Source organism: Lontra canadensis, unplaced genomic scaffold, assembly GCF_010015895.1.
Source record: "Lontra canadensis isolate GAN:19392208 unplaced genomic scaffold, GSC_riverotter_1.0 scaffold55, whole genome shotgun sequence".
Classification (NCBI taxonomy): Eukaryota; Metazoa; Chordata; class Mammalia; order Carnivora; family Mustelidae; genus Lontra; species Lontra canadensis.
Window position 1 is genome coordinate 13,284,278 of NW_022631049.1, and position 144,179 is coordinate 13,428,456.

Genomic DNA, 144,179 nt, shown 5'->3' on the forward strand with positions numbered 1-144,179 from the left:
GTATTTCCTAGTACTGTCCCTCAGTAGTCCTAATTCCATGCCTACCAAACCCTAGCAATTACTGATCTGGTCTCTGAACCTATAGTTTTGCTTTTATCAGAGTATCACATAGATGAAATCATAAAGTATTCAATAAGGAATTCAATATAGTATTCAACACTGGTTTCTTTCAATTAGCTTAACACATTTAAGATTCATTCATGTTGTATGTATCAGTAGGATGTTACTTATTGTTGCCGAGTAGTACCCCACTGCATGAATTTAGCACACATTCAAGTATTTTGAGATTGTTTCCCATTTGGGGTGATTTTGAATAATGATAATTTAGGCACTTGTGTGGAAGTTTCTGTTTGAAAATAAATTTTTATTTCTTTGGGATAAATAGCTAGCAATGGGATTGCTAAGTGATTTTAACTTGTAAGAAATTAACAGAGTGACTATACCATCTTGCAATCCCACCAGCAATACTCGAGACTTTCAGTTGCTCAAACTCCTTGTCAGCACTTGCTATTTTCAGTATTTTTAAAATAGTCTATTTATTTATTTCACGGATAGAGAGCACAGGCAGAGGGAGCAGCAGCCAGAAGGGGAGGAAAAAACAGGCTTCCCGCTGAGCAGGAAGCCCAAAGCTGGACACAATTGCAAGACCCTGGGATCATGACCCGAGCTGAAGGCAGATGCTTAACTGACTGAAGCACCCAGGTGCCCTATTTTCAGTATTTTTATTTTGGTCATTCTAACAGGTATGTAACGGAAACTCATTGTTATTTTATTTTGCATTTCCCTAATGACTAATAATGTTAAGCCTATTTCATGTACTTTTGTGCTATCTGCATATCTGCAAATTAGCTCAATCCATTTGCCTCCACTTTTATTGAATTATTTTTTATTGTCGAGTTTTGCAAACTCATCACATTTTTTGTATACTTGTATGCAAAGGGCAGAATAATACATACTGGCAAGCAATTTAAAAGGCAATTTAAAAACTAACAAAATTTTCCTCACTTGCTGAGTGTTGCGGGGAAAGGGAGTATGTGGAGAGGATGCTGGGTAATGGACACTGGGGAGGGATGTGATATGGTGAGTGCTGTGAAGTGTGTAAGCCTGACAATTCACAAAACTACCCCTGGGGCAAATAATACATTATGTGGTAATAAAAATAATTAATAAGAAAAATTTTTTTTCTCACTTGGAGTTAAGTTACTTTCTCTCCTGTTTGATCACTAGTGGAAGTAAGAATTGGACAGTGGCTAGCATATAGATAGATATAGACATAGATATAGATAATATAAAATCTTAATATAATTTAAAGCATATTTAAAATATATATAAAATATATATGTATATATGAGCTATATACATGAGCTAGATAGATATTTATCATTGTGCTTCCTGACTTCCAGATATTTCCACACATTCTTTGCCAATTCTTCAAATTCTTTTATTTTCTTATATTCATGAGATTTTAATGTCCTTGCTTAAGGAATTGAGCCCCCCATTGTTCCTTCCTCATCTTTATGCTTGATCCTGGCTACCCTAGAAAAGTCTTCTACCTTCTATACTCCATTGTTCCTGGGAATCCTTCTGGTCCCTGCTCTCAAACCCTGTTAAACTTCATTTTGCCTGCAGTTCTCTGATGTGATTCATTGCTTTAAATCTAGTTTTTGTTTTTTCATTCATTACCCTTGGACTAGATGTTTTGGAACTTCCCTTACATCCTGGGCCCACCCCAGCGCTCATCTCAGACTTTGATTCTAATTCCCCTTTAATTAGAGCCCTCAAAGTGCAGAAAAACCACACCCACTCCAATACCAGTCCCTGCTCGTAGAATTTCAACTTGGGCCCAGTCCCTGCTTGCCTGGGAAGAAAGGTCTCACACCTCACTTGTTCGAAACATAACATGAAACTCAGCAGTGTGGGACCATCATGGAATAATTCATGTAATCATGCTGACTTTGTTGATTACATTACAATTTAATCCATCGTGGAAAAGATCTCTGATTTTATCCATTATTGGAATGAAATTTTTCTGCCTCCCTAAAGGAGTACATGAAATATCATTTAACTTTTTTCTGGAATCATTTTAACATCAATTATCCACTGGGCTTTTGTAGAATGAGAACTCCAGATCTTAGTAAATGAGGAAAGACCATTTCTCTCCTAAAGAGGCCAAGATTGCTGTAGTTTTTGTTTTATTGGTGGGGGTAGTATTTGTTTGAATTCTTTTTTTCTACTTATTGTAGTTCTGATGTTTTCTCCTTTTCTAATGCAGCTTTTCCTTCCCTCTTGAAGGAAGTATCTTTTTTGGATATTGTTTCTAGTTTTCTCTAAACATTATTTAGGAAGAAAAACACCTGTGATTCACTTAACACCTCTTATTCTTTCTTTTGACTTCTCACACATATCTATGGTTTTCATTTTTGCAATGATTATGAAATTAGTTTTACACATTATAAATTAATTAAAATAAAAATTTTAAACGAATTTAAAATAGTACTTACGTCATGCAAAATTTGTGAATATTAAACACATGAAACATGTTGGAGCGTGCTTCACACCTAGGAAGAACTCAGGAAACATTAGCTGTTGTGGCTTTTGTTTTATGGCTGGTGCCAGAGATGGTATGATGCGCATTTGCAGCTGCTGTTAGACATCTCTTCTTGGATATTCTACTGGTGCCTCAAATTGCAGACTTGAGTTCACTATTTCCTCTACCTCCCCCCAAACTTATTATTCTTCTTCCTGTGTTTTTAAATTCTGCCCATAGCACCATTTCTCTATCACATTTTTTAAAGATTTTATTTATTTATTTGCCAAAGAGAGATTGAGAGAGAGCACAAGCAGGGGGAGAAGCAGGCTCCCCATGGAACAAGGAGCCCCATGCAGGATTCAATCCCAGGACCTTGGGATCATGACCTGAGCCAAAGGCAGATGCTTAACTGACTGAGCCACTCAGGTGTTCCACAGACTTGAATTTTTAAAAACACCTTTGATTTTTCTCTCTTCTGTGTCTCCCAACCTGAACAATTCCTAAGTCCTTTTTATTCTATTTCATGAAATTTCTTAAGACTTTACTTTTCTCTCTGTACCCTTGTTCAGGATCTTATTACTACTCATCTGGACTAAGGCCATAATCTCTGGACTAAAGCAATAGTCCAATAACTGCCTTTGATTTCCAGCCTCCGTAATATATTCCTACACTTAGATTAATTTTCCTAAAGAACATGTACGATAATGTCTCTCTCCTAGTCTGAACTTTTATTGACTCCCCAGTGTGTTCTGGTTTAAGCCTTTCCACTCTCCGGCCCCAGTCAACCACTGCAATCTGCCTCAGCAATCTCTTCATGCTTTGTACCCTCCAGGCAAATTATTTAAATTATACTAAAATAAAAATAGTAGTATTCTAATTGAAGGTCTATGACTTTTTTCTTTCTATATTTAAATCAAGAGATGTATGAGTGGGCTTTGATCACCTCTATCTGGACTTCTAAGTGGTCTCCTTTGTTGACTTTTAACAGATTCTTGGCTTTATTCTGGATGGATGAGATTGTCAAATAGCTAAGTTCATTATAGGTGAAGTTTCCTGCCATTAAAAAAAAGTATCACGTACACACACACATACACTTGCATGCACCACAAATGCATAATAAGGAACACTTTGGTATTTTAACAACATTAATTCTTTACCTCAAATGCAGTAGATACCAGAGAAATACTTTTCCATTTCCCTTTACATTGGACATATTTGCAACTTGAGAACAAGAGCCAGTGTTGGTTTTCAGACAGAATCCATTTAATTAATCATACTATTTGAACAGCTGGGGAAGCCATGTATTTATGTAAGAGCTTAACATTCTTTCAAAAATTGTCAAGTATGAATCAAAATAATATTATTTCACTTTTTAATGATACACTATTTATCTTTAGATTTTATTCACACTTAACTTTATAAATCAATAGTTCCAGTCTCTAAGACACATTGTTACCTGTGTTTAAAGGCTTTTTAAAAGCACTATCATGTGCATAGGGCTAAGCTTCTATTTACCACAGGGACTCGTTTTGGAAGTGTGAGACTTTCAAAGTTTTGTTTCCAAATTTGACAGGCGCTGAGTAGAGTAGAGAAGAAATAGCTTGATAATATTGTGTTTTCCCCTTGGTAGTCACCAACAGAAAGGTAAACTTTTCTTATTTAAAAAAGGTAGCTTTTCTCATTCAGTGCAACAATATGAACTCTACATGCACAAACGTGGGTAGTAGACATAATAAAATTGGATTGTTGCTTTAAATCTCTCAAGAACACAATTTTGTTTTTAAAAATTTTTTTTAAAGATTTATATATTTATTGTAGAGATGAGGGTGGTTGCAGAGGGAGAAGGAGAGAATCCTACGCAGACTCCATGCTGTGCACAGAGCCCTACGTGGGGCTTGTTCTCACTGCCCTGAGATCATGACCTGAGCCAAAAACAAGAGTCAGATGCTTAATCAGATCCCAAGAACACAATTTTGAAGAAAAATATTAATTAAAATGTGAAATAGTAGCAAAAATATGTAGGAAAACTTCATAAAACTAGTTTTAATACTGGATTCTAGCTTCTGTTCTTAAAGGTAAGGCTAATTTGAAAGAGAAACTTTGGATTTTGCCCGAGATAATCTGATAGAAAACTTTAGGGATATACGCAATTATTTAAAGGGAAGTCATTTATCAATAGCAGTCCTTCAGGGCGAGCCAGAGTGGTGGGGGTCCCTGAGAGTCACACTGAGGGCCTTGGAACTGTGTTTTAATTCAAAAATTTGTAAAGGGACAAAAGCTCCCTAAGACTAAATGAGAGGATAAAGAGAATGATAGGCAACTGGAACATAGCATGGTCAATTTTAATTTTCCATTTTGAGTTCTATCATTACAGGACAGAATTGTTTATGGTTAGCAATTTGCATAGCTAACAGCATATGACTTTGACAGTTAGGATTCCAGTGGAGCCAAGGCATATCTCCCCAAGGCATAAAATAGGAAAGTGGCTGCTGCAGGCTGGTGCTCAGAGAAACTCTAGACTTTTTTACACACTAAATAAGCCTTGAAAGTCTGATGAGGCATTAACCAAGGTCCACATACCCACATACCTCCCCACATACCTTTCAGGCTGCCTTTGTCTTTTTATGCTGTCTCTACTTCTTCTCCCCTTTAATTTGAATGCCCTTCTCTGTGCAGGAAAAGAGCAGAGTGTGTGTTATTGTGTTCTCTGTTCTAAAAGATCATAAGGGTGGTCCTGGCTCCTACCACTGTCTGAGACCGCACTGAGAACTGGACCAGAGAAACTTATCTCAGAAGACTAAAAGCCAGTCTTCACCCTCTAGAAATTTAATAATACAAGAGAGGAGATGCAGATACACCCAAACATAGGGACTTCAGGAAAAAAAAAACATTGAATTTATACGTGAAATTGTCAGAGGCAACTCAGCGAACCTTAATGTTATTCATTCATTTATTCACTTTTTCGTTCATTCCTTCTTTCATTCATTCTACAGACATTTATTCGATATTGCTACATGTTCCTAGGCACTGGAGACAGAAAAGCGAACAAGAATCAACTCTGTCTTTGCCCTTGTGGAGCTCTCAAAATAGTGGAGTAGAAAGACAATCAAATAAGACATAAGTACAAAATTGAAACCAGAATGTGAAGAGCATGATAATATGAGGGCCCACCATAATAGACATGACACAGTCATGGAGGGAAGACTTTCATGAGGAGACAGACACTGAGCAGGAATAAGTTGTGTGATGGTCAGGTAATGGTTTTCCATGTAGGAGGAGGGAGCATGGTAAGAAGCACTGAGAAAAAGTCAGTGTGTCAGGCATGGAGAAAGTATGGGGGGATATGCTGGGAACTGAGCCTTGATGGGGAGAACTCAGACTCTGCACAACTGTAGGCCTCATTGATGAGTTTCATTTTGAGTAGAAAGCAAGAGTAGCAAATACTTCGAAATGATTACCCAGAAGCACCATTTCCACTCTGGACGGAAGCAAGATAGACCTGCATAGTCTAGAATCCAATATGGTTGGGTATTGCAAAGTCACACCCACTCTCTCAGTGTACATTAATTGCTGGGGACAGCAATATTAAGAGATGGCTTCTTGAAAAGGGGCCAAACCACCACTTGGTTAAAACAGGGAAGTTTTGACTAGCTCCACTAATAAATAATGAACCCAATATCCTTTGCCTGGCCTTCACTCTTTCACATAAATTCAATATGTTAATGCATCTGTAACAAATTAAGTGTCTCTTAAAAGTCCCTTAAAAGTCTCCAAATCTTTTAAAATTTAGAGTGCCTATGGAAAACAAATAAGCAAAATCCTTGACCTTTTCTCTATTCATAAGTAAGATCAATGGACGATGCCAAGAACCGAGAAACCTTTTTATTCCCAGATTTTTTAAAGAACTTACTTTTATGAACCCAAAGCGAAATTGGAAATCTCTTTCAAAAGACTAGCTTGCTTGGTTAGTTTTGATAATGAAGTCAAGAGAGTACTAATATATACCAGTCGCATTGCAGAATAACCTAATCTCCAAAACGCACACTGACATTTGACATATGTAGCCTAGACAGCCCTGGGAATCGAAGAGGAGCAATTTAAAGTTGTTTATTCTTACATAATGGAAAAGGAGGGAGGGGAAGAATTTCTATTTCCCATTAGTCAGTGTCACATGTCCTTTCTGTATTGCTGGTGAGTATTTTCTATAATAACCCATTAACCCGATCTGTAGCAAGCAATAAAATACCTGAGAACATGCATAGAAACCCAAACAGAATCTTGGAATAGAGAGATAACAAGAGGAGAGTCTTTTGTAAGCATGTTTAAAATAACATTTCATTTCATTTATTTTATTTTATTTTACTTTGGGGGAAAAAAAGGGAAGAATGGGGAAGGAAATGCTATTACAGGGCTACCACAAGGAGTCAGCAATTTCTGAGTTTTTCAATTAAGTTGCCAATTTTCAGGCTATTACACTGCTCCCTGAATCAAAAGGATTAACAATTTTCCTCTTAGCAATTAGAAAGGTAGAATTTTACCATTGAAGCACATGGGGGAAGACTGTACAAGAAGTTAGAATTAACTAAATCTCTACCGAGGACCACCCAAGAGGAGCTAAATGAGGGGTTACTTTCAAGTGGGGCTGGGATCAAAGATTGAGGGAGATTAGAACCAATAGGAGGTTAAAGAAAAACATCTGGTCCTTTGCAGTAATCACCAATAGCGAGGTGGATCTTCCTGGGGGGGGGGGGGGCGCGGAGGGTGGGAGGAGAGCAGCAGATCTGACCACCGACCCAACAATGGGCCACAGGGTGCTGATTCTATAGGGGCGGACATCTCTGTTGTTCTGCGTGAAAGATTCCCAAACCAGAAAAACTGACAGGGACCATTCTTCATCAGGAGAAATGCAAATGTACAATTCAGCCTGGAGGCTTAAAAGATGTCCCCCCAACCCCCACCCGCCCTATCGGGCAACATAGGCATGCTACATATTGAGTGTAACCCCTTGGCAGCCTTCCTCTAATGAAGCCCATCACTCTGAGTGGTACAGGTGGGCACTGACCCCTTCAGAAAACAGCTGAGAACTGAGGCTATCGGGAAAAGAGGGGATGCACATTCACACTGATTTTAATAACCTTGTCACCTGGTCTTACAGAGTAAGTGTCCATTTCTGTTGAGGCAAGAGATGTTAAAGTCCTGGGCAGAAAATGGAAATATTCCGAAGAAATCAGGAAGAGGGGATGTTTCAGTATTTTCCTAATAAAAGAAGTCTTTGATGAGAAGAGTACTTTATTTTAGAATGTTCTTGCTTTTTGTAGTTTGAGCCTTCTAAAAGAAGAGCCTGCTTTCACATGGTTTCTATACAGAGTGTAATTCTACCTTATTCCCTATTCTTCAGACGATCCTGAAGAATTAATCACCTAAAGGGATGATTAATAGAAAACAGCCCCTGAAGTGGCAACTTTTAAACATGCCAGTTTTATCTGTTATCTCTGCATATCACATTTCCTTAGAAGAATTCCAAGGAAGAATTTTTTTAAAGGATCAGAGCTAACGTGTTTGCCTGACTCCTCTATCTAACAGGAAGGCGGCTGGGACGAGATCCCGTGTGCACTTGGCCACTGGGTCGTGGAGGGCAGCAGGCTGTTTCCTTAGTCAGGCCACAGAGAAGAGAGGGTGCACACTTTCTGGGCACTGTCTCTCTGCATGTTTTCATCAGCGATGAGTTTGTACGAGGGAGAATCATAAACCATCGTGACTTCAGAGCAAAGATCTGAGATGAGACCAATTCACTTTTCCAGGGAAGAAACCAAGGTCTGAAAGAGTCCTAGGTTGCCGTGAAGCCTCTTTCTGCTGCTTTTCATGGAGAGCCCTGGTTGCCACTCAGGATTTACCTGCGTTTTCCCCCCATGTCTCATAATCAGGGTTCCAGTGGGCACCCAGCCTTGCCAGTGGCTTTCACCTGTCCTCCCTCTATCTCAGACAGCTAGAACATAAGGTAGCAAGAACCAAGTAACCTCAGCCCAAGTTAGTGCTGGGGACCAAAAGAAGGGAGAACCTAGAGCCAAGGGTCACTGGCTTTAAGTTTTCCTGCAACTTAGAAGTGGGTTTCCCTCCTAACTTATCTGTCACCCCCTCCTACTTGACTTATTTTCTTCTTTGGACCTTGGTTGTACAAGATTGAGAATTAACATATTTTTCAGTTTGAGGCTCACTAGCATCTGTTTGTGCAAAACCCTCTCTCTCTCTAAGTTTTATTATCTTCCCCCTTTATCTTTCATCCCCACTCTATTGTCCTTCCTTCCATACGCAGGCCCTCTAATGTGTTTATTATGTGTCCTTGGATATCCACATGTCCTTGAATAATTTAACATAGTTTTGTGCAGTACCTGTTTTTAATTTACAAAAGCAATATTGCATAAAGCTCTTCTTCTGTTACTTTTTCACTCAACATTCTTTTATTAAGATGCATTAATGCTTCTGTATGTAAATCTAGTTTATTACTTAGTTTAATACTTCAAACTGCTGCATATTGTAGAAGGCATCCTAACACTTTTCTTATCCATTACTTCCAGGAATGGACACCTATGTTGCCACCAGCCCCAACTACCATAAATGATGTTGCTCTGAACATTCTCATATATACCTCCTTAGACAATGAAAACATTTATTTGAGTTAGACTACTGGGTCAGGTGGAAGATAGATTTTTTTTATTTTCACTTCACATTTGATTGCTACTCTCCAGAATGTCTATACTACCTGCAGTACAGAAGAATTCTCCCATCCTCACTAGCATCCAGTGTTACATGACTTTTTAACTGTGGCCAGCTAGGCTTCTCTCTTCATTAATAAGAAGACTTTTGGGGCACCTGGGTGGCTCCATTGGTTAAGCGACTGCCTTCAGCTCAGGTCGTGATACCAGAGTCCCAGGATTGAGTCCCACATTGGGCTTCCAGCTTCATGGGGAGTCTGCTTCTCCCTCTGACCTTCTTCCCTCTAATGTTCTCTCTCACACTCTCTCTCTCAAATAAATAAATAAAATATTTTAAAAAAATAAAAAGATTTTTGATTTGGCAATTGCAATTATTATTTTTACGATACATTTTTCTATTTCATGAAATTATATCAAATGCATATACCAAATGCAAGAAAATTTCTCGTGCAGTTTAAACATGTATTGGGAATAACCCAATGTCCTGATTAATGGAATGCTATGGGTAGAGCATACCCAGGTTACCATTTTCAAAGAAAGTGAACAACCTGTAATTGTAAAACCTCCTCTGTGACCACAGTTAGTCTGTGAGAATTCCGAAGTCACTTTAGGATTAAGTGTGATCTATAGATCATTATCATGAAAAGTAGCCCTGGTTGTATTTTCCCTGTAAATATATCAGCTAAGAAATTACTTTGTTTTATAATAAGGAACAATGGGGGCGCCTGGGTGGCTCAGTAGGTTAAAGCCTCTGCCTTCGGCTCAGGTCATGATCCCAGCGTCCCAGGATCAAGCCCCACATCATGGGGTTCTCTGCTCGACAGGGAGCCTGCTTCCTCCTCTCTCTGCCTGCCTCTCTGCCTACTTGTGATCTCTGTCTGTCAAATAAATAAATAAAATCTTTAAAAATAAATAAATAAATAAATAAGGAACAATGTTAGAAAATCGAGCAGATGTATTTATGATTTCCATGCTCCTTCATCCCACCCCAACTCACTCCTACACACTCTTTTGGAGATTGATCTCCACTCACTGAAGGAGCGGTCCTAAGTCCATGTTACTACCACATGATCCTGCTCCCTGGCCACATTTTACGGGATGAAAGAAATTCATTGATCTAACATCAAACTCATCTATAATTTTGGATGAACCAGTAGGAAACTTATAACCTTGAATTAACTGAGATGGAGTCAGTTAGACATAGTGAGTGCCAGAGGCAGCACTTAAGCAAGACAGAGCTGATGTCATGAGAAGACATAAACTAGAAAATTGCAGACGATTCTGATTTGCAGAGAGGAGCAGAGATTACAATTTAGCTATAAGTACATGAATCAGACAGGCAGGAGCCTTACTGGGAAGAACCTTTATATAAATCCTTCACCTAACTGCACTCCCACTCTATAGGAAATAAAGCCTATTTGACATTCTTCTTCAAAGACATGCTGTACCAACCCCAGGCAAGGGACTGACTTTCAGGACTCTATTCTCTCCGGTTCTCCAGAACTCCCTCCAGCTAAGCACCATCCACCATGTTTGAAGGAAAATGGAACATCTGAGCCTCCACTGCACCATGCCTGTTAGAAGTAAACTTCAGTAATTTACTCTCAACGAGATGGATAGGGAAAGGAGAGACAAAAAAGAGCTATGTGTCATCTTTACCAGGGAATAATTTCAGCATCTAAAGACTCAACTAGAGTATGGGTGATTCAAATACATCCTGAACAAGGGTGCCTGGCTATCTCAGTCAGTGAAGCATGCACCTCTTGATCTCAAGGTTGTAGGTTTGAACACTTTTTTGAGTGTAGAGATTGCTTAGGAATAAAATCTTAAGAAAAAAAAAATCCTGAACCTACTGGAATATCAAAGCTAGAAGGGAGCTAAACATAATATAATTCATATATTTAATAATATGTTTTTAAACAACCAAATAGTATTGTGTTCTTGTTTTACTACACTGAAGATGCTCTAAATACTGTTTTTGAATAGAATCAGTTGATTTGGTGGAAGTCATCAAGCTGGGGAGAAGGATGTAGGAGGAAATAAAAAATGAAAGACCTGTAGTTATAGGGAATTACTTTCTTAGTGGCCAGAAAACAACTTCTGGGATGACCTTAGAGGAAAATTTCTCCCCTGCAACATTTTGACAAGTGAACCAGTAACTCTCCATTTGCGCTACGAATTAGATGCTACCAAACCACTGGCTCTATAAATTAAAAGCTAAGTAGAGTAGACAGTCATGTTTTCCCTTGTCCCTAAACTTCTCTTCAGGTGGCAGAATGAGGTGGTTAAAAGAATGAGTTGTAAATTGAGCTATTGACATTTTAATCCTGGGTCTATCTCCTCAGCCACTATATTGAACAAGTTACTCAACTTCTCTACACTTCAATTTACTCATGTATAAAGTAGAGATAATAATAGTTCTTCCATTACAGGTTGTTATGATGATTGCCTTTAGAAGACTGCTGGGAAATAAGGGCTCAGTGTGTTGGCCATTACAATTATTATTTTGGTAACAGCACCACAATTTTCCTTCAGGAAACCACCATTTCTCTCATTCTCAGTCCAGTTAACTGAATGGACTGACCCCCCTACTTTAGGTCCTTAGATATTGCAAGAGTAGTTTCTTTGAGAGTCAAGGTCAGGACTTTTGATTGGAGCAGGCACTTCTGTATTTGCTGGCATTTGTTAAGCTAATGACAGTAAACCTGAAGCCCCTGGAAATTTTCTAATTGAAGGTCCTGCCTGAGGATTAAGCCAAAAGGGTGAAAAAATCAGAGGTGAAGGAGGCAAGAGACCAAATCTTTATGACATTATTTAAGTCACTGAATCTAGCTGTACCTGAAACTAGTACCTGGGCTCCTTGGAATTCCCAATTGTGTGAACCAATAAATTCTCTTCTTTGTTTATCTAATATATATTGGGATTCTGTTATTTATAATTGAAGGAGTCCTAAGTAATATAGTAAGTTATAGCTAAAAAAAAATTGGGGGCTAAATAATTCATTTCTTAATTAATTTATTTAAAAAACTTGCACTGAGTACCTATTTTGTGCTATACACTATACTGGGTACTGTGTACAGTATCAAACAAAATAATATTTTTATTCCAGTGAAGGAAGTCAGTCAAGAAGCAAAACTATAAGATTGAACTACATGAAATTGTAGGTCATTTTTGTAGGTCAAATGCAGTGAAATATTGACAATTGCACATGGTTCACCCTAATACCTAAATGTCATACTATAGGTACTGTCTATTGTAAGAGGTTATATGCACTGAAGTGAGCCATATTGTTAGTTTCTAAGTAAATCACCATGAGAGGTTTTTAGTTTTACCTCTTCATCCCACAGATCTCCACTCCTCCTGCCCATCATTCCTTCTATGATGAATTAACTCTACATACTACTATAAACTCTGTTGTATCATGACAGAGAGATACAGCCACCTTAGAAATCATTTTCCCATCACTTAAGTCCCTTATATCTCTAAAACAACATTGCTAAACAAACCTGGGGCCGTATTTTCCTTCACAGGTTGTCACTAACAGCCTGGCTCACTATCTACTTCTTCTAACCTATTTACCTACTTGACCCCAACATGGCTCATTTATTTATTTTTTCAAGTTTTTATTTAAATTCTAGTTAGCTAACATATAGTTTCAGAAGTAGAATTTAGTGATTTATCACTTACATTTCACTTACATATAATACTGAGTGCTCATCACAAGTGACTTCCTTAATGTCCATCACCCATTTAGCACATCTCCCCACCCACTTCCTCTCCAGCAACCTTCAGTTTCTGCTCTATAGTTAAGAATCTGGTTTATGGTTTGCCTCTCTTTCTTTTTTTCCCTATGTTCATCTGTTTTGTTACTTAAATTCTACATATGAGTGAAATCATATGGTCTTTGTCTTTCTCTGACTGACTTATTTCACTTAGTGTAATATACTGTAGCTTCATCCTTATTGTTGCAAATGGCAAAATTTTCATTCTTTTTTAGGACTGAGTAATATACCATTGAGTATAGATACCACAATGTCTTTATCCATTCATCAGTCAGTAGACATTTGGACTCTTTCTACAATTTGGCTATTGTTGATAATGCTGCTGTAAAATCAGTGTGTATGTGTCCCTCTGAATCAGTATTTTTGTATCCTTTTGGGTGAATACCTAGTAGTGCAATTGCTAGATCATAAGTTAGTTCTATTTTTAACTTTTTGAGGAAACTCCATACTGTTTTCCAGAGTGGCTGGAGCAGTTTGTATTCCTACCAGCAGTGTAAGAGGGTTCCTCTTTCTCTGCATCCTCACCAACATCTGTTGTTGTTTTAGCCATTCTGACAGCTGTGAGGTGATATCTCATTGTAGTTTTAATTTTTATTTCCCTGATGATGAGTGATGTTGAACTATGTGTCTGTTAGCCATCTGTATGCCTTCTTTGGAAAAATGTCTATCCGTGGCTTCTCAAATATGACTCCCTTATCACTGATATCACTTGGTACCTTTCTACCAGCTCCTAGTCTAAATTCCTCATTCCTGTTCAGTTGTTCATTCCTTCCCTTCTAACTTAGAACACTTGGCCATCCCCCATCATTTGTAGTCTGGGGAAAGGTTATATCTTGCCTGGCTGGTGGGGATTTAGCAGGACCAAATCTGGTAGGAAAACTATTTATATTGGGAGTGACAGTAAAATCAGAGTAGTCATGAGGTGGGGCAGAGAGACAAGATGGGTGGCCCAAGGAAGTGGACTCTCAGACAGAGAAAGGCTGTAGGAGATTATTGGGCTTTTGAGAACAACATCTATAGAAAGGAAGGGAAGAGAAGGAAAGGAAGTAGAACTACGTAGAGGGAGAGGTTGAACTACAATGTAGTTCTAATGGAAGCTTCAAGAAGCCTACAGAGAGTTCTAAAGATGGGATGACACTTAAGACTTGTTCTGAATTGGGGTGAAAGAGTAAGGCCATAATATTCAGAGCGTGGTACCTAAGAGACCTGCTACCTTGGTGCTCATATGTTATCAGCAATATTCAACGGTGTTTAAAATATGTTTTATCATCTTAGTTTTAACTACAGTCTTTTCCCACTTATTACCAAGCCCTTTTGGCCCCTAAGTATGTGTTGTCCTTAAAAGCCAATCAGAGGCTTATTGAAAACATGAATTAAAAAATGAGTAATTTGTGATTCAAGGGAATGAAACAAGTCTATAATTCATACTTTCTATGGGACTGTTTATGTTTAAAGGAGGAATTTGATCATTTTGTTGTCAATATTTAAGATAATTTTACATTTTAATCTCTTAACAAATGTTGGGTAAGCAGTTTGTACTAAATATTATAGGCATACAAATGAGAAATGATCCTTAGTGTCAAGAAAGTCATTCTACTTGTAAGTCATACAAGCAAATAATTCTGATGCAATTCAGGATGTGTTACTACCAGCAGAATTACCCAATATGCCCCAAGAATTGAGACACTTGAGTCTCTACTAGATAAGGGACAGGGTAGAATGTTTTGGGGAGGCAGTGCACTTAATCTGAGCATGCAGGATAAATTGGGTGGATGAAGTAGATGAAGTTAGAGAGATGTTCCAAGCTGAAAGAATGTCATGGACAGAGGAAGAGAAAGTCATGTGAATTAGGTACATGATAGTGTGAATTTGTGTAGTGGCAAGAGATAACACTGGAATATAGGTTTATCATCAGGCTCTGGAAACATCCAAGAAAGTCTTAACTACCAGACACCTGAGTCTTAAGAGAAAAACACTCTAGTATTCTATCTTATGCTGATTGCAACTGAAAATGGGTTTAATTACAAAGGTGATGGGAATAATTTGAGATTTGGAATAAAACTTAGGAAAACAAGAATAAACAATATATTTACTGATATAGTTTAATTACTATCAGCTTGTCCTTCACAAGTAAAGCCAACCATGGCTGAACCTCATCTTTAAGGGTCAGAAAGTTCTAATTCATTGTTACCATAACTTTAGTTTTCAGCTAGATCCATTCTAGGTTATCTGCTGGCATGTTTTTGATAGTCTTGTGGCTCACACTGGGCAGGAAGGTGGACCTGCTGAATTAGAGCAGGACAGCCCCAGGTTTCTTTTGAAGAAATCCATGATTAATGTGTTCTCACATCTCCCTCAGCAGGTTGCACATTGGAAAGGTCTTTCCAAAGGCTTTAAAAAAAAAAAAAAATGCAGGGCTGGGCAGATTCATGAATGTCTTCTAGCTCCAGGAAAGCCATCCAGACTGGAGATTTGCCAAAGGGCATACTTTGGCTTCCCGCCAGTATTTTGTAGTGGGGAAACATTATGTGGAGGGACTTCCTTTGCTCTAGTGAAAGCTTACTAAAGGTCAGAAAATTATCCATTTTACCCACACACGGAGTCTGACATTCACAGATTTATTGTGGCTCAGGAATTCATGACATATCCTCAGAGTTTACTCTGGATGACAAAGAAAGTAGAAATACGATAATGAAATCATTAGACACAAACGTTAGGCTTTTCTGCACATTTTCCTCACACTGTCCTCCTCCCCAAAAAAGTATAAGTAATGATTTGATTTGTTTCATTTTATAATTCTTTAAATAACTTCTAAAAATATTTTCCCAACAGAAACAATACCATCTGGTTCATAATACCTAAACCTGATGTATCAAAGCTCATATACAACAATTTTTCTTCAATGTTTTAATTAAGTTATTGTATTTATAGATTCTTTTAAACAAAACACTTGATATCACGGAAAAGAAATACCACAATGTCAGATTGGTTACTTCTAACCCTTTACACTCCATCCTATTTCTCTTTAACTTTACATGATGAAATTAAAGAAAATAATGTCTTCTTGTTGTTCTTTCTGAAATAAACAGGAAAAATTGTGCGCATTATCAAATTTAACAAAGCAAAGCAATTCTTAACACAATTAAAATTTGCCTCATCTTTTTCATTCAATACCAAGCTTAAGACCACCAACCTAGAAACAACTTCTCATTTTAATAGCTCCCATTAATATCTATGAAAACACAGTAAATGCATAATTTTCACATCAGGATATGGAACCACAAGAAGTGAATTATTTATATGGACTACATAAAAGTAATCTAACAATACCAAGGCTTGCCAAACAAAAGTATCCTTTATAATTTTCATTCACTCGACAAAGATTCATTTTAAGTCCTACCAAGTGCTTTGTATCAAGGCACAAGATTTAAGGGACATGAGATATATAACATGCAACTCCTGCCCTAGAGAAACCAGACTCCATTTGGGAAAACACACAAGTATGTGTACACACATGCTTACACATACACAAAATACCCAGCCATATGTGATTAAGGATTCAATAGCAGTCACAATACACAAAGGGCACAGTGGCTCAGAGGAAATAGTGATCACCATTATTTCTAATGGTCTAAAAAGTTGTCATGGAAATTGTGGGCATTTTTCCAAAGGATAAACCAATGTCCAAGGACCCCACTCTTCACAGATGTAAATATCTAATTGAAAAGAAAATTCTGTTGATGCTCCTTTACCCTGGATAAATATTTTTATACCTTAACATCCCTCTTCTTTCTTTCTTTCTCCTCCTCCCCCCACACCCATCAGCTGCTTGTGCTTATAGCGCCTGTTGCTATGATTCCTATGTGTTCTGCCAGAAATCCTTAGCCAAAGTGAGTCTTAATCTCTGAGCACCAGAGAAAATGGTGTTCATTAATGACACATTCTTATGTACAAATGAAACAACCTTCTCAGAGTTGAGAAAGAGGCATATATATAAATGCATAGATTTTCTGAGGAAATTTTACTCGGAGTTAGTTATAAGCCTTCCTTTGTATTTTCTTTCGTAGACCCAAATCAGCTTACCTCAGAATGATTTATGTTTGTGAATAGATGACTGAGTTAGGTGGAAACAAAGTATTCATACTTTGTAGTTACGTTTTTAAATATTTCTGAAACTGCACACTTAATCTATTCTTTTCTGGGCTTTATTATTTTAATTATTAATTAGAACCAGCACTAGAAGAATGTATTATATCATTAAGAACTTTACTTATACATAAAAGATGAGGGAATCAAAATCAGATTGAAACTGCAAGAGTTTCATAACAGAGTGGACATTGCCTTTGTTTTTAACCCTCTGGGGCTGGAGAACCTCAACCAGTGAGGTACCTCAACTCCATCACAAAATAATGCTCCATCATCTGAGATGGGTGGGTCAGCATAGATGCTCGAGTTACCATGATCCAGAAGCTCTTCCAAATGTAGAAAGAGTTCTATTTTCTTTCAAAACCCTTTTCTGCTTTGTTTTCCTCAGACCTCGACTAAAATTAGGATGTTTCACACATGTGTTAAGTCTTATTTGGAAAAGTCAAACCATGTATCTTTTCTTAACAAATTGCTTGCTTTCTGCACCAGCACAATGGATGTCCTTTCCAAGTATCAAGCCAAAAAAGAAATCAATTTACAGCCTGTTATTCAAATTAGGCCAGCTGTGAATTCTTCTCTGTGCAGGGAGGTTTTATGGTCATTCATTCTTGAAAAGGTTGACAGTTGTTCAAGAAATATGTGTTAATTTCACCAATTGAAATTGTATTTGTTAAGAAGCTCCATGTATTCAGAAAGATATATGACTTGGATAGGCTAGCTTTTTTGAAATGAGCAATCCAGATTTGGGGAGGCTATAAGAACCAACTTTCCAGACAAGATGCCCCTTCCTCTAATGAAACAGCGAATTTATTTCACCACTGGGGTTAGTGATAGCCTAGATCTTATTCTGAGCCATGACTCTATGACCTACCAAAAAGCTGGAAGACTTTGTAACATTTCTGAGGCTAAGCAAAAGTGCCTATGGTTCAAAAAGATGTATAGCCATGAAGCACGAAGGTAAGACATGAGAGATTAGGGAAGGACTACAAGAATCCTCTTCTCAGTTTTGCTCATCTTTATGGCTATTTTATCCAGTGAACTTTTCTTCAGTGACTAACTCACCATCATTAGATGTCATGCAAGTAAATTCATTTCTGGATCTATAGGAGCTGGAAAGGTGGTGCAAAGAATTCTGAGCTCCTGAAGAAAAAGTCTATGGAAACATAAAAGGTTTTTAATAACTTTTCCTCTAAGATCCTGCTTTTATATTTCCCTTTCTCTCCTCTTATTATCCCCCCATCCTCTCCCCCATCAGTCATTCTTTTCTATGGTCAGTTGGGTTACCACCCAAACCCACAGTGACACCTGCTGGCCAAGCAGGAATGGCCGAATAGAGTCCTTGCAAAGGCCCAGTGAGCCCTGTGGTATAAGCAAATGAATCTACTGAAACTAACATTAAATACTACAAAATTATTTTAGAAACTTAGTGAGAAAAAATTGAGCGAGCATTGTACTCCTCTGAGCATCTTGGGAGGGGGAAGATTTTCAGGGAAATCAGCCTGTATCATTATAAATATAAATTTTAAGGATTGTATGTGCTTTGACCTCATAAAAATGAGCCTGAAATACATCCTGTACCTAGAACCAATTATTAAGCATTAAGAACATTGTCGTGCTAACTGCTCTTGGAAAGTCACTTTTTACATAGGTTTTTATCAGCTAAATGTTTTATGTTACATTAACTTCAAAAATTCCCAAAAGAAACACATAAAAATGTGTGTTACATGCACATTTGTTTCCCTCAGAAATATTTATTAGACCTCCAACACAAAAGGTTAAAATTTTAGGTTGAAGACATTCTTTCCGCCACTTCCCAAGAACTTCCAATTCTTGGTTGAGTTTCTTTACTGAGGAATATTCATATTTTGTTAATCCTAGGAATTTATACATTGGTTATTTTGGCTGGGTACATTTTTAAGGATGTTTGCTTTGTTTTAAGCAAATCCGTTTCTGACTTGAAAGTACAAATTCTAGTAAAAACAAAGACAACAGGAATATTTTTTAACATTCATACATTTTCTTAAAATATTTACACTTTTCATTTGAAGGTTAAATCCTAGGAAAAATTCTCCATACACATGTTAATATTTGAACCAGAAGGTTGTCCCTGAGGACTTGTAGCAGCAAATGTGTGTTGGACAAAAATGTTGGCCTTCTTCATCCTTACTTTGTGTTCTAAAAGCCAAAACTTCAGTTTAGCATGACCTTAGAAGAATAGTGATACTTTGAGCATTTCCTGGTATTTGGTGGAAAGAATGTTTTTATTTGACGGTGGATGTCACTTGGTTTACAGGAAAGATTTGGTAACTTGTTCATGCCAATACTGCACTTACCCCAAATTTCTTGCTATGTAGGAAGAACACATGTCAAAGCTCACTGTTTGTTAAATGAAAAAGATTCAGTACACCAGAAGCTTCTATTATAAACATTGTGACTTTGTGCAATTTACAAAATGTTCTATCTCCATTAAACAATAAACCCTTGACCCCAGAGCTCAGTTTCGGGATTCTACGATTTGAGAAGGTAGACATAATGGATGGCAATAATAAATGAAAAGTTCAAGAGGTTAAGAAAAACTGTTTAATTATTTCTCTAGAGTGTGGGCTGCAGAAGCCTTGCATGTCTGCCTTCTTGTGGAAATGCTGCATGGAAGGCGTCCACCAGTGCAGCCCAGACAGGGCATAAAAGCAGGTTGCTGGCCCTCAGCTGTGTTTATGAACAAATGTTCTCTAGATACCCTTCCATCTCTAAACTTTGCAGTTCCTGCCAGGGGAGATCCAGTGCCAGTCCCAGAGCTCAACATCTGTTTTCCAAAGAGCTTGGATTTGTTAGCATGAGAAATTCATTGCTCATAGTTGCTTCCCAGCTGTGGCACTAGTGAGTGTAGCCTTTTTGCTTTATTTATTTGTAGAAAACCATGTTCTGTCCTCTCTTGGAGGCTCTCTTACATAATCAGTCCTGGACACAGGCTGCTGCTGTGCTCTCAATCGCAGACCCATTAAATTGCCTTGTTAAGCTAAAGAACTCCTTCTGTAATGCCTCCTCATTTGAACTTCACAAGTTTGGGGGTAGGGGTGAGGGGACAGTGTCCCATGTGAGGGTGGACCCAAAGCACCACATTCTTGAAATCAGATGCCCAAGAAATAGGGCAAGTCTATAGACTGGCGGTGTGGTTGGAGAAATCGTCAAGGGAGTGCTCTTAATGGCATTTTGGAGGCCAGGTGCAAAACCTTCGAGAAGAGAATGACCAGAGCAGATTCCCTGGGGATTCCTCATAGAGTCTGTAGAGTGCTCAGAGCAGAAGCCAGTAAAGAATACATAATAGGTCTAGACCCAGGATTTTAAGATAAGCAGACAGGTGTTCTTGCTGCCAGATGAATGTGAATTCTTTAAAGTTTCCTATCCCTCAGCTCATCCCCAAAACATTTACAGTAAATTGCTTTATGTCTGATTCCATCTAGACTCGCAGAAACCAGGTCAGGGACACCTGCTTGCATGAACCTAGGCTCTGGAACTCAAGAAGAAAAGTGTCATGAGGCTTGCAACATGGCAAAGGAAAAGGATTTGGCTTTGCTATAATTTATATGCTGAAAAATTTTTTCATTATGGTCTGAAAAAGAAAAATTGAAACAGAAACTGTAATAAAAGAATTGTAGCATTTTATTCATTTGTGTCTTAATATGAAAGACATTGCTATTAGCGTGCCCATAAAAGAGGGGAAACTGGCTTTCCTCCTATGTGGAAATGAGGGTAAGAACTGGAGTTTTGAGTTAGGAAGTTCTGGATCCTACTATTACCTATTTGGGTACTCTTGGGAGGTTTTATTTAACGTCTCTAACCCTCAGTTTTCTAATCTGTAGGCTAGAATAATAGTCCCAACCCCAGACTGTTGTAGGGTTTAAATGACACGTGTGCCTAAGAAGATGCTGAACACAGGGTCTGGCACAGCTCACTCATTGCTGGTGATAACAATTACCATTAAGCCATCAACCATGACAATAAAGACCTTGAATTAAAAGCTGGCCTTGACAACAACATTCTGTTTGAACTCAAATTTCTTCCCTTTTCTTTGGCTCAAGATCAGTCCTTAGGTATCACTGGGATGACAACAGAGTGAATGAAATATTTCTTGTTTTTAATTGGTACAAGATTAAAATGATATCATCATTTTGAGGGGAAAAGATGGCATCCTAGGAGCAAGTGTCTTTATTCCATGCTTACTCTGCACTCTGCAGATAAGGTCCTGACAAGAGGAAAATGACAAGCCCCATGGCCTGAGCAGTAACTCAAACCAATGGGAGAAGGGGGCACATGATTGGCACTGAACACAGGCCGTTGGGTCCACAGGAAGAGAAAGCCCAGCTAAACCAAAAGTCAAGAGTGGGCTAGAGTGGAACTTCTCACCGATGTGCCCCACCCCACGTAGTGACCTGGGGGACCTCCACTGGATTAGAAGCCCAGAGGCCCCCTCTAAGAGTAACTGAAGCCCTCCCCAAGTTCTCACATCACCATCAAACCCTCCAGGTAAGACTTATTTGTTTGTCCTGATGCCATGCACACGTTTGATGGGAGCCACAGAGTGAAGAGGACAAGGAAGCCCCAGGAGCAAGGCAAGAGAGGGTACAAGGGTGAGGCAAGTGAGGTATATGCCTTAGGCACAAGATATAAGAAGGAGCCAAAAACCTTAGTCATCAAGGTAAATAATATTTCAATGCAATGTCTTGAAAACAAAAATTAATGTGTAAAACTCCATGATGAACAAAATATAATTTTAAATAAAGATGGGATTGGGAGGTTCAGAAGCACCAGACACAGGAGTTGCTGGGACAAACTTGGGGCAATGGCTGTACCAGGAGAGACCTAATGCTGCCAGACCCAAATGGGTGCTGAGAGGTCCCAGTGGAAAAGCCCACAAATGGACAAGTTCCATTTTTGAGGACCTTGCCTCTAGAAAAGCATTGTCCCCATCATTGCTTTATTCCAGACACATATAAAACTCCCCACCCACTGGCTGGGAGATAATTTGAGAAGTAAGCTCCAACTGCTCTGGGTTCAGGGTTCATTCAAAGCTGGCAAAATTTTATTTTTATGTTCCAAGGGAAAAAACTGCTTATCGGAGAGCTTAAGAGATGTCTCGGTCCTGATCTAGTATTTACTTTGCAATGTTTTGATGAATGCCGGTGAAAGGATTCCAAAATACACAGATTAAATTTCCCTAGAATATACATGGTTTGGGGAAAATGAAAGGGAAAATGGTGCTTTGAGCAAAATATACCTGTTTGGTTCTGCCATGCCCCCAAATATTTAAAGAATACTACCAAGCATGCCAAACCCCAAGTGCTTCTAGACCCATATAGTCTCGCTCTGTAATTGAGAATACCTGTCCACCTTGTTTTCCCCTGGCAGCTCCACTCAGAATAGGAGGTCTGTAACTCCATTTTCTCTTCTGTAAATAAAAGCATCTCTAAAAGTATACGTCTGACATGCACACCAGAAGGCAAGAAAGAAAGGCAAATACAATGCTTTAGGGTCTTGTCATCCACCCAGGATCATCACACACTTAAGAATGAGATGTCAGGTGCTAATCTTGGAGGACTCGCTCTGTTTAAACAAACAGCTCTGGTTCTCATGTAATGTCACACTCCATTCTGAGGTTTTGGAAGAATAGCCCTCTTGTCACCAGGCTCATGAGTCCTTACTGAAATCTAAATACACAGATGAACTAATAAATTTCGTTCTGTTCAAATTCAGGTATCAGCCCAAAATGCCTTACCGGGTAAGTATGATCATCTCATCAGATCAACAATGTAGCAGTGGGCGGGGGGGGCGGCAAGGGAGGGGGTGGCACAAGCAAATGAATTGCATTATGATAAGAGCCATAAAGTTGTGTTTGGGAAAAAAGTCTCATTGTGTATATATCACTATCTTCCTAATTCTCCTATAGCAGGATTAGAAATGGGTAAATGGGTATCAAACAGAAAAATTGTGTTTCTGAGCAAGAAATCAAGGCAGCCAGTGCAGTGAGCCCTGGAGATGCAAGGTTCTCAGGTTGGCAAGTAGGTTAGCAGGGCAGAGGTGAGGTGTTTCCGTTCCTGGGTTTGTTTTGTTCACTCCTTGGCGTGAGAAGCCAGGCACATTTCTTCAATCTTGGAAGCGACAAAGGAGTCCTATTCATTGGAGTTTGTGAATCAACAAAGAGGAATGGCGTTTAATATTTAAATATGTCTCATGTAGCCATTAAAAATCTTTTATGAGTGTCAAGCCATTATTAAAGCAAGATGGGCTCTAGGTCATGGACCCTTTCATGGCACTCCCACAGAGCTAATGAGACAAATAATATCTCTTCATAAGATGATGGCTGGCTGCCTCCAGCACTGAATTCAGTGTGCCTACTGTAGTTAAAAATTCTAAAGGAAAAGAAAAATGACCACTAGAATTATCCTACCCGAGGAAATTTTTTCTTTTCATTGTCTGAGCAAAAACATACTTTCTAACTCAATTAATGTTAGCTTGGGTTCCCCAACCCCGTGTGTGTGTGTGTGTGTGTGTGTGTGTGTGTGTGGTTAGAGAGGCTGGGTAAGGAACATAGACTAAAGATGATCAAACAGATGGATATTAAGAACACACATGAATGCCTGTTATTCACTGCACCAAAGAGTTATGTCTATAGAAGTTATTTACCCACTTACGTTTACAGATGGCATCATGTTCCACTCCACTCTAAGTCATCCACTCTTTCCATGACAACTGAGCTGACGGAAGGAAAGAACAATGACAAAAGCATGGAAAGCTAATAAAAGAAGATAAACATACTGCATAAGAGAAATATGTGAGTGAGCACAGATGCTGTAAATTTTATACAGCAACTTGCTTGGAAAGACCTAGTCAGTGAGTGATATCCTCCACTTGCTAAAATAAAAGTTTTATTATACCCCATTGCCAAACCATATTCACACAAATAAATAGTAGGATATTTAAGATATCTGTATATGTAAATGCTCCCAAGTACTCTTCTTTTACTTTAGCCTAAAGAAGATGGAGTTCGACATCCAGCTGCCACCAGAACATGGCACTCTCCACTAAAAGTAATTGAATGGCAAATATCACACCATGAGAATGAAACACGAATGTGTTATGGTTTCAGATCATATATTCACCACAAAACTTTGTCATAGATTCTTTTAATGTCATATATAACAACTTAGTAGTTTCGTGAAGTGTTCATTAAACTGAAAGAATAAAAAAGTACATAATATGGACCTCTGAGTTCTGATATTCATGGTATATGATTTTTTAAATGAATACTGACAAGAGACAAACAATTTCCAGGAGTTTTCAACTACTAATGTTAAGGCATTTAGAAAAAAATTCACAGTTGACAAGTGGTAGCAGGAGAGCAACAATTACATTATATACCTTTTGGTTAATTCCTCTTGGTTGCTGCATTACCATTAATTACAGTGTTATAATATTCAACAAAAATTCAACAAATTTTGCTGGTGTTGTCAAGACTCATTTGGTCATAAGAGGCAAAGATGGCTCAGGTGAGGTGCCCCAAAATGAGAAGTGTGGGGGCACTAAATATGGAAACAAAAAGCAATCAGGAATTGAGGTAGCTTTTGTTGTGTGCCTGTGTATGAACTTGTGTGTCAGTCTATCTTTCTCCCTTTCTTTCGGGGACTTCAGGGACCCTCACCCCAACCTTCTCAGTGCATCTCTGCTTTATTGTCCCCATTCTCTTGGTCCTCAACCATATCAATGCTGCCTGGGTCTATTTGGTGGGCTCTCAACTCAGTTTCCTGAAGCTAACCTGCTCAGGCTCTGAATTTCCTCAATTCTAAATTCCAACAAGAGAGTAGAGAGAGGATGTCTTCTCTTTTTCACCCAGACACCCCATTGGAAGTCCTCAATAAGCCTCTGGACAGACCATCCTTTGATCCCACGTGCCTCACCAATTGAATCTGATCTTGTTTAATCAACCCATGAAGTCACTGATTCAGCAGGTTAGAATCTGTATGGGAGACACCCAAGCCTAGCTCACCACACTGAGGAACCTGACTATGGCGGAATATTACAGCAGTGAGCCCTTGCTGTCAGAGAAGACGCCCAAGAGAAGACATGGATCACTTGCCGGCCGCTGTGTCTCGAATTAGTGGGGAACTCTTCATTTCAGCCTGCAAACAATTTGAAGATAAGTCTTCTCCTCTGTATTTTTTGGTAAAAAAAAAAAAAAAAAAAAATCTCAGCTTATACGAGTGCACAGAAATAAGGAAGGTATTCCCTGCTGCTAAGTAATTGGAGGCAAGCATTTCTTCAGACTACAGTGGGTCGAGCAAGATAGCCTTGGAAATAAAATGTATTAAAACGAAACTACAAGAACAAACCACTGTACTTGGAAAAAACTTGGAGCGCATGCTGTCAGGGCCCTTTACATGGAAATGATCATGCTAGAATAATAGTCTGTAGAAGAGTGAGGGTGACATCTGAGGAGGAACAACAGCCACTAGGGGACCCAGAAAGAGAAGCTCAGGGTTAAGAAGCTGCTCCTGCTATTAGTATCAGTAATGATTTTCAGTCTCTGTAGTAAGGTCTTTTATTTGTTATCCTTGGTCTGGGTTTTCCACAATCCTTAGAGAGGAGGGACTTAGCAAAGAATGTCTAAGCCTTGTTGTATCCTTGTTGATCATTTGTTACCCATAATTACACTTACCTTAACTGGATGTAATAAACTGTATATGATTTTTCATGCACAGAGTAGAACTTAAGCACACATCCTTCTTGTTCATTTAATCTGAAAATAGATACTACTGTTGCTGCTCATCCCAAGAGCTTTTAAGAAAGGAGAAACCTACCACAAGGTTGTATGGCACTCTTTTTTTTCAAAATGTTTTAAGGAATTGATAGTTCCTTATTATCATCTGAGTCATCTCCCCAGCTGTTTCAAGGAAAGAAACAAAATGGCCAGCAATCTTCTAATTACAACTGCCCTCTCAATCCACTATGGAAAGAAAAGGAAATGGTCACTCAGACTTATTCTAACAATATATCTCAACAGAGTCCTCTTTTTTTTTTTTTTTTTTAAATAACTTTGAGGTATATCCAGGATAAACCAATTTAAAAATACTCTAAATCTTCCTTTATGGCACTGGAACATAACCATATAAAGATGGTGAGAGAGCCTGCCTGGATTGCTCCCCCCTAGTGCCTAGTCCATATTGGGGCCAAAATAATGGCTCAGTTTGTATTTGTTGAATGATTAAATTAATTCACTGATAGTAAGCAGGAAAGGAGAAAAGGACATATGGAGATAAGAGTCACTAATAACATTTTTGTAGGTTCTTCCTCTCATCTTATTAGATATTATTATATTAGCAGAATCCAAATTTGGACACTTTATTAAATACAGCTGTTAGATCATGCTAAATGATGGACAGAGACCTGCTAAGTTATTTGCATCTAAAAGAACAAGAAAAAAAAAATGTCAATCTTCCTTGTCCTCAGCTAAGCCAGTGAGTTGGTTTGGGTTCTAGAGTCATTGTCAAACATGCCTGACTTTTTGAGTTTAAGTATTGGAAATGATTCAGTTAAGACGCAAATGTGACTTGATACAGCATCAGAGATTTTAGAAATGAACAATGATTTTGCTAATTATGATTGATGACCCTGACCATACTCTGATTACTATTTGAAGTTTCACCATTTGAGTTGTAATTCACTGCCTATTAGCTCATATCAATGTCTGGTTATAAAAATGTTCATAATATTTACAATCAGAGGCCTTGGTGAGCACAGTCATATAAATGTGTGAATAATTGAGAGGTTATGTTGCAGTACATGTCTCATCAAGCTTCCTTTTCAAGTCTCAAGAACATATTTAAAGTTCAACACTAGACGTCAATAATACTTGAATTACCAGGGGGTGGGGATGGGGGTGGGGATGGGAAGCTGCATTAACAAAGCTGTCAAAAACACCCTCTGCTTTAAATTTACTTGAACAACTGAACAATGGAAATAGTTCAGTCATTTAAGGGTTGACTTCATCTAGTAAAGATTCCACTGCATTTAAAAGAAGAAGAAGAAAAAGAGTTTGAAATTTATTGAGTTTCTTGGTCCTCAAGAAGATTGAAGGAAAGTCAATCTTGATAAAAGAATTGCAAAGTTGACTAGATTGCCAAATTTATATTGTAGATTCAGTACAACTGATATAAAGAGAAGTGAAATATTCATATACATATGATCCAACAAGATCATATTACAGTGATCTCAATAAAGTACAAAGGACCCAGCAATAAAATAATATGGTGTATGGCATACTAACCAAAGACTACAATTAAGTACCTACCAACTTTGATTTGACTCCACAAGAGAAGGTTCTAGAGAGTTTAGAACTGAAATTAACCCAACACATGCAAAAGGGTCCTTTCTCCCTAATCGTTATTATTTACATTTCATGGAATGCTATTGTAAAGGATACTTCAAGTTTCAGGGGCAAGTCCAAGTTATTCGAATATGAAAATGTGGAGGAAAAAAAAGTATGATAAGATTTTTAAAATAACAAAACCACCAACATTCGTAGACTTTATTAAAATACTAATCCATGTTTATCTTTAATATGCATAATGTATTTTGCAATCTGTACAACAGCCCAAGTGTAGATAATCTCAGGTTACTCCTCTAATAATAGTTTTTTAAATTTTAAACCATCCGTAGATAGACTTGATAAAATCCTTATCCTGAATCCCATATTTATGTAGAATAACCTTATCCCTCAAAATAGAATAGATTCCTATTGCTATAGAATCACCCTATTGGATAATTTTCATTTTAAAACATCTCTTGATTTGCTTAAAGATGAAGGTAACTTAAAATAGGAAATGTGAACTCTTAGTGTTATAAAGAACCTTAAAAGCCAACTCATCCTAGTCTCTCATCTCTTCTCTATAAAGAGAAGGGAACAAAGTTTGAGAGTTTGGTGACGCATCCAAAGCCACATGCAACAATGCAGTGGCAAAGCTTGGACTACAACCCAATAGTCTGAATTTTTTCCCCTATACTATTCTCCACCGATACCAGATGCTTCTCAACAGCCAGGGTTTCTCCCTCCCATGCAAACTCTAGCAAAGATGTGTAGTAATTCAGTTCTAAAAGTATTCATTGTGTATCTACATGCATGGCCCTCCAGAAGGTAAGGTGGGCAGGTACAAATCTGACTAAGCCTAGGTCCCTATCCCTGGGAGGAAGACATGCTCCTGTAGCTAAGAGGGAGTCATTCCAGGTTAACACAACTTCAGAGTGGTTGAGAGGTAGGTGGCATCTGAGAGTGAATAAGGAAGATTTTGGCAGGTGGCTTATTATTTGTTCTGGAGAACTGGTTCATTTTGCCAAACTAACTCAATTTTAACCATGAAAAACTATAATCCAAAAATACAGTAGACTATATCTGGTCAGTGAATGGTGGGTCAGAATGTTGCTAGAGACTGAACAGATAAGCCTGCAGACTACTAAATACACATTTATTCAAAACTTTGTCAAAGTTATTCATATAAATCTTTCCCAGCACAATGTTTCATTTTAAAGTACAGCAGTAAGGGAAAATATTGTTTTTATTTGTTTATGGATTTAAAAATGATGATCAGAGAGATTGAAGACTTAGCCCACAGATGAGTGGCAGAACTGAAGGTAAAACCCGTTTTTCCCACTCCCTGCATGTTCTACGCCACCATGTTGTCTTTACAACTTCACTGCTTTCAGACTCATTTTTGTGAACATTAAATCGGATGGGAGGAAGGTCTGTCCAAGGCCACAGACTTTCAGAACACCACTACAAAACCAGTCTTGATAAATCAGGTATCACTGTCCCAGCGTGGACTCACTCACAACCCTTCATCAGAACAACCTAGCTGTTACCGAGCAGTGTCTTCCAAGTATGGTCAATCAGGCATTGTATACACGTTCGCCTTCTTTCCTAAGAAAACTAGAAACACCTGGATTATGTTAGGTCACTTCTGGGTTTCTACAGCTGGATTTTATGCTTCTCCCCTCTTAAGGAGTTGACAATCTGGAAAAATCTTGACATTCAGCCAAGAAAACAAGAGCCTTTCATTTTGAACATGGACGTTCCTATATGTTCTGGCAAAGGAGTGGAGTGGGGAAGGTGAAGTGGAAATTATTCCTTATGGTGTATAAATAAAAGTGGGCAATAAGAAAGATGGGTCACGACCTTCATGTGGGTATATTAATCTAGAAAACCACTCCCCTTTCTTCCTAAATTATCCTCTTCAGCATAACAAGTAGCCACGTGACTCAAGAGCCCTAGTCAGTAGTGCCCAGTGGAGAGTAACTTCAGGCCGCCTGTGTTTCGGTTGGACCATCTGCTATGTGGGTCTGTGCAGCTGGGCCCCCACTCTGTCGTTCCTCCACCCTCTCTCAAAGAGACACTTGAAAATCTCCTCACTCCAGGCAGAGGGCAGGGGGCCAGGGGTGGGGTGGCTGTGCTTACTCGTACCACACTATTTCTCCAGTTGAAAAACTTCTGATGTAAAATTAGTCATCAATTTAGCTATTTTTTTCCATTAGTCTAAACCCTGGCTTTCTGAATGCAATGTGTAGATGTAAAATATCCAAACCATGGGAAGAGTTGCAGTTTCCAAGACAGCGAAGTTCAGAGCAAATTTGACATTAACCAAATATTACTTCCCTCCCCAGGCTGTGAGCTGAAAAGTCGCCATACCAAAAACAAGAAAAAGAGGTTTCACCCAAGGGAACATGAAATGCTCTGAAACAGGGTGAATAAAGAAGGGTTCTTTGGCTCTTTGCCTATGACAAAAACAAGCCAAAGTGTACACGTGAGAGGGGTGGTCAACACCACTTTGCATTTACCAACTATGAAAATACGTACATCATCCAGTCAGGGGAAATCGAATGCGAGGAGGCAGATTCTACCTGCTGCTACATCATTTCCTTGACCAAAATGGAGTTATTTACACATATATTTATTTCCCATGAATGTACAGCTCAGTGCCTGCGTGCAGCTAGAGAGATGATGGCAGGTGTGCCTCTTGTTAAGACGTCCCTTCCACATGGGCATTCCCAGGCATCAGCCCTACCCTGATGCTGCTGTCCTTTTCATCTATTTCAGCATTCTCACATGCTGACTTCCAGTCCAGCCAATGCCATGAGAGGCAGGCTGCTGTGTTCCAGCTTCTATCTTACAATTGTCCGAAACTTGCCTCTCTTCCTCCTGATCTTGCATCATTCTGGTTCCACCCAGCAACTAACTCTTGACTTTGCCTCCCATCAGCCAACCTGAAAGCAGCTCCTTGTATTTAATGGCAGCACTTGTCTGTGCTGGTGTTAATCCTCCATGCTCCCCAAGGACAGTGAATCAGAATCATCCATTGACTTGTTCCACTCTTAGACACACAGATGGTAACTTCTTCCTTCCCCTGCCCAACTCTGGTCCCTGGAACTCAAACTGCAAGCCTGACCTGTTGAACTCCAATCCCTGTGGAGCTGGGGGTGATGTTGGGGTATATCATCTGTTATCTATTGCAGGACAGCTTATTACCTTATTAGAGAATCTCATGTCATGGAATTAAGCAGAAAAATCACACTCCTCCAGTGAGAAGGTCAGAGGAAATAAGGGGATGTTCATGAATATTAGTAAAATGAATTAAAAGAAAAAAAAACGGTAGCAGTAAGGAGCATTCCTACCTCCTCATTGTCAACAGCCAAAAGCTACAGTAAGTTTGCTCCTAGGAAGAAAGCTCTGCTGCTGCTCATAAAAGATACTTTAAACAGTCTCTGCCTTCCGTGGAATAATATGGGTAATATCAATATCCACAATATTTTTAGAGAAGTGCTGCAAATACAGTTATTGCCAAAGCCACAAACAAAATAAAGCATTAGGAAAGCCTAAATAACATGTATTTTGCTTGGATTCATGTATTTTGCTTGGAATCATGTATTTTGCTTGGAAGTTGAGGAATATATAAGAGTCACTCCTCTTCAGTCAGAGAAGGCATCATACAAGAAAGTGGGTTCTTAGGATCCTTGAAAACTCATAGTGAAGCAATTTAGAAGACCTGGCAAAGGATTCCAAAGATAAGAGACCACAGGCGCTTAGACTTGGAGTTGAGCAGGGCACATGGCTAGAGGGACAGGAGGGAAACATGTAAAGGGAAAGAAGAGGAAATAATAGTAGCTACTGCTCATTACTCATAAAGAAACCAAGGTTTAGAAAAGATGGATAATGTGCTGTACCCAGGTTATGCTACCTCCTCACCTGAGATTCACTCAGAAATGGTTTCCTGTTGCTCATGACCCTTCAGAAAGCTTGCCCAGCACCAAGCATAGCCTAAGAGGAAGGTTCATCTTTGACTTCATGGCAGTCTGTGTGCTAAGTCAGCTGAACATGCCACTGCAGGTGCTCCTAGAATCTGATGTCATTATGGGAATGAATGAAAGGCATCTTTTCTTTCACCTCTCCATCAGAGCCCTCTGCCTCTTGCCAAAGACTTTTTGGTCACTGTGGTGTGAGGTGCCATTAGTCCCTCTTAGTGTTCACATACAGGCACAAGTTCCCCCTTTCCTGCAGTGTAGAGAAAAGTTACCTACCCTGTCTTGCTGCCACCTGTGTGCCCTGTGTGCTGTGACTCACATGGAACAGGCAGCTGCCATCTTGGATCTGTGCTTTCACAGTGGCTGTTAGGAGAACCAGCTGGTACAATCCAGAAGTGCGGAGGAATCATGCGTCAAAGTCTGACCAATGGGAGATGAATGATGATGGATAAATCCTTCTCTTTCTTCCCACAGGTGGACTCTTCTAAGATATAACAATTTAGCGACCTCTCTGAAGCTGTCCCAAAAGACTGAGCAATCGCCAATGCTGGTTACAGATCTATGGCCACCTTGGGAATGTACCCTTTTGCATTTGCTCTTCTTCCTGGGCTGCCTCATTCTCTTTTCCTTCACAATTGTTTCTCTAGTATGACAATTCCTACTAAAGTGACAACATAGACAATTTTGCCTCAGTCTTTGTTTTCCAAGCTAACAGTAAGCTAAGGTAAGTGGCATTCCTAATGCTGCACAACTTGTAAGTGACAGAGCTGGAATTTGAACCCAAGCCAACCTCAACTGTGAAACACAGATGAATAGAGACCCCAGGTAGCTGTAAAGTCAAAGGAAAGAACCAGATTCTAATAAAAACAAAACAAAAAAAAAAAACAATGATAGTCCTGTCTGAATTCCCAAACAAGAAATAAATAGAGCAAATCCAGTAGAACAAGTGTTATATTCTGCCATTTTGGTTGTCTGCATCCAGAGGAAAATTATAGCTACCAGGTATTCTGCCTTTCATCTTTCCATCACTCCACACTCTCTTGCAATTATTGGTGGTCTCAATTTATCCTAGAAAAAGAACTTATCCAAGGAAGATAACCAAAATTTGTTTTTAGGTATAATTCACTCTAAGTTCCTTCTAGAGCACTATCTCTAAAATGGGTGCAAAACATTAGCTACCTCACAAGAGACTCCCTGTACCCTAGCTCTTTGATTTTAAGACAAAGACTGCAATTTAAAGATCTTGACCACAAAACACCAGTTACCACAAATCTTGCATCTTTTATTAATCTTATTCTCTTTCTATATAGATTCTTTAAGAACATTTCAGTTAAAAACTTTACATGAGCAATAAAAATAGAACACTCTCTTGGGAAAAAACCATCATCTAACAAAGAGGTATAACTTTTGAGACTTGTATATCGTTGATTTCTTGTACTGTCTTTAGGAGCTTTTGGTTTTTACATAGGATGGTGACATTCCAGTAACAAACAAAACATCTTTAACATATATTTTCCAGCTCTACCTCATGGATTTAGATCTAATTTTCTCCATTGTGGAAGGTGGGCCACACATTACCAAATAAATCTGCTCTGGCTTCTCTTTTAGCAAACTGGTGCATCTTCTCCCTGGAGTACAGTTAAATAGATGATACAATAATTTCCTTGGACTCTACCAATCCTCCTAGCTCATTTCTTTGAATTCTCACTCCAGCCTCTACAACATCATTGTTGTCTCATTTATCCTCTTGCATACACTCCTCTCCCTTTTCCTTCATTCCATCAAGGACAACTCATTAGCGAAGATCACAGAGGAGTCTCCTTGTTCACATAAAACCACCATTACCATTAGAGAAAACTGAAACTATTTAAACTATATCTTCTGGAACACTTAACCACAAATATCTAGAATCAATAATAAGCCTGGTATTGAAATCTTTCTTTTCCTGCAAATGTGCACAAATGAGTAACCTTGAAGTTAAAAAATCTTGAATGGAATCCATTTGGCATTTCCAGCTTAGTGATGTCTGGGTTCCACACCAGCTGACCATCAGCTCTTGAAGGAAGTACTAGGAAAGCTGGAGGTGGTCTATTCATAAAACTAGTTAAATGAGGTGCTCAGAGGCATCACTTGGGTAAATTTCAAAGCTTCTATCTCCCATCACTATTGCTGTAAAATTTTATGTGATTGAAATAAAGATTAAGGGTGGATTTGGATGGGGAAAGAAGTCACTTGTTCAAGTCCAAGAAGCCAGCCAAGAGGTGTGTAGGGAAGCAGAAAGTGTCATCCAACTCTGGGCCTTGAGCAAGATGTTGGCAACAAATACTTCAATAACTGAAAATAGGTCTAAAATCACCCTGTCCCTTTTAGGCTTGTGAAGCCATCTTCTCTGTCTCTGCCCACATGTCTATAGCAGAGGGGTCCCCAAGCAATGAGGCTTGAATAAGATCAATTACCTCGTGATTGGGACAACACTGTTTATAGAGAACCACTTGTCCATTGAAGCTCTCTTTTTTTCTTATGAAATAATCACTACCACTCAAGCTAATAGAATCAAATGGATTTCAATTTTTGGAAAAGTACTTGAATATTCAGAAATAGATTTTAAGAAAGCTAGTCATTTGGAACAGAAAAAAATAAACATTTCTTGGCCCACTTTTTAAAAAAAATTTAAAGTGTCTTTTGTTTGTTTGTTTATTTTTACTTTGACTTCAGTGGTTTCTTGGAATTCATTCAAGCCACTTCAACACGGCCATGTAATTCACATGCCATTCAAAGTGTACAGACCAAAGTACTTGTGGAGAAATTCAAGGAGGAGAGATTATCCATTTGATCATTTTTCTGTTTGAAGGAGAGTCACCACTTAGGTTCTACTATGAATCCAGCTTCTGTACTGCGGTTGTTATTGAAGTTGAAAGGGGATGAGAAAAAAATGAAGGAATATTGCCTTTGAGGCAATATTAAGTGTTGGAAAAATAATTTATATTTGTTGAGATTTTGGACTGAAGATGGAGCAGAACCTTAAAGTCAAGGAGTCAAGAACTCCCTTTCTCCCAGAGACAATGCTGTCCTACTGAGGGTCAAAGGGGAAAGAATTATCCCTGCAAAATCCATCCATCCTCATGGAGGTTTAAAGGGAGAGATCTAATGACCTCTCATGATTCCTTTCCCTCAAGTCTATAAATAGGGCAACACCAATATGGTTAAAAGTACAATGTGAAAAAAGAAGTCTTATTGGTAAAAATGACTTTTCTTCACTAGGGAACACTCATGGCACTTAACCACTTCATGATTTTTTTGAACCCTGATTTTTTTTTTTTTTCATATTCAATTGGCTTCATATGCTCCACTTTGGGTGGCAGAATTTAATAAGAATGTTGGCAATGAAGGATGGATTCAGGATAAAGAAGAAGGAAGCAAACATTTTTTTGAAAACTATGACAATAATGAAGGTCCTCGTAAAAGTGTCATATAAGGAATCATTAAGGTTATAAAAAAGAAGCTTAGCTGAGAAAAGACTATATGAGATAGTAATTCTGTATGGAAGAGGAAAAAAAAGACATTCTATGTAACCCCTCAGGACAGAACTAGGGCTAAGATACAGTATAATGGGAAGAAGATTTTGGTTTATTTTAAGGGAAAAAAATTAGTTATCTAACATCCGAACATGCTGCATAAATAAGGAATGAGCTTTTCAACACTGGAAATATTTTAATAGAAATTGGATGACCCTTGACAGGGATGTTGCTAAGGGAATGCTTCCTTGGAATAATGATTGTATAACATTTCCAACTAAAATATTCCCTAATTACCAATCAGCACTGGTAATTATAATTAAAGTTTTTCAAATAAAGAAGCTGGCACCAAACCCACAAATTTACACAGAACTGTCTTTAAAGTGGAATTATTCCTTTGTTCATCTGTTCATCAAATAATTCTTTGAGCACCACCTAAAATATGCCTGTAAGATTTTAGGCACTGTAGTGCAGCAATGGAAAAGGAGATAAGGGCACTGCTTCATGGCACTTGAAATCTTGTGGGATACTACACCACAAACATTTTTACAAATAATACATAAGATAGTTTTAGGCAGTGACAAATTCCATAAGGAATACAAAAGTAGAGTAATAGAGAAGTACCCCCACATACCTTTTAGCCAGGGTGAGCAGGGGGGTCCTTTCTTGGAAAATGTCATTTGAACTTAAGACCTGAATGAATAGAAAAAGCCTGTCATGTTAAGATCTGAAGGAAGAAAGGTTTATGCAGGGGAAAGGGGAAATGGAAGGGCTCCTAAGGCAGAAAATATCTGTATTCTGAAATAGAGTAAAGTCCGGGTGTCCTTGTGAGGTCGGCTCTGAGAGAAAGACAGGATCCAGATCACGTAGGACTGTGTAGACCATGGTAAGTCATTTGGATTCTCCTCCCATTGCAAGGGAAAGCTACCAGAAAACTATAAGCAGGAGAATGATATGGTCTGACTTACTTTTTAAAAATTATTCTGGCTATTGTATAGAAAACAGCTGTCAAGAGTCAAGGGTGACATCAGGAGGTCTAATTAGGAATCTAGTGCAGTGGTTACATGAGAACTAATGAGGGCTCAAGGGGTAGCGTGATTTAAATAGCATGTTGGCTATTCTTTAGACATTTAAACATCCCATCAATTTGAATCCTGTTCCAAAACCGAAATGACTTAGTAGTGTGCCTGTGTGTATACATATATATGTATATGTACATAATACCTTGAGGAGTATTCACATAGTATTTAAAACTGGGAACAAAAATTGAATAGAAAGCAATTTCTAGTACTCAAATATGGAGCAAATTGATGGAGAATTTAACATCAACAACAAAAACAGAAAAACATGTAAAAATTTCATTTTACTTGCCTCAAAAACACTCTCACAGTTTTCTAGGGAAAGTAAAAAAACCCATTGTGTCTAGTCATATAATAAGACTTAAATAGTAACGAAGTTAGTGTTTGTGATACCTGCTGGGATGGGCTTTCTCCTCTAGCAATGAGAAGACAACCTGAAAACAAACCACAAACTAAATCTAGCCACAGAGCAATTAACATGACAAGTGACAGGCTGCCCTAGGTTTGTTGAACAGAGGAGAAATACAAAGCCAACTTTGAAGTCTTCATTCTCATTGTTTTGTATTTTACTTTTGGGGAAAATATGCAGTTGTTTGGAAACTGTAGGTGATATATGACCCATTCAAAATTCGATTGAGTAAATTTAAGGATTTAATTGGATTTATTCAATGATTCATGAGTTGGGCAGCATCCCACCCAGCAAATAGAAAAGAGGTCCAAGGAGCTGTACAAAATGGAAGAGTTTTATGGGCAGAAGGGGGTGGGACAAGGAAGTTACCAGCAGGAAGTGGACTGTTTCAGCAAGGTCACCTTCCTTTGTGGAATGGCATGGGTCTATCAGGTGAATTACCTCTCTAGGGCTGACCAGGAAATTCCAGACTGACTGGTTAAGATTACTTCCTGAGAAAGGCTGAAACTGCAATTAGTTGAAGTATTAAGTCTCAGTTTGGTGATGCAGACTAAGCACAACTGACTCCATTTTGGATCTTTCTTTCTTTCTTTCTTTCTTTCTTTCTTTCTTTCTTCCTTAATAGAACCAAGATTTAAACAATGGTTTTATATGCAGATGGATAAGCCATCAATCACTTGGCCTTAGGTGGAAAATCTTTGCTTAAGTCATCAACACTCCCAAGTGTAATCCTACCTGTGTTAAGCAGAGGGAATTCTGTTTTTCTACTGTGATTTGATATTGAGAAATAACATGAGCAGATAAGCTTTATAACAGCACTAGAAACCCCTGTTACTTCCAGCAAATGAGAACCACTAGACTCAAGTTGCTGAACGCTGCCTCATGGTCAGTGTGTGTGATGACCAAGGTAACACGACGGCAGGACCTGGATCACTCAGAGAGAGCTGAGCAAGAAAGCAGAATAGTTGAGACAAACACTGGGCAAAGGTGGTGGGGGTGGGGGAAGGATTGGAACCAATAAGGTAAAGATAGCCAGCTCCCAAATTTTCAAAATTATTGCTTTACTATATTTTCCAACTCATTTCAGTGTGATAGTTAACTCAGGAGAGTTGCCTTTCCTGAAGACTATGCTTACAGGCATCACACCCAGAGCGGTCCTGACCACTGAGTCTTGAAAATTTCTTCTCTCCTGTTCCATTGTTAAAACTTTAAGGAAGGCTGTAACCATTTAATGTCTACTGAGTGGTTTCAGCTTGGAAGCTATTCAAAATACCCCTCCCTTTCTTCTCTTCCTCCCTACCCTTGGGGCGCAGCAGCTTCAGTGTGGCCCCACCCACTCTCTTCCAATTCACAAGTCTCACTTTCTTCCAAAAAAACAGTGGGGAATGCCAGTCAATATAAAGATGGTAGTACAGCCATGTGAGAGGAAAGCTCCTGCACTTAGAGATCTTCAACCTTTTTATGGCTAAAACCTACATGATTATTATGCAGTGTTTGGGAAAGACATCTGTCCAAAAAGTAAACATCTTTGTGTATATACACATGCCTATGTGTGTGCATGTGTAGACATGTCTAATGCATGTATGTTCTAAAACAAGTGTTGTGATGAAATAGCTACATATTGGCAATAGCTATCAATACATTCATTGCTTAAACTGGATTTATCATCCAATTCAATTATGAACAATAATCACAGGGTAGTTATATACTATACTGGTGAAGAGCATAGTCTAGATTTGGACTTCATTTCACTACTAACCAGCTGTGTGAACTTGAATAAGCTATTTAAACTGTGCCACAATTTTCTCATTTGGGGTGACAATACTACTTATAAGATTTAAGACAAGATTACTTAAAGATGAAAGAAACAAATATGAGAAATTGCTATGTAAGTTTTTGCTATCATTGTCATCATGGTTGTCACTGTCATTAAGTTATGACTTAAAATCAAGAAATGTTATAAAATAGTATCCCAGTATTAGCTATTGTTATAAAAGAGAAATACTCATCCTCACAGATTTCTCTACAATCAATTCACTTAAAAACCATTTATTGTGTCAATATGTTTTGAAGGCCTCCTATGTGCTAAGACTGTTTACATACCAGGTGCTAGAGACCATCATAAGCAAGAAGACAAACAAGGTCTCTGGTTTTATGTTGCTTACATTATAGAGGGCTGGGCGCCATGTGTGGTTCATGTAGGCCAAAAACCATTACAAAGAAGTTTCAGGTAAAATTCAGTTTTAATAAAGGAAAAAAATATATTTTTTTCTGTCTAGGCAAGAGATGAATGTGTTAACGTTTTCTAGAATTTTATCCTAATGTCATTCCTACGTAAATAGATCACATCTATTTTATAAGCTACCGGAACACTTTATATTATTGATTTTCCTCAAAATGTTCTGCTTTCTTCACAAGGTACCTGATCAGGAGAAAGCAAAATTAGACCCCTTCACCTTAGACAGTAATATGTTTGACTATGAAGGATAAGAAAATGTGAACAGTGTGCATGTGAGCCTAGAAAAATTCATCAGCAACTTTCTTAGTCCTTTCAGGCTGCTATAACAGAACACTATAGACTGGATGACTTAAAAACAACAGAAATTTGCTTCTCACTGTTCTGGAAGCAGGGAAGTCCAATATCAAGGCACCAGAAGATTTGGTCTTTGGTGAGGACTCACACCCTGGTTTATAGACAACTGTCTTCTCACTGTGTCCTCACTTGGCAAAAGGTTCTAGGGAGTTCTCTCAGGTCTCTTTTAGAGTACTAATCCCATTCATGCAGGCTCCTTTCTCACTATCCAATCAACTCCCAAAGGTCCCACCTCCTAATACCGTCATTTTGGGGGTTAAGATATGAAATGTGAATTTGGGGAGTGGGGGAAACATTCAGTCTATAACAGCAGGTATCAAAGAGAAGGAAAAGTCAAATCAAACTCCATTATAATTTGACCCTAACTAAGAAATCTCAGTTCAATCTACACATGGGGAAGGCTGACTTTGCACAAAAGATCTAATATCCAAAGATTTAACATTGAGGCTCAGAGTAGGTTTAGGACACTTAACTAAAGTCCAATGGTTTGGGTTCTAATCCTATGCAATCTGTGTAAGTCTTTAAATCTCACAGGACCTTAGCTTCCCTTTTTGTAAGATAGGACAAGAGTACCTACCTTGGTTATCTTATAGGTAAGAAATAAAAGAGCATTTTAGAATATAGACCCTAAATAATGGTCTTGATGATGAGGCATGGACCATACTGTAGTGCTGACCTACAGAGAACTGTATCAGTCAGAATTTAACCCAAGAAGCAGAACCAGTAGGAACTTGTTCTAAAGGATTGACCTCGTACTGTTGTGGAAGCTGGATAAACAGTCTCTGTAAGGCTGTTGTCTCCACATGTGATGTGGAGCTTGACATCCACAGGACAGGCAGTCAGGAAGAGAAGACAGCTATAAAGTATAGAATATCAAGGGTAGGCTAGAAGCCAGAGCCACAACTGAAATCCCTCAAGGGTAGAAAAATCCTATGTCTGATCTTGGTGATGGACAGAAGCTGGACACTTCTGAGAGCTAACCAAACACACACTTGGCCCAGGAGTCAGAGAAATTGAAGCAGGGTCCAGGGGAAGTAGAGCAGTCGCAGGCCAGGCCCAGTTGCTGTTCAACACCAATCATCAAGTGACTCAGCAGATGAGCAACAACATACATGAGCTACAAGATGGCTGCTGCTTCCCGGCAGTTCTCCAGATCCCCCAAGAATTTTCCTTGTGGTTCCTGTGTGACCAGAAACATACAAGAAAGTGAATTCTTGGAAATGTAGTTTAGCCTAGCCAAGTTGACATGCTAAAAAACCATCATAAATCTCTTGATTATGATTGGGAACTTGACATAGCAATTTTTACATTCTTATCCATATAAATGTCACTACATTCTAAAGCCCTGGTACTACAGTGGCTAAGAGTAAGAACTTGAGAGACTTCCTTGACACAAGTTCAAATCCAAAGTCCAACATTTTCTTGTTTTGCGTTGTTAAGCAAGCAAATTATTTAACTCTTGGTGCCTCGGTTTCCTCATCTGTAAAACTGAGATTATAATACCTGTCTCATCAGTCTGATCAAAGATTAAGAGAGGTAATGCAAGTAAAATGCTAGAATAGTGCCTATTATGTAGGCAGTGCTTAGTAAGTGGTAACTGTTATTGTAATGACACTCACCATTGTCTCTTCAGAGCCAACTATATTAGAATCAAATGCCGGAAGAGATTCTCAGGGATCTCCTACTTCTGCTTAGCCAATGTGCATACTTAAGTGAAGTGAAAAAGAAGTGTTTAAAGGACACTGTTGAGACAAAAAAGAATGGAACCAATTTATACATCAAATCATAGAGGCTGCTTTCATACTTTCCCAGCTGCCAGAGATATTTGCTGAAAGAACATTGGTATTTTGATGTGTTATGCTTCCAAGTTAACTCACATGGTGTGTTTATCAGAAAAAGGCAAGCTTTGCCTATTAAAATAGGCAGGCTGTATTACGTTAGCCAATATAAGCTAAGAAGCAGAGTTTCAAGTATGGACTCAAAACTCTGGGGACAGACTGCCTGGGTTCAAATCCTGGTTCCATCATTTACTTTGCTCTTATCTCATGTTCTACAGCTCTAAGACAGAAATAATGTTAACATCTATGAGCTAGCAGTTACTGTGAGAATTAATGACCCATATATAATGTCTAGAAATGTATGCAGGGTAATCATCAGGTAAATCCTTGTCATCACCATCATTGTCATCACCCACAGACCTTATCTTCTTTTGGTTGGGAATCCGAACTTGTTAATTCAGATCTAGACATATGTGACAGGAAGCACAGAAGCAAGCAAAGATAACTTCACTTGTACCCAAGGACCAACACTCAACTCTAAGTATTCCTACTTATTGTGATCTACCTGCTCCTTTTGCCTAAACAAAAGAACTTGGTTCTTCACTTGCCGAGTCCTGGAGAATCAATTAGGTCTTCATTTTTAGCTGGATTTCAAGACCTTCTTCCTGCCCAGCTGTAGCCAGGTCCCATTCATACTCCAAAATAATAGCCCAGTAGAAAAGACTTCCATGACACCCTTGTGCCTAAAGAGAATTCATGAAATAGTTTTCTATTACTTGTCTTAACAAATCAAAATAATGGACTATTTCACAATCTCATTGTCCTAAAGAGAATTCATCTTTAAGGTCTTTACTCACCCATTGGAAAGCATCAGATGATTGAAAACTGAGCCCCCTTGCTCTATAAAGACCATAGATTTTCTCAAATGTTTGCTTTTCCACGGTTGCACCTGCAGTTCACCATAATAATAAAGCATGAAGAAGTTTAAATAGAGATGTGTCTAATTCAGAACACAGACCTTAAGGAAAGATTTCTGTTTTTAGAAGAGATTCTTATAAATGATTTAGCAAATTTGAGTATATAACCTGTCCAAAGTGTTAGCACACTTCGCTTCAAGCAGCCAATTTTGCAGGCAAAGCTGTGGTTTTCTTGTTCCTTCTGTGAGGGGTGGCTGCCATTTCCTCATGGCCCAGCCCTCAGTGATGCATGAGCCAGGGATGTATTTCTCATTTGTGCATAAAAGTGGTTTCCTTGAATTATGAGCCCCAAAGTTCCAAGATGCTTACTGCCTGGGTGGCCACACAGGTATAAGTGCATAAAAGTCTGTTTTTAGCAAGGCTCAAGGAGTGAACGTATTCACTTCAAACAACTCATCTCTCCGGGAACATGCTACACAGCACTCCATCAGGGAGAAGAATACTTGTGGTCATAATGTACTACAGCAATGGTACAAGGAGACGCACACCAGAAGTTAGAAAACCAAGGAGCAAAATAAATCCAGCTCTTTATAGGATAGGATCCTATAGCTCCCCTCCTCATCACCATCCTCTGAAACATTTTAGCTCCTTAGAATTCAACAGAAATGCCAAAAGGGAGGTTGTGCTTCTGAAGCTAACCATGAGCCCAACATAGCAGGAGTTAAAACCTGGACTTTTAGAAAGAATAAAAAAAAAATAAAGTTATAAAAGTTTTTTTGGAAAAGGTCCTCTGAACTTTTGGTTCCTTGCACAAAATAAAGATTCCTTAGAGGTGAAAAATCTCATCTTTTTCAGAGTTGGAGAAAGAAGGCTCCCACTGGCTATGAGGGGTTGCTGGAGTGGCATATATCCCTCAGAATCTGAACCTGGAGGACAGCAAGTCAGCACAGCCCATAGTGGGCCCCAGGCTTTCCCCAGAGCTTGATGACCCCTACCACAAAATGAGTCACCTCTGCTCTACTATTAACAGAGAAAAAGGATGAAGAGGAATTTGGCCCCTGGGATTAATGAAAATTCTTCAAATTCAGGAGATCCATTTTCTCTTCTGAGCAAGACTTGGGCCCTAAGAAACATGTTCTTCTAAAAGCCAAGAGAACTCTTAAAAAGTTGTAACTATTTAACTCCAATTGGAAGTACCCAGTTTCCTATAACAGTATGTCTTACATTCCTCTTTCCTTCTATGTACCACCTATGTTGTACACTCCTTTTTCCTACCTATGTACCTCCTGTGTATCCAACTATCATTGGTTATAAGGTACATACTTGCCTATTAAAACAAAACTGCCAAGCTGAGCAATATCATAAGTCATTATGAATTCATGAATTTGACTCTGCTTGGTTATATGTACAATTGAACTAAAATTGTCTACAGATGTATTTTTGACCATAGAATAAATACACCCCTAAAGGGTTGCCAGGAAATCTTTGAAAATAGAAATGTATCTTCTGAGTGCTGGGGTAGCTTATTATTTCCAAGAGCCCTGAGATGAATTATTTAGTAGGGAAACAATGTGTATTTAAGGAGGGTCTACTGGATGAAGGATATGAAAAAAATATAAACACGATCTTTGCCCTCAATCAAATTCCAACTTGAGAGATTATTTCAAGAATTTAGATTTTTATTTATTGCATTTTCTTAAAACGAGGCCACCTGTGCAAGATATAGCATCACCTTATGCTAGGGAAATAGCCTGTGATAAGGCCCTGTGGTCAGATAATGCTCCTTTCTCATAGCTGGGACAGTCCTGAAGTTTGGATACCTTGGGCCATCCAATCTGCAGTGGTAATAGTCTAGGATTGAGAAACGACTCCTCTTCCTCCATCCACTACCTCCCCATACCACAATTGTCCTTTGTTCACACATCAGTTGGACAAACACACACACACACTCCCACAGTTTTCACTGTCTTGGGGGTACTGAATGAGTTCAGCATCATCAGTCCATTCTCCAGGTGCTCACTATCTTCACTCTTCCTCTGTCCCTCCCCTAATGAGAGGAGAATCAGGGGCAAGATGGGAGTGCTCTCTGATCTTACCATGTAAGTAGCCTTAATCCACATGGGTCTCAATCCTGCTGAACAAAATGGGAACAAACCTCCCTCAGTGCAGCTGAGATTCATCTCTCTGTTGGTTCAGTTATAGATGAAAATATGCCAAGATGATTGAGAAGATCCTAAGGGTCTCTTAAACCTGGTTTAAGTGACAAAAGACTAATGGTGGTTCAGTGACCATAAGGGAACCCAGCTTTTGGAACCCAGGTAAATTGGAGTCCCATAGATACCTCACTCTATGAACACTTAAATGTTTCCAAGGCAACATGTCTAGCTCTTGATTCTTACAGCATTTGGACACCTCCTTCTCTACATGCCTTCTTGTCAGCTTCTGTGATACCATGCTCTCCTGGTTTTTGTCTGTGTCTCTACTCATGACAACAGCAAAAACAGTGACAACAATAGTTGTTATAAATTATAACAATAACTTACATTTGTTAAGTGCTTTTTCTGTACCAAACATAGAACTAAGTATATTCCCATGTGTTATCTCAAGTCCTAAGCCCTGACTTCTATTTTATTCTCCCTCATTTCCCCAATGGACTTAGAAAACATCTGTGAGATAATCATTCCCAAGTTGCTATCTCTAACCCAGACCTCTATTTTACATTCCAGACCCACTATCTAACTGCCTCATTGGCAACTCTCCTTAAATATTTCTCAGGCATCTCAGTGTGAACTTTTTATCTCTCCTCTTACAGCAGCACTTCTGCAATGTTCCCCCAACTTAGTAAATGGCACTATAACAACCAGAATATAAGGGTTATTCTGACACTTCCCATCCCTCAACTCTTACACACAATCCATCACCAAGCTTGTCAATACAATTGTCCCCATGATGTATACCAAACCTGCCAAGCACCCCCCTTCCATGGCCACCTCTCTCACATGGACCAATGCCATCCCCTCATAACCCAACTTCCTACTTCAATTCCTGCCCAATGCCAACCTATTCTGCACAAAGCAGTCAGAATAATCTTTTCAAAATAAAGGAGCTCATGCTTACCCAAAATGCTTTTCGTGGCTCACGTGGCACTTAGGATAAAATTGAGAATCCTCACGTGGCCTCTGCCCACTGCTGCAGCCTTACCTCTCACCATCCCCCTCTCCCACATTCTGCTTCAGACACCATTTTTCATTTCCCCAAATACTCCTAGACCATCTTTACTCCAGAACTCCCCCACAGGTTACTCTCTTTGCTGTCTTGGTATTGATCTCCCTTCCTAGACTCTGTCCTTTGTAAGGGTCCAGTAGCTCAACATTGTATCCACAGAGTCAGTAAAATGCCTGGCATATAAGTGTTTGGTAAATATTTGCTGAATACACAAATAAAAACACTCAACACGTATCTTTTGAAGGTCTGTTAGGCATCAAATACAGAGATAGACATGTAAATATCTTCATAGGTAAGATTCTGCACCCAATTGATGGGTGGGTGGGGTTACCCCCAACACCAAGCAATTCTGTGACACCAGCTGGATTCCTGCAGTTCAACTCAATTCTTCAAGAGGAATTGTTCTATTAATAAGTATAATTTAGTGTGTTCCATGGAGAAGGTGAGTTTGGTATCTTCCTAGGTCACCTTCTTAGACTGGAACCAAATCCGATTCAGCTCAATTCTAACATTTTCTACCCAGAAATAGCATCATGTTGCATAAGTCAAGGGCTCAAGCCCATAGAAATTCCGCCACTTCAAATGCTAATCACAAGTTCAGGTTGTCACCTGTGCTCCAGACCCACTGGTCATAGGCTGCAGATTCTAATAACCCCCTCTTTGGGTTTAATTAATTTGCTAGGGCCACTCACAGAACTCAGAGAAACATTTTTACTTACTAGATTATTAATTTATTATAAAGGGATATAATTCAGGAATAACCAGATGGAAGAGAAGCGTAAGCAAGTTATGTGGGAAGGGGTGTAGACCATACTCCCTGAATCTCCACATGTTCACCAACTTTGAAGCTCTCCAAACCCATCCTTTTGGAGTTTTATGGAGGCTTCATTACATAGTTGTGACTGAAAAATCACTGGCCATTGACAACTGAGTTAATTCCAGCCCCTCACCCTTCCCTGGAAGTCAGAGGGTGGGACTGAAAGTCCCAACTCTCTAATCATATAGCTGGGTCCCCTGGCAACTAGTCACCATCCTTAGGTTACCTAGGACACTTTGTCACTCTCATCATTTAGGAAATTCCAATGGTTTTAAGAGCTCTATGTGAGGAATGGAGATGAAGACCAAATATGTATTTCTTATTCTAAATCACAATATCACAATAGGTCAGCTTACAATAATGGCAGCTGACTTCACTAAGAGCATGCAACCAAGAGAGCAAAAGAGAAGGCAGAAGCTAGTCTTTTTGGAACCTAATCTCAAAAGTGTCACCCCATTACTTTTGTCATATCTATTTATTAGAAACAAATCATTAGCTCCAACCCACACTCAAAGAAAGGGGATTAAATCGGGGCATGAATACCAGGAGGAGAGATCACTGGGGACCACCTCAAAGGCTGCTTACCAGAGTGCCTACTCCATGTCAGTATATAAGACATTATGTTCTTGTTGTTAGACCTGTGTAGTACGCTAAGGTAGAAACAAAATAATTGACTATTTGAACAATTCCTTATTGTTGGATATTTAGGATGTTTACCACTGCCCACTAATTTAGCAATAAACATCCTTGAACACATATATTTTCACACCTCTCTATTTCTGAAGTTTCATTCTTTAGAAATGAAATTGTGGCCCAAAAGATCTGCACAATTTAATTGTTCATATACATTATCAATGTGCCTTCTGAAAATGTTTTACCAATTTATCTCTCAACAATTTCTGACTAGTCCTTTAAACACTACATAGTTAAACATTTTAATATTCTGCTTTTCCACCATATCAGAATTATTGGGATGGTACCATCTTCTTCTAATGGCATCTTCCCCAGTGTCCTTTCACTAATTATCCCATCAGGTATTTGATGATCTGAAGACGTGACCTCTTTAACTGCATATTTTACTTAATTTCCCCACTTGGTACAGTTTTCTTCTACATCAGAGAGATGTTGGTGAAGGTGTATTCGCTAGGATAGACTAGGTTACGCTGCAGTAACAAACAAAACTAAAAATCTAAATGGCTTACATATGAAAATTTATTGCTTGCTCACACAGTCCATTTTAGGTTTTGATGACTCTCCATCACAAATTTTCTTCCCATGGTGGTTCAGGGTCACCTGCTTCTCTCAGGTGGCTCCATCAGATCCACATGTGGTCTCCTTGGTTGAAGGAAGGGAAGAAAAGAGAGCTGGAGGGTTAAGTAAGAGCTTGTAACTCCCTCAGCCAGGAACTGACATACATCATTTCACTCAAAGTGCATTGACCAGAATGAGTCACGTAGACCCCACCCAAAGATTTTGGTGAACTTTCAATTATTAATTAAATTTTTAACTTCACTAAAGACTGAAAAACTAACATCAATAGACATTTTATACTAATAAATTATAATAATTTATATTAATAGATATATGATATATGTTGATGTAAATAGATATTGATAAATAATTTCTTTTATATTTATTAAATTATATCTCTATCACAAAATAGAGGTAAAGATACTTTTATAGATAACAAAGGCCTCTCTCAATGGGCCCAGGTGTTGTCAGCATATCAGCAGCTTGCCCTGACCTTGGTCTTCTTGGTAAAGTGGTATAAAAATATAAAAGTAAAACTGTAAATGTATAACCTTGCTGTGCTTCGTACAGACAGACATGTGCCACTTCACTCCACATGCTGAAATGGCTGTTGCCAGATCTGTTTTTTAAGTGGACACAACTTGGCACTGGACTTTTCCGCCTCTCCTGTTTCTAATCATCCATTGCCTGGGCATGTCAGGGTCAGGCTTAAAGACTTGCTAGAACTGGATTCAAGATTTACGAGAACGAGATGTAACCAGGCCTCTCCCAGAGGTTTGGGAAGAACAGCTGGAGTCTGGCCCTTTGCATCATGACAAGGACTGTTAAAAACTAAAACAGTGGGCTTTTTTGGTTTTGTTTTGTTTTGTTTTGTTTTGTTTTGTTTTGTTTTTTTAAGATGAGTATAGAAAAGCAAAAAAGCAATCCAAAGGAGTATCAAAGAGATCCTCATAAGAGGCACCTTTAAAGCAAAAGATTGTAACAGCTCTGGCTCTCTAACCTCACTCACATTTCAAACTCTTTGTAAACAAGAGGCAAAAATTATTAGGTTTGAACTGTGGATTTTCCCCCTTGACCCATTCTGAATGGAGTTGAATCATCCCCACTCAAAGCAATGAGGGGCTGTTTTGTTCTCCAGGCCCCACCCTGTGCTGATGTAATGCACCCCGGCTGTGTTTTTCTGATGAGTGTGCTTCGGAGGGTCCTGGCCAGGAGGAGGGGAAGCTGTTGCCCAGCACTCCTGGAATGGCAGGGAGAGAGGAGGCCTAAGAGCACAGATGTCTGCAGGGGAAGGGACTGACAGCTCATGCTGAGTATTGGAAGGTTCACTTTGTCCCTCCTTCTCTTAAGCCGCAAGACTGCCCCCTGCCCTCCTCATCCCCTCCAAAACCAGCCATCCCTGAGAGTTCATAACGCACACCAGCAAGCTCTGGTCTCTTGAAACTGGTTGCTGCAGCCATAGCTCCCCTCCTGTGCAGTAGTGACCAGGAAGTGTACAGCCTAAGTGTGTCTGCAGGCTTCCTGAGCCCAGCTTCTCCCGCAAGGAAGAAGCCACCACTCTGGGGGCCTGAAATACAGACTCCAGGGTCTTCTTCTGGCCTTCCTAATGGGCAAACCCCTTGTCCTTTTCAAGGGACTGGTTTTATAAACTGATTTACTTGTAATGTTGAATTTGTATTTGTGAACATGTCAGAAAGACCAGGACCAAGAGCAAGTTTTAATAAAATAAAAATATAAGCATTCTAGCTATTCAACTCCACCACCACCACTGTCCCCCCCATCCCCCCCAAATTCTCCTCAGTCCCTATTCACCTCTTTATTCACCTCTTTAATGCCTTTACTTTTCTTATTGGCTTTCACTGTTTCCTGCTATTTGAGAATTATTTCAATTTATAGAATTAAATACACAGAGTTTTGTTGTTGTTGTCTTTTAATGTGGCAGGGATGTATACAGATAAACATTTTGTAGGCAATTTCTTACACTCTCCAGGATCCCTCATAAAAATTATAAACAGGGGCGCCTTGGTGGCTCAGTGGGTTAAAGCCTCTGACTTCGGCTCAGGTCATGATCCCAGAATCCAGGGATCGAGACCCACATTGGGCTCTCTGCTCAGTGGGGAGCCTGCTCCCCGCCCCCCGCCCCGCCTGCCTCTCTGCCTACTTGTGGTCTCTCTCTCTATCAAATAAATAAATAAAATCTTTTAAAAAATTACAAACAAATTTAGTTTTTAAAGGAATGTTGTTGTCTTTCATATGAAAGCAACTTTAATGAGAAATCGTTACTAAGGATGACATATTCCTAGTGGATTGGGGGGAGGGGCACGCAATCCTTGACTGTAAGGAAAATTAAGTAAATCTACGTTGATGAGAATCCTTTATTTAAATTTAAATGTATCTTGATCTATTCAAAAATTTCAACTTGCAGGCTGTTTGATAGTTGATTTTTTGTATTCCCCTTAGAAAAGGGAGCAAAGGGTGGGTGAAGCAGCTTCTTTATTTGAAGGAGGACAGTAGCTGTGTATATTATGCAAAACAAAGAAAAACCCATTTTCTGGTTCTCTTTCATCATGAATGAAGAGCATGTTAGTGAAGCATCGAGACATCGGCACAAATGACTAAAATCATAAAAGAATACAGTTGCTCTAAAACCACCTTTTTCAGTGGTGAGATTCTGGTTGTGGAAACTTTAAACCTTGGTAATAAATATTAGCTTAACAAAATGCCTTCCGAAAAATCCTCTAGTATTTTTGGCTGAAAACATTCAAACCTCACCAGTCTCCAGTATTTAAATGTACCTTATTACTAAACAAGTGAAGAAAAAAAAACCTTACTCAAACTTAGTGGTCTAAGACTGAAGAAAATTTAGAAATGGACTCTATCTTTTTTTTTTTTTTAGATTTTATTTATTTATTTGACAGACAGAGATCACAAGTAGGCAGAGAGGCAGGCAGAGAGAGAAAGAGGAGGAAGCAGGCTCCCCGCTGAGCAGAGAGCTCGATGTGGGGCTCGATCCCAGGACATTGGGATCACGACCTGAGCCGAAGGCAGAAGCTTTAACCCACTGAGCCACCCAGGTGCCCCTGGACTCTATCTTTTAAAAAAATTTGCCCCCTCCTACCCCTTTGGGGACACCTCAATGGGTATCTTCTAGCCTGATGGCTTTCCCTCCAGGGCTCTATGTCTAGCTATTTCCAAGAACATAGAGATCACTGTGGTACCCCAGGGCTTGGTTAGGTTCGATATTTGGATGCTTCCATACAGCATGGCTAATGCCATTGGCACTATCTGAACGGTGAAAAAGTCAATTTCTTCTCCCAGACAGGATTGTGAAGAAAACGGCAGAGCCACTCCAGGTTAAGATATTCTAATTCCACGGTGACTGACTTCCCAGCCCAGAGCCAATAAGAAGCTACTTGGCCTCCTGTGCCTTTCTGCTTCCTATTCTGTTGCCTCTCTCTTCACTGTGCTCATTCCCTTCCTCTGAGTTTGCTCTCCTGAGTCCTCTCTCTGCCCTCTCTTACTTTGTCTAACTCCTTTGTCCCTTATGCCTGCAAGTGTCCGACATTTGTAAAACTTTCACCACTGGTGACCCACAAATATGCATCTTTTGCTCCCTAAGCTGACAGGTTCCCCAAAGCTAAGTATCTTCATCAATCAAATATTTATCAAGGTTCTACTACATATGATGCCAGGTATTTGGTATGGAAAGGTGATCCGGCCTTTAGAGCACCTAGGTCTGGTTGGAGAGATAGTCACAGATGATTACAGATTATCAAATTCAAAGGAATAGGGAGAATGGCAAGGATGGCACATCAGCCACGGTTTGATCAGGAAACAGAAGCCACTCTCTCTATATAAAAGATTTAATATAAAATCAGGGGACCACAGGCTCGCTAGAAGAGCTGGGAGAGCAGATACCGGAAAAGCTGCTCCTAAAGGTCAAAGATTGATGGTAAAGATGAAGCTGGGCACCAGGATGTGAAGAAGGAACCAGAGCTTTCCAGGAAGTCTGCAGAGGGGGAACCTACAGAGAAGTGTGTGAAGCCCATGCAACCATGAAGCAGGAGCTCAGGGAGAGGTCTGAGAAGCTGCCACCCCTGACCCACACCCCGCTGAGAACAGTGATCTCTGCTTCACTTCCACCCCTAACTCTCACAGAACGTCCTCTCAGTGGCAAATTTAAATCTGGAGCTCTACACGGGGAAGTGACTCTAATAAATATAGTTCCCAGTCTTAGGCAAGAGTGGCTCTGGTGGTGGTGGAGCTCAGTGGACTATAGAAAATCCACCACAAGTAGGGAAAGGGTGCTCTGGGAGAAAGACTACCTAACCCAGGTGAGAGTGGAGGAGGAACGAGGCTGAAAGGCTGCGTCTTAAAGAATGAGTCAGCCTAGCCAAGGCAGAAAAGGAGGGCATGCCAGGTAGAAGGCACAGCATGAGGAAAACCACAGAGGGGAACTAAGCAAAGATGTAAAAGGAATGAGTTAATGTTAATAGTAGCAATTTTCTCCTCCAGTTTTTTGTTTTGAATCAAAAAATAGAATGATTTTTTTTTCTTCCAGACAGAGCTCATCAAGAGAATCCAAGTATACTGGGGAGCCTGGGTGACTCAGTCAGTTAAGGGACTGACTCTTGGTTTCAGCTCAGGTCATGATCTCAGGGTCCTGAGATCAAGCCCCGCCTTGGCTCTTTGCTCAGCATGGAGTCTGCTTGAGACTCTCTCTCCCTCCTTGTCCCTCCCAGACGTATGCATGTGCTCTTTCTCTCTCTCAAATAAATAAATAAGATCTTTTAAAAAAGGGAGAGAATCCAAGTATATATCAAGTAAGCCTGCTTAAGACTTACTCAGCAGGTGACAATAAAACAAGATGGTTAAGAGTGGGCACTCTAGAATCAAACTGAGAACAAAATTCCAGCACTTACTAGCTGTGTAAATTTCAGGCAACTTCTCTGAACCTCTATTTTTTTGTTTGTAAAATGTCAATAACTATTAGACCTCTTTTTGAGGGTGAACAATAATCAAGCTATTTCATAAAAGCACTAAAAAATATGCCATTATCATTCTTATAATTCCGACACCACTTGGTGGGCAGGGGATCTTAGCCTTTTACAATTTCTTATTTTTTTAATCATATATCCATGCTTCCTATGACTCTATGAACATGAATTCATACAATGGATAATTCATACGCTCATAATTGATCTCCAGTTAAAGTTCAAAAGCACAAGGAATGCTGATGTCGAAATTATAATAGTAATGAGGAGCATAAAAATAGTAACTTTGCAACTTCACCTCAATATTATCTTCTTCAAAAAGTCCATTCAGGGGGCACCTGGGTGGCTCAGTGGGTTAAAGCCTCTGCTTTCGGCTCAAGTCATGGTCCCAGGGTCCTGGGATCGAGCCCCACATCAGGCTCTCTGCTCAGCAGGGAGCCTGCTTCCCCCTTTCTCTCTCTGCCTGCCTCTCTGCCTACTTGTGATCTCTGTCTGTCAAATAAATAAACAAAAAAAAAATCTAAAAAAAAAAAAAGTCCATTCCGTACCATCACAATCATTACGGTATATGAGAAGAAATCCCTGGTACTTCAACAACCAAAGTTAAAAAACAATTTAGTCAAAATCACTACTTGACTTTGCTTTTTATTTACAAGCAATAAAGACTACCCATATTTGAAATATATTATTTGTGTAAAAGCAATTTACAAAAAACAGCCTCCTGGATTCGGAATTAGAAAGAAAACAGGAAATTCATAAAATCAAACCAGTTAAGCTCTTAAAGCACCAAAAGCAAGAATTACAAACATCAGATAGTAAAAGAATTTTTGTCTATTTTTTATGCCATTAAATGAATGTCAACATACCTTTTCCTGTGTATGTGTCTTCATACCCAAATACAATGATATGTTCAGTGTATTTATCTTGTATCGTGCTTTTTACTTCATAATTTATTTGAAGAAAATTAAATCATATTCATCACTTGTGAAATGAGGAACAGGCAAAAATGGGCCTATCTATTATGGTTATTCTTGACACTGGATGGAAAATAAAATTAATGATAAAATAATCTAAAATAACATTTCATCTGCATAAAATAGCATTTAATAAAAATTATCTAGCACACACACTATAAAATGATAAAGAGAAAGTTCCAAGGAAGACCAAGAGCTTATATAATTTTAAAAGGAGAAATAAGTCAGAAAAGATTTGGAAACCCTCTGTTTCCAAATGAGGGTTTTTATGCGCTGGATGGAAGGTTGGATAAAGGAGAACAAGACTGAAGCAAAAAGAACAGTTAGGAGGTTCTTAGACGAAGCCGTGTGAAGAGGGATGAAGAAATGACAACGGGATTGGCCTGGGGAAGAGAGATTTGAAACAATTCTAGGAAGCAAAATTGCCAGTATTTGTGATAGAGCATTGGGGTAGAATTCTTCAGTAGAGACAGAGGGATACAGAGAAGTCATAGGTGGCTCCTAATTACTAATTGTCCAATGGGGGTGATGGTGCCACCAACTTAGGTAGTAATTGATTGGGGAGAAACCTTTAAGAGAGAATATTATGAGCTCAGTTTTACACAATCAAGGATGCTAGATTTTTTTTTTTTAATTTCCTTGTTAACCATGTGTTCCCTTTTCTTCACTTTCTTTTCCTTTCTTCTACCCCACTTAGCCTCTTTTCCTTTATTATGAGGCTAGTGACCTATGATAACTCAGATATAGCTTGAAAGGCTCTGGATTGTGGATAGAAGTAAGGTGTAATTTATATAATATAAAGGCTAATGGCTGTTCTCAACCTGTAGACACTGCCTTAGCTGTGACCAGAAGAAAGAAAGAATAAAATTATGTTTCTTGTTTCGGGGTTTTGGAAAGTGCTATGCTTTTTGAATGGAACTCCCTTCCCAACCTCATCTGCCTGGCCAATTTCTATGCTTCCTACAGACATCCCTTGAAATGTCACCACCTCTTAGAAGCCTCCCAGACCTTCTTGGCTGAATTGGCTTCCCTCTCATCTGCCGTATGGGTGCATTTAGGTTGCTCCAATCACTGATGTTCTCGAACGTCTAACTCATCAGAGTTAGATCTGATCTCTTGAACATAGCTTTGGTTGCGTTTGTCTCTGAATTCCTCATGGCCAGCAAGCATATGGCAGAGACTCAACATATAATTGAAAATGGAAGAAACATAAGAAGAATTGGAAGAAGTTATGGAGAGAAAGGAAATAAAAGGAGAAGAAGGGGAAGGAAAGGGAAAGAAGAGAGGAGACAGAAAGGGGCGGGTGAGAGGAAGATAAAGATATTTTGAAACTCTAACCACACAGTCAATTCAAGGAATATTTCCAGGAAGAATACTCATTAACATGAATGAGATTTATCTGCCTCAATCTCTTCTATGTCAATGATGCTATGATGTTAAGGACTTAACGATCTATCAAGGCTGCAATTTGATGAAAAAGGATATGATATGAACTAATGTGAATTAAATGACTTTAAATGACTTTAAAAAATAGCTTTGTACTGATAAAAAAGAAGTAAAAGAATATAGACCAAATATGCATTGCATGGGTATTAGATTAGCTACTAGGAAAAATGTCCTGCTGGTGGGGATAATATCATGCTAGAAAATATCACTAAGGGAGGTTTTCAACTCTAGGCAGAGAATTTCCAGAAAAGCCAAAGGAAAAACAAAAGACACACTGATACATATGATAGGATATGTAGAGATAAGTAATTCTTAACCTCTAATGAGGTGATTTGAAGGCAGCTCTGTCCCTGTGTTTCATTTCTCAGGCAAGATCTCTTCTGTGATGACATTTTTTTTTCCCGAGCTCAAATGATTCTGATTAGGAACTATGACTGAGATGATACATTCATCCTTTCAAACAAATTTTAAAAATTGAAAGCCTGGGGGCGCCTGGGTGGCTCAGTGGGTTAAGCCTCTGCCTTCGGCTCAGGTCATGATCTCAGGGTCCTGGGATCGAGCCCTGCATCAGGCTCTCTGCTCGGCGGGGAACCTGCTTCCCCCTCTCTCTCTGCTTCTCTGCCTACTTGTGGTCTCTGTCTGTCAAATAAATAAATAAAATCTTTAAAAAAAATACTTAAAAAAAATTGAAAGCCTGTAAATATCATTCACCAAAAGCCCTAATTTAAAAAAAAACAATCTGTATCAATGAAGTTCAAATTCATGACACTCCACATTTAGCAACTACAAAACAGCTCAAAAGGACACATTCTTCAAAAGGAAAACTTGGGGGCACCTGGGTGGCTCAGTTGGTTGAGCGACTGCCTTTGGCTTGGGTCATGATCCTGGAGTCCTGGGATTGAGTCCCACATCGGGCTCCCTGCTCGGCAGGACGTCTGCTTCTCCCACTGACCTCTCTCCTTTCATGCTCTCTCTCTCTCTCAAATAGATGAATAGAATCTTTAAAAAAAAAAAAAAAAAGAAAAAAAGAAAACTTGGATGACATTATCAGGTCATGGCACAAGAACCTCTACAGTTCTGTTAGTGTTTTCTCTGTGCCTCCCTCCCTGGTCCCAGGCATGTCTACTGGATGAACCCAATGCAGTGTGCAGACGACAGCGGAGAAGGTCTGCAAATTCTTAGTAAAATGTTACTCCGACAGAACTAAAAAGAAGGAGAAAAGGACAAGTTAAGCAGGGCTCCTTTAGCCAGGGATCCATAATATATTTGATGATGAAGATACTTCAGTATTCTTAAAAAGGGCATCCTCTGTGGTACCAGCGTCAGCCCCTGATCTTGCTTCTAGTGAAAACACTTTTCTGGTCCAATTCTCTTGCCCAGCTTTGAAGAGGTCTGCACAACTTGAATGTAAAGACACCGAATCTAAGCCCAGATTTTCCCGTCTTTGGCTTTAAAGAACAATGAATTGCCACAGAATCATCAAGGAGCATAATTTCTAAGCAAATGACTCTTCGGGGGTGGCTCTCAATACACTCTGTTGAAACAATTATTAACAATTATTTGCAGCATGCCTCAGTTTTTTGGGTTTGTTTTGTTTTTTTTTGTTTTTTTGTTTTTTGTTTTTTTTTGTTTTTTTTGCTGGGTCCCTCATGATGAAGGTTTTGCCCATTCACTTGTAAACTAAACAGACTGACAGATGGAATTCTTTTGTGTAAACAATTTCAGATACACTACTCCTCTGTGGCTGTGTCAGTTGTTTACAGTATCAAAAAGCCACAGATACGCCGAAAAGTAAGGAAAGTCCGTATTTCTGCCAGATATTTGCACAACATCTATCCATAGTTTGTACCCGGGTGCTCAGAGTGTGGCTGATGAAATGCAGTTTCTTGAGTGTATTTATGACTATTGTGTCAACGAGTCTCCCCAGGAATTTTCTCAGAGCACCCCCCTTCCAGAGAAGCCCCTGTCTTTGTGAAGAGGCCACAGAGATGGCCTTACCAATCTACATGCAAATCTAGACAGAAACGGACCCAGAAGACGCACCCAATGTGTGAGCAGAAAACGCTCTCCTCCTCGCTTCGCATGTTTCTTTCTCTCAGGCTTTGTGCCACATTCTCCAAGGCAAAGGATTCATTTCTCTTCCTTCTGGAAACCTAGTTTCAAGAGTCTTGGGGAGCTTATTTTGCAAATATTCATCCCCATTTTACACTTCTCTCCCTCATCCCCTTCAGCCATTAAGCACCTTAATTCTTAATTCCATGTACTTCCTCCAAGGCAATCCTCTTGCCTGGCTGTTTGAGCTATTTGGAATCTCTTTTTAACTCTTTTTTTTTTTTTTTTCCCTGTGCCCTCCTCCCCAAAGTTCAGCTTTTCTGAGAAAAAAGGTTTAGTTTCATAAACTGTGCCTGATGGTCTCCAAATCAGTAGAATTCAGTCTATTCTGATCTAGCTCATGTGCAGAAGCTGGTTTTTTTTCTCCACAGAGTGAAGTTTATTTCCAACAAATTTCCCCTCCACCATCCCCAGCCCAGAAGATGGGAGGGACCTCTGAGAAATGGGGAAGGTCCCTGGCCCCCCAGGCCATGCCCTGTCTGGGCGGTTTTAATGAGACATAATTCAAAGCAATGTAATTCGTTTCTTTAAAGTACATAATTCAGCTATTTTTAGTATATTTACAGAACTGGGCAGCTAACACCACAATCTTTTTTAGAACATTATCATTACTTCAAAAAGAGACTTTGTAACTATTAACAGTCACTCCCCAGTCCCTGCCCCACTTCCACAAACTGCTCCAGTTTTAGGCAACCACTGATCTCTACTTTCTCTCTATATAGATTTGATATCTCAGACATTTATATAAGTGGAATTATACACTCCATGGCTTTTTGTGATTCTTTTCTTTCATTTGGCTTGCTTTTAAGGTTTATCCATGTTACAGCATGTGTCAGAATTTTCTCTTTTTATTGCCAAGTAATACTGCATTGTATGGATAGATCATTTTATTTATCCATTTATCAGTTGACTGAACATTTGGGTTGTTTCCACTTTTGGCTATTTTGAACAATACTACTATGAACATTCATGTACAAGTTTTTGTGGACATATTCATTGATTTATTTGGGGTGTATAGCTAGCAGAATTGCTGGGTAATATTACATCTCTATGATTAATCTTTTGAGGAATTACCAAACTGTTTTCCAAAGTGGCCACACCATTTCATATGGGGATATTTCATATCCCCACTAGCAACATATGAGGACTCCAATTTCTCTGCATATCTGGCAATTTGCTATTATCTGGGTTTTTTACATACCCATCCTAGTGGGTATGAAGGTTCTGATTTGCATTTTCCTTATGGCATGAAGATTTTTCATGTGTTTTATTTGCCACTTGTGCATCATTTTTGAAGGAATACCTTTCAAATCCTTTGCCCATTTTTAAATTGAGTTATCTTTTTTTATTATTGAGTTTTAAGAGTTATTCATACATTCTGGATATGATTTGCAAATATTTTTCATAACCCAAATGTTGTCTTTTCACTTCCTTTGTAGTACCATTTGCAGCATGAAAGTTTTTAGTTTTGACTGAAGTCCAATTCATCTTTTCAAAAAAAAACAAAACACAAAAACAAATACCCAGAGAATAAAGCCCCTTAAAAAATAATAAAACTGAAGCTTCCAAGTGATTTACAGGACCGTGGGGACTTAAAGTCATTTCTATCACACATTAATGTAGAAAAAAAAATACAGGTAGAACAGACAGAAACTGAGGCTCAAAGAAGTTAGACGTATCAACCAAGATCAGATCATTTGATTCCCAGCCCACTTCCCTTATACAGGGCCATCTCCTCTTAAGAATGGTGTTCAAATGTGTCTGGCCAGCACTTTATAGTTTTCAGATGACTGTCGCATGCATTATCTTTCTTTATCCAGGGGTCTTTTCCCAATGCCACCTGTCTCATATGTCAGTTATGAACAGATGCTCAATGAGCCCTTATCTCTTCAGTAATGACATTGGCAGGATTTAGTCTCAAAATTATTAAGAGTTGTGTTCCATAGTTTACATGTAAGTCAGGGTAACAGAAATTTAATTTAAAATATGTGATTCACTGCCCTAAAATGGAAGTAAATATAGAGGGATGACCTATTAAACAATGATCTACATAAATCTGGGTTACTTGTGAGTAAAAAGAACTATATATTGAATAGAAACCAGTGTTTTTAATCTGCTGCTAAGCATAATGTAAATGCACTCAGACGTTCATACTGAACTAAAACACAGGGAGAAAATTTGCCACAGTAACTAGGACAAGCTGCATTTTTTTTTTACATCCTGTAAAAGGTTTTGATACACTCATTCAATATAGAACGAAATTCATCCGTATCTACCAGAAGGAAATTGTAATAGGTCACTGTAACTAATAGCCTAGTACTATAAAGATACTATATGGATGGGAACAGGGTATTTTTATTAGCAGTATAGTGTAGAGAAGAGTGTAAGGTTGGAAAACAGTGATCTCAGATCCTTTGGAGAATGATTATGGGTGAATGGATGGAGGGAAAAATGAATGGGTTTATTATCAAAGGACATGGAAATTTGGCTAAATTAGATATCTTTAGGCAGGTGAATTTTTTGGTAGGCTTCCATTTCTTACATAACAGCTGGAAATAACCATATCTGCCCTTCCTCCCAGGTTATTCTGAATTTGAAATGGAATAATGCTTCAATGTAATTTCATAACAACAAAATAGCAAATAGATACAGAATAGTATTTTAGCTGCAACTAGCATTTTAAGACTGCAGTGGGAAGCTAAAAGGATCAAATGAGTTGGAGGAGCTGGGAGGGATGTGGGAGATGTGTAGGAAAACTGGTTCTTGTTGAAGAAATCTGAAGTATTCCAACCTGAAAAACTCACAGAGATGTTAAGGAGTCCATGTAAAATAAAAATTCTTCTGTTCAACTCCCACTTTGAATGTTACAAAGCACTTTAAGATTACTGCAAACCACTCCAAAATGTATTCCTACAGTCTTAGGAACAAGATCAAACTGTAACTTTCAGCCACCTTCTCCCTTTATTTTCCTCTTATGTTAGTGTGTTAAACTTTAATTAAAACAATCTTGTGAAATATTTTTTAATAAGACTTATTTATTTATTTGTTTATTTTAGAGAGCAGGGGGAGGGGCAGAGGGAAAGGGAGAGAGAGTCTTCAGCAGACCCTGTTGCTGAGTGTGGAGCCCAAGGTGGGGGTGAAGGTGTCAGCTGTGATGCATGTTTAAAAGGAAATTTTCGAGGTCGCAGATATAAGTGTTTAATTTGCTACGATTACGATCTTTGTGCATCTTGTTATGAAAGTGGTGCAACAACAGCAAGGCATACAACTGACCACCCGATGCAGTGCATATTAACAAGAGTAGATTTTGATTTATACTATGGTGGGGAAGCTTTCTCTGTAGAGCAGCCACAGTCTTTTACTTGTCCCTATTGTGGAAAAATGGGCTATACGGAGACATCTCTTCAAGAACATGTTACTTCTGAACATGCAGAAACATCAACAGAAGTGATTTGTCCAATATGTGCAGCATTACCTGGAGGCGATCCCAATCATGTCACGGATGACTTTGCAGCTCATCTTACGCTTGAACACAGAGCCCCTAGAGACTTAGATGAATCGAGTGGTGTTCGACATGTACGTAGAATGTTTCACCCTGGTCGGGGATTAGGAGGTCCTCGTGCTCGTAGATCAAACATGCACTTTACTAGCAGTTCTACTGGTGGACTTTCTTCTTCTCAGAGTTCATATTCTCCAAGCAATAGGGAAGCCATGGATCCTATAGCTGAGCTTTTATCTCAGTTATCAGGAGTGAGACGTTCTGCAGGAGGACAGCTTAATTCTTCCGGCCCTTCGCCTCTCAGTTACAACAACTGCAGATGCAGCTGCAGCTGGAACGGCAGCACGCCCAGGCAGCGCGGCAACAGCTGGAGACCGCACGCAACGCAACTCGGCGTACTAACACGAGCAGTGTCACCACTACAATCACACAATCCACGGCAACAACCAACACGGCTAACACAGAAAGCAGTCAGCAAACTATACAGAATTCCCAGTTTCTTTTAACAAGGTTGAATGATCCTAAAATGTCAGAAACAGAGCGCCAGTCCATGGAAAGTGAGCGCGCAGACCGCAGCCTGTTTGTCCAAGAGCTCCTTCTGTCCACTTTAGTGCGCGAAGAGAGCTCGTCCTCCGACGAGGATGAACGGGGGGAGATGGCAGATTTTGGTGCTATGGGCTGTGTAGATATTATGCCTTTAGATGTAGCTTTAGAAAACCTAAATTTAAAAGAGAGTAATAAAGGAAATGAGCCTCAAAAAAAAAAAAAAAAAAAAGGGGGGCGCCTGGGTGGCTCAGTGGGTTAAAGCCTCTGCTTTCGGCTCAGGTCGTGATCCCAGCGTCCTGGGATGGAGCCCCGCATGGGGCTCTCTGCTCAGCGGGGAGCCTGCTTCCCCCCTCTCTCTCTGCCTGCTTCTCTGCCTACTTGTGATCTCTGTCTGTCAAATAAATAAATAAAATCTTTAAAAAAAAAAAAAAAATGACCTGAGCTGAAAATAAGAGTCAGTTAGTTGCTCAACAACTGTGCCACCCAGGTAGCCCACCTTGTGAAATATTAAATATTTTGAATGTTTTATGAAATCTAAATACAGATTGAATACTGTATCTCAGTGAACATATAGTGTCAGAAATGAGGTGTGCTGGAAGTGTAAAACACATCAATTTCCAAGATTTAGTGGAAAAGAAGAATTTAAATATCCCATTAATAATTTTTGATATTGATTACATGAGGAAATGGATATTTTTCATATGCTAAGTTAAATATTATTAAAATTAATCTCAGGTATGTCTTTTTACCTTTCTTTTTTTTTTTTAAGATTTTATTTATTTATTAGACCCACAGAGAGAGAAATCACAAGTAGGCAGAGAAGCAGGCAGAGAGAAAGGGGGAAGCAGGCTCTCTGCTGAGCAGAAAGCCCGATGCGGGACTCGATCCCAGGACCCTGAGATCATGACCTGAGCCGAAGGCAGAGGCTTAACCCACTGAGCCACCCAGGCGCCCTCTTTTTACCTTTCTTAATGTGACTACCAGACAAGTTAAAAAAACTACATGTGTGGCTCCCCATTCATTTTTATCAGACCGTGCTGATTTAAAAAACAGCATGTGCCCAGGCGCAGATGACTGTACAAAGAATCAAATAAGAATTTTCTCTATAATGGCAATCTTATAGCCAAAGTAAACGCATATACCACTTGTTGAAGGTTCAGGCAAAAGTAGCCCATATTAAAAAGAGAGATAATACCGGCTTCCTTACCCAGCCCAGAGCAAGACCACACCCAGGAGGAACCACTCAAACTTTGGGGACCTCACAGTGAGAAAGGTGCGCGGTGTATATAGTCCAGAGCAAGTCAAAAAGAATTACTGGATAGCAAGAAAGTGTGGGTGGTGGGGGTGAGGGGGGAATAAAAGAATGAAATCATAGAAAGAACTAAAGATGAAAAATTGTCTGCAAAGGATGGGGGGAATCAATTGGCATGACAAAGGAGGTTATAACTAGAAGTAATAGGATAAAAGTAAGAAAGGACAATTTGGGCTCAAGGCATTTTAAGTTGAGGAAAACCTAGAAAGGGTTCAGGGAGTGGGAGGCTGTTTCAGGCTTGACAGAGGAATGGAGGACTGAATCTAGAGGTCTTTCCAGCTCTGATTCATAAAATCCTTTCTTGGTGGTGCATTACTCTACTGTCGGAGGTGAGCTTGGGAGGCAAAGGAGGAGCTGGGCCAACAAATGGGATGGCTGTCCCAACCCTGGGACGGCAAAAGTAGTGACATCTGCCTCTTTGCTCCTCTGGCTTCCTGAGGCATCACTTCGGTAACACTGGTATGTGCCCCTCTTGGGCACCTCTCTAGTGACCATTGGATGCTCATTTGTGTCTGCATAGAAACTTCACCACAAAGAGTGTGTCACAAGGCAGTCCACTAAATGACTCATAGGGCTGGGTATCTGCAAAGCAGGTACGTGTGTTTGCTCCTGACTGTTCCTTTCTCCACTATGCTTCCTTCATGAGACAGAGGCAGAAGGTGATGAGTCCAGGCCTGAAGACTGAAAACAGATTGACATTGATACACAAACACCAAACCTATTTCTTCCTCAACAGCCTTCATGGACTGTGCAGAAACTCCTCACAATGACTAAGATGGGAGATGTTATCTATGGGTCAAGATAGATCACTCACTCAATTATGTGATAAACACTAGTTATTATCAACATTTTCATAATTTCACCTATGCTCCAATAAAAGTTTATAAAAAAAATGTGTTACCAAAATCAATAGAAAGGAAATGAATACCCTGTATTAGAAAGGAATTCTTCATTATTATCAAAGGTATCTGTGTGGTGGGGAAATATCACATCCCTCTTTCCTCACTTTATATAATCTCCTCACTATTAAAGAAAAAAATCGAGACTAGAAAATGATACTCCAAGCTCCCACACATCCATCTGTGGGCAGTTTTCCCTTGTTCTGTGCCTTTCTTTTATGTGAAATGTAGATAGGCTAGCTCTCTCTCCCAAGAACTAGCACAGATGTGGGACTCTTTAAGTAGTACTCAAAGAGCATAGATTCTAGAATCAGAGAGCCAGGGTCCAAATCCTGGCTCTCCCACGTAAGACGTGTATGACTTGGGGGCAAGTTACTTTCTTCTCTGAGACTATTTCCTCATCATTAAACTGGGTGTTGTCTCTCTCTCAAAGGGTTACTTAGAGACATGGATGAGAGGAAATACATAAAATTCTTAACATGGTGTCGTACACATTGACACATATTCTTTGCTGTTACTGTTTCTGTTGCTATTGTCGCTGTTGTTATTATTGATACCAGAGTTAGCATTGATACGGCACCAGATAGCTATTAGGGCAATGGAAGCAGTTAAAACAAGTGAAAGAAGAAATGTAAAGAGATCTAGTTCTCTGTAGGAGAGTAGCAGGTTGTCTTACCTGCCAAACACACACTGGAGAGGAGAGTCCCCTCTCTTAAGCAAAATGACTCTTGAACCTCAAGATCAGATGGCTTGGATGAGTGTATTTGAAATAGCCCTTGCATAACTCTGTTAGGCTAAACTGGGATGAATTATTAGCATGGCCCTGGAGCTGTGCTCCATTGTGCAATCAAGAGATTCTGTATGGTTTTACTTTTCATTTGAAAAAAAAATATATATATATATCAAAAACTAGAACCAGAAAACATTTGGAATTTTATTTTAGTCCATGGCCAGATCTTACAACATCAGTGATTTAAACCAGGCATAGAATATGAATTCAACGAGGCCTCTAATATTTCTGCATTACTTGGTTAGGGCAAACAATACAGGCACCGGCCGTCGTGGAAACTCCATGGCATGGGACGTCTGAAGGGCTCTGCTCGTCCACTGGAGTCTCAGTTTCACAGTTCCCCTCCTGGCATGCTGGGATAACTTAGTACTACGAAACTGAGGTCCTCGGCACCAGGAGTGCAAAATGAAAATACTAAATTTAATAAGCCCAGACACTACAATCAAATCCACATTGCCTGCCAAAGAAGCCAACTGACAATGTTGTGAAGCAAAGGGAAGGAATTCTGTATTTGCCCTGGTTTACATTTCCAAGAAAGTGACAGCAGAAGAAATAATTAGGTATGTAACTCCAATATCCCATGAACTGTGGCCTCCTTTCCAGGAGTTTTCAAGAAGTACACAAAGGATTTCGTAAGTCCATTAGGAACCGACTTTCTCAGTGTGGCTACGAATCGCCTGGCACTGTTCTTCCTGGAAGAGAAAGCTGTTGATTTGCATCTTCTACACTGTCTTTTCGAAAGAGCCATTAAGGGAAGCAGCATAGCCACAAACAAGTACCTGAAAAGAATGGGATCAAGGCAGTGGTATAAAGCTTTGTCCCAGCAATCTGAATGCAGGTGTGAGAGACACACACCAGGTGGCTAAAAGGCTTCTTTGTTTGAAGCTGTCAGTAGGAGAACCTGATTCATCTCATGCCCCATCCCTTAACTCCCTTTTAACTATGTCAAGACATCGCCTCACATCAGGAAGTCTGCAATGACATGGCTATGTGCTAAGCTCAGTTAATGTGGCCCTAGGTTTAAACACTTCAGGTTGAAAGTGGATAATTGGTGGTAGTGGATTTTAAAAGCTCACACAGGTGCCTTTGAAAAGAGGTCAAAAGTCAAGTGCATCTCTCCTGAGAGTACCGGAGAGCCCTTCCTAAGGAGATCAAAATTCTTTTACACAAACCCCCAGGGTCTTGTAAGAACTGTTATTAATTTAGTTCTGTATGTTCCAAATAATGGAAAAATGATACCACATGTGTATATGACCAGTAACCTGGGCATATTTGTTCCAGAGAGGTAGATGTTAGATAGATTTTCACCTGGCACTTCTGGATTGCTAATGAAGTAATCCACTTTCTACCAGGGCAAGACTGGGAGTTCAGGTCAGGGGAATGAACCTTGAAAACAGTGAAAACCCTGCGGGAGAAAGGGGCATAAACATAGGAATGTGTTGTCATATACTGAATGCATTTGTAAAGCCCAAGCTACAGAGCTTTAACCATAACTCATAAAAAACAAACATTGCTGTATATGTTCTGAATTAGTGTGTTATCAAAAACAAGTGTGTTATCAAGTGCTTTTTCTCCTTTTTTCTAATATATTACAAAGTAGCATCATCATAGCATATCTTATGTGTTTTGGAAAGTACACCAACACCCTAACCATTAATTGGTGCATTTCAAATAGCATTGGGAAGAGTTTCTAGTTCAGTTTGGAGGTCTTCTACTGTCCATCTTTTCTTTTTGTTTCCTCCACTTGTTAGACATTTTTATTCAATATATCTACTAGTTTATTACACGTAAGATGTGTTATTTACTGAAATAGTATATTTGAAGCTAACTTTACAACAGGGATAAATAATTAAGGAAATACAATGTTTTGGCCTATATCCAGGGCAAAATATTTAATTTTGTATCTTTTGCATCCACGTTAAAAGCCCACAGTTTATCCATAATGTTTTTATTTTTTTTAAAAGATTTTATTTATTATTTATTTGAGAGAGCAAGAGAAAGCGAGAGTGAGCACGAGCAGGGGGAAAGGCAGATGGAGAAGCAGACACCCCGCAAAGCAGGGAGCCCGATGCGGGACCCTGAGATCAGGGCCTGAGCCAAAGGCTGATGCTTAACCGACTGAGCCACCAGGAGCCCAGATACATAATGTTTCTAGAAGCTTCCTATGTACCCATTAAAATGGCTATTTAAAAAAAAATACAAGTGTTGGTGAGGATGAGGAGAAATTGGAACCCTGTACACTGTTGGTCAAAATGTAAAAAATAGTGCAGATGCTATGGGTCCTTGAAAAATTAAAAGTAAGATTACCATAGGACTCAACAATTCCTCTTTTGAGTACATACCCCCAGGAACTGAAAGCAGGGAACTGAGCAAATATCTGTACACCCATGTTCAGAGCAGCACTATTTGAAATAGCCAAAATATCTAGTCTATATTTATGATGGAACATTATTCAGTCCTAAAAAGGAAGGGACTTCTGACACATAATACAACATGCATGAACTTGAAGACATTATGCTAAGTGAAATAAATCAGACATAAAAGGATAAGTAATGGTAAGATTCCAGTTAAATGAAGTACTTAGTGAAATTCATAAAGACAGAAAATAGAATGGTAGTTTCCAGGGGCCAGGAGAAGTGAAAAGGGGGAGGGGTCACTCTTTCATAGGTTTGGAGTTTCAGTAAAGGTTCTACAGGTGGATGGTGATGTTGGAATGCACAAGGTGACTGTAATTAATGCCCCTGAAATGCATACTTAAAAATGGCTGCAATGGTAAAAATTTATCTGACATAAATTTTAAATAGAGAATTTTATTTTAAAAATCCGTCATAGATACATTAGTGCCCCGGAATGGGCATCTGCATTGGGTGCACTTGCTTGATTGACTGCATTTAACAAGTCTGATATACTGTTACTAATCAAAAGGAAATGTGCTTCTTTCAAGATCTTAAAGAATCCAACTGGCTTGAGCAAACAGATAAAAACAAGGGTGTAGCTGACATTTTGAAATTGGTACACAAATTCTTGGACCCACTCACTCTATACTTATAATTAGGAAAGAATGTTTGTCACTAAAACTTTTAATGAAAATCACAGGTTTGTCTTAGTAGTTTTGCCACAAAGTCATGGTTTCACTCAAAAAAAGGAGGAAAAAAGAGGGAAAAACCCCTTCAGAAGTAACACTTTAATTCAAATTTAATGTTAAACACACATGTTCATGGTATGTAGCAAAGCAAAGTTAATAGCATAAAATACGACATTTGATTAACTGGTATTAAACTGAATGTGTTAATTGCAGAGAAGAAAGACTTGCCAAGGCGTGTTAGAAACTGAGCTTCCAATTTGAACTCGGAATACAAAGGAAGTGACTCTAAGATCTGACTAGTTACTCTCACTCTCATTTACACAAGTCCAAGAAATTCCAAGCTCAAATCCCAGGAACATAAGTCTATTTATTCTACTTAAAGTGTTAACAGAAGACAGTTCAATTAACAGCATGTAACATTTTTTTGGGAAGACCTCAAAATCCCTTAACGTGACAATAATAGTTTAAAGACTCCACCGTGTTTTAAAGTCTGGGAAAGGATCCGGTCTCTACAGAAAAGGAGATTGCCCTTGGAGAGCTTGCTAAAGACTTTGGTTAACCAAGAAGCTATAAAGCCTGATGTTCCCATTATTACTCACATATCTTTCACTGCTGATAGATCACAGTGGTTCATTTGATTGCTTATAATTAACAGTATATCCTCTGGTAGAACTTCATCAACAAGGAGAAAGTTACAGAACCCAAGCCTCCCACTTTCCACTTTCTCAGAAAATTTTCACCTACCAGTAAGAGAATGATAGCTGTGACAACAATAATAATAACCAGAGAGAGAGGATGGTCACAGAGAGATTGGGTAGTCATATTTGATTTCTGCTGGCTTTCAATCAGTCTCACAATTAAAAACTTTCTTAAACAAGATGCACATCTACATACACACACGCACACACACATACATACATGCATATCCACACACATACACACAACTTTAGTAATTTTAGTAAAATTTAAGACCATAAAGGCTGAAGCTTTCAGTAGGATTAGTTGTGGGACTGCTCTCCATTATCCTTAATAAGCATTATAGGTAAGTTGCTCGCTGAGCTACTGACAAGTATCTTTCCCTGGATTTGATATTGGGTACGTAAAAACCTGCTGGATTATGAATTCCACGAAGTCAGAGACTCTGTCTGCCATGTCCACAACTAAATCCTCATCTCTTAACACAGTATTGGTCCATGTTAGGCACTCAAAATGAGTATGTGTGGAATGAATGAATGAATAGAAAAAACAAAAGCAGGTGATGTCACTGACAACTCCTGGAGGCAAGTAGAACTTGAAGAACTTAAAACAAATTATGAAATGCTTCCTACGTACTCAGCACCACTCTAAATGCTTTACATGGAATAAGTAATTTTATCCTCAAAACAGTCTTATGAAATGGTCCTATCATGATCTCCATTGTATAGATGAGGAAACAAATATGCAAAAAGTGTAGTCTGGTTTCAGAATCTACACTCTTACTCATTACACAAAAAATTTAAACCAAGATTCATGATGCAAAAATTACAGGAATTCCAGCCCTCCCCTCCCTAAAAATAGACTTGAAATTATAACATTTTGAAAGTATAAGGGGGGGGTCATTTCAATCAGAAATCTGCACAGGCATGAAAATGGAGTTACAAGGGAGAAAATAGCAATGTCTTAAGTCATCCGACAAAGCAATGGTTCTTTAAAATAACTTCCTCAGAACCAGCAAATATTAGAGAAAGGAGCCAGGGGAGGGGGGTATCTATTCCTGCTCTTTCCCTTTTAGAGAGTTTAGACCAATCGCTGGCAAGGTGTGCTGCATAAGTGTTGTTATCACACAATCCCTTCTTCCACACAAGTATGTTGTCGCTTTTTTCATACTTTAGTTCTTTCATATATTCAAGGGAGGGCCAAGTCCGTGGCAAGCACCTATAATTTCTTACATTGAAATGGAATCCAGATTGGCACACTCCCTGGCTCACTTGGGCAATTGAGAACAACTTTTGTATGAAACTCTCTTCTGCAGGACAGCATCTCAGTACGTGAAGGTACCACCTTGTTCCCTCAAGTATTCCTCGGACCTCCTTAGGTTCAGTAACCACCCATTTGGTGCCATGAATTCCAACTGTCTTCACCAGAATACCCTACTCTGGACACAATCCAATCAGACACTATGCCTCCTAAATTATGGCATCAGAAGCAAACCTAACATTGCAGCTGCCTTCTGACCAGGGCAGCTTTTTAAGGGATTATTAGGTCTCGTGATCTGGAAACTATTTCTATTAATCTGCCTTATTATTTTGCTAGCCATTTCTATGTTTGCATCACACCATTCGTTGGGAAGAAAATGAAGGTCTGCCTAAAACCCCTGACCCATTACCATATGACTTTTCACTTGTGTTTGTGAAGTTAATTCTTGAACTATTTGATTTTACTTTTACTGAATTAAATTTCATGTTTGGGTCTAGAATTTTGAGATGATTTTATATTTGATTTCCATGGCTAGATGCTAATTTTACAATAAGGAAAAGAAAATTAAGTTTGGTCACTTGCCCAGATCTCTTCTAAGATGGTGGGAGGGGCCCTGGAAATGTGTCCCTATGGTCTTAAGTTTTTGTAGAATTAGCACAAGACATTTTAGTTGTCATTAGTTCTGGATCTTTCCACTCCCTCTTCCCCTCTGTCATACATGTCCTATAGCCCTCAGCACACAAGTATGTGGGAATGGAGGAAAAACAAGATGTGAAATATAGGCAGCCCAAAAGTTAGTCTGTGGAAATTCTTCCAAATCTCACAGCTCATATATGAAAGGAACTTATGAAAGTTTCCCCAAATTTGATAATTCTAAAAATTTACATAGCATTACCAAACTAAATTTTAATTAACCATGCTAGAGACAACTATCTTTACATTCTTTTGTTGGAAAGACATTGCAAAACTATTACCACATGAAAAGACAATCAAAAAGTAGCCAAACAATGAGGGGTCAAAGAACAAATATGTAAATGTAAATATATGTCCAAAAGTTACAAATAAAATTGCCTACCTATTCTCCTCTATATTATAGTGTTTTTAGATTTCTAGATCTATGGTTTGCTGTCTTTTTTTCATTTACTAAATAAATAGAATACAGATTCTAAATATTGATAAACACTCCAGATATCACAGCTTGAAAAATTCCGTAACAGGTACCATGTGGTTTGCTAACAACTTAAAAAGAATGGAATAATTCCTGCAAGTCACATTGTGACAACTTCATTTTTATTTTGCTTAATAATGCCAGTTTTGTACATTAAGATGGCTATAAAATGTGTAATGATATTAGCAAGTGATACTGTGATTCAACTGCATCTCCCACAATGTGCACGTGGTAAGAGATGCATGTGGGGGTAGGTTGTACATGCAGGATAGTGTTGTGAAATTCTTTTTTAGCTGGTTGAACAACTCGCTCAGATTTGAGCCTCAGAGCCTCAAGCTCTTTAAGTGACATGTACTGCAACATGTAGTGAATAAAATATTTGACCATAGGTAGAAGTAGATTTAGGTTGTGTAGGGCCTGAGGCTTACCTATGGGGTGGCGGAGTAGGGGGGGCCAGCACAGGAGGAGATTGGGGAAGTGATCTCATTAGAAAAAGAATACAAAATTACACATACAAAATTGGGTACGAATATTTATTTAGAATAAAAAAGAAAATCACAACAAACTGCAAATTTTCAAAAGCTGACTTTCTGGGCACATGTCTGGCTCAGTTTATGGTGGAACATGTGGCTCTTAATCTTGAGGTTGTGAGTTGAAGCCCCACATTGGGTGTAGAGATTAGATAAAAATAAAATCTTAAAAAATAAAAAAAGCTGACATTTCATGAACATCACAAAATCCAAGAAAATAACATCATATTTTTATTAATTCACTGCTTGATAGACCTATATATCTATTTTTCTATGGTTTTTTGATCTTATCCTCTTTGAAGGCAGGTGAAATCCTCTTCAAATAGTGATTTATGCATTGATTAATAAATAAACATAATAAAACTTCAGCAAACTGAAATAATTGAGCCAAGCCAGTCTAAGCAGAAAATATGAATTATAAAATTCTAAAATTATATGAATTTCAAATATATATAATTCAACATATAATTATTAAGGCACAGCTAAATTGTAAAGGTATAATTTAAGGGCAAAGTTAAAGTTTATAATAGGACTATGTTATTATAAGTAACATATATTACACTATAATGTAACATAAGTATAAAATTTCTTTAACATAAAAATTAATAAATGCAAAAACCGGGTTTCCTAAGACATTTACTTCGATAGAGAAATAAGGTTGGGGTTGAAATTACTTTTGACTGCTTTATTTAATAAAATCATATTTGTGATGGAAATATTACTAATATTAACATGAATTATAGTTTTCAATTAGAAGCTTACTGCATATCAGGATGGGTCAATTATATTTTCCAGAGACTAGATTTAGAATACAAAATTAATTTAATATGTAATTATTTAATAGTTGAGCCATAGATTAGCATATACTGACTTAATGTAGGTTCATATAGTAACTAAAAGAAATTAATTCAAAGTAGATTTTAATCCATAATAATAAATATCAGCCATGAAAATTAACATCTATTCACAAGCACCTAGTTTTCACAGAATCTTCACTATTGACAATGGCAAAGAGCTAAAAATTCATAAATAAAATCTATAACCTATATATAGCTTAAAATATTTGGGGAACTGACAATTTACGGGAAAACCCTCATTCCTTCCGCACACTTCACTCTAAATGTGGGATTTATATATTTGTACAATGTATAAAAAAAGTTCATGCTCAGAGAGAAGCAACTAGATTTCTTAGTACCATCAAGAGCTCTTCATTCTACTGTCAGTCAAAGACAATCCCAAAGATCTCGGGTCAGCTGAGAAATCTTACAGATTTCAAGGCTGCTATAGGGCAAGAGGATACAGGTTTCCATCTTATTTCTTAGAGTCCATTCGCTTACCAGCTCATTCTTTGATCTGCTATTTCTTATGACAATTATACCCTTTTTGTTTCATTTGTTTGCACACCAGAATTTGCCATTGTTTTGGTTGGGCAAATTACTCAATAAAATAAAATTCATGCAAAACACCAACTAGAGAAGCAGTTCTTAACCCAGCTAGCACATTTCAAACACAAGAGGAGATTTTTATAAAACTGTTGCCTGGACTCCATCAGAATCTCCAATGTTGGGTTCAAGTATCATAAAATTTTTCCAGGTGATTTGAACATGAATCCAAGATTGAGAACCAGACAGCAGAATAATGAAATGAGCCTGTCCAGATGATGTAGGAATGGTAGAGCAGCAGTAAAATCATCACTTCATTTTGTTATACTATTTTAAGGGCAGTCAAGTTAGAAAGGGTGGCCATGAAGGTTTGCCAATAAATTCTAGTGACTCCAAGGAGTCTCAAACTCAAATCTATAGGGATTCCCCACTGTGGCAAATAGGAGAGAGTGCAAGCTCCATCCAAAGGGGGTGGCTGTGATTCAGTTCTTGTCAATTATTACCATGCAGAATGTGAGCCATTATTGCCGAATATTTTAATCTTTCAAGAGAAATCAGATAGGAGTGTGTGTGTGTGTGTATGTGTGTGTTCATGTGTGAAATCTCCTGACTTTTCAATGACAGTTCAAAAAGTCTTAAAAAGTTGAAAAGGCAAAAAGAGCATGTGGGCCAAGTGGTCAGGAGCCTTTGACATGCACAACCCAAGGCCCAATTCCAAGTGCTGAAGCTATAGGATCGAAGGGTATGCCCTGCGGTGATTGTAGGGTCTGGAGCGTCCTGCCAGAGTTGTCAGTCCTGTACCAAGGCCCTAAAATGTACAAATTAGACACTGAACATGTGATATACAACAAAAGTAAGTATTTCTCCACACTGTCATTTATCCCTTAAAAATATTACCTCACACTGCCATTAAAAAAGAAAATGAATACTTACTTGAAAACCACATTAAAGTCATTTTGAGAAATGTGAGATCATAAAATTCTGTTCTAAAAATGGACACATCATGGAACACACATTCATGAGGGTGTCCATTCAGACTTGCCCAAGAATGGGAGTGCTAATAGGAAAGGAGCAGATGGCTATTACTTTTATGTGATTTTTGAAATCAGTAGTTAAGGGGGAAAAGTCCATTCTACCCTTAAGAAAAAAAAAATAAAAACTAACAGGTAAAATATGAAAATCACACCATCAGTTCAAAGTAATAGCTATTTTCAGAAATACATTTTTTTAATTTCCAAAGATTTTTATAATATTATTTATATGTATGCATTGAAATAGGGCAATTTGGGCCATTGGGCCATATCTCAGTTCCTTATTTTTTTAAGTTTGTTTGATTATTTATTTATTTACTTTTAAATAATCTCTACACTCAAGGTGGGGCTCAAACTCACAACCCCAGATCAAAAGTGGCATACTCTACCAATTGAGCCAACCAAGTGCCCCCAAATCCCAGTTCTTGCTCTTACTAACTGCATAACAATGAATAAAAATTTGAATATAGTTAACAAATGTGTCAAAAATAATAATACACATGATTACTCAAAAAATTAAATTAGTACAATTTAAAGTACCTTGTGTAAAGTCAATGTTAGCGTTTGGCTTAATGCTTGTGAAAATAGTTATTATATATTCATTGACATTATATAAAACAGCACCCCACTTTACGAGGGATTCTGAGGCTAACACTGTTCATTTTTCACTGCTTTACTATCTTATAAGGTGTATGAATTCAGTCTGTAATGTTATTGAGCTCCAACTATATTTAAGCTAACGTGTTCAGAATTGTAGAGATCCCAAGAAAATCAACATAGGGTTCTTCCATGAAAGAATATATATTTTGTTACTGTATTTATCCAACCACCATTTAATGAGCACCCACCATGTGCCAGGCACTGTTCTAGAAAATGAGGACACAGCTCTGAAAAAGACAAATGTATTCCAGTTCTCATGGAACTTAAAACATAGTGAAGCTAGTTAAACAACGAACAAATAAGAAAATTAAGTAGTAATAGCTGCTATAAAATAAAAAAAAAAATACAATGGGCTTCTGTGCTAGAGAGTGATTGGGGAGGCTACTTAGGTTAAGTGGTCAGCCCAGAAAGTCTGGTCTTTTTTTTTTTTTTTAATAAACATATAATGTATTTTTAGCCCCAGGGGTACAGGTCTGTGATCGCCAGGTTTACACACTTCACAGCACTCACCATAGCACATACCCTCCCCAATGTCCATAACCCCACCCCCCTCTCCCAGCCCCCCTCCCCCCAGCAACCCTCAGTTTGTTTTGTGAGATTAAAAATCACTTAAGGTTTGTCTCCCTCCCAATCCCATCTTGTTTCATTTATTCTTTTCCTACCCCCACACCCCCCACATTGCATCTCTACTTCCTCATATCAGGGAGATCATATGATAGTTGTCAGAAAGGCTGGTCTTAAATGACAAAAGAAAGCTGGTCATGCAGAGCTAGTCTGGGGAAGAGTGTTCCCTAGGATGGGAACCAACCTGGCATGTTCGGAGAGCGTTAAGAGGGCACAAAGGGGTGAGTCAAATGGGCAAAGGAGCGAGCTGTATGAGGTGAAGAAGGAAAAGTCAGCAGGTCCATACCATGTAGGGATTCATAGCCAGAGAAAGGAATGTGAGTTTTTTGCAGCAGGGAAAGCAAGTACCTAGCTCTAATACTAAGTTACATTAAATAAGTTCCTGAAAACAAAGTGCTGTGGAAATGCAGACCAAGGCTATTAATTCTGCCTCAAGGGGGTTTGGAAGGCTCCTGGAGAAGTGGATTTGAACTGAGCCTCAGAGGACAAGCATAATTTAAATGGTAATTAAGCACCAAAAGACAGAAGGTGCATTCTGAGAAAACTGTAAAACAAAGAATACAGGCACTTAGTGGTCTGAGATGGTTAGTTTGGGAACCTAGAGAAATGTGGAGGAAGGTTAAACCAAAAAGGGAGACTCCTGGGTGGGAAAGAGTCTTTAATGCAGACAGAGGAAAGAGGGCCTCATCTACAGACAGGAGAAACCACGTAGAATATTGCCAAAGTGAAACCTGAAGCAGGTGGGATAGATTTTTTTTTTTTTTAATTTCATGATGATCTGCACATTAGAGACACTTGCAAAATACCTGAGAGTTGGTTGGACACCAAGAGCAACTGTAAGTCTTCTCCTCGTGCTCTGTTACTGTTACTTGGGCATGTTTAGTCCCCATATTCACTTCTGTATTCTAAAATACATTCAGATTCCTCAGAAGGCAATCTGATAATGCAAATTTCTAAGACACACACTCTTTGGTCCAGCGCATACAACTTTTTTTTCCTTAAGTATGCTTTAGGCCCAGGATGGGGCTTGAACTCATGACTCTGAGATCAAGAGTAGCATACTCCACTGACTGAGCCAGCCAGGCATCCCTGGTCTAATATATGCACCTTTAGAAGTTAAACAGCTTACAGAAGCACTTTTACAACTACAAATAAATTGTATGTGCTAGGATGTTCAGCAAGGATCCAGCAGCGTGGGTAAGGCATTCAGCTGAAGCTTCTCAACTTTCCCAGGGTAAACTGATCAAAAAGTGGTCATTTTTTGGATGGCTCAGCTGGTTAAGCGTCTGACTTCAGCTCTGATCATGATGGCAGGATCCTGGGATAAAGCCCTACATGCAGCTTCCCCACTCGGCGGGGGTTCTGCCTGTCCCTCTCCCTCTGACCCTCCCTCCTCTCTCTCTCTCTCTCTCTCTCTATCTCTCACATACACACACAAATTAATTTTTTAAAAATTTAAAAAAGAAGAAAAGTGGTCATTCTGTATATTTGGTGCATGCCAACTTGGAAGTGATAACACGTATTTTTTTTTATTGGGAATACTATAAACTCAAATGGCAGTTATACTCTATTTATAAAACTGAATGCAGCCAAGTGCCTGAACACTGAGATGTTCTAAGCAGCATTTTCAAAGGGAGCAGGATTCCGTGCCCTGGATTCTAACAAAAACGTACAAAAAGCAGAAGACCTCAGATAAACGTGTCGTTACCCATCCAAGTAGACCAAGCTAACCCTTTGCGATGTTTTGTCAAAGTTAGAAAATCCATTTAACAGTATCAACAGGTGAATTACTTTCCTGACTAAAAACTACAAATCCCCATCACGTCACTTTACACAAGGAATTACTTGTAAGTAACAAATGTATCTTAGTCGTATTTAAAATTTCTGTACTCAGCAGGGGTGTTACACATATCCTATGCTTTAATAAGTAAGCTCATTAGGTAAAATAGACATAGGGCCTTAGCTCATTGGTGACTATTGCTGATAACCACAGAATTTTTGAAGCATAAAAGCAAAACCTGACTCTATTCATGAAATCCTACACTTTTAGCATTAATTATCCTTTTGGGGGTTGGGGACCTGTCTTTTATCCCAATCATTGAGAAAGCTATAAGAGTTCTTGATCTCCCTTCTTATGGCAACTAAAACATAAATAAACATGTATATACACAACATAAATAGACATAGAAAACATAAACATAAATTCCTCATTCTGTTATTCTATATTGGCAGCCCCTCCTAAATTGATATTAATCCATCTTGATATTTACCATCTTGATGGTGCCTGATTTTTATAAGCAGTGATATCTACTATCTTTTCTATCACTCTTTGGTATTTTATTGTAAGTGAGAGAATGGAGATCAATTCTTTTTATAAGAGGCAGACACATAACATACTCATAACCAAACTTAACTCTCTTTTTCTCTTCGCACCCAGCTTTTCTTTTTGTCCAAAAGTTCAATTTAAGACCAAAAATTAAGATTACACTCAGACTCTTAATGTTAAATGCATTTTCAAAGAGGCGTGTGTCTGTGAAAGAAATTTTATAGGAACAAATGATCAGTTGCATTTTTAAAATCAACTCCTACACACCCTGCTGGGTAAATTGCCAAAGAGTTCACTGCTCCCCATGCTAGGACAGAGGGCTAAGGACACTCAAGAAGTGAGTTAAATATTTCAGATGATTGAGTTTCACAACCAAGCAGCTTAATTAAAAAAAAAAAAAAACTCAAGTGAGATAATATAATAGCAATTTCAGGATAATAACAGTTGTTCAGATTCTCTTTCCTGGCTTCATGGGACTACATTTTTAATCATCCCATTCAAAAATTGACCATTCATCTGATTAGATAGAAAATAAGTATTTCTAAATCCTTCTTACTGAGCAACAGATTCATACCATAGTGTTTTTTCCATTATGGACCAGAATTTACAGACTTTATAATTTTTATTAAACTATTGGCTGGAGCAATTCACCAGCTGTAATGATACTACCTTAGTAACTCCTTTGCTGTTTGAGCCAGTGATGGCAAGTGCTCCATAGTTGACTGCAAACCCTTTCCTAACCATTGATTATCCAGGTTGACCCATGGTAATATTAACAGCCCTAGAACCTTACCTCTACATTTGATCAGTTTCACTTAATAGGAAATGAACAATACTATTTACTTACCTATGGGAGATATTTAACCAGCTTGCTGAAGAAATAAGCTTCTCTCACAAATCAGTTTTAAAACTACACAGCATATGATCCAGTGCTGAACAAAATGAGCCTGCTCTTGGGTTATGTCCACTGACCTAACCTTAACCAGCATGGATGCTGCTATATATCTGAAGAATCACAGTGAAGAGGAAAGAAAATTTATGCTGGTGGATAGAAATGGCTAGTTACCATAGAGTGATAAGTAGTATCTCAATAAACTATGGTTCTTAAGGCAAATGGAGAAGTTGTGAGAGTTGAGTAAGGAAACAACTCCCTTTCCAATATCAGTGTAAATTGGTAATTCAGAGAAGTTGGGCTTTTCTGCCTCCAGGCAAAGTCTTAGTTTTCCATTGAGAGTAATCCTGCCACCATTCTGATAAGTATGCCCATCATGCCATGTCCTATAGTCAGAGAAAGAAAACAACAACAACAACAAAACCAGCACTTTGCTCATGAGAAAAATAAGCAAAACCAAAGACAAAGACAAAAACAGAGATACAGTATCTACCTCTAGTCCTCCAAATAGAGGAAACTTTGAGCCCTTCCCCATAAATTACTATCTCCCTAACAAAAACCACTTTTTTTCCCTGGTGTTTTTGCAATGGATAAGATATAACAATCAAGAGAAGAAACTACTCCTTTTCTTTCCGCCATGTGCAGATAAACTCTAACCTGAATAGTTTTATCCCTTAGTTAGCTCTTCTAAGCAACAGGACTCAGTGGAATGAAAGAACAAGCATTACTCAAAACATTTCTTCAGGAAGGAACATCTTGAAGTATAATCTCAAAATGTTTCTGTCCAGGAAGTTGAAGCAAATGAAGAGGAATTTAACATGGTTGGAATTTCCCTGAGTCTTTACTTTTCACTTACCTATCTAACACACATAAGAAAATTCATCTCTGAAGAGACATAAAATGGCACTTTCAAGAACTACATCTAAAGAAGCCTGTGGTACAGAAGTTATGCCCAACTTGAAACTTCAAGAACTCATTTTCAAGTCCAAAATACTTGAGATCAACAAGGACAAAGTATTACTTGACTTAATGAGGTCAGTAGATTAATTTTTCTTCCTTTCCAGGTTCAGAGATTGCTGAATCAGCCCAGTTGTCATGAAATTTTAAAGAATGAGAAATCCTTTCAGGGCATGAGAATCAAGATGGCATCCTTCTCCTGAAGCATGGTTATATACTTACTGTCTGGGCAAATAAACTTTAATGTGTGGTAGAAGAGTAAGCAATCCAACAAAAGAACCAAGATCAAGACAATAAATTCAAGATGCTCTTAATAATGAACTTCAGATGTTTTCTCTTACAGTATTTTTTATAACTTAGAAAAAAAGTACAACTATAACATCAACATGACATTGGCAGTTACATTTTACCTCTTGGGGACTTGAAAACCCTCTAATTCTTCTAATATAGGATAGACTTTTGTATCCTTTTAGTTCCCTCTCATCCAATCTATACATTTCCTGGTTATCCAATAACTCCAACATCTTGTTTATCAACTTTAAACATAATTATTTTGTCTATATCCCTCTGAAAGTGTGATATCCATGACTGATTTTAATAGTCTGCGTATAGCTGGAAAAGAGCAAAACAGAGTAGGATTGCCACTTTCCCCAAACTAGACACAATGCTTTTACCAATACAGTCTAAAAAGACACTAACTTTGTTGACATACATTGTATACTTAATGTATACATAATGACATACATTAACTAAGTTGACATACATTGTATACCTAATTTTCTAAACTTCTAAGTTATATAAGCTAAGGATCCAATGCTATAATCTTTGAAGGAACCCAGAAATTCACTTCATAATCTAATCTCCATTTATGTCCTTATTTTCATCTAATATCTAACAGTCTTCAAGCACCATCATTAAAAATTTCTATCACTCAATAACTTGTTACAATTTCATATTTTTATATTATTTAATTAGCATTTTTATGTATGTATGTATTTGTATGTATGTATGTATGTATGTATTTGTTTATGTCAGCACATTAAGTTACATTTTGATTTAAATAAGTTGGGATAAACCTACCACATCTTAAAACTTCATGTCTAGGAAATATATCCCAACCTCCAAATCACAAACCCAAAATGATTTTTGGAAGCCTAACCTTATTTTGAATAGAGAACTTGCTAGAGGATTACATTGACTGGTGCATCTATACTTTCATTAAGGCTTGTATTCCAATTGGAATCACAGCACGATATCAATCTTAACTCTGTTTTCCCGCCTTCACACTCCATCCAAAACTAGTCTTCTCCAACACTCCAACTCTTGTCACTGTGAACTATTTATAGATAAGCACAATTTGCAAACAATGTTTCAGGAGTCCCTTTCTAGCTTGGTGACATGTGGATAAGCTGCCTAACTGAGGCAAGTCTTCAGAGTACAGCTTGCTAAAGCCCACAGGTTCATCACTAAGTTCTAGAAGGTCTGTCTCCTCCTATCTCTGGAACCCACCTGCTTCTTTCCATCCTCATTACCATGACTTTAGTGCAGGTGATCATCATCTGCTTCAGAACTGGACAACATTCTGTGATTGCCCCGCCTCTAACATAACCCCCTGCAATGTAGTCTTCTACCACGACAGGGTGATTTTTTTCAAACGTGTAAATCCAATTGTGTCAAGCTCTTGTTTAAAATCCTTCACAGCCTCTGCATTGCCTTAAGAATCATAAGAAGTTGCATCTTACAGGAGAAGTGGTTTCCAAAAGCAACTAATAAAACATAAGTATAATCAAAATTATCCTGGAAGTTTCCTTGAGTGATAATAAGATACAATATATATAATTTAGGCATAATTTTATGTATATCGTCCTGTATAGGAGGACATATGTGTAAGTATATAATGTATATAACAAGGTACTATATATATATATAGTATATGAATGAGCAAAATGTACAAAATATAATTCATAGTATTTAATTTTTTGTTTTACTTTGTGTGCAAGAGCAAGTTCTTAAGTCACGTGGGCCTATTACTCAGCTCTGCCTCTGAAGGCATACTATGTACCAGAAACTGTTCTGGGCACTGAGGCTCCATCAAGGAACAAAGCAGACTACAAGCTCTCCTCCTGTAGAGCTTCACATTCAATACACTGGTAAGCCAAATACAGAGGAAGTCTAATGGTAGTCAAGTGCTACCAGAGAAAACCAAAGCAGAGAGGGGACAGACCGAAAGATGTCAAGGGCAGGGTAAAGGGAGAGAACTGTGGTTTTCAATAGGGTGTTTGGAAGAAGCCTGCCTGAGAAGGTGGCATGTGGGCAAAGCCCTGAAAGGAGGTGAGAGAATGAGCCAGGCTGCCAGCAGAGGATGGCCCCATGAGTAGGAAGAGCTCCGTGCCTACACCTTGGAGGGCCAGAGGAATGAATGACAAAGAGCTGGCCGTAGCTGGAGTGGAATGAGAGATCAGAGAAGTGGCAGGAAGCCAACTGTGTAGGGCCTTCTAGGTTTCTGTTCTTTGAGTGATGTGAGAAGCCACTTGAAGTATTCACACCGTTGTGTCATGGTCCGACGATGCACCTCAGAAGGACATCCAAGACTGTGCCTATCCTGTCCCCACCACCTCTTACCTTACACTGGCGCTGCACTTCCCCAATGACTCTCTTGCTCACACCTACGCTTCCCTGCTTTAGCTCCTTAGCAGCCTCTGACTGAACGGCTGCCCCTCTTCGCTCAACTCCACCTCTAACTTGTACTTGGTCTCCAAGACTCCAGGACTGCAGGTCTGCCTTAGCCAGAATGCCCTCGTGATTCCCCCAGCCTGGGCTGGCTAGCGCTCGCTCAGATTTCCTGAGTGTCTGGACCACGCTGCTGAACGGTGGTAACCATCTGTCCCCAGCTCTGGACACACACTATCAGAGAGAAGTGCCCAAGCCTCCTCTGCAATTCCCGTATGCAGCCCCACATCTGCACATAGAAGGAAATCAATAAATGTTTGTTGAATGAAGGGATAAATAATGATGCAAGAGAATGAAACAGATGAGTATGCAGGAAGGTCTTTCCTGTATGAGGCATTTTGAATTATTTAGGATCCCAACGTACGGATTTCTGCTCTGCTTTTGGGGGAAGAATGTTTTAGCACATTTCCTTTACTCTCTTTCAAATATGATTCTGACTACATTCTCCTGAGCTTTAAACTTACCGGGCATCAAAATGAAAAAAGAAAAACTGTGAAGTCTATTCCTTTGGAAAACTTTAGGCAAACTTTCATATTTGTGAGATAGGAGAGATGCCCTACCTAGTCTTAATTGTCAATGTTTAAATTTAGGGTTTTTTTAAAAAATATTTTTAAATTTATATTGCTATTATTAATATGTCATGCTAACAGAAACAATCCAAGATGCAACTTACTTGTAAATGGAGGTAGACTAGCTCTTATGGTGGGAAGAAAAATGCCGCCGATCTACGTTTTACCCGCATTTTAAAATTTACATCCGAAAGAGTGAGAACAGAAACAGGCAAGCAATAAGAGTGACACTCACTTTGAATCTTCATACGATCAGCTCCTAAAAAGAAAGGTTGTCAGTGCTCATGTTAATATTTTCCACAGATGTAATTTGAGCATTCTGCATGGAAAAGAAAGAGGAACAGAGTGTGGAAAAACAAGAGTATTTTGTGTGATACAACCTGCTCAAAATGTTAGCCTGTAAGTGTGGCTACAAGTCCTTTATTGTACTGGGGGAGGGGGGATTTTTCCTTGCTTCCTTCAGAACGCCATGGTTAGTTTAGCATCAGCTTAAAAAGGCACACTCTCCCTTTCAACATACAGCAGGGGCCCCACTCCTACAAAAAGGTAAGATAATGTGCTCTCTGAGTAAGAAGTCAAGTACCCACTGCCTTTTGAAACTGCCTGACAGAATTAACGGCCTTTGCCATCCTATTTTAAACAACTTTGGCCAGGTTTTCTATAAGCACCTCGTTTATCTTGAGACTCTTTCATCTATTATCTGACTGTAAGCGTGTTCATAGCTCATCAGCTGAATTCACTTTGACAGAGAAGTCTTATGACGAGTAGCCAACAGCCTAATGTCAGGTCTGTGAATATCTCTGGAATTAAGGTGATGGGAAAAGGGTAACCTTCTGCCACTTCTAACAGCATTTGCTGAACAACAAAAATAGAGTCTTAAATCATCCTCCATTTGGGAAAGCAGGTCCTCTTGGCTAATATTAGAACACCCTGCAGCTGGGTTCCTGCTTAGATCAAAAATTCCACTTGGGGCCACCTCTGAATTCATACTTTTATGTAGTTATAGATGTGAACCACATTTCCAGTCTTATAGGTGAATGTTAGCATCCAAACGGCTGTAACGGACCTCTAGTCCATTTACAGATATTTTTTGCAATAAAAAGGGGGAAAAAGACCATCATCCTCTATCTTTATAGTTCAGCCTCCTGGGCCCTAGTGGTTTATAATCATTCTTCTCTTCTTCCTGAAGAACTGGGAATAGGTTTTATGGTGAAAACAAAAATACCTGTGCTGTGAACATAAAATTCTTCTTTTTCAACAGTTCTAGCTTGGCTTAGAACCAAGAGTTGGCTGCCTAGTTTAAGAACCTGAGAGTACATGATGCTTGAACCAAAGATTTCTGTCTGTGACAACTTATAAGAATTATATTTCAAAACAAGTTAAAGGCTGGTTGTACACATTCATAAATATCTTGAGTAGCTGAGGTAGACTTTTGAGAAATCTTGCCACTACAGAATTCAATGTTTATACTTTCTGTGGACAAAACAGGAGCTTTTTGAAATTAGCATTTTTACTAAATTGGCAGGGAGGTGCCTGTTGTTCTAAATCCATGATTATCCAACCAACAGAATTGTATCTACCCAGCTGAGGAGTAAATCAACTCATTGAAATGTGTTTAGCTTTGCTGATTATTCAGAAACATGAAAAACAGAACTTTTCAGTCCCCAAGGTAAAACTATGCAATAAACAATGGCTTTCAATTGCTCAGCACTTAGTCAACACTTCTGCTCCAATCCTGAGAATGTGACTTCCGTTAAGATGGAAGAAACCATATGATCTCTCCGATATGAGGAATTTGAGAGGCAGGGCAGGAGGTTTGGGGGGTAGGGAAGGAAAAAATGAAACAAGATGGGATTGGGAGGGAGACAAACCATAAGAGACTCTTAATCTCACACACACACAAAAAAACTGAGGGTTGCTGGGGGGTGGGAGGGAATAAGGTGTCTGGGTTATGGAAATTGGGGAAAGTATGTGCTATGGTGAGTGCTATGAAGTATGTAAGCCTGATGATTCACAGACCTGAACCCCCGGGCAAATAATACATTATATGTTTAAAAAAAATAATAAAATAAAATAAAATTGAAAAAAAAAAAGATGGAAGGATCAGTGGGGACATACCCTCAGTAATACTAATATAATAAAAAAGAAGTTAGTATTTTATGGACAAGTTTATTTCAATCTTCAAAGTCCTTTCAACAGAGCTATAGCCAGGTGCTACAGGAATTGGGATTACACGAGTATGAGTATATTAGAGCCTACCTACACTTAATGTGTTTCCATTTACGTCATTGTTGGTCACTTGAAAAATAATGTATTTGAATTTCCATGGGTAGAAACAAAAAAGATAAAGGCTACTCTTTGTTTAACTCTTCCTCTTGAGGATAATATACAGAAGCAGGTGCCCCTCCTTTGCAGAGCACTGTTGATCCAGCAGAAGTATTTGTTGCTAGATGTCTTTCAGGGTAAGATTTTCTTGAAGTCATGTTTCCCCCTTACAAGTTAAGAGTGAAAAGCAAGAATTACTATAAAAGTATTAGTTAATAGTATTGATTCTTCACATGTACCTTAATAGAAATATAGCAGCTCATTGGAATATTGTGATTAGTGAACTAGAGCTTTGGGGCTCATTGCTATTTTAGTCTCCAGAACAAAACAAAACTAAACAAAACAAAACAAACGAAAGGAATCTGTCGGTCTATAGTCTATAATCTACAGTATAATTTTAAAAGAAGAATCCCTGCAGCCCCTGCCCCCCACCACACACACACAGGTAAAGAATCTCTCCAAACTACCCAAAAACCCAAGATACTCATTGCTATGGGGTTTCTTTCTTCCTTCCTTTTTTTTTTTTTTTTTAAAGACTTTACTTATTTATTTGTCAGAGAGAGAGAGAGAGAGAGAGAGAGCACAAGCAGGGGGAGCAGCAGGCTGAGGGAGAAGTAGGGACCCAGGACCCTGGGATCATGACCCGAGCTGAAGGCAGATGCACAACTGACTGAGCCACCCAGGTGTCTCTCCTATGGGGTTTCCACCCATCAACCCTCTGTTGTCATTTCCTGGAGTACCTGCCACTAGGAGTGCTTTTCCACATCTGCCTGGATCTGTACCCAAGCCAATTCCAAATCTCCAACTAGCTACCAAGTCCTTCCACTTGAGTAATTGCCAAAAATCAAACTAACATACCTAGAAGCAAATTCATCCGTGCCTACATCTCCTTTGCCTCCTCTCCCTCAAAAATACTCATGATGTATCTCGTCCCTGTGGCTTTCCTGCCTTGGCCAGTGTGGACAATCGCTCAATCACTTAGACCATGGTCTCCATTTGTGTCAGACTCAGCCTTCTCCCTCATTCATTCTTTGCAGCTGTCACTTCACAGTCTTGCTAATGTTCTGTGAGAATGCCCCTCAAATCCAAGCTTCCTCTTCCTTCCCACCTCCACCTTCCTAAGAGAACATTCATCACCCTACATCTGGGTTACAGTAATGCTACCAGGCAACCTCCCTCATGACAAGCTTTTCCCGGGCTCCAAGTCTTGGGAGATCGTTAATACCACAGACAAAGTCAGGAAAGCCCCAAGAGGAAGGCACATTATGGGTCTTTTCAGGGAAAGGAGGAAGTGGAGAGGAGGCCAGGCAGATGTATGTATGAATGAGTTTGCTTCTAGATATGTCTGTTTGATTTTTGGCATTTACCTCAGTGGGAAGTTAGGTAGTTTGTTGGAGATGATTTGGAATTGGCTCAGCTGCAGGTGCAGGCAAAACACATTTTTAAAAAAACTCTTATCAACACACTGCTACTTGATCATAAGCCTTCACTAGTTTCAAACATCCATGCATACTTGTACAAGTGTGAAGAATCTTCTGAGGTCAAATTAAACCTTTCCCTATATAAAATTACTTACCTCCTTGTAGCTCCTACCCATTTTTTTTTTTTTTTTCTGTAACAGAGAGGAAGAACTTCCTTCTTTCTTCTACTAAGCTCTCCTTTAGATATTTAAAAACAATTTGCATGTGTCTGGTTAATATTCTTTCCTTCAACGTAATTCCTTTCTCATATCTTCAGATGACTTCCTTTTTTTCAGATTCCTCACCATCCTTATTTAGACCAGTTGTGAGAGCCCCACTTAAAATGTACAACACTCTTGAGTTAAATAATATAATTATACTTTCCCCCTTTTTCAAATCCCTCCATGACCACCCAGAGTAATAGGAAATCCCCCTGGTAAAATTGTTGGTAAACTAGTAGCAGCATGAATGTGTTTGAGAATTTAAGCTAATGTAAGAATTTTTTTACATTCAAATTTATCTTCAAACATGGCACATCCATTTGCATTTAATAAATATTTGCTGATTGGTTAACTTCAATTAGTTAGGAATAATTGTGCTTGAGTAGATGCATGGGAAAAACAACCTAAGCTCTTTGCATATGATATAACTTAGGCAGACAAGAGCTCACTTTACACAGGCATTGTATCTTTAGCACTCCCATATTGTTAAAAAAAAATACCAAACCAAACCAAAACAAAACAAAAAACCCTGTAGCTACTGTCAGACAAGAGTTAAGAGTCTTTAAACATACTTTGCAGGAAACAGTCACTCCACTTTCATTCCCCAACTCTTAAGCCAGTGACCTCCCTTGATCTCTGAGATGACAGTTTGCCAAGTTCCATGAAGACGGCTTTCACAAATGACCCCATTAGATTTCCTAAAGACCTTAATTGCCCAATTCCTTTCACCCGGGGTTTCTGAGGTTCAAGGAATGCTATCCTTCAGTTACTCCCTTGCATGGGTTCTAGCTATTGTTACCTTAATCCTTTCTGAATCCCTGAGAATGCAAAGAACTGAAGCGGACTTTGATTCTCCTACTGAATTACAAGATACTTTACATACTTCTGTCACAAAGTCATTCCCCCGTGTTTACTGTTCAACAATGACATTCACTTTCATGTCTAAACATAGAAGGGAAGCACCATCCACCATCCCAATAAATATAATCTTAAAGATTCAAAAGCCGAACCCCTTCAAAGGAACATGTTAAATACCTAAGAAAATTAATCACTTCCTGCTGCCCTAACCCCATAGTTGAATCTTATCTGGACAAATTCTACAGGCTGGGGGCCCACGTATCCCCTCTGCATCTATATTCGAAAATATTTGGGGAGCTTTTACTTAGCACTTAAGTCAGCATACATCTATTGAGTACTCACTATTTGAATGGGTACTATACTTGGATGAGTCTACCGAAAACAAAAAACAAATTTCATTTAGCTTTTCTTTCAGGGTTTCGGAGGACCTTGAAGAAAGTATTATAGTGTATATCTGTAGATCTACTTACTTGAAACCAAAATGAGTATATGATGCAGATGGGGGAACAAAAATAAGCAAAAATTGATTTGTAAGTTAACAAAAAAAAGAAATTAGGAACTCTTCTATATTTAATTAAGTCATACCAGAATCATAATGCTTTCATTTCCTTGTCCAAAATTCTTAACGGCATTATACTGAAACTGAATTCATTCTCTCAAGTCTCTGGAACCGCTCTGTCAAATAGAACATCTGTGGGTACTAATGTTTCTTTTTTTCTGATACAATTTGTTTCCAGTGGCAAATAAAAGTACATGAAGGGCCACAGGGTTATTTTTTTACTCCTGTCCCATCAGCACCCTCTGCACACACAGCACACATGCAGGCACACACCTAAAGCATTCAGAGGCTAAAGGTTAAACACTCCTCTGTGAAGGGAAAAACAGGATACGTGGAGGAGGCTTTACTAAAAGGGCAGAGCAGAGGAGAAAAAAATTACCCCTTAGACCCACTAAGGGCTTCCAGCATCTCCAAGAGAATGTGACTTCATTAGATAATAAATATGCAGCTAAATCACTGAGGTGATCCACAGAATAAAGAAAACATTTCTTCAGTCAAACATAGTTATTGAAACTGCATTCTATTACTTGAAGAGAAACTGGGCTGAAGAAAATCTCCAAAGACGCACACACCAACTCTAAAATTTTCTGAGTTTACCAGTTAGTCCTGGAAGAAAAAGGGGTGAAAATAGGAAAAACTAAAAGAGCATTTGTTAAGAAGTAGGCTAATTACACTGTTTTGTAATGAATAGAGCACACTTCAAAATTCTGTATTACATGTGCTTTTCTGCATTTATGTTTTATTTCAATACAAATGCACCCAAATATGTTATAGTAAGCTCACAATTTATCAAGATCGTCTCTACTGGGGACTCAGTATCACAGAGGAAGGATAATAGAAAATATGGTCCACAGATTAAAAGGGGGGAGCCAGAGAAGAAAGAGGTGTCTGATCAATGAGGGGGGGGAAAAAAAAAAAAACCAAGATGAATTTGGTAAGGGAAAGAGATTAGGTGTTGCCTCTTCACCCTCCGTAAAGGCTAGGTCTGCACTCTGACCCTGAGCTCAATTGAGGGAAGCCAGCTCCCAAATAAGGATATTCCCGAGGCCATGAAATAGCCTATGAATCCCAGGAAGGCATGAGGTGCCATGCTGAATCACAGTCCCACTGGATTGGTGTGTCAAGATCCTGAAGTAGAAGTAGGGGGCAGACAGAGTAGAATACAAGCCAGAAGATACCCACATCTCTAGCAAATATGAATCAAAGGATGGGCATCCAAGGTCTGGGAAGTTTGGGGAAGAACAAGTGGGTCATCTTCATAATTCAGTTAACAATGAACCCAATTCTTTCCTTCTCTGTGTCTCCTTTGCTTGTACATGGAACACTTCACTTCAGACTCTGAATGTGTGAGGGTTTTTTCCCCCACATCAAAGCAATTCTGTAACACCAGCTGGAAGTCCTACAATATACCTCCATTCTGACACTATCTGGAGAGAATATCGGATCCCTTAGGTTAAGGGCTCAGCCACACAGACTACCTCCACCCCACTTCAGGTGCCAGTTCCAAGTCTTGCTTGTCACCTGTGCTTCTGACCCATCTGCTATGTATCTGAGGTTCCCATGACCCCCACCCTCTGGTTTGATTAGTTTGCTAGAGCAGCTCACAGAATTCAGGAAAAACTAACTTACATTTATCCAGCTTGTTAAAGGACAGGCTAAAGGATATAGATGAATAACCAACTGGAGAGATGCAGAGCAGGAGGTCCAGGAGGGTCTTGAGTGCAAATCTCCTGTGTCCATGGAGTTGGGATGCATCACCTTCCCATTACCTAGATGTGTTGACCAACTCGAAAGTTCTCCAAACCCCATATGATTGGGATTTCTATGGAGGCTTCCATGATCAGTCATTAACCCCATTTTTCAGCCCTTCTTCTTTCTCAAGAGAATGGGAGAGTAAGAATAAAAATTCCAAGCTTCTGTTAAATTAAATTTTGAGGCCCAAGACAGAGCCATTTGTGTTTGAGGGGCTACCTCAACAAACTGAAACTTGGATAACTTGCGCATCCTTATAAATGCTTCCTTTGACCAGAAATACAGTATCTCCAGTCAGCCAATCCCAAACCCCAAGCCAACTCTGAGCCAACTTACTTCTTTGTTCTTTATCATCTTTATCCTCCTCCTACTTGTTCTTTATTCTTTATCCTATAGAAGTTTCCTGGCTTCCACTCCATTTTGTAATTCTCTGGACCTTTGAGAACAGACATTGCCTACTTCATGAGATATTAAATAAAGTTTGTATCACCTAAGTTGTCTTTTTAACATTTCTAGTCATGGCTAGGTCTTTCTGCTGACCAGCCCTCACCCAGAAGCCATTTGGGAGCCCACCCAGAGTCACCTCACTGAAACAGAACACATTCTTATAACTCAGAAAATTACAGTTTCAGGAGCCCGGTGCCAGGAGCCAAGGGCAGAGCTCAATATATATGATTGTGATTTCACAATTGTTTTCTGTTTTTTGAACTTCTCAGTGTACTTTTTTCAAGAGTGCTTGTAAGATGTCATTAATGAGGAATAAGAAAGCCCTTTTTAGGGGCTTTTTAGTGTGGTTAATATTTCTAGGTTCACCAGATGCCAAAGTGCGAGAATGTTCATAACGTTCTCTGGACGCCCCTCAGATAATACTGCATTGGTGGGAAAGAAGTTTCCATTAGCTGTCCCCTTTTCTTTTATACATTAAGCCTTCTCTGCTTTTGGGAAATCCAATAAAAACCCCATTTCTAGGCTCCATTTCATTTCTCAAGGAAATACAATCTATTTCATTTCTCTCTTCTTAAGGACTCCTAGACTCCACAGTTAGAGTCCTCAGTACTCAAAGTATGGGTATTTACATGGTTTGTATGAAGATATTATATGATCCTTAACCCCAGATGACATCATCTCATTTGATTTACTCCAATCAGTCTGAAAATTCCTTCTACGCTCAACAGCAAGTAAAGTAAAACAAGGGTGTTTTTCTTTTGGTCATTTCAGTATGTTTGAAATCTTAGATATTAAGCTACTTGGAAAATGAAAAGAGATGAGTGAGGACAAGAATAGTATCCATTTTTTTCAAAGGAGTTACTACTCTCATAAGAGACAACACAGCCTCATGGCTAAGATTGCAGATGCTAGAACTGGACTGCCTGGGTTCAAATCCTAGTTCCGCCAACAATAGGATAATTAACCAGTTACCTAACCTTTCCCTGTCTCAATTTAAATGAGCTAAGACATGTAAGAAACTTACTACTTGGCCTGCTTATAGTAAATGCTAAATACGTATTAATTAATTATAATCAGATGCTAGTTTCCCTTCCATTATAAGCTATGAACATAATCAATATGAATAAATATACCCCATAGAGCCCCACACACCCCCTTAATGCTCTCCTGGTATTAGAGCAGGGATCCCAACATTGGAGTGCATAGGCCAAATCCAACCCCACGCTTGTTTTTGTACAGTGCCACAGCTAAGAATGATCTTTATAGTCTTAATGAATTGCTTAAAAAAAAGAAGAGGAAGAGAAGCAGAAAAAGCAGGAAAAGCATACATGACAGAGACCAAACATGACATACAAAGCCTGATGTGCTACTGTCTTGGTCTTTTCAGAAAAAGTTTGCCGGGGCGCCTGGGTGGCTCAGTGGGTTAAAGCCTCTGCCTTTGGCTCAGGTCATGATCCCAGGGTCCTGGAATTGAGCCCCGCATCGGGCTCTCTGCTCAGCAGGGAACCTGCTTCCTCCTCTCTCTCTACCTGTTTCTCTGCCTACTTGTGATCTTTGTCTGTCAAATAAATAAATAAAATCTTAAAAAAAAAAAAAAGGTTGCCAAACCCTTGGAGTGTAAGAATATCATTATAGTCTGAGAACAGGGTGGTTTTCTAGAATATTTTGCACACCTGTTGATTCTTTTAAGTACCATACCTTTTTAATTAACTGGTGGAAAGAAATGTCAGGGCTTGGTGTCAGCAAGCTATTAGGTGACATCACTAATGGCAGCTTTGCTATTTCTTCTGCTACCTTGTCTTTAAGGAGGAGTGGATCTTTGTGCATCTTCAGCTCACACCTGCAAGCTCTTTCTAGAACTGACAACACTGAGATATGCCCATCAAAGGGCAAAGATGCACACAAATCCTCTGCATTCCAAAATGCATCAGGTTGCTAAATTTAGCACATAAAAATGGCCAGATACATTTGAATTTTAAATAAACAATATATTGTTTTAGGGTAAGCATGCCCCATGCATACTTCTTTGGGATATACTTATACTAAAAAATTACTCATTATAATTTTTATAATTTTATCTGTCAACCTTAAAAGGGGCACCTGTAAAAAATAATGAAGAGGATTGTTTACTATGCTCAAAGCATTTTTATAGTAAGAGATTTCCTTCTTTTCTTTTTAAAATTACTAATAAATAATCACAACAATATATTCCATTTACTGAGAGCTTCTTTATGTCCCGGACACTCTTCTACGCATTTTATATATAAAAAATTTTTCAGGGCTCGCCAGCACACACAAAAATGATGTCAGTTATCATTATTTCCCCATTTCACATATAAGAAAACTGAGGAAAAGAAAGGTAATTTATGCCAGATCACACAGTTAGTTAGTGACAGAGATGGGGTGAGGGGAATACAGAATTCTCTCCGTCTCTTCTTCTAGGCAGTTAATTATTTAGGGATTCCATCTAAATAAAAACACAAATAATGCTAGAGAACTGAATGTACTTTGGTTGAGTTTTTGATTCTGGAGCTAGACGCAAAATACTGTCCTACCAGCTTGTCTTAGAGGAGGTTCTCTCAGTCTTGGCACTACTGACATTTGGGGCTGCCTCCTTGACCTCTGCCCATCAAATGCCACCAGCAGCACCTCTTTCCCAGTCATGACAATAAAAATGTCCCTAAACATTGTCAGTCCCCCGGGGTGCAGCATCGTCACATTTATCAAATGTAAATACAAGGCATCCGGTTGAATTTGGGCTTCCAAAAAGCAACATATTATTTCTCAATAGAACTATACCCCATGCAATATTTAGGACTTATACTAAATATTGTTTGTCGTTTAACAAAAACCTAATTTAACTGTGCATCCTGGATTTTATCTGACAACCCCACCTGGAGGACTAAAGCACTCCAACTGAGAACCAGGTTAGAACTCTGGTGCAGGAGCACCGGGGAGAGGCAAAGTTTCTACCCCTTCTCTGTGTTGAACCCCCATGAAGGCTCCAAGGGGGCAAGCAGAGAGGGAACAACAGGACTTCGCTGGCGGCAAACTGGTGAAATGTCAGAATCAACCTATCCCCTCTTCCTTGCCACCACACACATCCCTATGTAGCCCAACTCTGGTATGTCTCAGCCTCTGTTCCAAACTCTTGGAAACCCTTTAAGCACGTGAGAATTCCTTAGCCTTTCTTCTTGGTGCTAATGAGCATGGGCTCCTGATTCCTCATTCTCCACTCAGCTTGCCTTATACTTCGGGGTTTTATCCCATGGAATAAGAACTGAGAATCCTTTTCCCCCTGGCCCTCACGTCTTTATGTTCTTCAGTATCTTCTCCACTTCCTAGGATCCGCTAGACCAGGCTCATCCCTGGATCCCGGTGTTAGGTTCCCAACCCCCACTCCTTTGCCCACCTAGTTTGGAAACTGGATTTTGGTCTCATGCTGTTCCTGAATTCCGACTAGTTTCTGCCTTTTACTCTAGACTTTCTCCCTATGCTGGGAGTTCAGCCATAACTTCTGATCTGAAACGTGGGCCCTGATACTCTACCAGGTAATTGTCAGGTATAGGAATATGTTATTTCCCACACACATGCTGATATGGGAGCAGGCCAGGGTGTGAAAATCCCTTGGAACCACAAAAGATGCCTGGGCATCTCTGGAGTACTCCTCTGCTACTTGCCTGTCATGCTGCTTTGCTAGTTTAGTGAGATACAGTTGCACAAATTAGCACTCGTTTGCAGGGATCTGCTACAGGGAATACAAGGAGAAATTCAAGCTCCTTCTTAGGTGTTACTCATAAAAAGGCCAAAATACAGAAAAGGGGAGGAGAGTATTAACATATTGGAAGGAAGAGAGGGAGAAAGGAGAGGGACCTATTTCAGATCCTAATTCTGCTCCTACCTCAGACAAGTTACTAATCTAAGCCTCCATTCGTTTATGGGTAAATAGAACAATAAAACACACCATAAGTAGTTATTGTGAGAATTATACGAATGACATAAAAAGGGTCTGAGCACCTAAGTCGTGTGTGTGTGTATGTGTGTGTGTGTGTGTGTGTGTGTGTGTGTGTGTGTGTTTCAGGCGAAGGGGGATTCCCTCACCATCAAACAAGTCTCTGACATTTGCTGGGTGCCCTATAATTCAGCTCAATTCTGACACTATCTACCTGGAGACAGGGGCATGTCCCACAGATTAAGGGCTCAGGCCCACCAAACTGTCCTCCCTTGCCCACTTCAGGCACCAGTTGTAAGCCCAGTTATCACCTGTGCTTCTGACCTACTGGCCACAGATTGGAGGTTCCCACGACATCCTCCCTGGATCCAAGTAATTTGTTAGAGTGGCTCACAGTACTCAGAGAAACATTTTATTAACTAGATCACCAGTTTAATCACCTTATAAAAGGATATAACTTGGAAACACCCAGATGGAAGAGATGCATAGGGCAAGATGGAGGGAAAGGGCTTGGAGCTTCCATTTCTTCTCCAAGTGTGACACTGCCAGCACCTCTGTGTGCTCACCAAGCAGGAAGCTCTCCTTTTTCAGGGTTTTTATGGAGACTTTACTGCATACTCATGCCTGATTAAATCATTGGCCATTGGTGATTAAACTCAACCTCCAGACCCTGTCCCCTCCCCAAGGTTTGGGAGGCAGGACCAAAATTTCTGACCCCCGTAATCACAGGGTTGGTTCTCTTGGCAACCAGCTCCCATCCTTAGGTGGGGCTCCAAAAGTTCCCCTCATTAGCATAACAAAAGACATCTCTTTGCTCTCATCATTTAGGAAATTCCAAAATTTTTAGGAGCTCTGTGTCAGAAATGGGGACAAAAATCAAATACATATTTCTTATTATATGTCAAAACATCATATGCTATAGCTGAACCATGAAAAGCACTCAGGAAATATTACAGCCACCTTCTTCCTTGCTTTCCCTATTCCTGAAAAACAACGAAGATTACTATGACCCTCAAGAGTGGGCAGACTTTTTTTCCTCCAACCACCAAACACCCCCAACCCCACTCCTGTCCACTCTTCCAACTCTCCCCTTCTCTGCCCCTACTAGTTTCATTTTGTCCTGTCATTCCTGTGCCTCTGTGAGGCAGTCTAAATTCAACTAATGGAACTCTAAGGGGGTCTGGAAAATCAATGCTATAATAAATTATAAATACAAAAATTAGAGTAAAACAAACTTCATTCCTTGGAGCAAAAGTTTAGAATTTTAATATGTAAAGAAGCCATTTGTCCTTGGCCCCAATCCAACCCTCTCTCTAAGCATCCATATTCAGCCTCACACAACCATTTAAATTCATTATGAAAATATGATTGCCTTCCTCTCAAAGAATGGCTATTGATTACTGGTGAGGGTTATATACTAACCTTGGCACAGCAGTGTTATATTCTTCTTTAATGGTTGGGCAAGAGTTGTGACTGCAGTCGTCTTGGTCACCCTGTACCACCTTAGTTGACAGACCAGCTCTGGAGATCCTGAGGAAATGATCTTATCATCACACCATTATTAATGTACATCTTGCCAAAAGGAATTTGCCAAGCTATGAGAAGGACATGATTTGCAGCTCTTTGTCACTAGGAAACTCCTTCAGGACTATGAATTGAGTAAATCAGTGGATTATCACATCTGACGTTATTAAGATATATTGGGGTATAAAGATGTGATTCCCCACTGACTTCTGTCACAGAGAAAACTGAAAAAAAGAAAAAAGTTTACATGTTTACATGTCTTTGTTCTATTCCCTAACCCTATAGCCTTTCATGTTGTTCAGTTTGCTTAGCTAGTCTCAGCAACACCACTTCGGTGGATGACTTCACTGGGCTTTTACTCTTATAAGGGAGTTATTTCTCAATTGGCTTTATATTTTCTTAATGCTTAGGTTTCTAAGGTACTGCTTATCTAAGTGAGCCATCCTCCCTTGTCATGTGCTCTTTCCTATAACTTTCAAAAACTCTGTTTAAACAAATATTCCTCACATTATGATGATAATCTTCATGGTATTATAATGAGTGAGAATTTCTCATTTTTTTTTCCACCAGGAGTGCTGACTAGCTTCATCAATCCCCCCAAATTGATAAATATTATTTCCTTTCTCAGTAGAAAAGGAAAGCCTGAGAATTCAGCCTCCCCCAAATCATTCATCTTGTACAAATGATTCCCTGGTTCTTTGAAGGGTAAATGACCTCCACTTCCTTCTGAATGGTGTTCATGAAATGACAGAAATGTCCAATTGCCTAATTACTCTTTATAACATTTTCAACTTCTGTGAGCCTTTTAAATGGGTCTCCATCCATTTCCTTCTTCCCCTCAGCTGTAAGGACCATATTCTGTAGATTCCTTCCTTCCCTTCTCAGCATCACTTTCCTGAACTTCCTGGGAGAGGCTTTCCCCCTCTTTTCCTTCTCTCCTTCAGCAGGCTCAGTGGGCTTTTTTCCCTCACAGCACACTCCTCTTGGAAGCTCCCCGTCAGATGGCTTTAATTACCACCTGAACGCAGATGACTCCCAAACCTCCAGCCCCAGCCTTGACCTCTCACCCTTTCTTCAGTCCCATATTTCTTTCTGTCTGCAGAATATCTCTACTTGGGTGTCCCACCACCTCCTAAAACTAAACATGTCAGGAACGGAGCTCATTATCTCTCCACACCCCCTTTCCTTTTCTCCCTGTTTCTCCAAGGCTGTCAATAGCACCCTCTCCACAGGCTCCAACCCCTGAAGTTACCAGATGAGCACAGGGCAGTCCGTCACCCCATGCTTCAGAAAGGCAGCCTTCGGCCCCACATTCCATCACATTTGAAGATTGTGCTCACCAGTTTCACCTGAAATCTCAGGAAAGGACTTTGAAAGAACAACACTGTGATCTCAATTGATCTTTCTTTCTTTCTTTCTTTCTTTTTTGTGACTCGACTTTCTTATTCATCCAGCTGTTGATAAATATTTAAGACCTCTGCTGCATTCCATTCCTTAGTACATCTTGAAGTCCTGAGGCCCTTTGAACTGACAATTAAATTATGTACCTCCTTCTGATTCATGACTCTAAATTACAGAATATATGAGGCTACATATGTATAAACCTTTTTATTTCCTAACATAATTAATAGCTGTACTTACCAATTAAATAGTAAACCAATTAGTAATTAGCCCGAGAGATTGGTAAAATGGAAGTTTTAAGTGATTGTTTCTATTCTTAATTCCTATTCTCTGCACCTAAAATCATCACCACCTTATCCCTGGGACTTGGTTGCATGTCATTATCTGTAGCACTCCCACTTCTCCCCCATCATGTGGACAATAATTGTACTGCCATGATGGATGCTATCTTGGAACTCACTGACACCCTTGTAAGATATTTACTCACATACAACCACCCCACAAGTAAGCATACAAATTGGTTTTTGTAGGAAATAACTCAAAACTGTTTAACAAGCAGGCAAGATTTATTGCTTATGTAACTGGAAAGCCTAGTGGTAGTGTGGTCTTCAGGCATGGCTTGAGCAGTGCTCTGGGTCAATCTCTCCATAATTCCTTCATCATCTCTGTATTCCTCTATGTGTCAGATTCATCATGAGGTTCATTCTCCTCAATCACAACCACAAAATGTTACCAGCAGTACTCAAGTCTATATACTTCCTTATTCACACTACAGAGATAGACATCATCCCAGAACCCATGAACAAATATGGCTCTTTACACTAAGCTTCATACTAGGGCACGACTTATCTGTATACCTCAATACCATCATTGGGTTGTTCAATGATAGTCTAAGATTCATCAGGGTCCCCTCCTAAATCTGGGGGTAGAGTCAATTTCACCCAAAGTGCACATTATACAATGGGGAGAGATGGAATAACTATTGGGGGACAACTAGAATGTCATTGTCTCTACCATTTTCATGAGAAAATCGGCCATCATCAGCCAGTAAGTGATAAAGCATGGATTAAATTTGGGTCTTTCTGATTTCTACTGTTTGCAGTAGTAGCTCCCTATAAATAACTGCATTCTTCAAAACAATAAGGTGAGAATACAGAATACATACCTCTTGGCTCTTTGCAACTTATCATAGGAAGGTCACTCTTTGATCCCATTCATTGATTTTTTAATACCTAACTTTCAAACAACACTGAATTCATCTTATCCTTTTACTATCCTGCTGATGTTTACAAGGGCTTTTCTTGACAAGGGGAATATGTATCACTCATACTTCAACAAACCATTTTATATTTGAAGCAATTGGGCTTATTCACATAAGAGTACAAAATCCCCAAGGCCTGACCAATGGCTGATATATGTTCCAAGCCACTGCACCCCTGATAGGTCATTGGCACAAAACATGTCAGTGAAAAGTGTAGATTTTAAAATAAAAAAGTTCTTATCACAAGGAAAAAAGTTGTGACTATGTATGGTGATGGGTATTAATTAGACTTATTATGGTGATCATTTCAAAACATATATAAATATTGAATCACTACATTGTACACTTGATGCTAATATATTGCCATATGTCAATTTTACCTCAATGAAAGAAAGAGAGAGAAACAAAGAAAGACAGACAGACATGGGGGTACCTGGGTAGCTTGTCAGTTAAGCATCTGCCTTGGGCCAGGTCATGATATCAGGGTCCTGGGATCGAATCCTACATTGGGCTCTCTGCTCAGTGGGGAGTCTGCTTCTCCCTCTCACTCTGTGTTCTCTCTCTCACACTTGCTCTTGCTTTCACTCTCAAGTAAATAAATACAAAATAAAAGTTTTGGAAGGAAGGAAGGAAGGGAGAAAGAAAAGAAGATAGAATAGTCTTCACAGCACTGAATGGTATCTGCCTATTGATCATTTTAGCTCAATGGCAAGTTCCTATTGAAGAACCATTCAGAACTAAAAGCACCTGGAACCCAAGTGAAGGCAATGTTGAGAAGTTGGAGAATCTTTTCTTTTTTTTTCCCCCTCTTTTTGATGTTATTATCCAACATCCAATATGGTGGAGGAGAAAGAACATGGACTTTAGAGAGACGTGGAGCTCTTACTGGCTCTTTCTCTTCCCCAGGCAAGTTATTTAACTTCTATGATCTCCAGTGTCCTTTTGGTAAATGAGGCCACTTCATAGTGCTTATTTTATATATTTAACAAATCCTTAAATAGAGAGCTTACCTTTTGCCAGTCACTACTCTTAGCACTTTCCAAACATTGACTTCTCTTCACAGTCATCTGACATAGCTACTCTTACTATCTACTTTATGGATGAGGAAACTGAGGTACAGGGAATTAAGGAAACATCCAAGGTCACAGAAGTGCTAAGTGATAGAGCCAGGATTCAAACCCAGGTGGTCTGGCTTTAGAGTCTATATTCTTAACCACTGCACTATCTTGAGTTACCGAAAAGGCTGAACCACACAACTGATTGAAAGTATATTGGTATATTAGAGATGCCCTAGATGCATTATGTCATCTCCCTTTCCTGCCCCTTAAGATCCTCCCTAGCTATCAAAACACAAAAGACCAGATCTGTAATTTGATAGAAAAGGGTTTAACTAGTTTATTACATTTTTAAGCCTTTCTTAGTGACACACAAGTTCTTTTCTAGAGAGAGAGCGAGAGAGAGAGAGCACATGAGCAAGTGGCAGTGGTGAACAGTGGGAGAGAGAGAATTTCAAGCAGGCTCCATGCTCAGCACAGAGCCCAAGATCGGGCTTAATCCCAAGACCCAGAGATAATGACCCTGAGATCACAATCCCAGGGGAAATCAAGAGTCAGAAGCTTAACTGACTGATCCACTCAGGCACCCCTTATTTGCACACAATTTTATGTGCCATTAAAGGAATTTCAAGTGTCACTGAGTAGGTAAAAAAGATATTTGAGGGACAGTGGAGGATTCTAATTCCAGTAACCCTGGAAAAATCACCCTCTTCTTATTCAAACAGTTGCTTCTTAAGAATCACTAGTAACTAATTGCTCTGTGCCCAGATGTTGTAGACAAGATGTTTCTAGTTCTCCTCTTTCTGGATTTTCTATCAGCTTGAAGAAAAAGTGACTTGCGTTGACCAATGACCTGTGAATGAAATAACTTACGTGATTACTGGACAGAACCTTTAAGAGATACCATGTGATTTGCTTTATTCTTTCCATCCCCTTTATTTAGAAATCACTGATACCGCCAGGTAGTAGTGGCTCTGTCAGCTTGCCTGCTGAGTGAGGATGACATGGAGAAAAGGGCCTAGCCAGTCCACAATGGGCATGCAGAATAAGGGAGAAATAAATCTTTGTAAACCTTACACCACTGAGATCTGAGAGTTGTTTCTTTATAGCAACATCACATAACCCATCTTAATTGATTCACTAGGGGCCAGAATAAGGTGGAATGTTCCTCATTCTCCCTCCCAAATATGTTGTCTGTCCCACTCATGACAACAGGTATGAGACCACCAGCTCCTGTTACTTGGGGTCCATCTCCTAGAGTTGCTAGATGAGGAATTTCCCTCTGGCTGGAAAATATCCTACTCAAGCATGTCTTACTCCCTAGCAAGATTCTTCCTCCTACTTCCCCACCTTAAGCAAAGATTCTTCTTCCTAACCTTTCCCTTCCCTAAGACTGCCATTTTCTAAAGAGGAAAGGACACTTCCTCTTATATTTCTCTACTCCCTATACCATCTACTCTATTGTGTGTATATTCTTCCCTGAGCAAGATATCCCCAGGGTCATGAGCCAGAGTTCCCTGGTGGCAGACATTTATCATCCCAGAAACTTAGAATGGGAAATACTTCAGTGCCCAACAGAAGGCAGGAAAAAGACAGGTATGAAGAGAGTGAGGTTGTCTATTGAAGAAGAAAAACCTCTCTGAGGAAGTCATATATTTTTAATCAAGGAGAACACAGAATATAGGACCATTAAGCAGGAAAATGTGTGAGTCACCCTGTAGCATTTGTCTGATTCAGACTGAAGTGTACACCTCAACTTTTCAACTTAAAGGCTGAAACTGCTTGTATTTATATCACCCAGAGCCCAGCACAATAACTGGGACATAATAAAACTCAGTAAATGTTTGATAAATGGATTTTAATTGATGGTACATGATATCAAGAAAATGGCTGACAGATACTTTCTAATAATGAACTAAGAAAGCAAAGAGAGAAAGTGTAAAGAGTCAGTTTGACTTTCATCAATACGAGTTATAGTAGTTTACAAGAACTGCTTACCACCTGTGCCTAATTACAGTGTAGCACCATCTTGACCATGACTGTTATTAAATGTGTGCCAGATTAACTTAGCCGTGTGTTTTATTTGATGACAATAGGTTTCATAGTCTGCTGCTTATGTAAAGCATCTATTTATGTAGCTTGCTTGTCTGTTTCCATCCTGAAAAATTCGATCAATATTGTTCATTGATGCTCTTCTATTCAATCAACCCAATCAGAGTTGAAGTTTGCTTATGTGAATAATAACAGAATCCCAAATAATCACCAATGCCTTCTTCTGGTAAAAACAGTGAACCTATAGTTCTTATCAATCTTAACCTGTCCAGGGTATTAAACAAGAGACCATCTCTACTTGTTATAGGCGGGAGGTCCCACACTGGACTTTGCCTTAAGCACCTTTACAAGCTGCCCAGCAACTCCTGTACCCCCAGCTTCATGTGCTCAGGGAAACTGGCCACAGTGTCCATTTTCAACGCTGAGGTCACTGCTCTAGTTCTCACCTGAATTTCAGTCCCATTTTACCAGATGTCTTTAAAACATCTCCACTTGCATATTCCTGGACCTGGACTCATTTTTTTATCCCCCCACTTCCTCCAGTTTTCTACAGCATCATCCTCTCCATCGCCAGGATACAAACCTCGTGTATTTTAGAGCTCCCTCTCCTCACCCCTTATTTCTAATTAGCAAGTCCTATTGGTTCCTTCCCACCCAAAATTTGTCAGATGTACCTCTTCCCCTTTATTCTCTCAGTCCCCACCAAACTCAGGCTTCGCACTGTTCCTGAATGATATAGGAACTCATGAGTTCTCTTATTTACATTTCACCTTGGAAAGCCCGTGTCAGACAGGCTCTGTACAGAAGCAGTAATTATCTATTATGCAGAATTGTTAACTAAATATTAAAGAACCGAAAATTCACAAGGAGAACAACTTTAAGGTTTCATAGAGGTTAACGTTTACAGGAAGGAGGGATGAGATCAAAGGTAAGAGGCTGGAAGTACTAACACTTAGAAAGAGGGGCTTCACAGAGCTGAAAAACCCAGACCTCTTTGTTTGGCTGGGGCCAGGGTCTCTAAGCTAGAGGAAGATCCTGTGTGGTTGGAACCCCAGACCTCTGAACAGGGGAGGCTTCTTGGCTATCGTTGGTGTTGTGGGACAGGGGAGTGCAAGGAAGCAGGTTCTGTGAAAGTTGGGAAAACTGCTAATTGGATTGAACAACTGCTCCTGGAATCAAGTACAACTGCCAGATTTTGTAAAACGGGGAAATTGGGGTGATGCTCCCAGGAGCAGGAAGCAAATGGAAGCCTGCAGGAAACAGGAAAGAGGAGGTCTTCCGTTCTCCACCTAACATCCCCAAATGGCAGAACCTCACAGGGAGCCAGCTAGCAAAACCGAGTCATTTACAGAATCCCCACCCTGGCATCACCAAAGGAATATAGAAGAGTGGGCTTGCTGCAAGACAAGAACTAGCCCATGGTGACATAATGAAAGAAGGTCACTTCATTTCATCATGACTCTCATCTTCTTAATTTCTTCTGACTCAGGTCCAAGTGCTAAGCCCTAGAATTAATTATATCTTCTGCTCCTTTTCTTGTTTCCAACCTTACTCACATCACACATATTCTGCTTGAACCAATTTGTCTCTTGACTCTTACCCACTAACCCCGAGTTTCCACCAGTGCCACATGCAACTGGCTTAATGTTAACCTGCCTACCAGGTTCCCGCCAAGTCGCCCCAGCTTTCAAAACTCTCTGTAGCTGTTTTCAAATTGATTTATAAAGTTCAGGCCACTCTGGGATTTCCTGTGCCTTATTCAGGGAAATCCATCTCTTCCCCCAATAAAGGAGCTCCTTTCCAGTAGAAGTGATAGACACTCAAGCAGGGGTGTGCAAGCACACTAAAGGGGAAGTCCTTACATATGTAGAACTGAATATAGTCCTGGTGCGAGCCCAGTGAAGAGGTATCCATCAAGTCAGCCAGCAAGATGCCCCAAGAATTCCTCTGTCACAGTCATGGATAGGTTGGCCCAAGAAAACAAGTGAGGGACTTTGTTTTCTATGGCTTTGCTCATAGAAACTCTCCTACCTGGAATTTCCTTTGTCCCCCACTTCTGTCCACAAAGGCAAGCCATAAATCTCCTAGAAGGTTAACTTTCAGACTTACTTCTTTATGGTACCATGTTTATCAAGAAAGCAAACTTCCCAATCTTTGGTAGTGTGAACAAGGAAGAAAAGAGTGTAGAATTCAGTTTAAAGAAAGCAGTTTAAATGCAACTAGTCCTCACCTATCTCTAGTCCTATACCCAGAGACACCAACTTTCACTCATTAGTCTGACAAAGTTTTTAAAAATTGGTTAAAAAATGATGCTGTTTTAAGGAAAAGATATCAGCATAACAACATTTATGTTACAATCACATTTATTTACAATTACACACACACACACACAAAGTAATGTGTTTTACAAAATACCTGGAAAAGAACACATCAAACTATTAAAGGGGTTACCTCTGGGGAGGAGAGGTTGGGGAAAAGTGGGTATAGGAGGGCTCACATTTTTTATTCTCTTTCTCTGTGTGAATTTTTTGTAATACCAATGTATATATCTACAATTTTTAAAATGGTAGTGATAGACTCCAAGTTAAAAGTGATAGAATTATGGAAGCCAGCCTAGACATCAAAAACAGCCTCATGAAAATACTAGAAGTACACTATATTTAACTACTTGTTGACAAGGAAAGAAAAATTAAATTTAGCACATTTTCGAATTACATACATCAAAGTGTGCATTATTTCTGTATAGATTTCAAGAGACCGTCTATCTTTAAAACGATGTTTTTGAGCATTTCTGTAGTTAAAAAACAGGGGATTCTCTACAATGCAATCTGCAGTGTACATTTTGGCACACAGCTGAACATTCGAACAGAGCAAAGATCAATGGGAAGCCCGTTATCCTTGGGTTTGGCCAAGTGTTTAAACCTGTTTGGGTTTAAGTATTCAGAATGATGAAATGTTAGCCCGTCTGAGACTACTTCAGCCTTTTTTCAGGTGCAATTTCGACAGCTGTGTAAAGGATTTATGCAAGTTTGGATGAATTCAAACACAGGTGTAAAAGATAAAAGCAAGTGGAACAAATGCTCTACCTATGATCATTTTTCCATGTTTGGCCGTCTTATTTGTGTCTGTTGATTCCAGGACCCTTTCATGCAACATCTATCTTATGAGTCATCAAAAAGCACCACCTTATTTTAATTTATTGCTAATAAAGAGTGAAATTTTGAACAAAATTATGCCTGGTTCTTCTCTCTAAACTCAACTCTTTTATTCCCTTGTGTTGCTTCCATCTTTTTCTCCATACTCTTCAAGTGGATTATTCTGCCGCCCTCCATCTCTCTGACCTGCAGATGTATTTAGCAGATCTTATAGTAGTGTCTCAAAATGATATTGTGAAGTATTTTGTGTAATCATTTGATTATATTCTAATTGAAAGGCTTCATATTTTATGTCCTCAGTAAGAACGTAAGGTCTGGAGAATGGCACAGCCTCTTACGTCCTTTGTTCCTTATCACACTGAACATACTGTTTACTGAGTGATGTTAGTTAGGCAAAAAAAAATCAGATCCTTAACATCCAATTTTTAAAATTTTATACTTCATAAAAATAATGTTTTTTTTTAAGGATTTCGTCTTGGTTTTGTATCACCATGATACGTTAAATAAAGAATGAAATGTACTGTTCTGCCCAGATTTTGTCTAAAACAAAGAAAAACACCTCAACATAACTAAGATGTCAACATAGCAATAAGTAAAAGTGGCCCCAAAAAGTGACAGCTGTGCTTGACAGATAAACAGGACATAAAGGAGCAGGATCACAGCAGAAGAAGGACAAGACAGGCAGATTCACCAAAGCTGCTCAAACTTGTTCATAAGCTCATGTGTCACACAACAGCACCAAAGTCATCTAGAAATTCTCGGAAGTACTTTGGTACTGTGTTAAAAACAAACAAACAAACAAACATACAAAAAAAAAACAGTAGAACACAGAAGAGAAACTCAGGTTATGGGTACACCCATTCTAGGGTGAGTAGAGCACTAGACAGGATTTAGGACTCCGAATTCTAGTTTAACATACTAGCTATGTAAATCCAGGGAGGTCCAAAGTCCTACTCTCTTTTTTCTCATATGTGAAATGGGAATGATATATTCTCTCCAGTTTCTTTCCAAAAAATCATGAGGCTCAAATAAAGTAAGAAACATGAAACTGTTTTTGCCAAGTGTTGAGCACCATGGAAGGCAATATTTTTAGTGTCATTTTATTTGTTTATAGGGGAAAAGAGCAATGCATAATTTCACTTGATCATAAAATTTGTTTGGGATATTATTTTTGAAGAAAATTCTTAATTTCTTATAGAATTTGAGATTTTAGAGTTATCAACTATTCCTTCTAAACTTACTTATTGAATTTACTTGTAACAGTCTAATTTTTGTTGCAAATGGAGTTCTTAGCTATAAAACTCTGAGACATTTCACATCTATTCATTTCTGTCAGTTTAGGAAAGCAGGAATAATTTGAATGTAACAAAACCACAAACATTATAGCAGTAATGATTATTTACTTTTCTAATGTTTTGAAAACTCTGTATTCCAGGCTTTAATAAATTCCCATTTTCTAAAAAAAGCAGTAAGGACTGAAAACGACTCCTTACAAAAAATATGCATAATAGCTAACTTTGGCACCCAGCTGTCTGCCTAATTATTACATTTTCTGAGCTACTGATATAAGCATTTTTCAAATTTTTGATGTTTCTTTTATCATCTTCATAAATTTCTGAAAACCAAGGGTTTATAATAATTGAATCCTGCTTCTATATTGTTCCTGGAAGCAGATCTGAAAAGGACCTCACCAATGCTTTTTCTCTTTAAGGAAGGAATCAAGGCATAAAGAGACTATATGATTAACCCTGCAAGGTATTAAAAGAACAGGAATCAATCAGGTCTCCTGATTTGGTCTTCCATCCTTTCCAGGACAACAGCCAACTATACAAATTTGATGATTCCAAACACAATCCACTTTCCTGTATATGCAGTAGATGATGGAGGAGTCTACATAAGGGAAGAAACAACTGGATACCACATTGGAGGGATATGCTAAAATCCCAAGCTGCATCTCATATCTGCTGAAGGCTATGTCATTACAACACAGTCATTTTCTAACATTAAGTCTTGTACCTTGCTCCTACTGTGGGGCCTCCCAGCTAAAATCCACCCCCTCAACGCACATATACCTCCCGTTCTCACACCTGGCAAGGCTTTCTAGCCAGCCACATTAAATCACCACCAACCTCTCTATCCCATCACCTCACTTTAGTTCTCTGCATTTGCAATTTTGTGTGTCTATTCCTATTTCCACGCCAAAATGTAAGCTCCATTGAGAGTAGGGGCCCTATCTGTGTTGCTTATCGGTCATTTCTCAGTGTCTGGAATAGTGCCCAACACTTAGCATATACTCAATAAATATTTGCTGAGTGAATGTGCCACTTGCTTCATAACTGAATCAAATGTATTAACAGCACTATCATTACTTGCATTTCTGCCTTAGAATTTTCATTCCAAAAGATTCCCAGCAGCATGCGTTAACCAACAATGATATTCTGTTTTCCTATTACCTGGGTTGACTGTATTGATAAAATCTTCTATTTTGCTTTCTTTTACAAGAAACACACGGGGAAAGAAATGTTATCTTTGCCCTTTAACTGGACAAGTGAATTCATTGAACCAATTTTTCCAATTTTTGGAAAACAAAAGTTTCTCTAGTCCCTCAAGAAGAGATTTTTTTTCCGCTTCTTCCTCAGCATTAACATACCCAGACATTCTGTTGTCTGTTTGCCCAGAAGTCCTTTCTCAAAGTGGTCCTCTTCAAAAGCTTTCAAGAACATACCAATGCTCTTTAGTGTAGAAGGTTATTTTTAAAAGAGTAGAGGGTGGGGAGGAGGAAGTTAAAACAAAATGAAAAGACTAAAACCTCTGGCCTAATTGACTTGTCCACTTGGTGCTGTTAAAACACAATGGTTTTGTCTCTCCTGCTTATCACAGGATAAAGGCACTAAAAGGCCACCTCACAATTCCTACTCTTCACAAGGAATTAAGAGTTTTCTGCAACAGTAACCTTACCTACTTAATCGAATCTTGGACAATCTATGCTGAGCAGAGACCACTGCAACAACCTAAATGTCACTTGTCAAATAAATTAATTTATAGTTCTGGAAGGCTGATTTGTAGCTCCGCACAATAGTAAAACCTGAGCCAACTAAGGCAAGAAGGAGAGGACGAAGTTCCACTGGCACCTTTTCTTTTGAAGTGGCCCCAAACCTTAAAGCCTGCATTTCATTTGGGAAAATCTTTTGCTAAAACCACTTCCCATATGCAACCCATCTGGAGGACTATAATCTAGTCTTGCCTGCAGCAAACCGACAATAATGATGCTTGCCTTTCATCCCAGATCCCTGAGCACTAGACAAACATTAATTAATGCCCCCCAACACACCTGTGAGGTAGGGAAGTATTATTATCCCTGGCTCTCAGATGAGGAAATCCAGACACCAAGAGGTTAAATGGCTTGCCTTAGGCCTCAGAGTGAGCTAACAACAATGCAAAACTTTCCACTAACCCTTGGCCCTCGTTATGGCTGGAGCTCTGAGAAACTTCCAGATCAGTTGATGAGCAGAGCCATTTCTAGAGGAGGTGGGCTATAGCCAACTTATCTTTTCCACAAGAAGTTTAAACCCCATCCCAGACCATAAATGAACTCATGCCTAAAGGTCTTAAAATGTAGAAACAGTAAGAAAATCTGGTGAATTTGTATATTTCAATGTCTGTCCCTTTAATCATCCCATCTGAGGGAAAACAATCCACTTGCTGGCCCAAACTTCAGATAGCACATACTGAGAGGCTACTATGTGTTAGGCACTGTGATTTTAATATTGGCTCCCACCTGCTTCCCAGAGAACTCAAGTGTGACTGCAGTAAAGTAACTATTGCAACTCTGGAGTCAAGTGAAAATTAGGAATCACTCTAATGATGGATTCTCTCCTTCCCAAAAGTTGGCAAAAGGGGTATAAAAATTACCAAGAGAATCCCAATGGTCAGCAATGCTGTGATCATTATACATCAGAACAGCCAAACTGCTAAGGTCACAAAATCTTGCAGCCTGCCCAAGCAGATTATCAAATCTCCTACCAACATGTACAAGCTTATTTCTGTGAAGAACAAATAAGAACTGTTTGTCACAAATGGGATTTTTCTATGTCCCAGCTTCACATACAATATCACCTTTAATATTGGCAACAATCTTCAAAGAAGTCGATAGTATTTTTTTTCTCTCATTTTATAAGTGAAAAAAATAAGTTTGGTGTGTTATCTAACCTGCTAGTCAGTGGCAGAGCCAGCAACTAAAAGCCCAGGCCTGACCACCAAGTCCCTACTCTTAACCATAATATTTTACTACTTCTTTTCTGAGGATACTGATTCTTGATTGATTACTTCTCCTTCTTTTACTTCTCCTTCTATTCTCTTAACACTTTCTATGAAAGTTTTTGAATAGTTGCCAGGCCTCCCTAACATGAAAATAAGCCTAAATGCCAGGCTTTCCTATGAAAATCTGCCCATTCAGCAGTATGCAACACAACTACACTGAGCGTTTGGACTTTTGTCAACCAAGATCTGGGAAGACTATCTTTTGATTCTGTTACATAAAGGACTCTTGTTTGAAGTATAGCTTCTCATTCAAGGAGCACTGGGACCATTTCTGTACGCTGGACCTCATATTTGGTTTGAGTCCCTGATTTCAATGTCTCCAGGCTTCTGTGTCATAACTCATCCATTTCGTCATCCATTCATGTATCAGCTTAGGCTGCAAGTATCAGATAAATGAAGTCAAATTAACCAACAATAAAAAGAATTTATTGGTTGACTAAGTGAAAAGGCCAGCAGTGATGTGAGCTTCAGGTATGGTTTGATCAGGATTCTGGCTCAAATTCTCTCAAATTTACTCTCTTCTGTATGTCAAATTGCTTCTTTGACTGACTCCTTTCCTAGTTGAAAGATAGCTGTTAATAGCAACTTGGGCTTCAGCTTCCTTGTTTATATCCAGGACATGGTGAGTAAAAAGAGGTGTCAGGGGAGAGGGAGAAAGAGAGAGAGAGATGGGGATTTTGACTCAATGTCAAAATCATTATGTAAGAATTATGAGCTTTGTGCTTATTAGACCATCTCTGGATCTACCTTAAGGCTAGGGAACTGACAACTACACCGGATGGTTTAGGTCTGGGTTACCTGATCCTATCACTATGCCAAATGGGGGTGAGGAATAGGATTATCCGAATTGTCCCAAATCAACCCACACCATTCTGTATTGCTGCGACACAGTGGTGGAGAGGTAGTTCCTCAAATGAAAATCTGGAGCGTATTAGGAAGGAGAAAGAAGGGTCATGAGTGCTAAGTAAGCAACCAATGAATGTCCTCAGCAGCCCACCCCTTTGGCCAACCAAATTCATGCATATTCACCTTCCCATGCCAAAATTGTCCACACATGTGCAAAATGAACTCACCCAATGGGATACAACCCAAGCCTTGTGTAATTACTACATCCAGCTCCAGCCTAAGAATGGCTAATTGTTCAGCTACTCTGAAAAATCTTGCATTAACCCCTCATGGCCCAGGGATGCATGGCTAAGTGGTAAAGTAACCTCCATCAATATACTTGTTATACAATGGTGAAGAGAAAACAAGATAACGGCAATTTTTTTTTTTTTTTAACAAGAGAACAAATCTACACCTTTATTTACTTTTCATTCAATTTAAATCCTTGAGGGGTACAGCATCACACGGATTCTGTGGCCAATGGCTTTAGCAGGAAGGTTGCTTCGGAATTTGGCACGAACCATGCCGCTGTTTCCATGAGCACGAGTTACTTTTCCCCAGATTACTCTGGTTTTGTTTGGTTTGCCACCAGGAGTCACTGTGTTGTTCTTTGCTTTGTACACGTAAGCACATCTCTTGCCTAGATAGAATTCCGTTTCATCTCGAGCATATACACCTTCGATTTTAAGAAGAGCTGTGTGCTCCCTCTGGTTGCGGAGACCCCGCTTATAGCCAGCAAAAATGGCCTTGGACCACAGCCTTCCAGACATTATTCGGCGTTTTAGAGGAGTCCTGTTCCCAGCAGGCCTCGACAGGCCCCAAGATGGCGGAAAAAGAAAGGCCAAGATAACGGCAATTTTTAAAAATCTGATTTGGGAAAGAGAGATAAGGGAAACAGTACATATTGGTCCCAAGCCTATACTATATATCATATCCTACTAAATAGTAATGTCAAGGATATAACATTGAGATATAATATATGTATTGCATATTATATGCATATGTTATATAAACATGAATTTAATAAACATAATGTTATAATGTGCATACTTCACTGTCTTGACAGTGGAATGGATCCCTTGGTCAGACGATTAGCTGGTTTGTCTTCTTTTGGAGGTAGAAACTTAACACAAGTGCCTGGAAAGAGCAGGGGTATCATACTTCTCTACCACTAATCAATCAGGATCTGCCTGTGGAGTTTGAAGCAAAGTCAATCTTGCTCAAACGTCAAGTCTGCTATACAACACACAATGGAGGAGGGGTAATTTCCTAAAGGAAAATCTAGGTTCTGTTAGGGCAAAGGATGAAAGTGAATGGATACTAGTAGAGATCGCTAGTTTCCTAGCCTAATATTCATTCTCCTCCTTTTCTCTAATAATGGAACTCCAGATTATACTTGACAAAATTAAAGATATCACTGCCTAGCCTCCCTTAGAGCTAAGTATGGACATGTGCCTAAGTTCTGACCAGTAACATGTAAGCAAAACTCTTATGTGACAGATAAAGGAAAATTAAAGGAGATTTCTGGCGTGTCTTTTCCCTTTCCTCCATCTTGCCATCTGGAACGTGGTTATGAGGACTAGCATTCTAGCCACCATTGTAGACCATAACGACAAAGGCCACTTCTTAGGGATGGAAGAGAGTAACCGGGAAAGAAGCTAGATCCTTAACTTCATGGAGCCTCTAAAGTATCCATGAATTCTCTACCTCAAGACTTCATTTACATAAGAGAAAAAATAAATTTTTACCTTATTTAAGCCATTGTTTGGGAGAGGCATGGTAGTTTTGATTAATATTAATGTAGTAGAAGCAACCAAAAATTTTCATTTAACCAACATTTATTTGGGATCTTCCTGCACTAGATTCCTTGATCTTTAGTTTCTTTTAGTCATTCTATATCCAGACTGATCCTCAACCTACTCTGATACTTTGTGCTGATTTTTACCATAGCCCTCTGAGTTCCCAGTTGAGAGTTCCACTGTCCCCTGCTTTCCACGGCCCAGTGTCACACTAATTCCTTTTCTGGGCAAGTTTTTCTCTCACCCTACTTAGGTGGATGATTTCAGATTTTTGCATGTCCTTATTCAGTTAAGCTGGATTTTATTTAATATTCCAGGGGAAATGAATTATTGTACCTTCTTAGTTGTTAACAATGCGTTTGACCTGGTTTGTCTTCATTCAAAACCATGAATTCCTCTTTGACACTTCAGCCTGGACTTTCTTGTGTGAAGTGATTTTGTGATTGAGCATCCCCCAACAATCCCCACCTCAACAAAAACCTGACTTGAATTACAGCACATATGAATGCAGTTCATATTACATATTTTTTATGGCTCTATGTCAATAACTAGACATGATTAGAATAGAATATGTGGAAGTGGGCACTTCAATGCTTTTCAATAAAAAGAATGACAATATATTTGTTCACTAATTTGAAACAGTATACTAATAACTGTATCTTTATTGAACACTTACTATGTTGCAAAGAAAATACTAACCACATTAAATTACCTTATCACACTTAAGTCACATAATGACCCAATGCAGCAGGAGCTATTATTATCCACATTCTGAAGATGAGTAAACCGAGAAGTTAAACAATTGCCAAAAGTCACACCTCTATAAAGTGATATGTTGAGTCACACATCTAAATCTGGATGGCACCAAAACTCTCAGAGCCCGCAAAAGGAACAGAAATTTTCTGGGTGGTACCTCACCTAGAGTCACAAAGACAACCTGCCCTGAGCTATACAATCATTCAATGGATTGGATGGGAAAAGATATGCATAAGAAAAAAGATCAATGCTTTTTTTTTTTTTTTTTTTGCCTTTAGAAAGTAGCAGGAGCCATTCATATACTTCCCTATTCTCTGTCAGGCGTTAATCTCTAGAATCCAGGCAGAAAGTCAGGGAGACCCCTCCACTGAGTAATTCATAAGCCAGAAAATCCATTTACATAGAAAATTAAGACATCCAGCACAAATTCTGTGTGTGTGTATGTGTGTGTGGACACACACAGTAGTCCCCTTTTATCCGCAGTTCTGCCTTCTGAGGTTTCAGATATCTGGGGTCAAGCACGTTTGAGAAGCAGATGATTCTCGTTCTGATTATTAGAGGGTTAGTAGTAGCCTAACGCCACGTCACAACGCCAGCACAACGTCACTCACCTCACTTCATCTCATCATGTATGTCTTTTATCTTCACACATCATCACGAGAAAAAGGGTGAGTATAGGACAATAAGGTATTTTGAGAGAGAGATGGTGAGAGAGACAAAACACATTCACCTAACTTTTATTATAATTATAATCATGATCATTGTTCTATTTTATTATTGTTGTTGTTATTCTCTTACTATGCATAATTTATAAGTGAAACTTTATCATAGATATGGTGTATATAGGGGAAAAAACATGTATATACAGGGTTCAGTTACTATCCATAGTTTTGGGCGTCCGCTGTGGTTGTGGAAATTTATCCCCCACAGACAAAGGGAGGACGATTGATATGGATTTGGTTTTTTAATGAAGATCTTGGACTTTTTTGGAATTCTAGCATTGTTTTCTAAATCTGAAAGTCCTCTGTAAAGGCAGGTTCCCTGATACACATAAAAACACGGAAACACCCGGCTTCCCATCACCAGCTGTTAAAAATCTGATTGTAGTGTAGAGTAGGAAAATAAGCAGGGTCCACCTTGCTAATACAGCCCTGCTTGTGAGGGCTGTTGATAGAACACATGACAGTTAAGCCACCGGCAAAAGAGTATTTGTTTTAGTCACTTACAGTTTTACAAAGAATGTAAAGGGACTGGAATGAACAAGATCCAGAATAAATAGCTATGCTCACACTGTGCCACCTGTAGGCAGAGCCTGGTAATCTCAGTGAATACCTGGTAACAAGAAAGAGATCTTATTCACCAGAAATAAAGGAATAAGCCTGGAAATCAGTGCGGTCACTGAGACAATAGCACAAGGTCAAAGGTCAACTTTGTGGGGAGTACAGAAGAAACAAATCTTCCCCACACCACTTAGGGTTTCTCAGGGCTGCTACCAAAAGAAACAAATCTGTATTTCAACCTTCCGTGTTTTAAGATTCTACAATGTAGTGTGATGCATTTAAATGTATTTAGGCATATTCTTATTGTGGGGGTAAGGGATGTTTTAAGCTCCCTTTGATGTTCACTCTACTTTTCTAAGAGGCAGCTTCAGTTAGCTGTAACTGGCTTCACCAGTCTACCGATCATTTTTGGGATCCAGTCTCTTGGCTTAACATGTAGCTCAAATCAAGGGAAATTGTGGATGTGTTGAGGATGTGTCAAACTCTGAGTCAGAGATGTCCTGTTCAATTAAGTAGCTATAAGCCATGGGTAGCTACTCCAAATTAAATTAATTACAAATAAATAATTTTTAAAATTCTGTTTCTCAGTCACAAAGGCAACGTTTCAAGAGCTCAATAGCCATTTTTGACTAGTGGCTTCCATAGACCTAACCCAAATACAGAACATTCCATCATGGCAGAAAGTTCTGTTGAACCGTGCCTGTCTCTAGTACAGATCGTTAGAGTCAAAGATTCCCCTGCTGAGAGATTTAGGCCGTGTATTACAGATATTAACTACAAAAATTTTCTTAGTGAATTCGAGTTTTACTTCCGTGGATTTACAGTCATTCATGTGCTGGTCATTTGGCTCAACTAGAACTTTACTAGCCACATGTAGCTAGAATTGAATTCACCTGAATGTGACAGAAACACAAAGTAACGGTACCTTAAACACACAAAGTTCTATTAAACACACAGAGTTCCAGAGATCCAAAGTCCAATTCATTGGAGACCCAGGCTTCCTCCCAATTTCTGTTGTGTCACCCCCAGGAAACGGACTTCGGGGGCCTTGTCTCAGATGGTGTCTCGTGCTCTCCAGTCTCTGCATCTGCCTTCCAGCCAGCTATAAAGAGAAAAGGGAAGGGGATAGGTAGGTCCTCTCCTTTAAGGATATTTCCTTAAGTTGCTAATGACATTCTTGCTTGTATCCTATTGTCCAAAATGTAAACGCATTGCCACTCCAAGTGGCACACAAAGCTGGGCAATGTGGCCTTTACTCTGGTGGCCATAAGATTAAGGGTTGTATTAGTTTGGAAGGAAAAGAAAATGGCTACTGGAAAGTGATCTGGAGCCTCTGCCATACTAACAGTGTTGCAAAATGGTAAAATGGAGAAATAAAAAGAGAGTAAAGAGAATTTATTTTTCTAAGTATAAGCAGTAGTGGTAAGAAGTTGAAACTATGTAAATGTATTGAATAAATGAAAAATCTCTGAGTTTCTGGTGATTTTCAGTCATCTGTATTTCCTTGGTGGCCACCTAATGCTGTGATGTAAGGATGACCCTTTCACTCCTAAACTCTCCTTCACATTGCTCAGAAATCTTCAGTTAGCTTTCTCATATGACTTGAAATGCCATCAACTGCAGATTTATTGCTGTTAACAAGGTATTTATGAAATGCAGACATTATTGGGGATGGTAAGAATATTCATTCATTCTCAATTTATTATGAATTAGTGAAATCCAACTTTTGATATCTAAAGATAGAGGAATTGACTGAATGGGAAATCTTTGGTGAATGGGGAGAATGAAGAAGTGATTTTGCAATTTGGGGATTGGGAAGGCATGAGAGGAAAAGCATTCTGGGTGTTTTGTGCAGGTGTTGAGAGTCGCTAAAGAGCAGAATCAGATCACTGGAAACTTGGGAAGAAGATAAGGGAATGTCAGGGGAGGGGAGCTGAAGGGAGGAAAGAGGGAATGAGGGGCACCAAAATGGATGGAAGTGAGAGCTGAGAAGGCATCAAAGATGAATTTCATCTTGAAATTTTGCCTAGAATCGACCATGAATATTCCAGTATTTATGTGATTTCTTAGCAAAACGTTCAAGAGCACAACCTTCTTATCTTTAGTTAAGAAATTGAAAGACAGGGGCACCTGGGTGGCTCAGTTGGTTGGGCGTCTGCCTTCGGCTCAGGTCATGGTCTTGGGTTCCTGGGATCGAGCCCCACATCGGGCTCTCTGCTCGGTGGGGAGCCTGCTTCTCCTCTCCCTTTGCCTGCTGCTCCCCCTGCTTGTGCTCGCTTGCTGGCTCTCTCTCTCTCTCTCTGACAAAGAAATAAAATATTAAAAAAAAAAAAAAAAGACATCTAGGTGGCTAAAATGCAGTGCTGACTTGAGCACAGACATTTTGTTTACACACAAGAAAAGGAAAAAAAAAAATTCTATTATCTTAACTAAAAAGGCTCCCTTCCTGTCTTTGAAGTGTATTAACTCACTTGTTTTTGATTTTAATTGAGCTGTCATTTTTTTCAGAGATTCCATGTAATAACTACAGTAACAACAGTGACAACGTTTAAAAAGAACTCGGAGGAAAGCACTATTCTAAGTGCTTTACATCATCGTTTCATTTAATCTTCACAGCATCTCTTTGAGGTAGGTATTGTTATACCAATTTAACAGAGAAGGAAACTGAGGCTCAGAATGGTTAAGTGACTTGTGTAATATAACACAGCCAGTAGTGGCAGAGTCAGGCTCCAGACCTAGAAGGACAAACTCCAGATTCAGTGCTCTTAATCCCTAATCTTACACTGGCTCCTGACTTGGTGTTTGTCAAAAATATCAGTGATACACATTCAGACTAAAAGTGACACCTGAACAGGCTATATGCTATACTCCTTTCTCAATAAAGCATTTTCCATGTGATTGACATGACTTTTGACTGCCTCAAATGTCCTTTATAGAGATAGACTGCCACTTCCTCCTACAACATTCTTTAGCATCCTTCTCCCCACTCCTCTGCCTCATGGCTGCACCCCACCACAACCCCCATTACCACCACCTCCAGACAGCAACCAAGGTGTTTTCTGTCAATGGTGTCACCTAGTGGTCACAAAGAGGAATTCATGTATTTCATGTCCCTTTCTTATGCTCTATCCTATTTTTCCTCTTCAAGTATTTTTCTGGCAGAACATATTCGCCTCTTTTAAGAGATCACTCCCAAGTCATTCAGTTCTACCTTAAATAATCTTTTTCGCTTGTATATATTCATTTCATTGAACTCCCTTTCTTCTCCTTCTCTCTTTCTCTCTCTCTCTCTGAGGAAAAATATCTCTCCCACTGATTTATCTTACTAGCCAAGAGGTCAACTTAATCATCAGGGTTTAGTAGGCTCTGGAGTGAGACAGAACTGAATTTGAACTTCACATCCACCACTTATTAATTATGAGATCTTGAGTAAGTTACATAACCTCTCTGAATCTCAGTTTTCAAATCTATAAAATGGAAATAAATTGCCTACTTTGAATTGTTACAGGAATGAAATTAATTAAAATAACTTAAGAAAAGCAATAATACCTATCTGTACATAGTGGGTATTTAATGAATATCATTCCAATGCCCTAATGGATAATACATAAAATAATCATGTTATTGTACAAAGAGAGAGAGAGAGAGAGAGAAAGGCATACTTTCTAGGCTAAATAGTTCTACTATAGAACCAATGTCTATAATACCTAAAATATTTCACATAAGTTCCCATCAAAATCTTTACAACCTCCATCTACTTGCTGGTTCTTCTCTTTCTTAAAACATATGATATTTCTTCTTCATGATGGAGGAATCAAATATTTATGGAACAGCCTGGGTATATAACCAATGTTAACAAACACTATTCCTATATAAAAATGTATTCTAAATTCCAGAGATTCATAAATTAGGAATTTCTTCTAGTTTGGTTTTAAAAGTATGAAAAACTCTATAAAGAAAGTGAACCCAAAGTTAAAGTGTGTATGTGTGTGTGTGTGTTTGTGTGTTTCCTAATGGAGACCAGGACTTCTAAGCAGATCTGCTCACAAAATAGAGTAGAATCTGTTGATACAGTGGAGAAAAATGTTAAAATTAACCTGCTCGAAGAGGTTCTGATTCTCTTCAAACATGTTTGTCTTCTCAGTTACACATGTGACATATAAAACAGACCCAGCCATAGAAGCCTATGAATTAGCATTGGCAATATATGCAAATTACTAGTTTATGTTATTTACCAAAATGGAATGTTGAAAAGGCAGCTCAATGGGGAAAGGGTAGTCATTTCAACAAATAGTATGGAAACAATTGGACATCTATATACAAAAATGCAACTTGATCCACAATTCATACCTTACATAAAAATTAACCTGAACTGAACTATAAACATAAATGTAAAAACTAAAACTATAAACCTCTGGAAGAAAATATAGGAAAAAGTCTTGAAACCTTGGCTTACTTAATGATTTCTTAGAAATGATACAAAAAGCATGACACACAAAAGAAGAAGCTGATAAATTGAACTTCATTAAAACGAAAACTTCTGCTCATCAAAAGACACTATAAAAAGTTAAAAAGTAAATCACAGACTGGTAAAAATATTTCTAGCACATGTTTCTGTTAAAGCGCTTGATCCAAAATATATAAAGGACCCTCAAAATGCAACAATAAGAAAACAAACAACCCAATTAAAAAATTAGCAAAAGATTTAAACACTTCACCAAAGAAGATATACAGATGCCAAAGAAGGTCATTCAAAGATGTCCAACATCATTAATCATTATGTTATTGTAAATTTGAACTATGATGAGATCTATATCCATTAGCTTGACTTAAAACAAACAAAAACAAAAACCTGATAATACCAGCTGCTGACATAGATGCAGAGCAATTAGAACTTTCATACATTGCTGCTAGACACGAAAATGGTTCACCCACTTTGGAAACAGTTTGGTAGTTTTTTAGAAAGTTACATATGCCCTTATTATAAGTACAAAAGAAATGAACATGTGTTCAAATCAAAACCTGAATGTAAATGTTTATAGTAATGGCTTGATTCATAATCACCAAAAACTATTAAAAACTATATGTCATTTTACTGGTAAATGGATCAATAAGCTATGGTACATCCAAACAATGGAATAACACTGAGCAATAAAAAGAACAAAGTACTGGTACACACAGCAATTTGGGTGAATGCATTGTGCTGAGTGCAAGAAGCCAGGCTCAAAAGAGTACATACTCTATGGCCTTCTGGAAAAGGGGAAGCTATAGTGACAAAGAAAAGGTAGATTGTAGCCAGGATCTGAGTGTCAGGGAAGAGTTGATGACAAAAGGACACCACAGAACTTTTGGAGCTGATAGAGATCCTCTACATCTTGACTTTTGTGGTTGTTACATGACTATATCTTTTTCCAAAACTGTACATTAAAAAGAGTGGATTTTACTGTCTATGAATTATAACTCAATAAAAAAATAAAATAATGAAGGGGAAGAGCAAGATGGTGGAGGAATCTAAGACCTAAATTTCCTTGGGTCCTAGGAAATAAACTAGATAGTTATCAACCCATTCTGAACACCTAAAAACTCAACAGGAGATTGAAGAATAGCAGCAATTCTATGAAGAGAAAAGCTACCACTTTCTGGAAGGTAGGAGGTACAGAGAAGTGAGTACAAAGCCATAAATGGGAAGAGAGATCATAGGGAGGAGGTGCTGGCTCCCAACAAGCAGTAGAGCAGTGGAGCACAAAATTGGGTCTTTTAGAAGTCCGCTCAACTGAGAGACGTCACTCCAGAGGCTAAGCCAGGGGGCTGGAGCCCTCACAGGGACAGTGTAGTCTCAGGTCCCTCAGGGTCACAGAAAGACCGGGGGTGCCTGAGTGTAGCAGAGTTCCCAGGTATTGGAGTGGGGAAGCCAGCTACAGAGACAGAACCAAGAAGTGGGCTCTCAGCTCAGGGTTGTCATAAGCCATGATCCAGGGCATAGTTGGACCACTACTCTTCAAGCAAGGATCCCACAAGTGACAGATCCAGGGAGACTCGCCTTCCTCACTCCCCCACCCCAGGGGAGTGGCACGGGAGTACACTGCAGGAATCTGCTGGGTTTGGAGACTCCAAACGGGGCCATGCTCCAGAGATGGAAATACTTGGTCACAGGCCAGGTGAGCTCGGAGCACGGCCAGAGACCAGGGAAATGGGAGGGGTTGACTGCTTTTCTCTGAGGGCACACTGAGCAGTGGGGCCCTGAGGTCTCGAGTCCTCCAGACCAGAGATTTGAAGGCTGCCACCTTCATTCTCCTCCTCCAAAGCTATAGGAAAAGCTTTAGGACCGGGCAAATTACTTAGCCTGGCCCCTGGCAAGGGTGGTGCAATTCCACCTCAGGCAAAGACATTGAAAATCATTGCAACAGGCCCCTCCCTGAGAAGATCAACAAGAACATCCAGCCAAGACCAATTTCACTAATCAATAAGAACTGAAAAACTTCAGAGCTACGGGGATACAGCACATAGAATTCATGGCTTTTTCCCCATGATTCTTTAGTCTCCCAAAGTTAAATTTTTTAAATTTTTTTTCTTATTCTATTGTTTAAATTCTTCCTCTTTCCTATTTTAACCTTTATAAAACTATTTTATCTTATGAATACCTCTTCAAAAATCTTTTCAATTGTCATTGTTATAGTCATATTTTATCCCTTCATTGTATTTAACCTTATTTTTTATATACATATAAGTTTTCCTTTCTTTAAAATTTTGGGATACAGTTTCCTCTAACAGATCAAAATATACCCTAAATCTAGTGTATGGTTTTGTCCTAATCTCTAGCCTAATCAAATTCTCTCCTTTTTTTTTCTTCTTTCAACCAACTTTTTATCAATTCCTTTTTTAAAATCTTTTTTAATTTTCATCTTTACAGTATCTTTACAGTCATATTTCATCCCTCCATTGAGCTTACCCTTATTTTTGTGTGTATGTGTGTGTGTGTGTGTATATATATGTGTGTGTGTGTGTGTGTGTGTGTATGTATATATAAAGAAAGGAAGGAAAGAAGAATATATTCTTCTTTCCTTAAAATTTTGGGAGGCAGTTTCTTCTAACAGACCAAAATACACCCAAAATCAAGTGTGTGGCTCTGTTCTATTCACCAGTCTAATCATGTATATATATATATATATATATATATATATATATATATATATGAGAGAAAGAAGAATCATATATATATGATTCTTCTTCTCCCCCTTTCTTCTCCCCCTCTGTTTCGGGTCTCTTCTGATTTGGTTAATGTATATTTTTTCTGGGGACATTGCTACACTTTTAGTATTTTATTCTCTCATTTTTCTATTCTTCTCTGGATAAAATGACAAGGTGGAAAAACTCACCTCAAAAAAAAAAAAAAAAAAAAGAATGAGAGGCAGTACTGGTGGCTAGGGACCTAATCAATATGGACATTAGTAAGATGTCAGAACTAGAGTTCAGAATGACAATTATAAAAATGCTAGCTGGGCTTGAAAAAACCATAGAAGATACTAGATAATCCCTTTCTGAAGAAATAAAATCCCTTTCTGGAGAAATAAAAGAATTAAAATCTAACCAAGTTGAACTCAAAAAAGCTATTAATGAAGTGCAATCAAAAATGGAGGTTCTTACTGCTAGGATAAATGAGGCAGAAGAGAGAATTAGTGATATAGAAGACCAAATGATGGAGAATAAAGATGCAGAGAAAAAGATAAATAACTACTGGACCACAAGGGGAGAATTCAAGAGATAAATGGTACCGTAAGACAAAACAATATTAGAATAATTGGGATCCCAGAAGAAGAAGAAAGAGACAGGGGGGCAGAAGGTATATTGGAGCAAATTATAGAAGAGAACTTCCCAATATAGGGAAGGGAACAAGCATCAAAACCCAGGAGGCACAGAGAACCCCCCTCAAAATCAATAAAAATAGGTCAACACCCTGTCATCTAATAGTAAAACTTACAAGTCTCAGAGACAAAGAGAAAATCCTGAAAGCAGCTTGGGACAAGAGGTCTGTAACATACAATGGTAGAATTATTAGATTCACAGCACACCAATCCACAAAGACCTGGCAGGCCAGACAGGACTGTCATGATATATTCAGAGCACTAAATGAGAAAAATATGCAGCCAAGAATACTGTATCCAGATAGGCTGTCATTGAAAATAGAAGGAGAGATAAAAAGCTTAAGGACAAACAAAAACTAAAAGAATTTTCAAACACCAATCCAGCCCTACAGGAAATATTGAAAGGGGTCCTCTTAGCAAAGAGAATGCCTTAAAGTAACAGACCAGATAGGAACTGAGACAATATACAATAGCAGTCACCTTACAGGCAATACAGAGGCACTAAATTCATATCTTTCAATAGTTACCCTGAATGTAAATGGGCTAAATGCCCCAATCAAAAGACACAGGGTATCAGAATGGATTAAAAAAACAAGACCCATTGATATGCTGTCTGCAAGAAACTCATTTTAGACCCAAAGACACCTCCAGATTTAAAGTGAGGGGGTGGAAAGCAATTTACTATACTAATGGACATCAAAAGAAAGCTGAAGTGGCAATCCTTATATCATATAAACTAGATTTTAAGCCAAAGACTATAATAAGAGATGAGGAAGGACACTCTATCATACTTAAGGGGTCTGTCCAACAAGAAGATCTAACAATTTTAAATATCTATGTCCCTAACATGGGAGCAACCAATTATATAAACCAATCAATAACAAAATAAAAGAAACACATCAACAATAATACAATAAGAGTAGGGGACTTTAACACCCCCTTCACTGAAATGGACAGATCACCTAAGCAAAAGATCAACAAGGAAATAAAGGCTTTAAATGACACACTGGACCAGATGGACATTACAGATATATTCAGAACATTCCATCACAAAGCAACAGAATACACATTCTTCTCTAGTGCACATGGAACATTCTCCAGAATAAATCACATCCTGGGTCACAAATCAGGTCTCAACCAGTACCAAAAGATTGGGATCATTCCCTGCATATTTTCAGACCACAGTGCTTTAAAACTAGAACTCAACCACAAGAGGAAAGTTGGAAAGAACTCAAATACATGGAAGCTAAAGAGCATTCTACTAAAGAATGAATGGGTCAACCAGGAAATTAGAGAATTTAAAAAATTCATGGAAACACATGAAAGTGAAAACACAACTGTTCAAAATCTTTGGGACACAGCAAAGACAGTCCTGAGAGGAAAGTATATAGCAATACAAGCCTTTCTCAAGAAACAAGCAAGGTCTCAAACAGACAACCTAACCCTACACCAAAAGAAGCTGGAGAAAGTAGAGTAAATAAAGCCTAAACCTAGCAGGAGAAGCCTAAACCTAGCAGGAGAAGAGAAATAATAAAGATCAGAACAGAAATCAATGAAATAGAAACCAAAAGAAGAATAGAACAGGTCAATGAAACTAGGAGCTGGTTCTTTGAAAGAATAAATAAGATTGATAAACCCCTGGCCAGACTTATCCAAAAGAAAAGAGAAAGGACCCAAATTAATAAAATCATGAATGAAAGAGGAGAGATCACAACCAACACCAAAGAAATACAAGCAATTATAGGAACATATTATGAGCAACTATACGCCAGCAAATTTGACAACCTGGAAGAAATGGATGCATTCCTAGAGACATATAAACTACCAAAACTGAACCAGGAAGAAACAGAGAACTTGAACAGACCCATAACCAGTAAGGAGATTGAAGCAGTCATCAAAAATCTCCCAAAAAACAAGAGCCCAGAGCCAGACAGCTTCCCAGGAGAATTCTACCAAACATTTAAAGAAGAATTAATTCCTATTCTTCTGAAACTTCCAAAAAATAGAAATGGAAGGAAAACTTCCAAACTCATTTTATAAGGCCAGCATCACCTTGATCCCAAAACCAGACAAAGACCCCATTAAAAAGGAGAATTATAGGCCAATATCCCTGATGAACACGGATGAAAATATCCTCACCAAAATACTAGCCAATAGGATCCAACAGTACATTAAGAGGATTATTCACCACAACCAAGTGGGATTTATTCCTGGGCTGCAAGTTTGGTTCAACATCCACAAATCAATCAATGTGATACAATACGTTAATAAAAGAGAGAACAAGAACCATACAATACTCTCAATAGATGCTGAAAAAGCATTTGACAAAGTACATCAACCTTTCTCAATCAAAACTCTTCACAGTGGAGGAATAGAGGGTTCATACCTTAATATCATCAAAGCCATCTATCAAAAACCCAAAGTGAATATCATTCTCAAAATGGAAAAACTGAGAGCTTTTCCCCTAAGTTCAAGAACAGGAAAGGGATGTCCACCATCACCACTGCTATTCAACATAGTACTAGAAGTCCTAGCCTCAGCAGACAACAAAAATAAATAAAAGGCATCCGAATCAGCAAAGAAGTCAAATTCTCCCTCTTTGCAGATGATATGATACTTTATGTGGAAAACCCAAGAGACTCCACTCCAAAACTGCTAGAACTCATATAGGAATTCAGTAAAGTGTCAGGATATGAAATCAATGCACAGAAATCAGTTGCATTTCTATACACCAACAACAAAACAGAAGAAAGAGAAATTAAGGAGTTGATCCCATTTACAGTTGCACTCAAAACCATAAGATACCTAGGAATAAACCTAACCAAAGGGACACAGGATCTATACTCAGAAAACTATAAAGTACTCATGAAAGAAATTGAGGAAGACAAAGAAATGGAAAAATGTTCCATGCTCATGGATTGGAAGAATAAATATTGTGAAAATGTCTATGCTATCTAAAGCAATCTACACATTTAATGCAACCCCTATAAAAATACCATCAACTTTTTTCAAAGAAATGGAACAAATAATCTTAAAATTTATATGGAACTATAAAAGACCCCAAATAGCCAGAGGAATGTTGAAAAAGAAAACCGAAGTTTCCATTATCACAATTCCAGACTTTAAGCTCTATTACAAAGCTGTAATCATTAAGACAGTATGGTATTAGCATAAAAACAGACACATAGATCAATGGAACAGAATAGAGAGCCCAGAAATGGACCCGCAACTCTATGGTCAACTAATCTTCGACAAAGCAGGAAAGAATGTCCATGGAAAAAAGACAGCCTTTTCAACGAACGGTGTTGGGAAAATTGGACAGCCACGTGCAGAAGAATGAAACTAGACCATTTCCTTATACCACACACAAAAATAGACTCAAAATGGATGAAAGATCTCAATGCGAGACAGGAATCCATCAAAATCCTTGAGGAGAACACGGGCAATAACTTCTTCAACCTCAGCGATAGTAACTTCTTCCTAGAAACATTGCGAAGGAAAGGGAAGCAAGGGCAAAAATTAACTACTGGGACTTCATCAAGATAAAAAGCTTTTTCACAGCAAAGGAAACAGTCATAAAAACTAAAAGACAACCAACAGAATGGGAGAAGATATTTGCAAATGACATATCAGATAAAGGGCTACTATCCAAAATCTCTAAAGAACGTATCAAAATCAACACCCAAAGAACAAATATCAAGAAATGGACAGAGGACATGAACAGACATTTCTGCAAATAAGACATCCAAATGGCCAACAGACACATGAAAAACTGCTCAACATTACTCGACATCAGGGAAATACAAATCAAAACCACACAGATACCACCTCACACCAGTCAGAATGGCTAAAATTAACCAGTTAGGAAATGGCAGGTGTTGGTGAGGATGCAAAGAAATGGGAACCCTCCTAAACTGGTGGTAGGAATGAAAGCTGGTGCAGCCACACTGGAAAACAGTATGGACGTTCCTCAAAAATTTGAAAATAGAGCTACCCTATGACCCAGGAATCACATTACTTTAGGTGTCCACCTTAAAGATACAGTGTTTATAGCAGCAATGTCCACAATAGCCAAACTATGGAAAGAGCCTAGATGTCCATCAACAGATGAATGGATAAAGAAGACGTGGTATATATCTACAATGGAATACTATGCACCCATCAAAAATTAAATCTTTCCATTTGCATTGACGTGGATGAAACTAGAGGGTATTATGCTAAGCGAAATAAGTCAATCAGAGAAAGAGAACCATCATATGATCTCTCTGATATGAGGAATTTAAGAGGCAGGGCAAGAGGTCACAGGAGAAAGGGAGGGAAAAATGAAACAAGATGGGACCAGGGAGGGAACCAAACCATAAGAGACTTTTTTTTTAAGATTTTATTTATTTATTTGAGAGAGAGCATGAGAGGGGAGAAAGTCAGAGGGAGAAGCAGACTCCCCGCAGAGCTGGGAGCCCGATGTAGGACTTGATCTCGGGACGCCAGGATCATGACCTGAGCCAAAGGCAGTCAACCATAAGAGACTCTTAATCTCAGGAAACAAACTGAGGATTGCTGGAAGGGAGGGGTATGGAAGGGATGGAGTGGCTGGATGATGGACATTGGGGTGGGTATGTGCTATGGTGAGTGCTGTGAATTGTGTAAGACTGATGATTCACAGACCTGTACCCCTGAAACAAATAATACATTATATGTTAATAAAAGAAGAAAAAATACAATAATATAAGTGAAAGTATTCAGTTTTGTGTTTCCTTTCAGGATGCAGATAGAATTAAAATTACAAAGGTTTATATTTTTGCAGTTCATAGGTATAAAATCATGTAAACTGTCATAGTTACCCGAAACATTAACAATGGTTATCATTGGGTAGCAGAATTACAGATGCAATGATTACATTGCATCTTTCTAATTCTCCTACCACAGACATATGCAATAAGAACAAAGCTATAAATTCATTCTTACCAATATCATTAGTTTTGGACATATAAATAAGTACTTTAGTACAAGAAGAAGGTATTTAGATCATCTTGTCCCAAGTATTGTTAAAGGACAGCTAAAACAAAACTGGAATAATTAAAGGGAACACAATGTTTATGCAAATACTTTTACATAACAACCAGAATCAATAAATAAAGACATACTACTTTTTAAATTATGCCCAAAGAAATTATGTTTTTCCAAGCTTCATAATTGGGATGTATTCTTAAAAAGGTGCTCTTCACCATGAAATCTACCTTCTGCTTCTTGCCTCCACCTCCCATAGTGGTAAATTACATAGATAATAGGATATGCCCACACACTACACCTTGGCAAGAATTATCAGAACAAGCAATCAACATATTCTATAGTTTAACATTCTTTTACAAATATGAAAATCATACTAAAATAAATTTGAAGCCTATTTTGAAAGCATATTTTAAAATTTTATGGTACTCTACCAAGTGAGGATGCATTGGGAAGTAATTTCAAAATGATTTTTGTTTACCAGCCTTAAGTCAAAATCAAGACAAAGAGAAGAAAATCAAAATAAAACAGGTGTAACTACCTGGATTACAGAATTTACATTGGTAAACAGAAGCAATTCATTGACTCATAGAATATTAGAGTTTTCAGAAAATCTAAAAGATCCACTCATCAACCTCCTATATATTGTTACATTGCTTCATTAAAAAAAAAAAAGTAGGAGGAGAGCCTGGACGGCTCAGTTGGTTAGCATCCAACTCTTGATCTCAGCTTAGGTCTCGATCTCAGGGTTGTGAGTTAAAGGCCCCACATTAGATTCCACACTGGGCATGGAACCTACTTAAAGAAAATAATTAACGCAGGGAAAATAAGTGCTTTGTCCCAAGTCTCACACCACATTAGGGCAGCTAGACTTAAAAAGGTCTCCCAATTCTAGTATACCATGAGAGGTGAAATAAGCCCCAAGATAGAATGGAGAAGTGAACTGTGAGAGCGTAATATCACCCTCCATTTTACTACGTGCTATTTGAAGAACAAAGTTATTTCTATTAATGTTGACTGGCCGACTTGTATTTTTTTAAACTGGAAGAAGAGAAAGCTAAGCTTGTAAACAATCATAGCAGATGATATTTCTTTGGGGAGGTGCTTTTTTACTATCGAGTAAGCACTGAGTTATTTCTGGTACATTCCAGAGGTACTAGTGTTGATAAATTATACTACTATGCTTGTAGCCACTCTCTAACAATATTTGTAGTCAACAAGTTGGCTCACATAATAAGAAAAATGGGAGTGGGGAAAGAAAAGAAGACATGTTACTAATCCTAAATCCTAAACGTGTCAAGAATCTTCTGGGATTTATTAGGGTCAAGAAGTTGCCTTAAGGATCCATTTAAGATAATTCCAAAGCTAAATGGTGTGTAGATATCCTTGCCTCAGAAATTGTTCTTGAATTGGATCAGCATAATTTGGTGCTGGTCTCAAGACATTCAGCATAATTTTTTAATTAAAAAAAAATTTTGATGCAGGAGTAATACATGCCAAATGTTTTTTAATAAGAAAATGATTTAGAAAAGTATTTTGAAGAAGAAAATAAAAATAACACATAATCCCACCATGCCAAGATAGCCATAGTTCAATTTTCATGCACTTCCTTCCAGACTGTTTTTTGTTTATGTATGTGTGTGTATTTCTGTATGAGTTTATAAACATTGATTTAAATGCAAAATTAATATATAATGTTATTTTGTAGTTACACTTTTTTACTTAAAACTAAAATCATAGAAATTTATTTTCATGACAATAAACACAGATTCACATCATTTTAAATGTTAGACAAGTCCTTGTAGATAACTATTTAGGCTGATAACAGATTTTTATAAATCAAAAATGTTATCTGATAAATAACTGAAATATCATTAGTTACTTGATAATTATTTCTTTTGTGAAAAAAAAATATGGAAGTGAAATAACCAGATAAAGGAATATATACCTTTTTAATATTTTTTTGCACATATGAAAAGACTGCCCTCTGAAGAGATTGTGCCAACTTATACTACCATTAGCAGCATATGAGACTGTCAATTTCCCTTCTCCTGTATCAAGAGTAGATGTTATTTTAAAAAATATTTTTTTCATTCTGAGAATGAGAAAATGATATTATTTTTATTTCTGTTTAATTATTAATGAAATGAACTATTTTTCATATATTATTGGCCATTGCTTCTTTTTCCCCCCTTAACTTGTCTTTGTCTGATTTTCTATATGGGTGTTTATAAGTATGAGAAACTTTATTTATCATAAGATAGGCACAAGAATTCTGATTGACATTAGGATAATGGCAGCTATCTGAATCTAAATCTTGGCACACACTCTTCCTCAAATCAGAAGATCAAAAAGAGGAACAAATAAACCACACATGACCCAAGAGACAGAGAATACTTCAAATTATTCACAAGTAGAGAAATAAGTACTAAATTCCAACAAAATTATTTGGAATACTATTTTGGAATTTGGAATACTAAATTCCAAATCAAATATTAGATTTCCTGCTGTCACTACAGGCCAACTGATGTGGAGAATAGTAGAAAGTAGTCTTAATATGCTCTCTGGGAAAAAGAAGAGATGAACAGAGGACATCAATAAAACAAAGACAAAATCCCTCCGACAAGGAGAAAGTCCAACACTAAGCTCTAAAATAGAAAACGCAAATCTGGTACCTGATGGTCCATAGCACCAGTTACATAAAAATTCAGCAAAACTGGAGGTGGCAGTCTTGATGAAATATTACTTGTGGAAGAAAAAAGATAGGGAGGAAGTACCCTTCTGAGATGTGGAAGTGAAGGAAAAGAAGTAAGAGAAATAAAGTAATGATTCTGCATAAATAAAAGAGAATCACAAGGCATGCTAAAATCTCACAATGTAGTCCATTAAAAAATTGCATTTCACTATACTGACAGATGTTCTTGAACTAGGAACTCTCTATGAAATATCTTTAAATAGGAGAAATAAAAACAAATCTATTCAGGGACTCCTGGGTGGTTCAGTCCATTAAGTCACTGCCTTCGGCTTGGGTCATGATCCCTGGGTCCTGGGATGGAGTCCCGTGTCAGGCTCCTTGCTCAGCCAGGAGTCTTTTTCTCTCTCCACCTGTCTGCCACTCTGCCTGCTTGTGTGCTTTCTCTCTCTCTCTCTCTGACAAATAAATAAATAAAATCTTTAAAAAAAAAAAAGACAAATCTATTCAAGCTGCCATAGTAAGAAAACAGAACATGCAAATCAGAACATTCCACCTGATGAGAATTCTCCACAAGGAAACTACAAAGTGGAAGAAAATCATAACAAAACACTCTAAATGGAACTAAATATTCTCAAGCATTTATTTGTAATTAAAGTTTACTTAGTATCAGAAATCTGAAAATGATGCATGGAAATGGACAAAAAGGGAAGAAGTGGAACAAGAATTAATTGAATGTGAGAAAAAAAATCTGAAGAAAAAGAAAAAAAAAAAACAGGAATGGAGAATAAACTGTAAGGTACCTAAAGGAGAGTATTTTCAAATGAAGAAAGGTAGGAAAACAAAAAATAATAAAAAGAACATAAACAAAGAGAGAAATAAAAATAATCAGAGAGAAAGTGATTAAATAGAAGACTAGCAAATAAGATCTAATGTATGTATAATTGGAGACCCTAAAGAAGGAAAAAAATAATGTTTTCTAAAAATAAGAGAAAATATATATACGTATATCGAAAGGATCCATTACATACCTAAGAAAGTTGATTCAAAAATGGTTAATTCTGAGAATATCTGCCCTTATTTTGAAGGAGGGTAAAGACAATTAACTTTACCATTGTTAAGTATGAAGGGAGTACAAAGGAGATGGGAGAAAAACCTCAATACAAAAGAGGCCAGGGAAAGAGAAAGAGAGAAAAAGAACAGAAAATGTAATGCAATATAGAGCATGATAAGGTTAGAAATAAACCCAAATTTATCAGTAATCACAATACATCGAAATGTACTAAACACCCCAATTAAAAAACAAAGGTGGTCAAATATTTAAAAACATTTAATACTATTCTGTTTATATAATGTTTTTACATTTTAAATTAAATAAATAACATTAGAAATGTTAAAAAGAGTTTGGTAAGATAACTAAGTTTTTAGTAGACAATATAAAAAATCAATTACATTTTTATACACTGCAGCAATCAATTAGAAAATGTAAATTTTAAAAAGCCACCATGTGTAATAGCTACAAAACATAAAAATATTAAATATTTAGAGATACATGCAACAAAAGATGATCTTTTATTGACAAAACTCATTGCAAGACATTAAATGATTAGACATATAAAGCATATGATAGAGATTTTAATGATTGCAAAATGCATTCCTATTTTCAATGAAATGTTGATCAAATTCTCAATAGAGTTTTCCATGAAACTTGAAAAGCTGACTTTTTTTTTTTTTTAAGCCTTTATTTATTTATTCAACAGAGAGAGAGACAGTGGAAGAGGGAGAAGCAGGCTTACTGCTGAGCAGGGAGCCGGATGCGGGGCTTGATCCCAGAACCCTAGAATCATGACCTGAGCAGAGGGCAGATGCTTAATGACTGAGTCACCCAGGCACCTCCTCAAAAGCTGATTTTAAAAAATATATGAGATGCACCAGGGTGGCACAATCAGTTAGGCATCTGACTCTTGGTTTCAGCTCAGATCATGATCTCAGGATCCCCATCTCAGGACCCACATGTGCCTCCAAGCTCAGCGAGGAATCTGCTTGTACCTCTTACTCCCTATTTGCCCTTCCCCCTGCTAATTCACACTCTCTCTCCCTCTATCTAAAATAAATAAATAAAACCTTCAAAATAAAAAGTATATGGAGGAGTGGTACCTGGGAGTTTCAGGCAGTTAAGTGGCTGACTCTTGATTTCAGCTCAGGTCATGATCTCAGGATTATGAGAACAAGCCCTGCATTGGGCTCCCCAGTCTGCAAGGTGTCTGCTTGAGATTCTCTCCTTCTGCCCATCCATGCACTCTCTCTAAGATAAAGAAATAAATCTTTTTAAAAAAAGTATATGGAAGAATAAAGGACTAAATAAACAAACAAAAGTAAGACACTCCTGAATAATAACAGGTAGGTGATCTTATATTATCAGATATCAAGACAACATAAAGCCATACTAATGAAGACAGAAGGCTGTTGGTACAAGAATAGCCAGGTAGACCAATGAAACTTTATTAAAATAATGAAAACTCCATTTATGTTTAAGCATGGCAGATCAGGGAAGAAAAGATGGACTGAATTGGCTGTTCATATAGGAAAAAATTGATTTGGTTATTTACCCTTAACAACTCAAATATCTATTCTAGGTGGATTAAAGTCTTACATATGATTAGAAAAACTATAAAACTTTTTAAGATAATAAGGAGGAATTCTTTATGACCTCAGGTTGAAGAATATTTCTTAAGCAAAACTCAAAGTGTATATAAAGATACAGGAGAAAAAAATGATAAATTTGACTATTATGAAATTAAGTTTTTTATTCATCCAAAACCACCACAAAAAGGATGAAAAGATAAGCCACATATTGTATTGGGAGAAGACATGTATAGCACATATAATTGACAAAACGCTAGTATTTTAACTACATAAAGGCATAAAGGAGTCCTACAGACAACTCTATAGAAAAATGACTCAAAAAAAAAAAGGAAAGAAAAATGAGTCAAATATATGAACAGGAAGAGGAAATGCAGATGCTTCATAAACTCTTAACAAAAAAAAAAGAAAATTTATATATAGAGAGAAAATGTCAACCTCATTAGAAGTCAGGGAAAAGCAAATTAAAACTACAATAAAACATCATTCCACATACACCAGATTACCAAATATTTTTAAGTTGGTTAATACCAAACAACAGCACGAGAGACTAGGCTGGCATTGCCTAGTAAAGGTACATTACTAGAGGTAGAATATACATTCTGTGACTCAGCAACTCCAAGAGAAACACTTGTACATATGCTCAGGAGACAAGAATATTCACAACAGTATTGTCTCAAATGCCCATCACAATAGATAAATAGACTGCATTTTTAGACAATGGACTACTATACAGAAGGGAAAAATGAAGAAATTACACCAACTAGCATCCCCATAAATTAGTATTATTTCACCTTATTTAAAGCTCATATATAGGCAAAATGGAATGATATATTGTTTAGGGATGCTTAAACAGGTGCTAAAAAAAACAAAGAAAAGCAAGAGAATAATGAGCATGAAGTAAAAGACACTGGTTACCTCTTGATGGAGAAAGTAAAAGATGTTTTGGGCAAGGGACACATAGTAATCTTATAAGTTATTGGTAATATTCTATGTCTTTATCTAGGTGTTGGATACACTAATGTTTATTTTAAGTTGTACATACATGCTGTAAGCATTTGTGTGCATTATATCTGCTACAATTAAAAATCAAAAGGAAAGGATTATAGTGAAAGCTCCGTTTGGGGCTGCCTTCCCCTGGAATGTTAGCCAGATGAAATTTTTAACATTTTAAACTTGTAGCTCTTGGAAATTAAAACCAAAACAGGCAAGCTCTAAGCCTCAGATTTCAGACCAGCTGGATGAGTGATTTTGCATGTGCTATCTGCTTTGGTTATTTTAGTGACAGATTTTCTTTATCTGCCATGAGAAATTCATTTACAAAGTCAGAAGGCACAAAGCTGCATTTGACTAATAAAATGCTCTGTGTGTCTCATCTTCTCACTCCTTGGTTATTTGCTATTGTTGCACAACTCCTGGGAGGACAATTTTACCAGCACCTGTGTGTACCAGCATCAGTATCTGATGCATTTTAGTGGGGGTTAATTTATATCAAACTCTAAACCAGCTGGACCAACTCTCTGATTCACAGATCAGTGAGCAGACTCCTAATTCCACCCAGCAGGGGGGAGAGAGAGAGAGAGAGAAAGAGAGAGATTGATTCATATGCAATAGACAAATTATAGATAGGGAGATGGTGGGAAAATAGGAAGATACATACATTAAGTAAATGGGAGAGAAAGGCAGAGAGAGAATATTTTGATGGAATTTTAATGTATATTTTCATGTCAGCTCTAAGTATATGACAAACTAATTCAAAATCAATGTAATTTGAGTTCTTGGGTCCATCCATACCTGAAGTAGGATTCTACCCCAGGACCATTCAGTTTTATCAGTCCAAAAAAGTTTCTCATTTTCCTAAGGTATCTAAATTTTGGATTTCTGTTTTTTAAATAATAGACGTCCTTATAACACAGTGTCACCAAAGAACACTGAATGCAGGGTAACAGTGAAAGATTTGTGGAATGCAACATACTAGTTTCAGAGGCTTACAAGAGTCACAGAAAAAAAGTGCATTTTGTTGCAGAAAAAGTCAAATCTGCAGCAATCTGGGCACTAAGCAATTGGTGAGGGTGTGCAGCAATGAGGAAAGGACAGTCAGATTTAAAATCACACCTCTCAGCCCCTCAATCAGAGAATTCTTTCAATATTTGCACACATAACATCTTCACTGCCAAATCAATAAAATGTGATTTTGATATGGACCTGTGTGGATAATTTTTGTTTCTCATGTATCCTTCTTTGAACCAGCCAGTGGCTCCACCCTGGAAATGAGAAACCCAAATAGAGAACGTGGGTCCTCCTCCTTCCTTCCATGTTTTCTGAAGAGAATAGAAAACAGCTCCACCTAAGGAATGAAAACTTGAAATGCCTGCGAAATAAGAGCTCACTGAGATTGAGGAAGAGACAGGAGGGAGAGGTATTAGGTTTGGCCAAGACTTTCAATTAATGTAATCCAGATGTTGGTCTAAAATCTAGATAAGGTTGTCTTAAAACCCCCTTTCCATCATTTGTGGAAAGTCCAATGCCGTTCCCCAGATTTCTGTGAATTCCTGGATCCCTTATGTTCCCAAGGTCACCTACAGAATTCCTTCCAGTTTTGGATCATCTTCTCATCTTCCAATATGGATAAGGATTATCAGCCACTTTTTATGATTTCTACACAAAACAAACAAGCAAAATTTGTGAGTGTGACAGTCTGTCAACACAAAATGTTGTTCTTTAAAGTCATTCTTCATTCCTCCAAGCTGCTCCTCCTTCTCTTTACCCCTTACCCCATATCCTCAGCCATAGCCCTGTTCAGTTCAAGTACAAAACCAGACATTTATCTTTTTTGTTGCCTGGTCTACAGCTAATCCACACTTCTCATTATTTACCCTAAGGTTTATTAAATATTTTCCTGCACAAAGCAACCAAAAGAATTTTGGTTTCAAGTGTTAGATAATAAAGTTTTGTCATGATATTACAAAGGACCAAAGAGAGCATTGGAAGTGTCCCCAAAGAAGGGCAACTTCTCTGTCCCCAATTAATGGCATGTTTGTGGAAGAAGCAGAGGCTAAAGGGATGTGCAAGGCCCTCTGCTCTAGGGACTCAAGTCTGGAGAGCATACCAAGAATTGGTTTCCAAACCAAGAGTGCTAGAGCAGAGGACATGCTAAACACTGAAGACACCCAAAGACAGTTTTCAAGACTTTGTGAAACTCTATCTCTTTATGTATTCTGCAGGTCTAGGCTTGTTGATCCTATTTTTTACTCATTAAATCTTTTTCTAAAACACATTTTGGGAAAAAAAATAATAAAACATTCTTTGGAGCTGATGGTGATAGGGAAAGAGGATGGCGAGCTTAAGTTTACCTCATGTTTAGATATACTTTTAAAAAGGAATTATCTTTACAATCTCCAATGAATCTCATCTTTCCCTCAAATCCATATGCCCAGTGATGGCAAAAGAAAAAAAGCATATTTGTCTGTTAAACTATCCCAGCCTCTTTTGGTCTAAAACAGCTGATAGTAGATTAATTATTAATTTAATTCAAAGTTCAAACTCTCTAGCAGGGCTGTGTGTTTTTCTCAGGATGCCTTTCTCCATCCTCCTTCTCTGAAGATTGTGTCTGGGCAAAAGTTACATAACTTTGTGGGGAGCTAGGAGGAGGGACCTCAGGGCTGTGGATCTTCTCCACAAAGTGGAGAAACTCACTCATCTTGTGCCTGGAGGTGCAGCTGGTTCCACATGGTTCTTTGAGCATCAGCCTGGTGCTCTTCGATCCCTAGCTTGGACTCCAGCTAGAAGTCTCTGCCATTTATGATCTCCTACTCCTAGCTCTTCTACTCTCAAAACTTTTGCATCTCCTCAAGGAAAGTAAGAACATCACGTCCTTTCCATGTTTTTTCCATGCTGTAGGACAAGGAAACTAAGAAACCTTGACTTGCCAAGTCTCTTCCTAAACACTCCAACCAGCTATTTCTAGCTCCAGTGTCAGCACTGACCTGAGAGTCAAAAGGACTAGAAGTATTGAACAGTGGAAATGATCTCAGAAATCACCCAGCCAAACACCTCGTTTCAAATCTATCTTTGACATATAGAGCACAAAGGAGAGAGACAGAGGAAAAGTAGTCTTGGGGAGATTCAAAGAAAACCCTTTAATGCTCAGTCTTGAAAGATAAATAGGGGTTTGCCAGATGAACAAAGAGGATATAGGCATGTGAAAACATTATCACAATAACAGCAGCAAAATAATCCCTCCTTGGATCTGCCCTACCCCATCCACCTTTTGGGATTCACAGAGCTCATCCACCAATTCTGAGAATGTCGAGGAAGGTTTCATGGTTCTTCCACACCAATCTTCTGTCTCTGTAGTGGCCATCCTTGCTGTGCTGCATAAACAAGACAATACACATGAAAAAGAAAATCACATTTATCAACAATGTCAGGTAATAGAAGATTGGCCATTCCATGACTAAACTCCAAGTGAACAGTGATAAGTTCAGAGAAAGAAGTCACCTGGCTTTCCAACCTCCCTGCCTCTGACCTTAGCAAAGTCACACCCACTCCATGCCCCTATATACCAGCTCTGCAAAGAAGTCATGGACACAAGTTTCTTCTTCATCTCTTAGCTCTTCTCACCAACCCAGGGAGGAACATCATCATTGTTGCAATTTTCCAATAACTATAGAACTTTCAAATGTGAAGTTTTCTTTAAAAACAAACAAACAAACAAACCACCAAAAATATTTAAATGCCTAAAGACATAGAACCATAAGTCTTCAGATATAGGTTCTAATAACAAGTCTATTCTAACTAACTGGGTGACTTTAAACAGCTCCCACACCCATGCTGCTGCTTGGTGTGCACATCTGTAAAATGAGGACATTAGATGATCACCTCCAAGGCCTCTCTAGGTCCAAAATTGGGTGGTTTCAAGTTTTTACTACAAAAATATTAAAAGGACTAACATCTTTGTCATCAACTGCATTTTGGATTTAATTACCATTGATTCTTACTATTGCATGCAATTCCAGGCCACTGGCATGTCATAGGAACATGAAAGTATCTGAAATGATTGGCTTCTCCTATTCCTTTTTACCAACTCTTAGGACAAACAAACTCCATAGTAACACAGGCATTCAAATAGTTTTGACTTTTTTCAGAAAATATCCTAATTATAAGCACATAGTGTAAGTATAAAGCACTTCCTATGTTGTCTTTACTTGGAGCACCTCCCATAATTCATGCTAGCAAGATACTTTGAAAATATACATGTGTTGGAATTTGACTCAAAATAACTGTCTTTCATGGTTTACATTGACTACAAAGGGAGTTAACTGGTAAGATGTACGTGTTTTGGGTGCCCTCTATGTGCTTTTACAAGTATTCTTTTTTTCTCTTTGATGATTTAAACCATATGTTGAGGTATTTAGAAGATTATTTTATCAGGAATCTTCCAGTTTGAAAAAAATACCAAGGCAAAACACTCAAGTTTATGCAAGATGTGTATGCACACATGCACAAACACACACACACACACACACACACACACACACACATGGGTGTAAATCATCCTTTGTCCTACAGCAGTTGGACTGCCATATTGATAAATAGGACGTGTCACATTAATTTAATCATGAATTGCTCTGAAACATTGTTTTGATACAAATATAAATTCTGTAGAGTGATGGAATGTGTTAACCTTTTAACAAATGAATGTTTAATGACTGTGGAAAAAACATAAATAATAAGAAACAAAAATTACAGGATTTGGTAAACTTATCCTTTAAGTTTGCAAAGCTTGTAAAATATTTAGAGGAAACAATATTATACTTCAAATAACTCCCTTGGAAAGCATAGACTCTAGTAAGATCCTGCTAGGGATCTTGCCACCAAATAAATTTTAAAAATTCAGTGTCTCTAAGATGTGCAAATGAACAAACAAACAAACAAAAATGAAACAAAAAAAATCACCCAATGAAACTTCATTAACAACTATTATGTACTTTAAAAAAACATATTATGCACTTAAATATAAGCATCTGACGTGGCCATATGTTTCATCTTTTTTGTTAATTCTAATCAACAAACAGTAAGTTCAAGAATGCTGTCTTGAGAGGGATCTGAGATTGCAACTGGGATCAGAGTCCTGATTGATTGTTTATGTCTGCAGTGGGAGACGAAATAGCAGTGGCCACGTAAGTGCTGCACATGTTCACACATCTCCATAGGCAGCTATACCCTGACACCCTGTGTGGTGCTGGAAGGACAGTCATCCTGTCACACAGTTTTCATCAAGTCACTAACCCTTCCAGAATTTAACATTCCTCCAGATTATACTTTAGATCAACAGGAGGAAATGTGTTCCATTTACTCATTTCTCATATTGATATCAATCTTAACTCCCATGTAACAATCCTTTTTGGTTTTATCTTTTTTTCATTGCCTTTCCTATGCTATCTTAGCACCCAAAACAAAAACAGTCAAAAAAACGAATATGAGCAAAACACAGGCAGAAGAAGCAGGGACTATATTAGCTTTCATGATGAAAATGAAAAAGCCTCCCACATTGCACAATTTTATTTATGTAAGATTTATTTTGGAAAAGGGAAACCTGTAAGAAGAGAGATAAAATCAGCAGTTACTAAGGTCTGGGGGTAGGAGGAGGAGATTGACTACAAAGGGGCATTAGGGAACTTAATGGGGTGATGGAAATGTTCCGTATCTTTATTGTGGTGGTGGTTACGCAAACTCACTTGTCAAAACTCACAGAACTGAATACCTAAAAAGGAGGAATTTCACTCTATGTGATTATACCTCACTAAAGTTGGTTTAAAAATAAAATTAAAAACCCTGACTAATTTGGGGGCACCAGGCTGGCTCAGTCAGTAAAACACGGACTCTTGATCTCAGGGTCATGAATGCAAGCTCCATGTTGGGTGTAAAGATTACTTAAAAAAAAAAAAAAAAAAAAAACCTTTGAATAATTTGAAACATAAAATCTGACAGTAGTAAGATAAGTAAGTAGATCTTGTCTGCATACAGATATACATAACTTGTCTATTACGTATTTAAGTTCAGATAATAATCTAGTGTAAGGCTGCTCTTTTTTTCTTCAAAAATTTATGAGTAGCAAGAACATTTACACTAGACTTGCACAAGTTTTTGCGGAATCAAGAGGGTTCCTTCCAAAAAAGTCAAGATCACATCACCTGAACCTTTTCTTCTGCAGTAAAATTCATTAGTTGAAATGTCAGCAAAACATTGGTATGACAGATCCTTCTTCAAGGAGTTGGCCTCTGCCAACCCTTCTTCCAGTTGCAGTATATTTGTAATTAGCAAGACAGATGAGTTCTCTCAGCCTAGACTTCCAATTCCCCAGAAACAATGTAACAACGGGTTCTTAAAATCCCCCAAATTACAAATGAAATAACCCATTTAGGCTCATTAAACTTCTGATTTGTCAACGCAAGGAAATGAAGGACCAAATATTGCAAACGATCATTAGCACACTACATAACAGAAACAAACTATTTTGTTAACTTGGTTTATTAACATTATTGTAATACAAAATCATAGTTTCCATGGTTAGATTACCCAGAAAATTCAGGAAATGTTAGATAAACCTTTCATTCTCCTCACTTCCAGTGAGACTTTTAAATTGCTTAGGTGTTAAAAATGTGCACTTTATTACTAAAAATAAAAACTCACTGTAAATACTAATGAATTTTATGGAAGTATACCCAACTTTTCAGTAGATTTTTAGACAAATCACTTCTTTGGGCTGTCATTATCCTTTTCTGTTATCTTATCGTAATACTTATGAGCTTAGTTACTATAAAACTGTAGAAGTTACAGTAACCTATTTAAATTATATGGTAAGGAATTTCAAATGTTTTGAGCTATCAGTTGATTTTGAAGAACAAGAAGAAACTGTGATCATTACCTAATTAAAGTAGCTTCTTAACAAATGCAGAATGATCTTTTAAATATTTTGTTTTGTTTTGTTTTTATGAGTCTGGTTTTGTTTTGTTTTAGATTCCACATGTAAGAGAAATCATACAGTATTTGTCTTTCTGTGTCTGACTTAATTCCTTTAGTATAATGCCCTTAAGTTCCAACAATAGTATCTCAAATGGCAAGATTTTATTCTTCTTTATGGCTGCATAATATTCATACATACACACACACACACATATAATGATGTTGAGCATCTTTTGGCCATTTGTATATCTTCTTTGGAAAAATGTCTATTCTTATCTGCCCATTTTTAATTAGATGGTTTGTTCTTCTGCTATCAGTTGTGTCAGTTCTTTATATATTCTGGATGTTAGCCTCCTATCAGATATATGATTTGCAAATCATGATCCATGTCAAGTAGCTTATTGCCTGTTCTCCCCTGACCCCCCAAGATTTTTATGGTTTCAGGTCTCATGTTCATATCTTTAATCCAGATGAGTTAATTTTTGTGTATGATGTAAGATAGTGGTCCAATCTCAGTCTAATGTGGCTATCTAATTTTCCCAAGACCATTTATTGAAGAGACCATCTTTTCTTCATTGTGTGTTATTGGCTCCTTTGTCAAAATTAATTGGCCATATATGTGTGAGTTTATTCCCAGGCTCTCTATTTTGTTCCATTGATCTACATATCTGTTTTTATGCCAGTACCATACTGTCTTAATTACTATAGCTTTGTTATATATTTTGAAATCAGGGAGAATGATACCTCCAGCTTTGTCCTTTCCCAAGATTTCTCTGGTTATGAGGATCTTTTATGGTTCAATACAAATTTTAGTATTGTTTGTTCTATTTCTATTAAAAATGTCATTAGAGTTTTGATAGGGACTGCATTGAATCTGTAGATTGCTTTGGGTAGTATGGACATTTTAATACATTTAATAACTATTTTCTTCCAATCCATGAGCATGGAATATCTTTCCATTTATTTGTGTCTTCTTCAATTTCTTTCATTAATATCTTATAGTTTTCAACTATATAGTTTCAATATATAGTTTTCAATATATAGTTTTACTTCCTTGGTTAAATTTGTTCCTAAGTATTTTATTCTTTTTGACACAATTATAAATGGAATTGTTTTCTTAATTTCCCAAAGCAAAGGGATTACTAGCAAGGAGATTGAATCAGTAATCAAAAACTTCCTGGCAAACAAAAGCCCAGGACCAGATGACTTCATTGGTGAATTCTACCAAACATTTAAAGAAGAATTATTACCAATCCTTCTCAAACTCTCCCCCAAAATAGAACCTATCTAAATTTTATGGTAAGAAATTTTAAATGCTTCAGGCTATAAATTGATTCTGAAGAACAGAAAGAAACTGTGATAATTACCTAATTAAAGTAGCTTCTTGCCAAATGGAGAATGGCCTGATTTTTAAATGTGTTTTTAATTCTGTTCTTTCAACAGAAAACAAAACAAAACAAAACAAAAAAAAATGCAACTACTTAATAGCCTTATGACTTCACTTCTACACCAGATTGTTCTGTTTTGTCTTTTTTTATTTTATATTTTTTAAGTAATAAAAGAAACAGATAAGAGCACTGGCCCATAAGTTTAAATGTTATTTGTGTATAATGATGAGCATAAAAATCTAAAATCATTTTCAAATTGTAATACCAGTCAATAGTCACCCTATTTGCCTCTCCTAGAAATTCTAAACAAATTCTTTAATAATAATTAGTTCCCAGTACTTTTAGGTTTTACAAAGACAAATAGTGTACTTCACAGAAAAAGACAGTTCACCAACAGGATATAACAACTGAGGATGAAACACATCCACAAATGTTAAAATACCAGCCTTCTCAATGGACAAGTAATAAAAATTCATTAGCTGAGCAAAGGGAAAGAACTGAGAATTTTTTGAGTTTCCAACTCCTGCTTATAGGTGCCATGTTCTAAAATGTTTCATTACACTGCTTCCAAAGCAAATTTTTAGAATAAGTATAGCATTGTGTCTTTGATACTATGCTTCACTATGGGACAAATAACTCAGAGGAAAGATATTTTAAACTCTTCAAGCCTTATCTATAAAATGGAGTTTGTGGGTATCCTATAATGTTGTTGTAAGGATTAAATGAGATAACACATGTAAAACTCTCAGAACAGCACCTAGAACATAGTGAGCCTCTGTGTCACTTATTATTGTTATTGTTGCTGTTGTAATAGTAGCTATAGCTCTTGGAGCATCTACTATTTTCCAAATAATAATATATATTAATATTTTAATCTCTGCAAAGTAATGTGTTTTTTCTACACAGGAGAAAACTGAGTTTAAGAGTTTAAGTAACCTAAGGCACCTGGGTAGCTCAGTTGGATGAGCAGCCAACTCTTGGTTTCAGCTCAAGTCATGATCTCAGGGTCTTGAGATGGAGCCCCACAAGGGGCTCCATGCTCATTGCGGAGTCTACTTGAGGTTCTCTCCCTCTGCCCCCACCCCCCAAGTTCATGCTTTCACTCTCTCTCCCAAATCAATAAATAAATCATTTTAAATCTTTTTAAAAGATTTTATTTATTGATTTGAGAGGAGAGAGAGAGAACATGCACACACATGCGTGAATGCAGGAAACAGCGGGTGGAGGGGTGGAAGAAGGGGAAGAGGGACAAGTAGACTCCCCTGGGAAAGTGGAGCCCCAGGTGGGGCTCTATCCTGAGATCATGTCCTGAGCTGAAACCAAGAGTCAGAGGTTTAACCAGTTGAGCTACCCAGACTCCCCAAAATAAAGTATTTTTTTTAAAGTTTAAGTAACTCGTCCAACAATACATGAATTCATACCAAGATCTAACATTGAAGTCTGAGCTACATCTATATTCCCACTCCAACAGCATGACCCTTCATCCTGGGTGAAGGCTCTTCACACATCTAAGAGAAGAATCAAAGTGTTTTCTACTCAAAATAGTACAGGGAGGCATGATTTAAAAAAGAGGTGATATCTAAAGTCTTAGAACACAGTCCTTAATTCCCATTAAAAATATTCATATTTATTCTCTCATGAGTCAGATAATTGATCTTGAAACATCTCAAATAAAAGCATATGCTGGTCTCAGTAACTGCTTGGGTGATTTTTAAAAGTTTTTTTAGATGAAGTAAGTGTTAAAACCTAGTTAAAAGTGTGTTCTAGCCAATTAGCAGAAAATTAACCAGAAGCAGAGGATATAAGTAGCCTCATAAACAAGTGGTCAGAGGCAAAGTGTTTTATTCCAAAGATGAACCTAAGGCTCCCCTAATTTTTTCCCCACTTATGCAGTATACCATCAACCTTTCCTGTAAGGACCTCAGGAAGAATACAAACTTACTGCTTATAACCTACTCCTGCTGCTCTCACAGCATTTATTTCCTATACCACACATAGAACATGACATATTTTTCTTAAGTTTTTTTATTTACATACCTAATTTTCTCAATGAGCAAAGTAACAGGCAGATTATCACATTCTTTCTTATTTTTTCCTTTAAAGTAGGTCTCAGAGCACATTGTTCAAGTACAATTTAAATTAACCAAATTCTAAATAGAAGATGGTCCTTATCACCACATCATTGTGTTCATGACTATTAATCCAGATAGACAGTCCTATTAAAGGCACAGGAACTATTTAAACCAATGGGAATTGACCAATAAAGCATAAAATAGAACAGAGAAGCAGATGTTTAATGCGCTATGATGGACCCATTGGACAATTCTCAAAAGACACAATGACCTGGGGTCAAATCATTCAGTACTGACCAAAAGGATTGGAATTTTTTTTCATACTGGCCAATATACTTAACAAGATTTTTGCACAAAGAAGAAAACAGCACTGTGTATAGTAAAAACAGTCTGTCCCCAGGATAATTTCTCATTCTCAATGGTCTGAGTTTTCCAAGTCAAACCAGCTGAAATAGAAAGTCCTTAAATGGCCACAATTCATGAGCAATAACCTGGGTAATTTATGGTTTGTAGTCCAAGAGTTCAAAATGGGAAGGATTAGCAACTATACTTCCCATTTAAAAGATGTGGGGGAGGGGGAGTTGTGGTGGGGGGAGGGGTACAACAGCCACACTACCACTGCCACTATGGCTAGGAATCATCACTGTATGAAATGTGCACATTGTTGGTTAGCATACAGTGTTACCAGGTGCAAATTCCTAAATGTAGTCAATGTGGGAATCTGGACTTGCATCTGACATATTAGCATGTTGTTGGTGTATCTCCAATCTCCATAGTTTCTTACCCTGACATCTTTCATCACACTCATTAAGGAAAAGGAAGAGAGGACATGTGGTCACCAGATTCGTTTTTGTTTCTGAAGGAAAGCCACATCCTTTAATTATCCCTTACCATCTTATTGCTCCAATTATTACTAGAACTTTGAAATAATTTTTATTTGACATAGGCTTTTTAATCAAGAATAAGCAAGACCACACACCCTCCTGATTGATACATTAAAAACATATGTCTATTATGATAAATACCCTCATGGAAAAAAAAGTTTTAGAGAAAAGCCAAAAGCCAAACTAAGTGATAGACCCAGACTCACCTCTAGCCCATTTATCACCTATTGTAAAGTTGCTCCTCTTAGGATTTCAAATTCATAATGTGTCAAGTAGGACATTGATAGTGTATTTGTCTTCTGTCCGAATATGTCAGTGTGATATAAAAGGTCCAGATTATGATTCTGGTGTCAACTTTGCCATGATCCAAGAGTGAGAATCATAAAACCAAGGAGCAAAAAAAAATTGAGTTGTGATGTAAAAAATAAGATTTAGGACAAGACAAGCAGGTCTGCAGCTAGATATCATTGACCTTTTTCATTTTCCCATCTGAAATTTTCCAAGCTTAACAAGATGTTATCTAGAATAGTTGGATTTTTTTAAAAATCTGGATATTGTGTGGAGGATTTCAATACCTGATATTAAGTTATCAACATGTGAAATGTATGCAAAATAATAGGAAGATTGACCTCTACTGGCCATAGTCCCCACATATGATATGGGCAAAAGCATGTAATGTACAAAAGCATATAAGGGAGAGAAATGTGAGATCCAACAGCACAGCACAATGACACAGAAGAATCTAAAATACAAGATTCTAAAAGAAAGAAAGAAGAAAATAAAGAAAAATGAAAATAGCTAAAGATAAAGAAGACTCACTAAAAAATATAAAAGAGCATAAAGATCAGTAAGTTTGAAAACAATATTATATTTTGTGAACTTAAGAAGATTGCTCTGTTTTCAGCAGCCTTTGGGCAGAGGATTGTAGTTTTGTTTTGTTTTTTTATTTTCGGTATGATCAAAGATTGAAAACATTCCAAACTTCTAGGCTGAGAAACTGAAAATTGACAAGGCTGCTCGTTGG

At 38.4% G+C, this 144,179-nt stretch overlaps 2 protein-coding genes across 2 annotated transcripts; one reads left to right on the forward strand and one right to left on the reverse strand.

Moving 5' to 3' along the window:
- The first annotated feature begins 21,723 nt into the window (after positions 1–21,723).
- Positions 21,724–68,965, forward strand: LOC116877993 (E3 ubiquitin-protein ligase KCMF1-like). Its single transcript, XM_032875087.1, is given in 5 exon segments — positions 21,724–21,867; positions 22,923–22,947; positions 59,752–60,411; positions 60,414–60,870; positions 68,764–68,965. Coding segments are annotated over 5 exon segments (1,488 nt in total).
- A 40,236-nt stretch (positions 68,966–109,201) lies between these two features.
- LOC116878005 (60S ribosomal protein L35a) lies at positions 109,202–109,645 on the reverse strand. Its single transcript, XM_032875102.1, has one exon. The coding sequence runs from the start codon at positions 109,572–109,574 to the stop codon at positions 109,242–109,244; it is 333 nt and encodes a 110-aa protein (XP_032730993.1). The 5' UTR covers positions 109,575–109,645; the 3' UTR covers positions 109,202–109,241.
- Between the last annotated feature and the right edge of the window lie 34,534 nt (positions 109,646–144,179).

Coding starts and splice junctions, on each gene's coding strand:
- LOC116878005 (XM_032875102.1), bottom strand. CDS start 109,574: ATGTCTGGAAGGCTGTGGTCCAAGGCCATTTTTGCTGGCTATAAGCGG.